Raw genomic sequence first — 130,630 nt, 5'->3', positions numbered from 1 at the left:
CAACAAAGTCATTTGCATGTTGCCTATCTAGGTCAATGAAAGGCTAGGCCGTGCAGCCTGCGTCATACCTCAGTGTCCATAAATCTCCAGAACCAGAGCCTTTTTTTCATGAGCGGATATCTAGAGAGCACATATTTGTTTTCAGGAATCCAAATGGACTAATATCATACAGTGACTGAGTTTAAAGGAGTACAGACACCTAACTTTAGTTGCATGTTTCCTTCTCTATAATTATGCTCTAAATATTAGAATACATGGGTCACCACGGTGCTTTTTTGCCTATGGCCACCAAATAATTAGTAACTAAAAATGTCTTTCTCTCATACTGTTTTGCTTTCATCAATGCAACGATGGCTGTCAGGGCAAAGGTGACTTTAGGTCATATGAGGCATAAAAAAAACTGCAATATTCAATATAAATTGCTGGTTAGTTTGTTATCATTTCGGCTCTTGAAGCGAGCTGGCTAAAGCATTGTAGCGAATTAAAACTTTACAACAGATTGTTGAGTAATCTTTATAAAGTTCACAGGAGCATGGGAGCAGAGAAAAGGGGATCACATTAGGAGGTAAATTCCTGCCTCAAGGCCGTATTGCAGTGATTTTATTGTGTTGGATTGGATTGTAGTGATTGTATTGCAGTTTTTTCATGCGTCAGGTGACCTAGACCAACCTTTCATGTCACAGCTCTTGCTCAGTTGTTGAAACTGAAACAGCGTCAAGAAGAAATTCAATTATAAATAATTTAGCGGTAACACAGGAATACCAGAGAGTGGTCCCTGCATACTGATGTCTAACGCATCATTTCAAAGAAGGAAACACACAAGCAAAATTTTGGTGTCTACAGGCCTTGTAAGTTAGCTGTATCAATATGTACTCAAGCAGCGTCTTTACTAATTGTGCCAGGAAAAATACAGAAAAAACATTGTTATTATCATGGCCTTCCATCTCTGTAAGAATGCACATTAGAAGGTGTCAATGTTCCTGCAAGTCTGTTAAGCTTCTTCACCAGCACACTGTACAGTCTGCGGCACCCTTTGTGTATAGAGCTGTCAAGCACTGCACACCAATTGCTAAAAACTGAAATTAGACAGTAGCCTTCTAGTTAAGGGATCATTACGACTTGCTTTCTTCGTATATACTGGTTTAGTTCTGTGCAATCATTTCCTCTAGAATCTAGCAGCTGGAGTGAGGGTTCCCTTTGTTTGCAGGGCAATGTGCTGCTTGAATGTTGTACACCAGGGTGAAGCAGATTGTACGTGTTGCTGTCGCTCAGGTGGATAAATTTGATGGTAGCTAGTTTTTGGGGCTGTTTTTCTGTGCTGCTGCTTTACTACAGACATCAGTTAATTCTCTTTGACCCTGTGAGTAAGATGACCTTATAAAACACTTGGCAGTGACCTTCAGGTATGCTGCCACACAAGGGAAATCTGTATGCTCAACGGCCTCAAGACTTTTTTCAACCCAAAAGGTTGCACACCCTGCACCTAGCACTTGGGATTGGCAAAGAAGGTAGACGTGACTTAAAATGTACGCTCTGAAGCAGTGTTCACATGATGATACTGGTCCTTCTGCTGAGTGGCAGCAGGTTATCAGATTTCGAGTTGGACATTAAACACCTACCTTTACGCTACTCTGCCTCTCAATACTGCATCTGTTAAGTTTCCATTGGTAGTGATCCTCACTAGTGTGCTTCATGATTGACAACTTAAATGCACTTCTCTGGGCTGAGAGAGTGATGCCTTCAAGTAAATTTAGTCCACTTTAGTAGCTCCTGTGAGGCAAAACTTTGTTAGAGGAGCTTTAGCCTTGTCATATTTTACCATGGCTATCCTGACTGCTTAGTCTTAGTCTGCTCAACAAGCTAGTGTTTGACACAATATTCATACTATTTGCAGATATATATAAGCGATCTTAGTAGTTATTCGATTAAGCTAAGATAATAATTTTCTCATTAGGCCATGTTCATAGAAGAAAGTAACATTATTTTGTATTTTGGCTGGCTTTAGTTGTGATATTTTGATTTGGGCAATCTTTCGATGATACTTAAAGCTGCGATTTGGGCAAGTTCGTAATGATTCATTGTTGAAGAATGTGGAAAGATAGAACACATGAAAGAAAGACACGTAACACAGGCGCTGCCGCGCCACTGATTTTTGTTTGGAGCAACTGTCCTTATAAAGTTTCCTTTCCAGAAAAAGCGCAGCAAACATCAAATGTAAAAAGAAAAAAAAAGCAAGGAAAAGTGATACTACTCATCATACACAATGGTCAAAAACACACTACATTGCCGTGGTGCAACTGCATGTGAAATTTAACTTTCATCTAACTTTCAAACAATCATCTTTCTTTCTAACTACCGTCATCTAACATTCTCACTAACTTCATGTGTGGCTGCACCACAGGGATGTGTTTTTTCCCTGGCTTGTATGATGAGTAGTAGTGTTTTTTTTTTGCTTTTACGTTTGTTTGTTTTTGTTTGTTTTTTCAGAAAAGGGAAAGTTATAAGGACAGTTTCTCTGAATAAAAATCAGCTGCGAGTCAGTGCCTGTGTTGTGCGTCTTTCTTTCGCATGTCACGTCCTCCTGCGCTGTTTAACAATTAATCTTCCTGTGTTGCGGGAGCATCCTCTCTGCATGATATTTCCCCCCCTGAAGGTCTTCTTCTAAATGTATCATTTTTTCTCAAGAATACATTTTTTAATATGTGTACTGCTACGATTGCTGTTTTTGCCAGACAATAAGTCACCTGAGCATAATTTCTACAAGCCTATTTATTTAATTAATGTTAAGTAAATATCTTTGGTAGACAGGCTACTTGGGTATTCAGAAAAGTTGGGGGGAGGGGGGGGGAGTTATATTATGACAGAGTTATGCTAAGTGTGATTAGAAATTTCTTTTGTTTCTAACAGAAAAAGGAACATTTCTTGGGAATAACCTGCATTGTATGTGTAGAGTTTCAGAATTACTTGAAAATATGAGAATTGATATCTTCTTTGTACTATTATCCTTTTTTGGTTTATGGTTTATAGGGGTTTAACGTCCCAAAGCGACTCAGGCTGTGAGGGACGCCGTAGTGAAGGGCTCCGGAAATTTAGACCACCTGAGGTTCTTTAACATGCACTGACATCGCACAGTACTCAGCCGTCTAGAATTTCGCCTCCATCGAAATTCGACCGCTGCCGCGGCCGGGACAGAACCCGCTTCTTTCAGGATAGCAGCCGAGCGCCATAACCACTATTTCGCTGTGACAATGAGCATTTTGAGCATGAAATGGCTGTTTATTTTTTGTCAGTGCAGTGTTTTATTGGTGCGCTTGATATTTCAGCACAATCATCACTAGGGCCAAAATAAAGTGAAAGAGCAGACAGCCTTTCTGGTGCACTGTTAACTCAATGTTCATCTTTTTCCTGCAAGGAATAGGTGATTGCTAACCAAGTATGCAGAAAGAAAGCCACTGCTATCATGAAAAGCGAAATGATCTTGTACGTTCACATATTTAATATTGTTTTGACTAGGTGCGACAATTCCTTTGTAGCATAAGCAAAGTTTGTTCTAATGCCCTAACTTCGTAGGCTGCAAATTATGCCAGACTGAGTGGGCATAGAGGTACCATTAGTTCACTGTACATGGCAAAAAGCTTAAAAAAAAATAAATTTTAAGCATGTTATCGAAGACATCTGTCAGTACCTTTGTCAAGATGGGCCATCACCATGTAATTGGCCCCACTTGATTGGCTGCTGCCTTTAAATATAGCACATGTCGCAAAAGTTCCTCAGCAAGTGTGGCCATCAGAGTGTGTCTCAAGTGAAACAACTGTGTCAATTTTTCATACCAGCTTGAAAGTGAAAGTGGAATACTCCTTGCCATCTTTAAGCTAAAACTGGCAAGTGTCAGCCGCCACATCACCACATAGCTCTGCACCCACTATAGCCATGGGTACAGTGGCATCAGGAGCGTTCGGTTTAATCGTAGAACAGGCGACCCCTTTTCCAAGAAACAAACAATATGCGAAATGCACAGCGCCATAGATCTTCGCGCTCCGAGAACTAGGCCCACCATGTTGGTTCGGTAGAGAAAACAAAACTGCTGCCTAGCGTTGGGTTAAAACGGCTGCGCTTCATTTGAAATGTGAAATGCCGATGGACTGTTGCGCTACGTTGTACGCTCTGCAAGGACAGTACGATACACGCGAGAACCAGGTAGGTTTCAGCACCTCGCTTTTTAATTTTTTTTTAACTCTGTGCCAACGTTTTAATAACACCAAATATCATGCGAGGCATCGTGTAAGCACGCTGACCAGTGCACACCTTTCGCTTTCTGCGCCGATTTTTCACAAAGCTTTACAGGTGATTTGCGTCCAAACTAAGTTACGGATCAGAGTTTTTGTTCTCTCTGATCAAAATTAGAAGTCGATTTTGTGCATTTACTAACTCTCTGATAGCGCACAGTTGGTCGGACGTGAACATATTGACGCATACTTCAACAACGTTATAAAAAAGGCAATGTTTTTTAAATCATGAAGTCCAGTCGCGAAGAAGCGCGTTCATTAATTTTCCGACAAATAGTGGCCATAAGCACTAAGCGCACTCCATCTACGAACCTCGACCGCTTGTGCCGTGGCGAACTAAGTGCACTCAAAGAACCATACGCTGATTACTGTTTAGTTTTATAAGTGTTCACTTGAGTTTTCTCGACTACAACTGCTTTTAGAAGGGCTAGAAAGCTCTCTCAGCCGTGGAGCTGTTGCAAGGTCCGAAGTGCTGTTTTCCTTTAATGTCGCGCGATCAATCACGCATGTTATGTGTGTTAATACGTCTGTGATGTGATACACACTATGTATAAAAACTGAAATGCGAATTTGTTATTTTTTCAGGATATCCACTTGTTAATATGGACTGCTAACAGCGCAATATTCACTCCATGACGCAGTTTCAATGATGTGTACACCTGGTTGAATCAACGCTAGCAATGGCTTTGAAACGGTGACGTTGAAAATCTTAGATATGCATTACACATTGCAGTTAAGGGAATGGCAGTGCGCAGCTGGCCGAGGGTCTTGTGTGATTGTATCACAGTGCACGCAGCTGCTAGCGTCAGTGCGCACGATAGTTCGCAGTGCCACAGAAGTTGGTCAATGCACTTGCGTACTCAGCGCAAAACAACTGCTCGCTACTCCACCGGATGAATTTGCCTCCACTTGAAAATAAAATAGCGATGTGCGACACTTGAACGGGTACTTAAATGCACATATTAAAACGACAACGGCGCAGAGTTCGAGTTTCCAACCGACTTTCCTATGCTGATTCTTGCCATCATCAGTGCCAAATTTCAAGCGAAGCTGAGGACGTGCTAGGAGCATGCTGGCGCTCTGTAAAAGGACCTACATTTGTTAAAAGGTGAGCAGAGCAAGCAGCACAGCAACTGAGGCATTGGCTTTTGAAATTCCACTCATGAGATTCATGATAGCTATATTGGTATCAGAAAGTACGCATAGTAAACGACACAATAGCTCGACGAGCTCGACCGAACCAAGATGGAAACCGGAAGCTGTGGGCGCTGTGTTGCCAGACCACCAAGCAGTTTCGCATATCGTCTATTCCCCCCGGGTAACCAAAGCAACCCTAGAAGAGGACACCTGTACCGAGTGGGGAAACCAGCAGACTCCTGTGCAAAGATTGTCTCAATATTTTAAAAAAACAATGGTTAATAAATAAAAAATGGCTGAAAAAATTTTCAATTTATGGCTACACAGTCTTTTAAAAAGTAGAGTTATCACTACAGTCAACAACCGATTTTTCGGACTCTCAAGGGACTGTGAAAATGTCTGAAAAATCAGGCAGACCAAAATAACAAATGTGCCCCCCAAAAAAACAATTGCAGTCAAATGAGAGCCTAAGGCCGTAAAAATTGATCTATACTCTTCTGCACCATGCTTCGCTTTTGAGCTAACAGGTCTGCTAGAATTTCGGTGAAAGTCATTGTGTCACCATAGGCCGATCAAAGAGTCGCAACTGTCTGCGTCGGCTACACTGCTACAGGCGAGGCGTCATCATCACTCTTGGTGTTGTCAGATTTGGCAAGCACTTGGCGAATGATATCTTAGTCTTCTCTACTTCCTATTCATGTCCTTAAACCGCTAAAACGAGACGGCAGAAGGAATTTCGATTCCTGCAGTGCACAGGTTTTCAATGAGGTGCTTGTTGCCCGACAGCTGATCGGTCATGCTATCCTCATGCACGGTGGCAGACTCATCACTCAGCACAAGTCCTGCGTGGTGGAAGCTGTTGTGAAGTGTTGCGGGTGTCACTGACTTCCTAACATTGGCAAGCATGAGCGAAGACTTTTCCACTGTCTAGGCACACCAACACAGGCGAAAGCAACCGCGACCTATAATTAGCCTTGAGGACACGGATCACGACTTAGTCTACATCTGTAGGACACGTGTTGGTGGCAAGTGGCAAGACTTCAGGTTGTTAATGCTCTCATGAGCAGCGTAGTTATCAACGATCAGAAAAACCTCGTGGCCTTGTAGATTGAATTTGCGATCTAGCTTTCGCACACAGCTTTCAAAAAGTTGCTGCGCCATCCATGTCTTCTTGTTAGCCTCATACAAGACACGCAGGGACTTGGCACCTTTGAAGCACCTCGGGGCTTTCGACTTTCCTATAATGAGCACCGGCAATTTTTTAGTCCCCGACATACTGCTGCTGACCAAAACAGTCACTCATTCCTTGCTGCTTTCTGCTATAGCAAAGATCACCAGCAAAAGCAAGCGGCTTCTCTGTCATGAGCTTGAAAAAAAGTCACATTTCGTCACAGTTGAGCAAGTCATCCGGCAAGCACTCCTGCAAGAGCAACTGCAGCCTCCCGTTGCTGTAGTCTGCATTGATGCCGAGGTCAATAGCTGCGCTTTTGCCACATATTCTTTGGAAACTGAGACCGAAACATTTCTTTAAATTCCGAAGCTAGCTGAAGCTGACCTTCGATGCCCATTGATTCCGCCTTTTGTTTGAGGAGGTCACTAAAGACCAGAACCTCACGAGGAAGGCCTCCTTGAGCTTTGGGCAGCTGCCTTGGCTTGCATTCTTCTGCCAAGTCCCTGTAGACTGTTACCACCTCGAAAATCTTTTGGTTGTTAATTACATACTTCGAAAGCATGTTTTCAAATCTGTAATTCTTTCGCGACGTCTGCCTGCGATCGACCACTTAAGGTCGATGAAGTGGCACGCAAATCCGGCGCAGTGGTCGAGACTACGAGAGGGAAAAGTAAACAAACAAGATGGCAGCAACACAGCTTGAAATATATCGCAGTTTGCCCTGCTGACGCTTGAAAAGTCCGAAAAATCGAACACCCCATAGAGAGCCCGAAATTTTGAGCCGCACAATACATTGGCTGTGTAAGGTATGCCGTGGTGCCGTAGAAAAGTCAGAATAATCAAGGGTAAAAAAAACTTAGGTGCCCGAAAAATCGATCGTCAACTGTACAAGTAAAGAAAATGCAGTGATGAGGGAAAAAAACAGGCCAAGTGAGGGCCACCTTTCGCTGATGAATGTGGGTCACGAGCGCAGCCAAACCAAACCATTACTGCAGCCAGTCAAGCATGAAATCGCATCATTATAAGTACATGTCTTCACCTTAATTCTGGTTCAAAATAACTTGGGGTGATTTAACGTCTGCGAATAAATGCACTCTACCAGCCTGCTCTATCTCAATGCCTACAACCCACACTGTAAAAAAGCCTGCTACACTACACCTCGGCAGCTCAGCCCCTTGACACAAAATTTGGACAACCCCTGGTCAAATGCCACTTCTCAAAATTAATCTCTACATAAATATACAGCAGAAGAATCAAACACTGGCAGCAAATGCATATTTGTTGGAGTCAGTACATAAAGATGAGACACGAAAAGAAAACCTGTATTCAGTGAAAGTTCATTAATTTGAACCTCATGAATTCAATTTTTTGGATAATTCGAACTGTAAGACTTGGTCCGTCCATGCTCCATAGGAGTCTATGTAAAACATGCCTCGGTAATTCGAACCTGAATGGGTTGTGCCACCGACAATTTGAACTACGTGCCGACGCGCCTGAGCAACCTGCACACCCGACAAACCAAGCCACGCTCCCGCGAGGCTGCGCCGCCTCTTTGGAGAAGATGTGGAGGGGGCAGAAATTGCTTGTGAGGTTATTGGCGATGTACGATACCAGGTAGATGGGAGAGGGCAGGAATGAGACGTGTCGCGTCTCCAGCACTATGAATCCGAAACCATGCGGCCACCGTGTGGGAAACTGCGACTTGCACGAAACAAACGAATTAAAGTTCTCGTTAATGTTTACTGTGCATCTCTGTCTCGGTTTACCAGTGCCCTTTGCATCACGTTCCGTGCGATTGGCTGCAGCCATAGCGGCCAACTTACGCGGTGTGCCATGGTGTAGCGATTTTAGACATGTCATCCATTTGCCGTAATTACCATGTCAAAACGCTTCAAGAGAAGAATGAAATCATGAATGAAGTCGACACCAGCGCGTTACTGAAACAAGATATCGCCTAAAAAGCATGCTCATTGGTTTTGCAGTTTGTGACCCTGGGTCAGAAGGCTGGAAAATCGGCAACATATGTGCAGCTGTCATATCGACTTTCATTTTTAAACCTAAACGGTTGCGCAACTTCCGTGACTTTCAAGTGTTAATTTTTGAGTCTTGGAGGTTGAAAAAAAGCGGCAGCCACAGACGATTGCATGCCACTCGCTCTTCCAGCCTTCCGACCTCATGCCCACAAGCGGTTGCGCATCCTTTGTGAGTTCGGCGCGGCCCTCAGTTATGCAAGTTCAGACGCGCTGAATGCTGCCCGCTTTTTCAGTTTTAATGCGAAGTACAGGCCTTCCGATACGTTTGGGCTTTAGAAAAGTAGGTGTTGGCCGCTGTCTTCTGGGAAAGAAAGCAGGTGATGATGGAATATCTCGAAACAATTAAATACGGTAATTTCACTACCTGACTGCTTCCCAATCAGTGTCCTGCATATTCTGTCAACTTTCGTCTGTTCGAACTTCGGTTAATTCGAACTGTGTCGGCATCCTCGTGGAGTTCTAATTAACAAGCTTTTACTGTATAGTGGGCACCGACCCTGTGTTTCTCAATGTCTCATCCTTTCGTGCAGACTGCAGTAAATATTAATTCCAAAGTCCAGGAACACTGAATACACCAGTTTTGTACTGCATAGGAAGCTCACCTGAATGGCGCCATTAATGTCATTGTTGGCTTGCTGCAGGGCACGGCATGCGTTGCTCGGCGGGAAGCTCATTGCCTTTAATGCGTCATAATTCTCTAAGCTGACCCACTCCCCATTGCAGGTCTTGCCCAGACTGCGTTTTCGGAGCTTTTGCTTTCTCTCCTCGAGTTCTTTCTCATGCAGAGCTTTCTTTTCATCTTGTTGCGCAATGATGTGCTGTACAGCCAAGTCAACGTCTCCTCCCGTAGTGCCAAGCGTGCGGAAGATGCAGAGAAGCCCAACGACATCACCTGCAATCAATGTTTTCACAACAGATACACTAACAACAAACAAGCACAGCACCAGGCTCCGCTTTAACTGCCTCCTCAAGAAAAAAAATCATGGTGCATGCCACTTTTTTTCACTAAACACTATGATGTACCAATTTAAATATCCATCGAAAAATATACTAACAAAGACAAAAGTAACTTGAGGCTTTTAACTCGGCAATGAGTAGACAAATATCTTGTGCTATGGTGTTCCTTGGCCAAGCTACCTTTGCGTCATTAAAATTAATCATTTTCATCATCATCATACCACAGCATGACTGCCAAGTTAGTCACAATTCCACAGAACAACAGGAGAATTAGCGTCTGTTATCTGAAGCTAGCAGTTAGCTCGGCATAGACAACTGGCAGTTCATGGCCAATTCATTCACAGCCCCAGGTTTTCAGATGGCATAAGTCATTTTCAAAATACGACATACCTGTGCCAATTTTGCATCGTCTAGCTTGAGCTGGGAAATCAGAGCAGCCGCTTTCTGCAGGTACTGCCTTGCCTCGACATAATGCTCCTGGTGAAAGGCTACAATGCCTTGCAAGAGATGTAGACGGCTGAAGAGGCCTGCTTCCTTGTTTGTGTTTCCCTAAAAACATATTAAACAGTCACTTCAAATAATGGCAAACAGTAGTGGGCAAGAACACATTTGGCTACAGTACTTTCATAGAGATAATGCTGTTTACATTTAGGCTTATCAGCTGACACATCAGTGGGGACTCTGCCAAACACTTGGAAATTGCTACGTGCAGTCAGGGTATTGACTTTACATTTTAAGCAGCGTGCGTCTTGACTTCCAGCTGTATTCCAACAAATCGGTGACGTGCTGCATACCATATACATTTGAACTTCTCCAAGTCCCCCCTGTCATCCATCATGCCTCTCTTTCTTCTCTCTCCACCTTCCCCACTGCAGAGCAGTCGGCTGGGGTATCATCAGTCGGGCCGACCTCTCTGCATTTCTTTGTAAATAAACCTTTCTCTCTATCTTCAAATTAGGCTCCGTAATTGCAGGCTTTATTTTGAAGCAAAATCACAGGGTGTTTTCAGGAATTATTGTGTACAAGAAACTCGAACTTCAGATTCCATAACCTATGTGCGCAAGATGGGAGCTTTTGGGTCTTAAGATGCAAAGGCTCTTCTGCTTTCAGACCAATCTTGTCACAACACATGAATAAGGAGATGATGAGGCTGTCAAAACGTTTTATAGTCAATGTTTCTAATGGTGGCAGAGTCACCACTTTTTATAGCTTAGTGCCATATCATTATGACTAATACCCCTGTTAGACAGGCAAGTTCAGTGACACTTTTTTTAGTGAGTGCATGTAACCATTCGATGCACACTGCTACAAGGTGAAATAAAGTGTCAATAGGAAGTGATGGCGGTGATGATGGCTTTTCGAGTAAGGCACATAAAATATTAGTTTTTGAGCGTCAACGCTTTATTATAAAGTTTTCTGGGATTTTAAATTATGCAACCCTTTTCAATGAATATCAAAGAGCTTGGTGCAGTTTTGGCAATTAGAAAAAGGCATTGCAAGACCAGTCAAGCCAGGAGCAAATCCAGACAGTGATAGCTGAAACTTCATGGCAACATGTCTACAATGTTTCTGCGCAACTTAGGGAATCAGAATGGAAAAATACGGTGACCACATTTAGATGTATTTGAGCATAGCATCATTCTCAAGACAAGGAGCTGCAGTTTGCCACCGGCGAGCAGGCAAACACAGAAAGGGACCTCGAGCAATAACTGGAGATGAATGCCTCCTGCATCGCCTCTGTCACCACTGGCAGTTCATCCACGACACAGATAGAGCGGACGACCTTCAAAAGAAATTAAAGGTTGTTTGAAGATACATTGCCTAGATACACTGCCTGGGCTGGACACACTACCAAAACTACTGCTACCCTAACTCTACTGTTGCCATATCGCTGCCTTGACAAACATTGCAGAAGAGAGCAAGTTTATTTATTCTAATTTTTGCAATATATACATCATGGCTGGCATAAAATAAGTTTAGATGTGACAAGGGGGTAAAACAATTACTGCATGTTACAACATGCTGTTTTTTTCTATAACGCTGTGTTCTATTTTTGAAATGTGGGAAAGTATAGAGAGTCTGCCAAACTAACTTCACACCGAGTGTTTTCTGCAGTGAATGTCACTAAAGTTTACCTTGTGGCACAAAATGATATTAAAGGTGAGGCACTCACTGAAAATGATAATAAACTTGCCCGTGTGACATGGGTATAGCTCGGTTAAGATGCATTCTCAAGTAAAATGAACAATATGAGACAATTTATTCGGTTTCCTACAGAACTCAATGTAAAAAAAAAATCTGTTTTGTGTATTCTTCAGTTAACTCCTTTCTTACTGCGCCCATTGTGCATTGTTCGCCCGCTAACGATGACCTCACACACCGATTCTGTGTCGCTTACGTGCACACTAATGGGTATGGCTTGTAGTCAAAGAACCGAAGTTTCGCTTCCCCTGTAGTGTTCTTTTTTCCTGCGAGGCAGCACTTTTTAACATTCTGTGAAGACGCGAAGACTTGTTACTGCGCTCGTTGTCCGCTAATGACGACTTTGCCGCTCGACTTCAGAGCCTTCAGCATGTCAAACCCGGATATATGGAATTCTAAGGGGATCGGAAAAAAATTTGATATAGCGAAAATTCGATATACAGATAGAGGATTAAACCGCACTCGAGATCATGAAAAATTGTGGCTTACCGATCACAAGAGTCATGAACCGCAAAGTCCGGGCACGCAACGTGAAAGCACTTTATTTCACGGAAAAAAAATTACAATTTTCGACTGCTTTTTGCTGTGAGTGATGAAACTGAAAACGCCAGTCTTGATCTTTTCGAGACTGTCCAGGTGCGACAGCCTGGTACCTTCCATTTCACCGCAACAAGGCCGAATGAGGTTGAACGCTGATGCCAGTTCAGCGGCTGTGTGCGGGCACATCTTCTGGAACACAGTTCTCCTCGTCGTCGTTGGAGTCTCCTTCTTGGGTGCCAGCTATTCTGGCCACAACGTCCTCATCAGCGAGGTCAGCTACAGCCTGAACGTCGCTGTCAGCGTTGATGAAGTTCTCAACGGTAAGTTCCGAAGAGACGATTCCGGGAAAATGGGACAAGTTGCGAAATGCGTCCTACAAGCATTTATCGTCATCATCCAAAGCTTCAGGACATTCATCTCCAACCATTCATCATCCAAAGCTTCAGGACATTCACCTCCAGCCATTTCAAGGCCTGCCTTGCAGAAACAGTTGGCTACTGTGGCCTGTTTTACGTCGCTCCAAGCGCCGGTAATCATCTGAATGGCACCGAGCAGGTCAATCTTGGGATCAGTTCCCATGCGGAGGTTTATGACGAGCCGCTGAAAAAGTCACCTTCTGTAGCCTACCTTGAAAGCCTTTGATACCCTGGTCCATGGGATGCAGTCTCGCTGTGGTGTTCGGCGGGAGAAACTTCAATTCAATGTTCTGCAGCTTGCAAGTCGTTTGATGGGCCAAGCAGTTGTCTAACAGAAGGCATGCTCGGTGGCCCGACCTGCCCAACTCAACTCCCAAGCCTGCAGCCATTCAACAAAAAGTTGGCGTATCATCCAGGCCTTTCTATTACAGCCGTGGTAGACAGTAAGCTGCTTGCAATTCTTGAAGCAGCGCGGTGACATACTCTTTCCGATAACAAACGGATGCAGCTTGCACGAGCCATCCATGTTTGCTGCAAGCAGAACCGTCACACGCACTTTGCTCAGTTTCCCACCGTGACATGAGCTCCCACGGAGGTCGAGCGTCATATTCGGCAGCCTTTGCCAAAAGAGACCAGTCTCGTCTGCACTGAAGACTTCAGCAGGCAGCGAACTTTGCAGCGACCTACGCCCACTCCTCTGAAAGCCACTGCTGCATCTCCTGACTGCTGACAGCTCCATTTTCAAGTGAAATGGCTTTTCCCACAATGCCACGGCGGTTTTTAAACCGTTGCAGCCACCCAGTACCACCACAAAAGTTCTCTTCACCAAGAACCGTGGCAAACCATTTGGCTTCCTCCCTCCATTAACATGGGGCCATCCATAGGGAAGTTTTTCGCTCGGACTTCAAAAAACCACATATACAGTGCCTTCTCAACTTTGTCAAAAGCAGCAGGGCGCCTATGACATGCTCCCAAGCGACTTTGCTCGTCTGCTTTGAGCGTGATGTCCTGCTTGTTTTTTAACAGCGTACTTGGAGTGCTTCGCGGAATGCCGAATGCATGTGCCACGGAGGACTTCTTTTCGCCATTCACGACGTGCCGGATCACCTGAAGCTTTGTTGCGAAGGCCAGATTCTTTCTCTATCTTACGTCCATAAGTGCCATAGCTCATAAGATGACAGCAGTCACGCACGCTGCAGTCCGCACGTTGAAACAGACACGCACAGAAAAAACGTGACAACCCTGCACTGGCCGATGGAGTCGACTAGCGTAAGTTGAGTCGAGGAGTCAGCAGAGTCAGTTAAGGAATGACAAAGGCACAAGGGGAAATGAAGGAGAATGAGAGAGAAAACTCAGCGGAAATGCGCCGTTGATGTTAGTTGTGCCAGTCTGACTCTTTCCAGTTCTCTCGTCTCCCTCACCAGTGAGGAGGTGCTGCCCTCACTAGCACAACAGCGCTTATGGTATAAATGGCGCGGCGTTTGAAAATGATAGCGCTATGTTTGGGCCAGTGCAGACGACAGGTGCCGTTTGAAAAAGTGCTGACGCAGATGATTCGTGTCGCAGTGGTTTTGATAAGCTAGCGTGGCAAGCGAAACGCGCAGAGTTTGATACGGCAACGGTGCAGGTGAGACGCCATGTTTCGAAGCTTCTCTTTTTCCCTTGCTCGCAAAATGCGCCCTTCCAAATTATTCAAAAGGAAGTGCTCTGAGGCTAAATGGCGGTGTTGAGAGAGCGAAAAATGCTCGACAATACCATGTATACATTACCAAAGATCGGCCTAAGGTGCGCAGTCATCAAAGCAGTACAGACACATTCGGCTGTACGTTCTGTGTAAGCACAAGACATAGGTGAATATAAACTGCCATGTAGAATATGAATACGTCTAGTAAATAATTCCAATGAATTTCTTCTTATTTTGGTTTCGCTGTCTAGCATCCGAATAGCAAAGCGGACTAGTGCAATTACGTACACGTTACGTGGGCTTACAAAACCAATTAGAGTTACAAAATATTTAGTCGGCATGGACGAAAGTGGTCATCCATATCTACTTGTGCGCTAAGCACTGTTACAACTAAGAAAGCACGCAACTGATGGTTTAATGTCCGTGCGTCTTCAGAACTTTGTTTTCGTAGTGAAGGTGCGAATATAGTCCGACGTAACGCAAGCGCGCGCGCGCTGCTTTGGTGAAAAGGCTCCGTCTATAGTTCGACGCACTGCCGCGGCCAGCGTAACCGGCGGCTGCCAGCGTGCCCCGACGGGCCCGGCGCAGCTTTGGCTCCTGCTCCAATTGCGCGCCGGCGCCGCCGACCGCGTCGACACACAATGCATCGCGCGGAGAAAAATGGCGGATGCCGGCGTGAGTGGCGCGAGCTGCCCAAATATTGAAATTGTGCCGGACATCGTTGTGGAACGGTTTATCGAAGCCATAAAACAGCACCCTTGTGTATACGACACCAAAAGGCTGGATTTCAGAGACCACCAGGGCAAAGAGAACACTTGGCAACAGAAGGCGAATCACCGTCTCTCCACGGGTGGGTTGTTCCCGTGGAGAGAGCGATCTTTCGCACATGCATCGAGCGCCTGCGCTTTCGCCGCAAGCGGTGCACTAGCAACACGAGAGCAAGTTTCTGTCGCGCGGATAACACCCTAGCCATGTTTCATTAGTAGCCGCAATGCCGTGGATGGAACGAAACGGATGAGGCGACGCAGAAAAAGGCGCGAACGGAATTCAAACTGCCGGCGTGTCGACGGTCGGCGCGCGAGGCGGCGGTCGTTCTGCGCATGCTCGGCGCGCGGCGTCTGGTCGCATAGGGGGTGGCGCTTCGGCCAGCGCAGCGAAACCGGCGTAGCGAGACTGAACACGTCGGACTATAAATGCGCCTTAAATGGTTCATTGCTTGTTGCCACATCGCCAAGCGTAGTCCTTCGAGGCGGTGTAATATGAGCTGAACGAAATCTAGGTCCGTAGTTTGAAACCTGGGCAACGAATGTAACGCTTAAAATTGCTCCAGCCATACGCGCGGCATACCTGTGTCGTGCCTACACTTTTATGCAAATGGACAGTTTACTTCACTTTGCATGAGTGATATGTGTGCATAAAAACAAATCAGGGGCCTTCATTATACTCTGTGATGCCGTCATCAATATTGGCAGCTTCTCGGCACTACAACTATGTTACGCAGTGAAGGGATTTCATTGTATTGTGCAGGCACTGATTTAAGCATGCAGTACTGATTGCCCTCCTTCTAAATAACTGGTTTTGATCTCCTCAGGCGTTTAATAGTGCATAGCACCTTGCCTTGAAATTCTTCCCCCTTCTCATTACCTTTTCATATTCCTGCTTTCTCTTCCTTCCCACATGGCCGTGGAAGATGCATGTATACCTGCAAGGCCATCCCCACTTCAACCTTTCCCTTCACCAGTTGTGTTTGAAAACACCTACATTCCCATTCCTGTATATTAACCTGACATTCACTGCCACATTTCACGACGCGCAATAAATGAGTGTAAGTGCGCATTTACACAACTTTTAGTAGGCCGTTTCATTTTCCTGCAACTAACGCCACACTGCACTAAAATGAAACCACTGGTGCAGTGAACAGCAGGCACTTCAAAACCTTTAGCCTGATAAATCGAGGCGCCTTTCCTTATGAGGAAAATTTAAATTATGGTAATGGTGCTCAGCGGGAAAAAAGAGGCACCTCATGAATGCCTAGACAGAGCCACCCTGGGAAGTGGTGAGTGAAAAAAGTAGTCCTGAAGACATTACACGGCTCAGCACATTAAAAATTGTTTATGGAACTACTATTTTCATTTGCGCCATTTTTGTGTTGCGCACCATTATATTTCATTTATTGCACCTGGCAGGTGCTGCGAGACGAATTGTTCGAATGGAATTCAATGTAGCAGGAATGAATAAAACATATGGTTCTGAATTAAAAATTTATAACTTTTAGAAAGGCACACATACAACCTAGAACTGGGGGCACAGCTATACACTCCCAACATGTGCCAGTGCAGACAAAATATAAATAAACACATCACCACACAAATCAATGTATGCTGTCAACCGGTCACAAACAGTTTCGCCCAACATGGAGAAGTGTGAAAGCCTTTACAATGAAAGTTGCAAGCTATTGCATAAAAAAATAATTTGAAATTCGTTCAGTGCGTTAAGCTGCACTGAACCTAATTTTAAGTAAGACTTGTGTAAGGGTGCTTCCAGTGGTAGTAGTGGTGGGCTTGAAGAGTTGCACGAAACATGGAGTCCTTCTTCCATGGCACGAAAGCAGCCGATTCCACGCTGTTTTGTTTTTGTCGTGTCGTCTGAAATCAAGCTACAGTGCGGTTGACCTAATTAGTGCGCAGAAAAAATTAAACGAAGGCAATTAAGGCTACGTGCCTGCCGAGCAAACTAGCAGGGAGCGCTTGGTAAGAAATCGACGAAGACAACTTATTCTTCTGTCTTGTTCGGCGCTCACGATCGATGACAAAACGCCAAAGGGCGAAGTGTTGCTGTATGTGATGTGTGGTTGTCTGTTTCTTTTCCCTTGGGAAATAGAAGACGACCACGAAGTGTGATTTTCTAGGAAAAATAAAGTGCTTTACCAGCATAAGCGTGTTTTGTTTATATGTAGCTGTTGCACAGACGTGACCGCGGGGAACCACCCTTTATGCGCGCTAAGTTAGCAGATTGCCTCTAGCACCTTCCGCACGCATTTGCTTACCATCAGTTTTGTGATGCTGACGTGCGCCTCGTTATCAACGGCATCCTGAAAGCCGCCCATGGCAAATAACCGCAGTGCCCATAGCACCTGCCGCCGCACCGACAGCACGCTCGCATGCACACCTCCCAGTCCATCGGCGACTTCGTCGCATAGCCACTCCACAGTCTGCTTCTCCAGTCAAAAAAAGGCGCCGAAACAGCTCGTCCGGCGAATCAAACGCGCCTTCGTGCGCCCTCCTTCGCCGCTGCTCGCGCCGGCGGAGCCGCCTCAGTCATATCGCCGCGTACACCGCCGCTATTTTCTGTCACAAACGCAACAGTAAAATCGACTGCCTCGAGGTGATCACAAAAAAATGTCAATTTGTGCCTGCATAATTAGGTGTGCAACGCCATCACTTCTACCACATCCGTGACGTAATCTGAAGCCACCCATGACGCAAAAAAGTAATATGGCCGCCGGCCACGACCGACCAATAGGAGGGAGGCTAACCATCCATTTTTCGCAAGTTTTTGAAAACTTTGATATTTGACAGTTCAGTAATACGGCCCCAGGAGTCTTGCAAACAGCATCAGCAGTAAGCATGGGCAGCGCCCAGGACCGTTCTGCGCTCGCATCGACAGGCACCATGTGATTTGGAAATGACTACATTGAGAACATGTCACAATGTGGGCAGGGGAAGACAAGCACAGTCATTGCCATAGCATCATTACAACGATAATTGGAGCATGACTGCAATGGCACTGGAAACGTCAGGCACTTAAAAGGGAATTCATCTCTGAGCTGAAATGAGCCTCTACTAATATGCAAATATATTAAATTATGAGAATGACAAGGAGACTACGCCATGCTCTCATCGGTTGTGCTTCATGCTAACTAGTCACATTTCTCACAAGTTAGCTTAAAAAAGGATAAAAGGGAGCACAACAAAAGTCAACAGCAAAAAACCTTACTGGACTGTTTGAATTGCTAATGGTTCTGAAATCCACAGATGTAAGGGTGTGTCATGAGCGAAAGAAAAGAGGGATGAGTAAAAAACTGGACCTAAGGACAGGCACGTTAATTGGCACATGGCACCTGAAAGAAAGATAAGAGGGAAGAAAAGAGAGTGCAGTGGTATTTTTGCAAGAAATGGAGAAGACTACGACAGCACTGAAAACAAGGCGGAAGTAGAAGAAAATGAAGTGGGCGTATAAAAGGAGGTATAAAATGCTGTCTGTTATTTAACTGTCAATATTGTTCTCTTGTTTTTATTCATTGATTTTTCAAAATTCACGATTGGTGCTACATTTTTGTCATCATCTTCCACGTAAACTTTGTTTATTCAACTACACCTTGGCCAATCCCCCCGCGTGGGTATGTGCCATATACCTGGGGTAAAGAAGAAGAAGAAGAAGAAGGTATTGCGACGTTACTTGAGGAGAAGAAGAAGAAGAAGAAGACGTGGTCAGGAGGAGGAATATTCTAGGTGCGGACGTTGGTGCACGGCCGTCAGCTGCTGCAGGAGCTGTTTAATCGCGAGGCCTACTGACCAGGCGTGGTCCCCACCGGTTGATACCCCGGTCCTGTGGATCATGACGCTGACCCTGTCTTTGGAACGTGGGCCCTGTGTCAACGCCTCCGGATCGACGACTCTGCCAGCGGTAGTTGCTAGCTCCCAGACCTCGTCACCAGTACGAGGATGCCCCAACACCGACATCCAGCTAAGGCGACGTGGCAGTACCGTCTCTTTTCACCTGATCCTCCTCAACACTCCTCTCGTGGGAGAGCGGCGTCTCTTGAAACAAGGTACCGCCTGGGTTTTTGTCCCTACTCCGCGTCCGAGATAGCGCACGAGTCACCCGCCTTTGGTAGCAAGACTATAAGTGCGACTTTGTGGTTTACGTGTGAGGACCAATAGTGTGATAGGACTGCGGTGTTTTCTGTAGCCTTATATTGGTGTATGTGTAGTGCGCTGTTTTGTTTGTTGTTCAGTCATGTGTAAAGTGCGTCTTGAGTTTTCCTCTTCGAAGCCTTCTCTCTGCTTTATAGGCTTGCACACATACAGAGCGCTTACCATTCCACACCATAAGTACACTTTTGTGTGACAGGGTGCAAGGCTTTTAGGAACACCTCTTTGAGCTACGTGGTCAGTGTAAACTCTAATGAACAGCAAATGGCTAGATAACACTCCAATGCAGATTGCACTCAAAAACGCATGAGAAGAACCAGTGGGAATTTTGCAGGGCTGACCAATAGATAAAGTATGGTTGAATGTGAGAAAATCCTTCGTCTGCACAAATTTGCGATACCACTCTCCAAGAAGCCAGAGAAGCGCAGAAACTGTGCTGGCAGAAACACACTCAACATGTAAACACTTCGTTTGGTTTGGTTTATAGGGGTTTAACGTCCCAAAGCAACTCAGGCTATGAGAAACGCCGTAGTGAAGGGTTCCGGAAATTTCGACCACCTGGGGTTCTTTAACGTGCACTGACATCGCACAGTACACGGGCCTCTAGAATTTCGCCTCCATCGAAATTCGACCGCCGCGGCCGGGATCGAACCCGCGTCTTTCGGGCCGGCAGCCGAGTGCCATAACCACTCAGCCACCGCGGCGGCTGTTGTAAACACTTAGTGTCATATTTCTCGATGAACAGACATTGCCACGTACACAGAACAGGTAGGACCGTTCTACCAATGCTACCCATGTTGACATTCCATAAGCATTACTTGTACCCTGCTATTTAAACGTTCTACCTCGGCACCACAAAAAAGACATGAGAGGAGGAACTGGGTCAAGAAATGTGCAGAGCTAAAATTTTTGTATAAAAGTTAACACCTGCACACCACTGCACTTGTGCTTTTTAAACAGTTTCTACAGTTGCAATACACACACAACAGTTGGAAACGTGCAGTCATTCACTAAGTTCACTCAGTACACATCACATCGCAACATGTTACAATGATTGAAGTGACCCCTCCTTCCCTTTCTGAAAAACAGAAGTGCAATACCAGCCTCCTTCTCTACCCAGGCAGTGACATGCAAGGCACCACAGCGGAATGGAAACGGGGACAATGCTTGTGAACTTGATTAATTTTAACCTTGAGAAATTCTTGTATGCTGGGCTCACCAAATGAAAGGTGGTGCTGGTTTTGCAGACATAGATTCCTATAAATCTCAAGACAACCGGGGTACCAAGATAAGAATAGACATGTTCTTGGAGGCAGGTCCAGTACTGAGTGTTCTGTAGCTTGAAACGTTGAAAGAGAAAATTGCACAACACAGCTGCAAGCCCTGAAGATCTTCTGAAAGGCTGCTATGCAGTGCCGGGAGCCAAAGAGGAAGTGGTGCTGTTGCACCTGACTGGCAGAGGCATTGATGCTTTTTCATTAGGCATCTAGATACTAGGCAACACTCTCCATGGCACTTCATTCAAACAGTGTCAATGACAGGCCTGGATGAAAGACGTTAAACCCCATAAACCAACCAAACCACTTGAGCTCCGCCTTAACGGTGTGACGCGATAGCGATAGTGGGTTGATGCCCATCCCAACACAAAACCTCCTCAAAATCTCCCAGAAATATCCCATGAGGACATTTGGAATCTCCCCAGGAGGTGCTCATTTTTCCCGAAGACATCCAAAAAACGTCCCCACAACTAGCCGTGTCCAAAGAGTTGTGCGTCCCGGGGACAGCCCCAAAAGGTTAATGCTCGCTATCTCCGTGCTGGCTCAATAAAACTATTTATTCTTTTGCATGCAGACTTCAGACATCCAAGCGCACATATGTACCAAATTTCAGGCACATGCTTACGTTACAGGTGGTGTAATACATCTGTCCCCTCGCGTGAATGCTTGCTGGCTAGGCCATTCAGACTTACTTGTTTCCATGAAATGTGCTTTAACAAGGTAAAAATTTGGGCTGGTTGGTGCATGATCTTGTGACGGGAGCAGCGCAGCACGAGACAAAGAGAGAGGCGGGACACGACGCTGAATAACAACCAGATTTTTAATGCACGTTCGTCGAATATATACATCTCGCTTGTATAAGAAGGAAAAAAAGAAGCATGAAAAACGCATAAGATGTACACGTGGTGAAATATTAAGGCATCGCAGCTGAGCGCCGTCATCGATGGCATCTCCAAGTACAAAAACTCTATACTTGACACCAAATAACACGCTGGTGACAGAGAGGAGCTAGTGAAATCTACAGCGCAGGTCGGGTACGAAGCCATCGTTGCCTACGACCGGGAAATTTTGGTACTCGTGGTGCACAGACCACCACCGTTATGGTAAAGGTGACCGCCTCATACCCCTCCTGATTCTTCACTGTGCTGTCACTCATGTTTTGCATCTTACGACGGACCCTTTTCTAAGGCCCCGTATGTGTTTGCGACGCCTGGCTATCGTCGAGGGCTGTGCCGGTGTCTTTCGTCTCACGAAAACCCTTGGTCTTGACGCGCGTGATTCACTTGCAACACCTTCCAGCTGTGTCATCGAAGGCGCACACGAACTCACGGACCAGCTTCAACACCTGCTTAGCAATATTGTCCGAGTCATCTGCCTCACGGTGCAGCCTACTGATGATAAATATTCAGGGCTTGAGCCATATGGCCAGCGCGATGTTGAAAGACACGCGAAAGAACTGCCGCTGCCCAAGGCTGCTACTCGACTCTTTCGTGCTACCTTCCGACTCTGCTGCCAACACAACCGCTGCGCTCTTGCCACCTGGCCTCCGTGGTGCTATAGAATACAAGGAAGAACTTGTGCACCACCCAGAGAAGACGCGCCACGGCGGTGGTTCTGTTCTGGACGTGTTCGATTCTGACCTGCTCTGCTCTGCTGGGAACGATCAGCTAAGTTTCGGGTGGCTTCTCGTTTTGTGCGCTTTAAGCACGTGGTAAGGCGGTAAGCCCGGGCAATGTCTACCCAGTCTCCCGGCCAGGGGAGCTCCCCCTGGTCGGCTTCTCTATCCCCTGATCTCCTGCCTTTGGAAGCTTTTTTTGCGCAGCTGCGTCGGCAGTATCCCTGTTGCGCTGGTGCCTCAGGATGGCGGTGCAATCAAGATGACCAACCCTGCAGCTGTTCGGGCTGCTGTCCGGTCAGCCACTTCTCATTATGAGTCAATCTCAGAGGTGCGCCAGTTTGGACGCGGCGGGATTCTGTGTAGATCGCAAGACCTCGGCTATGGACTCTTCCCTGTCTCCAGCAGAGACCTCTGAGCTTCTGTCTGTTGCAGGTGTTGTTGCTGTGCACCGCTGTAGCCGGGATGTAAACAACATGCGGGTGCCTACCGAATCTGTGATTGCCACCTTTGTCGGAACTTTCTGCCCCTCTGAAATCAAGGCATGGCCTCTAATTTTTCGGGTAGACCCTTTGTCATCTAGGCCTCTGCAGTGCAACAACTGCTGGCGCTATGGCCATAGCGCCGGTGGTTGAAAATCCAACTTGCGGTGTTGCAACTGTGGGGATGGTTATGCAACGAGCACCTGCACTGAGCAGGACGAGAAGTGTTGCCTTTGCGGTGGGGCCCACTCGGCAAACTACTCAAATTGTCCCTCCCGAGCGCAGGAAATCCAAATTATAGAGATAATTGACAGAAAACGGTGTTCGCGCCGTGACCCTATTACACAGTTGAAAGAACGTGCCCACGGTTATGCAGGTGTGACCGCTCGTCAAGGAGCCATGTTAGACTCGACGCTGTCCCAGGCAATTGCGGCTGCTGTGGAGGCTTCCATGTCTAAAGTGGTAGAAAGGATTGTCGCAAGTGTATCGGAGTGCTTTACAAACGTTCTAGCGACTCAGCTTACACATGCCGTGCAGGCCGGTTTGCCCCCTCTCTCTACAGCAATTCCCTCTACAATTACCCGGTCTACAATTCCTGAAGCACCTCAGCCCCATGAACGTACTACAGCCCCTTCCGCGGCACTTACCTCGGGTACTTCGAGTGATGATGGCATCATCTATGATTCCGAGATGATGGAGCCTGATTGGCGGGTTCTCAAGCGCAGCGGGTCCCCCATATCTCATTCGTCGTCTCCACGTGCCCAGCCCAAACCAAAGAAGCAACAGCTCGACACCAAGCCCAAGGATACCATTTTGGGACAGGCAGTTGCTGCTGCTAGGCTTTCGCAACCATAGCGTCGTTGCGAGTTCTAGAGTAGAACTGTCGCTCTATTTCAGATTCCACAGATTTACTCTGCATTTCTACCCAGCTTAATCCGGATGTCATAATTTTGCAAGGAACCTGGCTTTCAACCGACAACCATTTTCATTTTAAAAATTACCGTTCATTTCGCATAGATCGCCGGTCAAGAGGAGCTGGTTTACTAACTTAAGTCTCTTCAAAATTTTGCCACAGGGCTAAGGTATCTTTTCAACAAATGTCTCCTGACTGTGAGATTTTGGCACTAGACTTGGTACTTCCTGGGTGCTCTCCGTTTTCCATAGCAAATTGTTATTTCCCCAATGGAGTCCAGGATGTTAGACCTCTGGATTTTTTACTCGTAAACTGTAAAAACCCAGTTCTCGTGGCTGGGGACTTCAATTCTCACCATGTGTCTTGGGGTTTCAGGACTAATTCATGCGGCAAGCGCCTTTGGGACTGGGTTTCTGATCACAACCTGATGTGCTTAAATTCAAGATTGGCCACTTATCTTCGCGCACGGACTCAATTCGTTTTAGATCTCACGTTCACTAGTCCTGGATTTGGTGTGACGGATTGGTCGACTGTTGATTGCGGCACCTCAAGTGATCATATACCTATTCATTTTGATATCGTATGTCGTGTAACTCCTGCGTCTTCTAAGTTGCGGCCACATATAAATAATGACAGATTTCGGACGGCGTTGCGCTCTGCCCTTGCGTCAGTGTCTAGCATCGCCGAGGCCCACCAGTCAACAAGCATATGTCTGGCTATAGAAGATTGCCGTAAAAAGACGGAGTTTGTGGTGCGGCCAACAAAAGGGAATTCTTCTAACTGGTGGAATGCGGACTGTACAAGAGATTACAGGCGGAGGAAGGCAGCATGGAAAAGTTTCTTCATAACCAATGCCCAAATAACTAGTGATTATAAATTTTTTGCAGCCACCTTTAAACGCACAGTTTCTCGTGCGAAGGAAAAATATGACTCAGAACATTTCGATTATCTTTCGAAGTCAGGCAACCGACGTGCACTATTCGGCTTTCTACGGTCTAGAAAACTGCTCACGTCCTCTAGTTATTTACAGTCGTTAGTTATGTCACCTAAAGAAGCTATCCAGGCGGTTGAATTAATTTCCACGGGCCTGCAAACGCGGCTTTCGTCTCTACTGCCTTTGCGACCAATATTGTTTGCGTCAGTGGTGCCAAATAATAATGCCTCACAAGTTAATCTATCGCCGCTTTCCCAAGTTGTGCAGAGATTACTAGCGGCTGCTCCTGGCCCTGATGGTGTCACTACAAAGATGCTCAAGATTCTAAGATGAGTCCCCTGACTCCTTATTGCACCTCATAAACTACTCTATCAAACACGCTTGGATGCCTCCTGAGTGGAAGCTGGCCAAGGTGATCCCTTTACATAAAAATCAGGGGGGAGGCTATGAATTGGATAATATTAGGCCAATTTCTTTAACAGAAAACGTGGCAAAATTAATAGAAAGGGTGTTACTAATTGGGGTGTCTGCCTTCGTGGACAGCAAAAATGTACTCAGCCCGTGTCAACTCGGATTCCGGCCACGGTGTTCGATATGGAATGCACATGCTGATCTTGAGAGCAGAATGCTCCTTGCTCGTCGTCAACGCCAGGTCACGGCTTTGGTTGCGTTAGACGTCGCCAAAGCTTACGACAGTGTAGAACACTCCATCCTAATGCATAGGCTACAGTCTCTCCAGTTTCCAGATTATATAGTTGCTCGGATATCTGCATTTCTTTATAATAGGGAATTCTTTTGCGTCCATAATGGTGTCCATCCAGAGAGGTAGAAACAAACGAGAGGTGTACCGCAAGGAGCTGTTCTTTCTCCTGTGCTCTTTAATATTCTGTTGAGCTCAATTCCTCTCCATCAACATGTACGCACTTACTTCTATGCGGACGGCATTGCGTTTTTTGCGGCTGCGCCGGATATACATTCCCTGCATGGTCTGTTGCAGTCATATCTGAGTACACTTGAGCGCTGGCTGAGCAGCTGACACCTGAATTTTAATGCTAGCAAGTGTGCCATCCTTGTTTTCCCTCTACAGAATCCTGTAGTGGTCTCTCTCACTTGCCACTTACAACCAATACTGCAGGTTCAATCCCTAAAATACCTAAGGGTCATTTATGACGAGAAACTCACCGGGCGACCCAACATTGACCATGTCGCGGTGAAGGGGCCTCGGGCCGTGGGCATGTTGCGTAGATTGTGTAGTCACCGGTACGGCATGCGAAGAGATGCGCTATTAAAGATCTACAAAATGTATGTCAATCTTGGATTTTAGATCTGTGTTGTTTTCAGGCTCGGCTACATACAACTTCGTCCTCTCGTCCTTTTGGAGAGGGAAGCACTTAGGATGTGCCTCGGCCTCCCAAAATTTGTGGCTACCAATGTGCTGTACCTTGAAGCCCGCATTCCCTCTCTCTTATCTCGACTTCAATTTTTAACTCTGCAGACTTAACTAAGAATCCACGAATCTCATTTCCACCGTTCACAAAGCATTTTATGTTGCCAGCCGACCTCCTTTTTTAGTATCCTCTGGTCTCGTTTTCATACCCCACAGGTAGTGTTTGTGCAAAGATCACTTGAGCCTTTAGATGTGATGATTTATGACATCGTTCCTGCGCTATACAGAGTGCCCGCTGTCCACATTGTTTTCGACGATATTTACCCCCAAAATGCAAAACTTTTGCCACCCTGTATTCCAAATGGTCTACTGAACGATCATCTAAGGACCCTACCTACAAAAATTGCAATAGCAACCGACGCAGTGCAATGAAAAGGCAAGTGTGGGAATATTCTGTTCGCATTTAGACTGGTCTTTTTCACGGCGGCTTCCAGATTTCAACCTTATTTTTCAAGCAGAGTTTCTGGCAGTAGTACTTGCTCTACGCAAGCTAGACCCCTCTGTTACCGCAGTGGCAGTAATTACCGATTCTTTATCTCTGTGTTCGTCCTTCGCAGCGCATGTTGACGGTTCCATTTTCAACACATTCTTGTCCCTGCTTCCTCCGCATTTGAGTCTTGTTCATTTAGTATGGGTTCCCGGTCACAGCAGTATGACAGTTCATGAGATCGCTGATACTCTCGCGAAGGCTTCCCTAAGCGGCCCCGTGTTGCCTATCATCCCGGCCACAGCCTTTATGACAGCATCTAGGTTTCGGCGACGTGCGTTTTTAAGCACGCAAGACACAAAACTTATAACATCGGCGGATTATCAGCACCTCAGATATTCTTGGAACAGGCAAGTTTGTCGATCTCGGCAGCTTGAAGTATCTCTGACAGGCTGCGGTGCCGTATACCTCCTCTAAATTTCTATTTGCACAGGTTGGGTTTGGCGCTCTCTCCACTTTGTGCATTTTGCCATGAGCTTGAATCCATTGAGCATTTTTTGCTCTATTGTCGCCGATACACCTGATTGAGAAGAAGGTTGCCGGAGGAGCCCTTGCGGCCCCTTGGTCTTAGTTTAAGCAGCCCGCTCTTGCTATCATTTGGCGCCACCTTATTTGGGTTCATCCACAGATCTGTTTGTACCGCTGTTATAAATTTCCTGCTAGAATCTTACCGACTGCCATGCTAAGGGTTACAAAATTTTCTTTCCTCTCAATTAGTAAATTTTGACTCAATAACTCTATCCAGTCCCTGTCTTTATTATTATTATTATTATTAATATTATTAATATTATTATTATTATTATAATTATTATTATTATTATTATTATTATTACTAATTTTGAAATCAAAACTTTAATCCCTTTTCTGTTCATGAGGAAGAATCCTCCAGTGTTGCTTTCCAGCGTGCTTTTCATTTTAATTACCTGAATACACGTGAATAGTCACCCGATTCTTGGCCGATCCCCCAGTGTGGTTATGTGCCATCCTCTGATAGGCTAACAACAACAAGAACAACAAGAAGACGCGCGCCACGGTCGCCTTCATTCATGGCCAGCGGGACGTTGGAGGCATGGCGCAACGGCTGCATCATGACGTTGAGTTGCAGCCGGTGCCCCGTCTTCCTCGCAGAGACTAGCCAACGCAGAGTGACGGGAAGACGAACGTGAGGAGTGGCCGCATGTTGTGTTATTTTCGAAAAACATTGTAGTCTTATGTCATATCCTTGCCTCCGCTCACCCTCACCAATGAACTTGGACTTTGTCATCGGCACGCTCACCCTCACCAATGAACTTGGACTTTGTCATCGGCAAACTAATACTACGTTCTTTTTTCGTTCATTGATCATATGTTCCCCTTCTATAGCCAGAGTTCTTTTTCAAATATGTGCTTGAAATTTTAGGGCCAGGGTATACGTCCTGGCCTTCTAACTTTTTTTTTGCTTTTTGCTCCGCTCAGTTTATTTCTGCCGATAAGTATTGACAACATCTGCTCCGACAGTGAGCAGCAGAGTGCACCGCCTAATAAATCATTGTGGAGTAGCTATGGAACGGTATTTACTCGCTTCCGAGCGCTGTCTGACGATAGAAATCTCGCGTGATGTAAAGTGATGCGATCACGTCCAGAAAAGCCTCGCAGATCATTTGAAAATCTGCGAAAGTTAGCCTCCCTCAACATGAACACCTCCTTTACCATGGCGGCGCGGCTTGTCCCAAGCAAGGGCAGAAGTTGGGTGCAGGGCTGGAGACAAACAGAAAGACTTATGCCGTGCACGCACCTGGCGAGCAGCAGCTTGACACAGTTGCTCTTCCCCCCGTCGCGAGTGCAACACGCGGCAGGTGGGTTGCACCTGCCAAGCAGTGACTCGCCAAAAGAGCGCATAACCCCTTTACTGCGAATACAGCACACTGCAGAAGTGTGCACGAGAGACCCGCAGAAATATTTTGTGACCAGAAGTTGCTAGAGCTGCACCTAATTTCTGTCCTAAAAAAAGAGGCCGGGTTGCCATGTTGAAGGGGTTCTCGCTGTGCAGGGAAACTGACATCCAGAGTTTTGCAAAGGGTCCATTATTGACACGTGGATTGGAATCGGAGGTGCAGATTCGCAAATGTCGTTGACGTGTTCTCTTTGATGTGTTTTATCGGCCCGTGAGGACTTCTAGCGACAGGCACTTATCCAAAAGCTTGGAAAATTAGAAATCGCATAGCACTTTTTTAACACCTGGCCTGTGCATTGAATTTAGGCGCGAAAGTACAGATGCCTAATAAATTTAGAAATGTCCGCGCAAAGGCAAGCTTTGAATAATTCTACTTGATCTTCATTCAGCCCCACCAGGTGACATCAACGGATGTTCATTTGCGAAACAATGTTGCGTGAATATCTGAGCTGTTCCTTTCAACTTTCAAAGAATTCTATAACAGGTGCATAAAGCGTGTTTTTCTTGGTGTGCAGACATCTAAGAGTGCTGCGGCTATACGTCACCTCTTCCGGTGTCGAGGGACAATATATATATATATATATATATATATATATATATATATATATATATATATATATATATATATATATATATATATATATATATATATATATATATATATATTTTTTTTTTTTTCTCGTGTTTCAAACCCGTGAATTTTACTTTGCATTGTATACGCGTGACAAGATCATTTAACTGTTACATACCCTTTTTTGTTTTGTTATTGTTCTCTTTTGTCAATTTATTCTTTCTCTTTTGACCTTGATTTTGCTCCCCCCTTATGTAATGCCTTCGGGTCTTTAAGGGAAAAAATAAATCAATGGAAATGAAACATTTCCATCCACAGAATGCGGCAATGGTGCTTAAATCATTTTTGAAATCTGCGGTTATTAACAACTCGCAACTTATACTAGCTGAAACACTCTTCATATCGAGTATACAAGCAGGAGCATGTAGGTTTAGGGCAGGTGATTGTATGGCTGTAACATGTTTATGCTGTGTAGTAGTGCGGTCTCCAAGTGCCTGTTACTTGCTGCTTTCGCAATGCTGGCAGAGGGTATTTGCTGTAAACTTTGGCGATCCCGGTTATAAAATGTTATTCAAAGCTTAAAAACGCATCATGGAGAGCGTGAATTATGTTTCAGCGAGATCAGGAATATGACGGACGGCATATATTATGAATTTTTACCAAAATAAATAATTTTATAGCATTCCGGTAACGTTTCAGCACCAACCTGTAGGCTGCAATCATTCAAGGTCAGTGAGTTAAGGTACTGGATAGACATTAAATTTTCGTTCGCAAGAACGAATGAGCTCAGTTGAGTCTAATTGCCACTCTGCATTTTGTTTCAGTTTTAACGCGGTGGCCAATTTGCTATCGTAAGTCAATAGAAAAATTCAAAACCTAGTCAATTTATTATCAAAGGGTTCTAATGAGAAAATGAATTAAGCGTCAACTTAAACTCAAAATATTTTTGCAAGGGCTGTCGCCGATGAAGCAAGGATGCGCCTCAGCAATAGTGCACGTTAAAGCACTCAGTTGGGCGACTTCTTTCTCAATTCAAGTGGCTTTCTCAATTCATTATTACAAGCGTAATAGTAGATACAGACAGAAAACGACAATAATAGCCACTGTCCTGACGTTCTGCCTCCTGAACGCGCCTACCATTTCGCTGCTACTCATTGATTTAGAATGCTGCAGTGAAGTAAAATATATAGATCCCATATATTCTAGGTAGCTTACTTTGCCGCTGCCGAAGTGTGGACATTGGAAAAGAAGGTTGTCGCGTAAGCGCTTGCGACAGAAGCCTGCTGTTCGTATTTGCTTGCTTCTGTTGAAGCAAAGCACTGCCCCTGATTGCACACAATGAATGTTTTAACTGTTTCTCTGCTGTATTCGCATCATAATAATTTTTAGGCACTGTTTTCATAAACAGCGCTTGTAAACGGCCGTATAAAACGTCTTCTGGACAAAACTGTGTCAAGCGCAGAGTTCCACATTGCAAAGAGTCAAATACAAAGTTTACATGCTCATATTGACTATATTATTTGCATATATTTCAATACATCGTTGTGTAGAGCTTCTGTAACATGTAAACCATACCATATAACATCTTGGATAGCGCTACTGTTTGTGCAGATAACCAAATCTCGTCCCTTTCTCGGTTTTCGTATAGGTGGATCTGGCTCATTTGGAAAAAAAAAAATCTTCATATGCTTTTGCACATTGAGTCTTGCAATGAAGAAATTTGCCTGCAACACTCAAAAATGCGGACAACTGGCTTTCGTTTGCAGCAGCAAGAACACCGCTACCTTTTCTCCCTCTATACATAAGCACAGTTTATTCACAAGTGCGTGATCACGTGATGTGCTCTTGACAACAGGACGAGGTTACGCACGCGGTGCTGGCAAGGGTCAGCAAGGGTTTATTTCTTACTCAAGAAGTCGCTGGCAGCTATAGCGTCAGGTCTGCTTCATCGCATTTAACTGCGTGGAAGTCAATACGATGGTTGAAACCAGAGCAGGCGCGTACTTTATTACGGCTGATTGGTTTTTACATGCCAAGACAACACTCTTGGTCACCGGTATAATTTCGTCCCCTTAAATTTCTCTAAAGGGTCATTCCACGTCAGACGCGCCAGAGTTCGTGCTCTACCCTCACCGATTTCTTCCAGAAAATTTATGGCTCTTTATTGCACTGTCGAAAGTGAATATTTTTGCGGAAAAAAATTTCGGTCACGTGACAGCCCTTTGAATTTTCCGGATAAAGGCAAAACTAGGTAACATTAAAAAATTAACAAAATAGTTATTTTTCTTTCACAGCTCAAAATTTTCCCGAACGATGTATAAACATTGTACCTCAGTATCAGCTAGCAATAAACTGCCAGAAGAAAATTTTTAAGTACGTTTTGTTCATTATTTTAGCACAAAAATTACATTTTTAGATTTTTTTTTCAAAAAGTAGCCGACATTTGTGCGCAACATAAACCGCTTCTTCGGCTGTAAGGTTGATGCAATATTCTTTTATAATGTTCCAACTCGAATAGACCAAAAGAAATTTCAGAAAAAATTCTGAATTTGCAACAAAGCGCGTTTTGCCGCATACTCAGCCCGAAAATCTATGCTGAGGTGCCACTGAGGTGGCGCTGAGGTGCCACTGAGGCGAAACGAGGCGCAAATTGCACCTAATTTCACAGTAATATCATTTCAGTTTCGATCAGCGATTGTTATTGCGGTGGTCCTTGTTTTAGGCAGGAAAAAAAATTGATTTGAACGCCACCTCACTGCACAATACGGCAATGGCACTGCTCGAAATCCTAATCTGCCGCGCACTCACGGTGTGCCGTGTCGTCGTTCGGGCGTTCCTGTTCCCACGCTCTGATCGCAGCAGGCACCGGCGCTCCTCACGTGCTGTTTACACGAGCAGTGGTATGCGCGCCTGGCATCAAGTGACTCGGCATCTGGCGCAGCGCGTCTGGCCTCCGCTCCGCTCGGCTTTCGCTCGCTCTCTTCCTCCTCGATCGTCCGGAGCCGACATATTTCGTCGGGCTCCCATAATGCAACAGCAGTTGTTCGCCTATAGCAGAGCAGACGCAGTCCAGCTCTTATCCCAAATTTAAATAAGGCAGTTTGCTGCTGAGGCATGTTGTACTATAGCTAAGTTGCAACTAATAAACCTTCCTCAATGCCACTAGTTCGGTCGTAGTGAAGTAATAAAGTCGCCCCAGCAAATATGAAGAATATCATGCGCCGAACAAGCGGTCGTTGGATGATCGTCCGGAAATTTATTGCGAGTCTTTCATTTCATGAAATAATAAATTTAAAGCCCACTTTTTGAAACAACATAGGAGTCGACAGCTAAAGATGTGCACGAAAGTAGCGAAACGGCCGGTTAATGCTGACACTCTCAAATCACACGGACCAATCTTCTTCGATGGTCAAAGTACGCAGCGTATGACAGCCACATTGCTGTCATTATCAGAGGGCCGCTTCAGGGGCACAACTCGCGCTTGGCCCGCGCAGTTTTGGCTCCAATACGCTTACTCCTCTTTACTGCGCCATGTTTACTCAGTTGATGCGATAAACCGACGCGCCGTGAGTCACGCCTGATTTTTATTTTTTTTCCGCTGGCCCGCACGTTTGATTGCCGAAACAGAACCCGCGAACTTTTCCTCTCTGTTCAGCAATTGCTGCGTGCACTTGCCATGGGATGTGGCGCCCAGAAAAGTAAACTTCTAGCCGTAAGTTACAGAGGCAGAAAGACGCAACCAGGTTTGTTATATAAACGCGCAAACACGCCACCTCTATATCCAAAGTGGCGGAGCTACCACTACTTCTGGGAGCAGCCTATAGGTAGAATCTTGCTTGTTTTCAAACGTCACAACCTCGCGCTTTTTTGTTAATGTTGGCGACCTCCTGTGAGCCAGTCCTCCGTTACTCGCGACGACGGTGCAAAACGACTCAACAGAGATGAAGACGAAATCGCCGCCTGGCACGTAAAAACGGCAGGCGTGATTGCGGAGCCATGGACTTGGACGCGCACTTTGGAAGAAATTTAAAATAATTAACATCGTCATTGGAGACTTGTACAATGGGTGAATGACAAAACTAGAAGCGTATTTTATTTTTATTTTTTGCCTCTAGCACTTCTGGTAAGCAAGACGTACTGAGCTACTGCCATGCGGCTTGCGCAGAAAATAAGGCAGAGACATTCCCATTGTCGCATAAGTTTTAACTGCTAAAACTTCCTCTGCTTCGCGTTTTTTCGTGCTCATAAATTTCAATGACATCGTGATACTTTAGATATGAATACATATTTTTAATCACGTCTACTGTGGAAAGCGAGAACAATATGATCGCCTTCCCCGCGCACTATTTATCTCGGAACAACCACGCCTTGCGCTCTCTATTTGTTCATAAGCAGTGGATTCAAGGCACGTAATTGATAAGGTCACTCTGGTACAATCTTTTCGTACGACTATATTAGGTTCTTACCATCCACCCGTCCGAGTGCATGCTTCCAGTCACAGCGAATGCATGAGCCAATAACGAAATACAAAAAGAATTACAAAAAGAATCAATATATCATCCCCTTTCTCTCTACGGAAATAACAAATCCTCATACACGCACGCCGCAATAAGGCCTTCCATTACACGGACATTCATGCATAAAACACCTCGCGCTTCCCTTGGTTGCGTGCGCGCAGCGATGGCTGTTTACAAACAGCGCCTCGTATTTACATAGGTCCACGCAAGTCGTCTTTAGAAATAGTAGCTGACGACAACTGCTCTGTCGTATGGTGCTGTAAGCGCTCCACTGCACATTGTGCAAACTTCCTGTCCCCATACTCTCTGCATTGCTGACAAGCAGTGACATCATGCGGACATCCACGTATAGCAGGGCTCCTAAGATATATTTTTGCAGCAATACCCTGACAACAACGTACCAGTGTACCGGCGAACCACTCACGCAACGGAGGAAACAGCCTATTCGCCGCCGCAGCGAAGGAGAAATTGAAGTTGGCTTGCGTCAATAGAATGCCAGCTCCTGAACACAAAAAGACCACTCTTACTGAAAACAAAGCTCTCGTAAGGTAGGAAAGGGCAAGAACTAACATACAGCTATCGCCGTATCGCCTCCACAGGCCAATCTCGCAAGCACAAGGTACAAACGCGATGGCAAAATAGCCGAAACACAGCACGGATCTCTGAGGCTGACAAACGTGCATGAAGGTTACACGTTTGGATACTGAAGTATACAGGGTGTCTAGGCCAACTTTAGCCAAGAGTTAAAAAAGAAGATATTTTAGGTCAGGGAAACCACTTACATACACCTACCAACCGGCTTGCGCATCATAGGAAATTTTTTTGTATTGCAATTAATTAATTAGCAATTAAGATCATTTTTCTAAATGCGCAAATATTGACTTTAGACGGCAGATGTGAATAGCAAAGTTAGCACCGTCAGAAAACCCCCATTCCATTTATTTGCGATAACGAAAGCCTCACGTGTACCTTTTTTCTGAGCTCAAAAGAAAGCCCGCGAAATACCCAAAAATCACGTGACAAGCGCATCCGAGCGCCACGATTGTGGTGCTCTCAATCCTGGCTTGAGTGAATGAAATCAGCTGCTGGCATGACGCGACGACACCATTGCTCCGGCAGACCGATATGTCGACGGTGGTTGCACCGTCACGACCCCATTGCTCCGGCAGGCCGATATGTCGACGGTGGTTGCACCGTCACGACCCCATTGCTCCGGCAGGCCGATATGTCGACGGTGGTTGCACCGTCGACATATCGGCCTGCCGGAGCAATGGGGTCGTAAAAGGCGGTAAAAAGTCAACCTGAATGTTGAAGCCAAAGAAAACCTATACTTGGCGGCACAACAGGTGCAATAAAATTGCGACCCATTAATGTTTTTTTTTTTGTGGTTAAAATAAAAATGGACTTGTACCTTCGATTCTGGTACTAGTATTGTAAAAGGCATTGGTTAAAATCTGGGAAAATTTTTATTTGCTTACGCCTAATAGTTCCTGAGAAAAAAAGTACACGAACTTCCAGAAATGCTATTTTGAGAAAAATGCGGATGAAGCACATCTGAAAACTCGCACCTTTCCGTTCGACACGATCACGAAAAAAGATCCAAAAGCATTTCCGAAGTCGCAAATAGCCAAGTGTAATATATTTGCTGAACGCTAATAACGTGCTCCGTTAGAAGGCCGCCAAACCTAAAAATTGCAAAGAAAGTGAAGTGAGAAAAATGCGAATAAAACCTCTAAAAACTTCCACCTTTCCGCTAGACGTGACCACAAAAAGGATTTAAAAAGCATCTCTGAAATCGAGAACACACAAGTGTAATATATTTTATGAAAGCTAATTAAATGCTCTATCATCAGGGTGCAAAATCTAAGAGTTGATAATATTTTGAAAAAACAGTCTCTTCCCAACTCAAGCAGTGGAAAAAAAAATTGAAATCGTAAGTACCTAGCAGACGATTTTTCCATAATTCTTTGCATTGTCTTCGGAAACGCATTTCACCCGTACCGACATTGAACTCGAATCTTCACATGCACAGTAAGGAACGAACTTTTTTTCTGGAGCACAAAACAGCCGGCCTGTGCCTCTTAGGAACTGACGAGTGTGTCATGTGGCGTAGTGGCAATATGGGACAATTGCTGGTGGCATTGAACTTCAAATATTCGTTTCTCGCCTAAAACAAAAACAACAAACACTTCGGTAAATAACGCTGAGCGAAATTACGATAACATCAGCTATCAAAGGGACCACAGTCTGTATTTTTACCTGGACCACTCAGTGTGGAATTTAAGGTGAAAACGCGACAAATCGCATCATTTGCAACTTCCAATTTTTTTTCGTGAGATTTATTCTGTTCTATTCGAGTACAAACATTTTAACAGAGTAATGCATGTTTATGTCCAAGAAATCTGATAAAGCGGTTTATATTGTTCATGAATGTCGCCTACGTTCTTGAGGAAAAAAAATGATAAAAATGATGCTTTTGGGGCTATATTAATGAACTGAAAACACATCAAGGTTTTCTGCTGGCTGTTTATTGCTGACTGATACTAAAGTACAATGCTTCTGCATTGTTCGCGAAAACTTGAACCGCAAAAGAAAAATTTCTTGTACATTTTTTAATGAGTTCTAGTCTTGCATTCGTCTGGAAAGTTCAAAGGGCTGCCGCATGACAGGAAAAATTTCCGCAAAACTATAGAGGGAAATTACTTTCGACAGAGCGATAAAAAGCCGTAAATTTTCTGGAATAAATCGGGAGATAGTTTGGCGTGGAATGACCCTAAAGTGCACAGAAATATTAGCACATGAACGTTTTCGCGTTTCGCTTCCCTCAAAATTCGTTCGCGGTGCACGGCCGCGATCAAAACCCGCCACCTGCTATTTTCGTACCATCTCCGCTGAATGAACGGTTCGGGTATAAAAGCATGTCGCCTTCGGGTATAAAAGCATGACCCCCGAATGGGCAGGAATGACACCTTGCCCCGTCTTCAAAAGAAAACTAAAAAACGGATATCTGCCGCCTTCGTAACAACGAAAGCTTCCGTCTGCGGTGTTCGGCGTATCGCGCCGCGCGCGCGCTGCCGCACCCCACACGCATAGGTCATCTGATCGCGTGCGTGCCACGTGCTCTGTGTCGCAGAGCAAGTGACATACGCCGCCGTGTTGGCAATGCGCGCTTCGAATCACCGGTTTCGGTTTTACGCGTCGGGAGGCCAAAAATTCCTTGCGCCGCAGCGGCTTATGGCTATTACTAACAGCAAGCTCCAAAATTCTGATTAACAGCAGGACGCCTAATATTTAAGATGTTAGCCACCACATTTTGCAACTTAACATGCCCCAACTGTTTTCTGATGTCATCCGTCGGACATACTATGGCGAAGAAAGCGTCCATTTAGTAAACAAGCAATTTTTTGTATATTACCAAACTAAAATAAAAATACCCAGTTAAAATATAAAATAAAATAAATAATTGAAATAAATTAAAAACAAACGAAATATAAAAATTAAAATAAATTAATGAAAATACCCAGTTTTCCGATGCCGCTCGGACACACCTGCGGAAACGTTTCGACGTATTGCCACTTCAAGCGTGAAATCTGCTCTCGGCACTGAACACTCCGGTTGTGTTGAATGCTATACATTTAGTATAACACGCTGACATCAGAAAACGCACTTTACCAAAGCAAGGTACCGCACGTATATGCCGCGTCACGCTGGAATATTGTAAACGGTCTTTTGGCAATACAACGCCGCAGATGCTTGTGCACAGTAAGTGCAGCCTGTTTATACCGAACAACCTAAACCTGCAGCGACACGAGGCTGAAGGAAGAACACTTGTGCTGCGCCAATGGTCCGCGGTACTGTACCACCACCTTAACAATCGCTAATCCCTACCTTTACCACAGCGTACGTTTTGAAAAAAAAAAAACAACCTTTGGAATCACTGGAGTCCCTGGAAATAGAGCGGGGAGCGGCGTTACAGCGCGATGGGGCATCGAAGAGAATCGAGCGAAAACGACACGCACAGCGCGTGAGTCGATGCGAGTCGACCTTCAAGAAACTGCGCAGAAACCACGAAAGGAAATGTGAAAGAACTAGGTCGTGAATCAAGAAAGTCTACTGAAGAATTTCAGTGAACAAGGAAAAAAAAAACGGCATGCCATGTCCAAAATCTCTTACAGTCAGTGTGTGGTCAACAAAGAGTGCGAAGGAGAAAAGAATAGGAATAGCAAATGAAGGGGGATAGGTAGCAGGCAGCGAGGTCTCACTAAAGAGCGAGGTGCCGTGGCAGGGTTGCTCGCGTGCACGAGTCCTCCGCTCTATTGAATAAGTAATTCCAAAACTAATGGACTCGCGTGTAGGCAGGCGGCAGCAGCCCAGTACTGGAGGACAAAGCTCTCACATGCCCAGCTCCCTGAACGATCCAAGAAATTATACCGATCGTCCTGCTGAATTGATCGCCCGAAATTCGGCAGTCGATACAACGCGTGTGCGCAGTTTTCAATAATGGATTTTATTTTTCTTGAGCTCTGTAATTTTTCTGAATGCCTGCGCTTATGCAGCGTAAACTCGTAATCAAATTATGGACTGCAACCTCAGCAGGTGGCCTGTAATCCAACTCCCTGCACAACCATAACCAAGCTCCCACACCATCCATTCGGCAAATAAGTCAGTTTTATGCACGGAACCTAGTTAGTTAGGTAACGTAAACTACAGGATAAAAATAAATAAAGCCAGCACACACTAAGGAAATACAGCTGGGATAATACAGCGGGCAGAGATCTAAAGCAAGCAGAAGCATTTTTTCATTTCACACCAACTTATTAGTAAGGATTATTTTTCAAACCACTGGAGAAATGTGCAAACTGCTGATTAGTAAGTTGCAGGCCAGTACAAGACACTGCAAAATAGTGCCGCGTACTCTATATTTCTACAAATACAGGATTATTCCGGATCTATTTTGTTTTTGAAGGAAATGCGTGAAACCCCAAAATGAAAGAAAGGTGTGGGAGCCCCGCAGTAGCCAGTGTGGCTGGGCAAACTTAAGCGCGCCATGTCGGCAGCCACCAGGGCAGTGCTGCCAGTTGCACAGCCCACACATTGGGCACTTCGACCAGAGCGCAAAGAACATTTCCTTGCAAATGCCACAACATACCTGGTTTCTTTTGGCGCTCGACATTAGGCAGAGTTGAAAAATGCTGCTGTTAGCCCCCAACAACCCCCAAAAATACTGCTTGTGTTTAATTTCCACAATCTGTAGATTTTTTCTTTTAACCCTTGGCAGCCTCCAATTCATGGGACACTTTGTATATGCTATTGGAAATGAAGGAAACTAATTATTTTGACCAATAACTCTTACAAAGTGCAGACATTTTGTTTACCCTTAAGGTAAAACAAAGATCAGTTTAACATAAAAGTGTCCAACTGAAAAATGAGTTGGTGCTTTAGAACCGTGAAGGGTAGCATGACAAAACAAGGACTGTGGGGTGGAATTGTGAACGCTTACTTAGTGGTAGTGCTGGTGTGAATCCCATCTTTATTCTACTGTGCTACCCTTTTTCACTGACCCAGAAGAATCTATAACGGGGCTAATCACCGAATACAATTTACCAACACCACTATTCCTCACCTTGAAGCAGCATTCAGCCTAATGCAGCCAGTCGATTATCTTTAGTGTGGCGACACAGCACATGCTTAGAGGTGCATGAAACCTGAAACTATACAAGTCTCACAATAAACGCACATTCTGTGTGATGGCATGGCTTAGTGCACCATTCACAGCACGACTAAATATAACTAAACATGCAAAAGTGTACAATGGCCTGACACAAGTAAATTTTTTCAGTGTTGACAGCTTATTCTAGAAACAAAAAAGAAAAATCCCAGGATGAATGGCCAGGGAAGCTCTCAACGTAGGGTCAGCTTTATGGCACATGTGGTCAGAGAAAATGACGTGTAAAATAAGAGAACAGTGCCTAATGATAAGCTTCCAGACCTGTATGACTTATCAAGTGCACTGAACTGAAATTCAATTCTGAGAACATGTGTGGCTTTTTGCAAGTGTGTTACCAGACAAAAAGCACAAAAAGGTATCCCCCAATCTGCACCAGTCCTGAAAATAAAATGCCTTAAAACCACTACACATTTTGCAATGCAAATATGGCGTATATGCATGTGATAACTGAATACTGCAGAGCCACTGTGGCATGCAGCAAGTAGTACTCAGTGCCCACCATGCTAGATACAGAGACAATGGAATGCACAAAATTAGGAAGTGTCCTGTAATGAACAGAACACCAACTTTATTCTGCAGCTGTCAAAGGCACACCTCTGGACGGATGATGCCAGAATGGCAACCAGGTAACAGGTCTATAAAAATCTCAGTTGTAAAGATGCCAGATACAGAAGCACACACAAACTAACAAATGGAAATTCAAGCACAGGTGTAAAAGAAAATGGCTGTATAGTGCCATGAAAACATGATGCCAGTCTGTTTCATCTGTAATGCAACAGTGTCTTCGAACAGTGTGAGATCTGTTTCTAATGCAATGGCTCCAAATTGAGGTCCAAGACACACAAGTGTTGCTTCCATATTTCTAAATGACAAAAATTACACAGGCCATTGAAAAGTGCACTACTCTTGGGAACAGGTTTCACCACTTAGTAAAAAGGCAGAAATACAGCTTTGTAACCAGAAGCAAAATCTCACTACGATCACACTATGATCAAAAATGCACACAATTCGCGCATCACAGCACGCAGTCTTCATTAGTATAGACAGTTTAAGCTTGGAAGTTCGCTTTTAAAACAGTTATCATTGTGTGTAGCTGTGCACACTTCCACAGCAGACCGGGATTTAGGCTCAGGTTGAATGAAAAGCAATAAATGATTCACAATAGCCATACTGGATATCAAACAGTCATTTGGCTATTTTTCTTTGCCCCCTATTCACAGAAAAAAAAAATGGCTGTGAAGCTCCTCAAATTTAACACAGACAGCCAGCATTAAGAGCCACAGCACTAAGAGCTAAAGGGGACAAAACTGTGTGCTGCAACCATTAAGGGAAGTGTGAATGCTATTTATCATCCGAGGCATCAAAAAATCCCGACTTCCCACCCACCCCACCCCATCTGTTCATAACTGGCACTTAAATTTAAATCATGCAGTGTAGCTACACCTGCACTTTTACAGTGCATACCTCAAAATATGTCAGCGTACAATAATGTCATAAGAGCAAAAATAACTTGCATTGCAATGTTCCCTTCAGTAGTGTTGCCTAAAATTGGAAGTTTTTTGGTTGAACAAATCCGGCAGCACAATATTTATTCAACACATTACCAATTATTACTGAATCCAATTTTTGAACAGATGTGAACCTTTCATATGCAGAGCATGTCGCCTGACATGAACAGCAACCGTTTCCAATCCACTACAAAGTAAAAACATGTAAAGACTATTAGTATGACAAACTTGCAAGCCTAAACACTAAATAAGCATCACATTGATTATATATTTTTCCCTCAATGCTAATGACAGAAATGAAAGCACACATTTCCTACTGCATGGAAAAGCACGTTTCCTTCTTGAAATGAAAGCACCTTGAAGATCGTGGTGAAATTCCTAAGAGCTGTGCACTGCCTGTAATCACAATTTACATCAAAATTCTGCATGGCACACAATTGGTAGCAGTTGATGATGCAAAATGCACTATGCTATTACAAGAAAAGTAAAGTCAAACATATCTGTGATGTCATGAAGTACAAAGTACAAATTACACAAATGAGCAACATTTCCTAAAGCAAGGCAGATGCTTCTGGTTTTATAAACTTGACTGTTCAAGGCTGCATATAAATCAGCAGTATATGAATATCCAAAATATGTGTCAAAATTCACAGACCTCTGCATAAAGTAAACTTATTACTCATAAAAATATGAATATGCCAAAGCATATCACTCTTGGTTATTACTAGCACCTCTATCATGAATCATTTGAATACCTGAGCACTTGTCAAATGACACAAAAGTGTTGCTGTTGCACATGTTATCACTACAGAGTTAAAATGCATTTATCTATGAATATAAAAATAGACTGACAGTTGCATGTCACCAAAACCTGGAATGTATTTGATCTTTGCTCACAGGCAACATCCCATGCAAAATTCTGCAAGGTACCTCTCGTAAAACCACACAAGTACAGATTATAATTAAGCGAGACCTCCCAATCACGTTCATTGTCTCATCTGAATCATTCTTGCCAGAAAAGCAAAACCACTCACATTGTTAAGACAAGCCAAACCACAGGTACTCCATGATATTAAGCATATAATCTTTCTACCAATTTCTCCTCTGTAACATAATCCTGCGCCAAAGCCACGCATTTCACTCAGCCGAGCTTTAACTCACTGCTCAAAGTTGCACAGAAAGGACTTCTTAGCTCAGCAGCACACCATTCATACAAGCGACCGAGCAAACCCAATTCATTATTCGTGCATTCATATATAAAGCAAGCATGTACATTATTTACCCACATGCTTAAAAGCATCATTTCACTTCTGCAAATGAAGCTTGAGTCAACAAGTAACATAAGCTAGCTACAGGTTCAACTGTTTCCCAAAACCATCACATCTGCTGTCTTAAGGTACGAACACATTGGCAGAAAAACGTGCGGCAAGCCGCTGGCGGCACAGGTGGCGAGGAGTGCGCAGGAAAGCGCGGCCGCACAAAGCTCCTTTCTTGCCAGACCGGTCGAGGTCCCTGCTAGTGGAGGAACACGCGTGGCTTCGCTGTAGCCTGTGGAAGGCAACTTTGCTAGGAGCTAAGAGGTGGCGGCACTGACGCTCCCCACGTGACTAATTCGGGCGTTCATCATTGGTCTCCCCGGTCTGTGGCACGCGGCAAGCCGCCGAAAATGGCTCCTCGACCTATCCTTTGCGCGGCAGATCAATCCGCTGCCGCGGCAGGTTTCGCGGAAAGCGGCTTGCCGCCACTGGCGTGCCGCCCACGTTTTGCCGCCAGTGTGTCTGTACCGTTAAACCTGTGTCTGCAGCATAATGTTACCAGAAGAATATGCAGGTCAAGCCTCTGGGCTATAGTACAATACTACTGCAAATGATCTCCCCAATTTCATTTTTCTGTCAAATGTACTCTAGTGGACTTGTGGCACTGAAACATATACATCATAAGAGTAACTCACCAAAATTTGATCTAATGCGACAAGAGCCTTCTTGTCTCTTCACAAAAGGTGCGTGGTGATATGTGTGTGTGCGTGTGTGCATGCGTGTGCGAGGTTTTTTGAGGCTACCATTATTTAATGAACCTTATACTGCAAATTTTTTTCTTGTCCTAATTTTTTGATTTCCCACCAAGTTTGGTAGCCATGTGACATTTCATTCTGGCACAAATTGATTTTAAAGTTTGCATTTCCGTGGCCTCAGTTCAGACGATTTCTATGAGCAACACTGAATTTTCAACGTCACAAACATGTGCCACATGTCAATACCCGCTCCCTGCTTCACTAACAAAGTTTTGCAAAGCTCATATTAGGTCGTCTCAGGCATTTTATGAAAGGATTCAAAGTCACCAGCCACTATTTCAGCCATACAACAGGCGTACAAGTGTTTTTCTAGTAATGTTTATGGCATCATCACTGCTTCACACGGAGCATCATCCCTGGCCATGGATTGAGTTTGGGTTTCAATTTGTCATTTTAGCTGTTTTAAAACTGTTCCACTTCATGTTTTTAAACATGGTTTGTTGTGACGGAGAGAGGGGACCTTAAGGAATGTGATGCGCCTACCAACTCAAGACGTTCAAGAAACGTTTTGAGTTGCCCTTTAAAATCCATCCATATTTACGTAAATTAGACCATACAAGTTGTACAGCACTGCACTGGGCCTGCCTCAGTCAAAAATCCATACCTTATGCACTGGCTTCAGTAATTGTGGCCTCAGCATCAGTGAAAAGACAATTACTGTGACATGTGTGCCATGACAAAGGCATGCATATTCCAAACTTGTTGCTTCACATCAAATCTAGTTGAGTTACTCTTATAATCTTCGCTCGTTATCACCACAAGTCCTATATCTTGCATAAAAATGAAGGATAATATCAGGTCATTTATTACCTCTTCTAACAAAGTCCCAAATATTTTAACAAATAACACGCCATTTGAACAGTCATTAGTAAGCACTAATGATGTTCGCAGATTTAAAACCATTGCTTATTTTAACAACAGAGCAAGAAGAGCACAGGCAAAGAAATCAGATGTGCTTTCACTAGCAAACACAACATAGACAATGGTTCAACGCGCTGTATCTAGGTCATCTCACTGGGACATTATACAGATAAAAGTGCAACAGTCAAACATCATCGTGCTCTGCATGGAACCGGATGCAACTGATATGATGTACTATGAGTGATATGTATGTTTATGTATTGCAGGTGGCATCACCGGTTATACACAGTGGCAAGAAACCTGTGTTCACTCCACACATAACACAAGTCTACCAACTACCCTTCATGTGAGGAGTGCACACATCTGTGTGTAATCAAAAGGCAAAATCAACAAACAGCTTCAAAATGGAATGCACAACACACGAAACAGCATCTGATGTAAAACAATGCTGCTCAGACAGCTATCTTTGAGATTCTTCATTTGGCCAACAAAAGGTCATCAACTTAAATGCCTGAATGCAGTACTTAAAACCTCCTTTCATACTTGTCACAGCCAGTACAGCCTTTCAAAGGCAAGATATCAAGTAAGAGGACGGAATTAGAATGGCTATGGAAGGCACTCTTTGGGTGCCAACACAAGTAGCATGAAAAAAAAAAGGAGGAAAAAAAAAGGGGGGGGGGGGCGTAGTTGCAAAATGAGACTCATTCATATTGAGTTATGGCATCTGCAAAGTACACAACCACAACTAAGCAGTAAAAGCAACACACAATCTCAATTTTTTTTCTGAACACAAACTGCAGGAAAATTGCAGTATTTAAGCATGTACCTGATTAGGATCAGCCTGTTATCTAAAAGAATGTTCTCAAAACCTACTACTTCCAGACCTTGTCTTTGCTTTTGACAAAATTTGTTGGCACAGGCCAACTAAAAGACACCCTTGGCTTCAGCCATAATGTTTTCAGAGGGCATCGCTTGCCAGCACGCTCGCAAAAAATACTTCAGTATACCCATGAAATGGGCACCCACTGAGGTTCTGTTGATAGTGAATCAATCACATCCTTGAGCTGTTCAAAGGTCTTTTCAAAGTTGTTGTTTACAAGGATTGTGTCGAAATAGCGTTCATAAGCTCTCTGAAGCTGGGCACTTTCCTCAATGGTCCTCTTGAGATCTTCATCCTGTACAAAAAGGCAGGCTTAACTCTGGCTACAATGGTATTCATGGCTTATAATCGCAGCTCAGTGATTATCATGCCCTCTGGTAATAGCAGCTACTATTAAAGACGCACATGTGACTGCAAAAATTTAGAAAACTATTCTTTTTTACACTTTGCAGTGACATTAAAAGCAGTCTTTATTAAACAGCAACGTTAAACTAAACGACAAGGATTGTAATCAATTCTTAGCCTGGCAACTTGGAGTATTATTAAGTTATTTAAATTCATAATAAAATAATTTGTCACCTGCAGTCAATGCTCACAGATCAACATCTCCCAATTCTCCCTCTCCCTAATAAGTCAATTGTAACAAGAACGCTCTTTCAAGAATTCTCAAGGATTTTTCATGTTCTGGTTCAATAGCTTCGGCTATAAGGAAGCAAATGTCTCCACAGTGAACTAATTTCGGCAGACAAATGTTTTTAAGCATTACAACGTGCACAAAAGTCCAGCCACACGAATGGTATGGCTCCACAAAAGTTAAGAAATACAACACAAGAATCAGACCAAATAACTGCACTGTCAGCTACACTGCAATACATGAATGACGTTATAAATAAAAGGAAATTTTTCCAACATAAAGCACCCACTAGGATATCTACGCATGTCTACAGCTATGATACATACTCGGCCCTTTTGCTGTCGAGAATAAAAATGCATGCATCAAAACATAAGAATGAAAACAGAAATAATTGCAATAAAAAAACTGAAACTACTACTACTTTCTACACTACAGTGAATACATACTTTTCCCTTTCTCTGCAAATAGAAAAAATTGTAACATGCAACCATAAACAGTCAACTTTCAAAACAAAAAGCAGAAGGCATAAAAAAAATATAAACAGAACTTGCACAGAAAAAGAGCTTGCTAATTCAGTAAGATTAATTTTATTGCACTTCAAAGTACCAGCAAAAGCTTCTTTTTATAGGCTCAAATACACACTTTTTGCACTGAATCAGATCGCAAATTCTCTGAATCAGATCCCACAACTTGGCTGTATTCAACTTAGCTGGACACAACCTGGCTGGAGTGCACTAGAAGCTGCAGGACATACGCGATCCTTTAAATTATCAGTGGGACCAAAGGCAAACAAAACTTGTTTTCGAGATAACGGTATGGTGACCAAAAAAACACACATCTCTGCGTAGCACCGCTGCATTTAATCTGTAAACCTTGCACACTACGTGAAGAGGCATAATAACCATATTGCTCGCTATGAGAAAAATTCTTGATTTCTTCTCTTCTGCAATATACACAACCATGACAGGGAAGCACTACTTGAAGCCCCAAAAAATTTCCTCTGCTTAGTACTGTGAAATAAGCACATCATAATCTATAAGCTGCAAGCAGAATATACTCGAAAGATTAATAGAGTAATAGCAGCACTATGGTCAAGTGCTATGCTTGAAATTATAAACTCAAATGACCTTCCTACAGACTATCCAAAGCAATTACAATCAGCGATGCACAATTTCAGGGCACTGAATTAGCTATAGCGTAACAGCCATGAAAACTTCATAAACCTGACCAGCGATCATAGTGACTGGGCTTGAGCAGGCATTTAGTAAAAAGCCTGAATTTGAGCCCAACAGTACCGTATTAACTTGCATAATTTGCGCCCGCAAGCATTTTGCACGCCCTAATTTATTGCCTGGATTTATAAAAAAAAAAATGGTAGGGTTTTAACGCAGTTAAAGCCGAGTAGGACATGCGAAAGCACTTGAGACAACACCGCCTCAAAGGCAACCACATGCAAGGTCTTATCGTCAGCCATTATTGGCAGCCGCGCGTGGGGAGGGGGTGATGGTTCCATGCGTTGACAGTGCAGCTGCGCAAGCAAGACCTCCACCACTGGTGCTCCGTCAAAGGTTGATGCTTCACACACATCTCGGGTTTTTCAGCTTTGCTAGTGAAGTAGCGCTTTCGCGCTAAAACTTTTACCCGCACATTTTACGCTCCCCATGTTTTCCGCTGTGACAGACCCCCAGCATGCACGAGATGACGCAGGTGCGCACAAGGCAGGCTTGGGAAGAATGGTGTGGCCGCTTTGCCATGTGCAGCTGCGAAAGGTGCAAGTGGCGAGGGGACAAACTGCACACCGTTTACCCGGCTCGGCAACGCTGGCGGTCACTTTCCCGGATGAACAGGTGCGCATGCGCCAGAATCCGAAACTACCAAACCGGGCTGCATGAGAGGGCGCTGTTTTATCGCCTGTTATCTCCACTTGCCTTTGACTGCTGGCTTTGATAGTATTGTTGTGAATTTATTGCACTGAGCTGCACACGCACTGTCATGCCATCCCGCAGGGAACTACATAAGGTAGGTGGAGCAGGAGCAGCCCTGTGTCTTATATTTGGATTCAACTTTTTTTTTGGCCAGTGAGGGGGGAGTTATAGTGTCGACGTATAGGCGGCAAAATAGAGTATATATTGTGTGCTATGACCTTTCTAGTTTTTTAGGACGTGTTCACAAAATTTTTGCATAATGTGCACACTCCCTGTTTGAAGCCTTATTCAAAGACAAAAAAAAAAGTGCACAAATTATGCAAGTAAATACGGTAGTTCTCTTATGCATAGACATCAGGGCCACCAAACTGCTCCCACAGGCAGCTGCTGAATCAATTTGAATGAAATACGGCGCATTGAATGAGAAAGACTACTTGTAATATCTATTTCAGTACCTAGCCACTAACGGAAGCATAATTTCAATCTAAGCCTAAATTTTTACTAATACGTTGCCAAAGGTTACAAAACTTGAAGAAAACTTTAAAATTTCACATTTACGGCTCTATAGCTTTGCAACTTAAAAACAGACCTCACAATGCTGTAAACTACACCTGTTAGAGCACATAAGCATAATCAAAACTGGCATGTTAAAATTTATTCTATGCTGTGCAGTCACCTATAAAAAATAATTCTCAAACATGGAGGACAGAAAGAACTCAGGAGAGGTGGTTATGCCTAAGTTTTTGAAGCCGCACGTGAAGGCTCCCTCCTGCTCTGCCCCCCCCCCCCTTCTTGGCTGCCATCTCAGCGTGCTCGCGCATGCACAGCAGACAATGCAGCTGGGCCCAATGTTACTACTGCTGTGCCGATGGCCAATGACTCCCAGTAGTCCTTGTGAAAGTGCATGACTTCCAGCACACCTTTTGACATGCGGCTCAGGTAGTGTGGGCCTCTCTTGAGGTTTTCTTCCTCCATGTTTGCAAATAACACCCAACGTCGTAGTTTACCACAATGTAATTGAAGCCGCCAATCTCGTTTCCTCTAAACATTCTAACAGGTGCAATTTACAGCAATGTGACATGTTTTTTTTTTCATTACAAGATCACAGACTAGGCCAAAAAAACATATTTTTGAAAATTTCAATTCAGTGCATTTTTGGCAATTTTTAGAAACATGAGAACTTAGAAAATCCCACTTCAAATAATTTGATTCTAATCTCTTCTTTCAGCATAAAACCAATTATGTACAAATAGCGCAGCGACTTTCTGATGTGAGCATTTCTACGTTCTCCATGCACCTGAATATGAAAACTAAAGTTGAGCCTGAGCTAAAGCTCCTTTCTGAGCAAAACAGCTACAGATGGAAAGTTGTGTAAGCTCCGTTACTCTTATATTGGTAGGACAACCAAATTTCCCAACATTACAGACAGTACAAAATATGTAGCAAATGGCATTTTCAAAAGATTGTATGTAGCATGTTAACTTCTGAGGAAGGCACAAGAAAGACATGACAGAACTGCTCATAATATTTAGTCTCACCTGAGCATTGAATAATTACAAAGGTGGTGGTGAAACACCTTTATTGCCAATGCCCCTAGTCCGGGGTTAGTTACTACAGTGAGTTTGGTCAGTACTGTGAAGTCCAAATGAATCTGACTATACCGCATAGAAAAGAACACCTTTGATTACCCGGAATAGAAGGAATCTGACACAATAGAAGCCACAGAGCTGTTAACTAGTTCTCTATGAGCATTAAATGCCAGGTGTTTCAGCAAAGCCCACCAGTGATTTTTATTAACTGGCTTCTTGCATTATAAAGATAGCATTTGAAGCATACGAGTATTAGTTGTGGCAGATGTCAGGAAACAGGGTAATCATGTCAACTAGTAAGCTGAATAAAAAATTCACATGATTAATTTTTTAACTATTACGCTTGGCACATGGTTGTAATTAGAGATCTGTAGGTGGCTATTAGTAATGGCTATATCAGTTTTTACAATATAAAAATACGATTACACCCGGCACTCTTCCGCAATGAATTTTGTCTTACAGCCTGCGATTCAGCAGCGGTATGGCTGTGGAGTGCACACAGGGATCTCAAGCAGTACACGTCATTCGGTGAAGCATGTGTTACATGACCTTTTATGTACTGCCCTGGCTGGTGCTCTCGAGCGGTGGCCATGGCAGGACAGCGAAAGTCCCATGACACGCATGCCACTGATGAAGTAATACTGACATCTGAGCTAGTTGGTACAGCATCTTGGAAAAAACAGCGCAAAAAGACGATGGACATAGAAAGAACAGACACCAAAAGAGCTGATTCGCAACTGATCTTGCTTTGGAAGACCCATTTCAGACATGAAATTCTTTGGCTGTTGTGGATTACGTTAGACACCAGAACCATGGTGCAATCTGTGCGTTCAGTATAGATGTCAAGGACCTTTTCTAGTCGCCTCCAGCAAGATACTGTGTTGAAATGTTAGTGACTGCATCACAAATAACGATGAAGAACGGTAATGTTAATGCCTGTGATATTTCAGTTGCTTCTTTTTTAGAGTTGTTAACTTTTTATCTCATTTCTACCTTTGTTGAATTGGACGGCTGTCTGTTTCTTAAAAAAACTGGCGTATGCATTTGTTCAAAAGTAGCTCCGATACTTAGCGATAATTTCCTTTCTAGGGTTGATAAGTCCATTGCTTAGACTTGAGCAGCCTTTCAAAAAAGATTTTCAGGTACGTTGAAGACTATCTGGCATTCGTAGACAGACCTAATTTTATCAAGCACGTTGTGGATGTAGTCAAAATATTTAAAGAAAGTGGATTTGGACGTGCGTTCACCTTCGACAGGCCCACTGATGACCATTTGCTATTCCTAGACATTAAACTCCGTTTTCAGCAGGATCATGTGTGCTGGAAGTATTCCCCAAGGTCAGTGAAGCTGCTTTTAAATTTTCAGTCAGGAAATTATAAAATTGTGAAATGTGGCACTGCTGCGGCTTGCCTGGGATCATCTTTGCACAAGTCAGGTACTAACTCAATGAATGACAATTTCTGTGAACAAGTTGGCAGATTAAGGCTGGCTGGGTTTCCTGAGGATGTCTTGTCCCTCGCCTCAATAAGGTGCTTATGAAAGTTAAAGATACCAAGAGGTTATCACCCACGGTTGCTGAAGTGGGAAAGAAAAAGAAAAAAGTAACGGTTCTTCCATGTGTTTAACATTTCACTCAAATAAAAAATTGACGGTAATAAGTACAGTATCATTGTGCTATTTTTGGCCCCCAAAAAACGTGGCAGAATCTGCGCTATGGTCGGAGCACACTATGGTAGTGAAGGGCATGGCAGGGCTAGGGGATGTGCAGTAAACCTTGTAAACCAGCACGCCACTTGTAAAAAAGCGGTGGTCTATAAAATTCCGCTCTCCTGTGGTAGTACGTACATTGGACAAATTGGCCGCTGCTTAAATGTATGACTGCAGGAGCATAACCTATCTCTGAAGAAACTGCCTTCTTCAAAGTAGTGAAGCATTGTAGTGAATGTCGTGGGTGTGAGCCTTTTTTTTTACCAAACCACAATTTTTTTTCGGCATCATGACAGACATGACAGAACTGCTCATAATATTTAGTATCACCTGAGCATTGAATAATTACAAAGGTGGTGGTGAAACACCTTTATTGCCAATGCCACACATGCACACATGTGTTAGTGACCCATCAGTTGTCCTGCATGAAATGGAGTTGTACCGTACTTACTCGCATAATTTGCACACCCCCAACTTATTACCCGGATTTTTGAAGAAAAAAAAAACAAATGCTTTTACCCATAAATTTTCACTCCCTGCTACGCAAGCACACCAGCAGGCTTGGGAACATAGGTGCGGCTGCGTCACACGCGCAGTTGCGAAAAGCGAGTGCGTGGTGTCAAAAACAGTCGGTAATCTGTTTGTAAATTGCTTCCAGTAAGAAAAAGTAAACTGTGCACCGTTTACCTGGCTCGTTCACACCAGTGGTCAATTTCCTGTACGATAGGCTGCGAGTGTAAACTTCTGGTAACCTATGAAGCGTGAGTTGCATCATAATCCATACCTACCAAACCATTGGCTATTCTGTTTACCACTACTCAGCTGGGCCGCATATGAGGGCGCCGTTTTATCGCCTTTTGTCTCCATTTGCCTCGGACTGCTGACTTTGCAATTGTATCGTTCCGGGTTTCTTGCTTTGAGCTGCACACGTGCCGTCATGCCATCCTGCAAGGAACTACATAACGTGGAACGGGCCGAGCGCGGGGGGTTATGCGTCGAGTTATGTTTGGAGTCAACTAACTTTTTTTTGACCAGCGTGGGGCACGAGTTGCAGAGTCGACTTAAACGTGGCAGTATGCCATAAAAATTCTGCGTTATAACCTTTTTAAAGTTTTTAGGACGTGTTCGCGAAATCTCCGCATAATTTGCACACCCCCATTTTGAAGCCTTAATTCTAGGAAAACAGAGTACGCAGATTATGCAAGTAAATATGGTATCTAAATGCACCTCATCCATATCTTCTCTTTTGTTGTTCTGTGAGTATACAATCAGTTCAGAGTCAGCGCTTGTGGTGTCTGCTCTTTCTACGTCCATTGTCTTTCCGCGTTGTTTTTTCCACGATGTCACTGATGATATGTACTGGTAGGCCTCCCTGTGTACGCTCCACAGCCGTGCTGCTTTTGAATCACATTTTTTAAATTCTAAAAACTGATATGACCATTACTACGGCCAACTACAAATCTCTCATTGCAACCAGGTGCCTAAGTGTAATACATAGTTAAAAATTTATCTATTAGAATTTAGTTAGCCAGCTTACAATTCACATGATTGACCAGCCCCCTTGACATCTGCCACCACTGGTATTACTATGATGCAAAAGCTGTCTTTCAGACTATTTTAAAAAATTAGTGGCAGGCTTTGCAGAAACACCTGGTATATAAAAATAGATTTGCATTGTGCTCGCCATCACAAACGTCATTGATAAATTGTAGCAAAAACAGTCAAAGCAAGAGCCAATCCCTAATTTTCCATACTGTATTTTGGTTCTATACCCTTCAAAGTTAGCTCTAACTCTGCACTACAACGGCTCTCACAGCCTAACTGTTGCCTCATAACAGCAAACTTCATTGATAACCACAATTCTAAGTGGTATAGCTTATGGCAATGTTGAAGCATAAATCTACTTAGACTAAGAGAAATTATATATATAAAACAGTACATTACCTCCTGAAGAGATGCCAAGCTTTCAAGAGTCCTTGCCCGTCGTGAACCATGTCGACTCATGGCTCTATCAAACTAAATTTATGAAGAAAAAAAAAATAATCCAAGTTTCACTCCAAGCAAAGAGCAGCAATAGTCAAGAGCAAGGAATTAAACTGTGAAGGAGCAAGAAAGATGAAGCATAAAAACTGCCTTACTATATGGTTAAATTTAATCACTCTCGAGCTGCACTGCTTGGTCCCAGCTGACAAATATTAACTACATGACAGTAATTAAATGAGAAGTTGAACCATGGAGAATAAACAACAAGAAAGCTTTTTAGTATTGCAGCAAAGAAAGAAATCATACCAAGGAATAAAGGGCATAAATTAAAAGATAACTAATCCATGGTCTTCTGCATCACTTGGGCCAAACTTTGCTGCTTGCAAAAACAAAAAGGCGTTGGCCCAAGATAACAGCAGCACTGTAGCTTACAGTAAGAGAAATTCATCTAAATGTACACACCCTTTGTGTATATAAGCACATATATTTAACTTTAAACATATATGAACTTGAATGAATTCGTAACAAAACTTGGATTCAGGGCTGCTGGTCTACTTGGGAGTAAATTGCACACACTCTAACACCTACTGGAGAGGTTTGCCTGGCCTGTTAAATGAGCCACATTCAGGGCTGCTGGTGTAGACAAGCAGCCCTGTATGTGGCTCATTTAACAGGCCAGGCAAACCAGCAGCCCTGAATGTGGCTCATATAACAGGACAGGCAAACCTCTCGAGTAGGTGTTAGGGTGTATGCAATTTACTCTTCAGTTTTAAATAGTTTCCCACATTAGCACTATCATTATGCGATACACATCCTACCGTGAGATTGCGGCTGCTTCCATATCCATGATGACACCCATATTCATGCATCTGTCGGAAGTGCTCCAGCTGAGGTGCAGCAATGAAGACCACGTAAGGCATGAACTCTGGTGTGTTCAGGATTTTCAGATACTGCAAGAAGACATTGCCAACTATGAGTTCCTAATGACTCGTGGTGCACCTGAGCTACTTTTTTTTTAAATGACAAAAGATGGGTCATAGCACACATAAGGCGCACTACTAAATGACTAGCACTCTATTCCTGCTGCTGACACTCCTCTCTTAGAGCATGGTTGCAGCATCAACCTTCCCAACATATTCCTGCTGAACAGAAATGCACTTGGCCTACTTGTATGGCAGTTTTTACCAGCTCCTGGGGGGCACACTGCAGCTACTCCTTAGTGTAGTTCATGGACAACCATAAAATGACGTACTTGCACATGTCTGTTGATGGCACCATTTCTTATTTTCTTTATTCATGAAATTTTTATGTCCTGCACTTGCACCCAAATCTAAGAGGAGCACTGTATTTCAGAGTTCCACGCGCACTTATGTACATGCTGGTGGTCTGGTACAGCAGACAGCACAAAATTAGGGAGTAAAAGTTTTTTTTTTTTTTTCAAAAATCCAGATAAAAAGTTGGGGGTGCACAAATTATGCGAGTAAATAGAGTAGTAAGGCAACCCATTCCAAGGTACTGCTGCATTGTTGTTTGCCTTGGTCACTTGTTTCTTTTAGCGTCACAGCATTATCGCGCACCGGCTGAGGTCCTTCTCTGCAATAGTGTATATAACGTACGTAAACCAACTTATGAAAACCACTGCTTATACATTACTGGGATGTCTAGCTCTGCTGCTTTGATAATCACGCTTTAGCACCGTGCCACGCTAATCAGGAATCGTGATGTGCAGCCTCAATGCAACGGGTGCAGGTGTGCACCCAGCATGGCATGAATGGGGAGTAAGAAAAAGAGTTCCGACTTAGATTCACCTTTCCCTGCAGGACAAACCTCAACTTGCTTGATTTTTTTCCTTTGTTGAAAGATCTATCTGTGCCTAATTCACAAAGTACCCATCTTGTGCAGGCATGTGTGGTGTGGCGATGTCAAAAATGATTCTTGAATTCTTGCCACCACCACACATCTCATTCCGAAGCGACCACCAGTTCAAAATTTCCCGACTGATTTGCACAGGACCCAGCTCCTGGACTGATTTGGATTGCAACTATTTCATTCCAAAGCCTAGTTCAGACTGGAGGCACCGCCCCATTCAGTCACCTCTATACCTTCTTTCCAAAAGATCCAATTCGTACAACAATGTACTCGATTTTGTTCATCACGTTGTTCAATGTTTTTCACCTACTAGAGTCGATCCCACTTATAACGAACCCGACAGAAATATGGACTATGTTCATTGTATCCGGCGTTCGCAGTAAGAGGACTCTGCATATTACAGCTAAAGATACTAAGTTCATCAAAAATAGCATTTATTACTTTAAAACTATATCAAGTGCATCTATTTTAAGATAACAGACCCTAACTAGGGCCCTTAGTCTTTGGGTAAAACCCAATTTTACCCAATTCTTTCATCCCGAAATTATTTCTTAAAAATTGGGGTAAACCAAATTTCTCCCCAAAAATGAGCCTTCAAGATGATGTTGGTTTTCCAGTTCACAGAGCTCAAGAGACCGCAATAAAATATGTGGATATCTAGTGTTTACTCCTGAGGAGTGCCTACGGTCAACTAGGGATCTTATAAACTTCTTTTAACGCTCATTTTTATGAGGTGGATGAATTATAGGATAAGTTCCAAAAAGGGCGATTTAGAAGTGAGAGGCCAAAAGCATGGCTGCCGAAAAGGCAACTTATCGGAGTCACTGTATGAAGCTTTACCAAAGATATCGGCACCCTAATCCTTAGACCTTGTGTGTTTAAAATTATCGTTGTGATACTGTTCTCACACTGTACGCATAAAGGCAGACTGGTCTTGCTCAGATGCGGCAGTGCTTCGTAGGATATTGATAACGTACGCAATGAAATATTTGTAATAGATTAAGAAAAAATTTTAATTCGTGATCAATTTTTTAGTGGAACCTGTGAATTCCTTATTTATGAAATAATAAGCAAAATATAGGGCATTTTATGCCCAGCAGAAAAACAAACCGTTGTATTAAACTTTCCTACGATGGAAAAAAGACGCCAAAAACCCCGAACTACGAAAATTTTTCCTGAATAACCCGATTTTCCCCAATATTTGAGCTCGAAAAATATTGCCTGATGTTTACCCCCCAAATTACGCAAAAAATAAAACCTGAAAACCAAAGGCCTTAGGTACAACTGATCATGGCTGAAGTGTGCTAGGCAGCTGGTTGCAGGTCGACCACCTTTATCAGATTTCTAGCGGTAGGAGAGTGCTCTCATACTTTGTGCACAAGGGCTTCCTCATAGTATGGCTCTGCAATGTCGTTCAAGTGAACGTTGTCATCGAAGGCAACATCCAACCAGCTTTGCATCAATGACGCATTGCCACAAGTCTACGTGCATCTGATCAAAAGAGTTTTCTACAGTGTCAGCTATCGTTTCTGGACCCTTGCACCTGCAAAAGTAGAACACAGAGCACATGCCTACAGAATCAGCTGCACTGTCTGTTGTCTGGCACTGTGTGCATGTAGTAGCAGAACAAAAGGTGGAGCTGACTTGGCAGGCAATGCATACCACTTCACCAGCATGGCCAGCAAGGCATTAAAATTTCTCAGATCACTGCAGTTAGCTGATCCACGACAATGCACAGTAGCTTCAGTTTTGACACTGCCACCGTCTTGCACCCATCACCCTTTTGCTTCCACTTAAGATGTTTTGCCCCGTTGGCGCACGTGCAGGCAATGATCGACCTGTGCATGAGTTTCAATGCTGCCTCTTCAGTCATTTTTTTTTTTGCCTTTTTTGGATCGACATGTTCTTTTTGTAGCGTGTCATGGGAGCTTAGAGGTGCACTCCGGTGTTCCCCACTCGCTGGAAGAGCCAGTTTTTCAACTTCGGGGCAAGTTTATGGTGTCTCCTCGTTTGCTGTAGCTCAGTGGTGTCACCAGAGTTGTTCGTTGTATCTGAGACGAATTGCCATAGCCCTAATGCATATTTTGACGGTAGCACTGCACTCCTTCGTAATAAGCAAGCGTTCGTTATATCTGTGGATGCTATTATAAGTGGGCTTGACTGTACAGTAAAAGCTCGTTAATTCAAATTCCACGGGGCCGCCAGGCCAGTTCGATCTAACCAAAATTCGAACTAATGAAAGTGAGCAAAAATGGACGTGTTTGATGCCCGGAGGGCACGAAAAACATTTATTTAGCAAAAGAATCTGTTATCATCTTCTGCTTCTTCTCTCTGAGGGCTACCGTAGTCACTCGGTCTTCTAGCACGCGAATGCGACGCAGGGAGTCCCCTTTAAATGTTACTGTTCTGTCGGGCTGGAGCTTATAAAACAAAGCCGTCTCATCAGCATTGAATATATCTTGTGCCGAGTAGCTTTCTAAGTACTGCTGCAGAGCACCGCTTCGCCACGTGGCACAAGTTTCTGCGTTCACTTCTTTGGCTTCTCCGGACAACACCCGGAAGACAAGATTATGTCTGTCTCGAAAGCGGTGAAACCATCCTTCGGAGGCGACAAAATCTTCCACATTCATGCGCAGGGCGAAATCGACCGCCTTCGCCATGATAACTGAGCCGCTCAGTGGAATGTCTGCGCTTCTCATTTCCTTCACCCACGTGATCACAGCGGTCTCAATTTCCGGATACTTGGCTAATCGGAGCCTTTTTCTGTTGCTGGCGAAATCTTCGGCTTCGTAGGCATCCTCGATGGCCTTCCTATTTCGGACGTAGGTCGACAACGAGCTTGGTGGAATCCCGTGCTTCTTCGCGATTTCCACTTTGCTGGCCTTCCGTTCGTCCACCTCACGTAAAATTGCCACTTTCTCCTTCACCGTCTTGGCGCAGTATTTCCCACGCGAACACATCTCGCGGACACAAGCTCACAGCAAGCGGCGTGCAAAACGAGGGCTAAAACACTAAAACGTCGTTCCTTGAAGCAGTCGCGGCAGGAAAGACTGGTTAGTACTTGTTCTAGCACCCTAGCGGCGCCCCGATGGTTGTGCCATCTATCGTTCTGCCGTGAAAGCTTCCAACGATGGTTTTCAACAGCGGCGCTTGGCGGCGCGCAGTTCGAATTATGGGTGGCAGCATCAATTTTTGAGTGAATTAACGAGCTGTTACGCGCATAGACTTCTATGCACTGCGGACCGGACCACGATGACTATTTCGAATTATCCAAAATTTCGAATTGAGTTGTGAATTAACGAGCTTTCACTGTATTCTGTTCATGTGTACCTTCACGCGATCTGTGGAAATGCTCGCCAGCATTTGCATCCACAATGCACTCCACAATACGCAGTGAAGTGCTAAACGCATTGATTTAGTTAATGTCGCTACACAAGTATAGGCTGCTGTATACACATGAAGGCCCTGACAAATGAGGGGCCATAGTGAGCAATCAATTCAAAAGGTAAAATCACTGTAGTGCACATACCACAGTTTCATTAAATGCACTTCAAAGCCATTGTTGCTAGCTATGTGCAAGTGTGATACAAGGTAAGTGGCCAATATTCAATTTCTGCAAATTACAAGAGCATCATGAGCCCATCTGGAATGAATATAGTGGCCTCAGCAATAGCAAAACATCTTCGTCTATCAGAAGGTGCCACCAGAAGTCTCACAGTAATCTTTACATACTGCAGAGAACAAAGAAAGCATTAAAACATCTGCAAAGCAGGTCGAAGAAATACAAGCCATATATTTGAACTAAAGGTACTTTCCACATGCCCCTTCCTTGGATACCTGTAAGCTGCGGGCTAAAAAATTGTTCTAATGCTTCATGAATAGCCAGATTACTTCAGCTTAGTCATAATCGGCACATTATGCTCCAATTCAGAAGGTAGTCCAGCAAAAGTGTCAAAGGCCTTGGAGACATAGAAACTATGTATGACAGCACAACAGTAAATACAACCTTAAGTTACTCTCAAGTGCAGCATAAGGGGCATACCTGGGGGCTGCAGTCCACCACGCACATCTTTCCGGAGCGGATGACTGCGCGCAGGGTGTCCAGTTTGGTGCCATACAGATGACCACTATGCTCACCCCACTCAAGGTACTTGTTGTCAGCTATGTCTGCCTCCATTACCTCACGTGACACAAAGTAGTACACTTTGCCATCCGTTTCTGTCTCCCGGATTGGGCGAGATGTATCTGCATCGCCACATAATAAAACAGTTTTGTTAAAACCTGGTAAAAAAAGTCAAACTGCCATGAAAGTGAGTGGGTAGCCAAGTTTACATAGAGTACCTTGTATGTGAAACATAAAAATCATGTATCATCACAATCACACTCGATACTGAATTATACTTGACAGTGGAGGGTAGTTAACATTAGCACAACCATTTCAGACACTGCTAGTGACCATGTAAAAAACAAAAATGCTTAATAAAAGCTCTTAACAAAATTACTAGCTATTGTTACTACTGTTTCACTTCAAAACTGAATTGAACATGTTTCTCATGGCCATAAAGAGCCTTAAAAACTGCCTGCTGTTATGAAGATAGACATATAATGTGTGTAGATACCTTCGTTACTTCTTTTTAATTTAGGTCAAAATTTTGGTTTGGCTAGTTGGTTCATTGAATTGAACATGTTTCTCATGGCCATAAAGAGCCTTAAAAACTGCCTGCTGTTATGAAGATAGACATATAATGTGTGTAGATACCTTCGTTACTTCTTTTTAATTTAGGTCAAAATTTTGGTTTGGCTAGTTGGTTCATTGCATCCTATCTTATGTGTGCCTTCTCATATCCTTATTTAGTTCTGCTTGCTTCATATGTATCCTTGTAATTTATTCAGCTAGTCGATAGTTCCACATACCAACCCATCAGAGGCATTACGTGGAATAACAATTCTTTTTACCCTTAGACTCTTGCTCCCCCTCCCAATTTAAAATGAGCTAAACAAGCTCCTTTCATTTTATTTAAATAAAGACACAATGATTTAATACAACACACTGTAACATAACAACAACAACTTACTGAAAAATAATGCTATTGCCCGTGTAAGGGTGGTATATTTCCTATGAACACAAGCCTGAATGCATTACAACTACTTGATGAAAGACACATTCTAGCCACAGCTTCTACAGCCTGTTAAAGGGACACTGAGGAGAACTCTATCATTTTTTTTTTGTTAGCAAAATCTGATACTTCGGCATTTCATGGCTTTGTTGCCGCTTGTCGGGCGCGAAAGATGCATTTATTTCAAAGAAATTTGGATTCGAAGTTGAGAAAGTTTTTCCCGCCGCTCTGATTCAAACTCGAGAACTCTTATGAGGACACGGAGAACTCTTATGACGTCACAGAACGGAGTGACGTGATACGTGACGTAAACGCAGACTCCGTGATTTCTGACAGCTAGCGGTGCGGTGCGCAACCTTCCTTTGCCAGCCTCAGAGATTGGTGGTTTCCATGAAGTACGGAAAATTCCTCCAAGGTGGCGCCTCTTGTCCTAGGAAGTCATCACGCTTGTACTTGCGAGATTGGCCTGTGGCGGCGACACCTGTATTTTGGTTCTTGCTATTTTCTACATTACAAGAGCTTTGTTTTCAGTAAGAGTGGCGTTTTTGTGATCAGGAGCTGCTATTCTATCGATACAAGCCAACTTCAATTTCTCCTCGGTGTCCCTTTAAGCTCCTTTACAGCTGCATACTGTACACACAAAAAAAAAAGTTCATGCAGTTTCACATACAACATTCTGCCAGGCACTAGTGGAACATGGATAACATGCAGCCTTCTTACCTGTAAAAATCTTTGAATCCATTTGTTTCAAAATCTCCAACCGCAGAACATAAAAGTGGCTGTACTCGTAAACAAATTGTAAATTACAAACTGTGGGGTTTAACATCCCGAAGTGACACATGGGCTGTGAGGGACACTGTAGTGGAGCACTCTTGATTAATTTAGACCACTTAGGGTTCTTTCTTTAAAGGGACACTGAGTAGATGAGTAGAAATAGAAGTCAGCCAGTACTGATGCATTATCAAATGCAAGTCAAAGAGATCACTCTTCCAGAAAACAAATATTTTATAAATTAGAAAAGTCCAAGAAACGAAATAGAGGTGTCACCACCCCTGGCTTCTTTCCCAGGCAAACAGCCTTTTTTTCCCCAAATTCCAGACGCTATACTCCATCTCACAAGCCGTTTGCAGCACCGTGAAGGCTGCGGTGATCTGAGTCAATCAGAACAGCGTGTGCTGCAAAACGTGTTCCTCCGTGCCCCTAACCCCGCAACTGGTGGCTCCATCTCTAGGAAGGAAAGAGCACCAGAGCACCGACACAGCGGATGCCACGTTCACGAATGATGGCAGACCACTTCGCAGCAGGCCTCCGCAATGCTGTGTTCGTGTGGACTTTCTCTGCTAATTTATGCAGGGAATGAAATACTTGCTGCACTTTCAAAACACCATTCTGAACTGTCTTTTCAATTACTGAAATAACTGTTTGAGAAATAGTCCCAACACTACTCAAATATCCGAGGAACTATTTGTTGTCTTCCTTGGCCCTGACTGGATGAGAGCGCTCTACCTTTCACAGTGATGCAAACAGCTTGTGAGATGAGGTATAGGCTACTCTATCGTGTAATTCAATATAGTGATCAGGGAGTCCTTTTCCGTGTAGGGCGTCATGAGTTTAAATTGAGTGGCGGGAATATTTTCAATCTAAATTTCTCAGTAATAAATTCACCTTTATAGCCAGAAATAGCCACAGAAAAGAATTTCACTGAAAACAAAATTTTGATGCAGCTGTCCTCAAGTGTTCCTGTGCCCTGACATAGCAGAGCATAGCAGAGCACATAAACAGAAAGCAACTTACGAGGAAGTGGTGTCCCAAAGCGTGCTGGATCGTAGCTAATAAGCTTGTTCTTCAGCGAACGTCTGCCAACACCCCGCGCTCCAACGAGAACTACTGTCTTCCGCTCAAAAGGCGGCATCCGGGCAACCTCTTCATACAACAGCAGCTCAGCTTTTTCAAACTCTAAATGGGCAAAAGAGCAGAAAGAAATAAACACAAGGACACCACACAAGAGTTAGAGACTATAGCTGTAGTTAGAAGTAGAAATCAATATCTTAAGTGTGAACTAAGTCATTTTTTACATATTCCTCTAATACCTGTGAGACTTGAGACTTCGAAGACAGCCTAATGCCATGATGCAACATGTCATTGCAGCAAACACAGCACCTTGTAAAGGTGAAGTGGTACGTTAAGAAGCATTGACAAGTTGTAATTGAAGGGATGCTGTCTGCAGTGTAGTATGCTGTGCACAATACTGACGACACAGCATTGTAAACCCAGAAATATGTAGATCTGCTGGCAGCTTGCATTAATTGAAACTCGCTGCAGCCAGTGAATTTTGTTCACCAGAATTTGAATTACCCAAAGGATCATGCAAAAGGGGTCTAATACTTGCCACACAAATAGGTCCCACATGCAGTACATTTCAGCCCTCTCACAATTGCTCTCAGGAGTTAAAAATCAGTATCCCTGGTGATTTCATCCCAACACGCACCATATTTTTCAGAGTGATGAAAGTAGGAACCTGATATGGTATTGATGTCTTTTAAAAGTCTCGGAAGCTAGCAAGCACATGTCCTACAATTGCTATGCAAGCTGACTGTGCAAAGATGATGCCAGCAAAAGATGCAATACAAGTCATATCACAGGAAAATTTTTCACCAGTTCGCAAAATGTGGCTCTCATCTTGCAGAGGGTCAGCCAGGAAGGTATAGTCACGAAATATTACAACTAGTGACGTGCCCCCAAAGCAGTGGATAGCAACACTCAGAACTGCAGTTACGAACATGCCGATAACAAAAGTGCCAGGTGTGTCAGCAAAGCACAGTGCCGTGCCGTCCACACACTGATTTTCGCCGCTCTGGTGATGTCATTGTGCTGATCTTTTTTACTCGCGACTGTACGTTAAGGTCGAATTATTAGCATTCAGCGCCACTAAAGATGACAAAAATATGCACACTTCGCAAAGTTTTACTGCAGCTACTCATGCCATCCCATGTTTCATGAAGCTGAGATTCTTACACAATCACCAAAACCAATGCGCGCAATTGATCCTTGAGGCTTACCCCACAGCCAAAGAACAGAAAGCAATGTTCAGTCAGAATTTGGTGGTGGCTGGCAGATGAAAAAAATAATAGATTATTTAGCACGGTTGGGCCAAATGCAAATTAGGTGCACTAGCGCTTGGTTTTCACTTCAGTGTCAGTTTTGGTTCGAGGCATGGTTTTCAACGTCAAGCAGGCTTCAGACAAAGATTTGGCGAAATCAGTGAGTGGCTAAAAAATTATGGGGCCGCTTAATGCACCTAAAGAGGGCAATGCGATAGCAGTGTGTTCTGGATCCATTGGGCACGGATGGAAGTTGATGAAGAAGATGACATCCAAAGCATGGCGTGAGAGACTAGCAGTTTAAACGTGCGGGATGTTCAGCTGCGGCTATGGCGTAGTGCTCTAATGCAGTGGCCAGAGTTGCTGATCTGTTTGCATTGCTGCAGATTCGAAAGCCACTCGTGGCCATAAACTGTTTTATTTTAGTTCATTTTATTTCAGGTCAAGAAGGTTTCAAACAAAGATCAGCGAAATCGGTGAGTGCTTAGTACTTAGTGCTTGCGCACTAAAAGTACCTTGCCTACACCACCATCAACGTTGTTGACCTTCATGCCTTGTACGCTGCTGGAACTTTGCTTTCTTCCAGTCTGCACATGTTCTAACATGCTTTCGCTTTCCACCCCTGCCCCTTGTGAATATATAGAGGGTGATATTTTGAAAAATTGATTTCTGAGGAAAGGAAAATGGCGTAGCAATTGTCTCACATCTCTGTGGACACCTGAACCGCTCTGTAAGGGAAGGAAGGAAGGTGGGAGTGAAAGAAGGAAAAGAGAAAGAAGTGCTGTAGTGGAGGGCTCCCGAATAATTTCGACCACCTGGAGATCTTTAAACATCGCACAGCACACAGGTGCCTTTTGCGTTTCTTCGCCTCCATCAAAACACAGCCACTGCAGCTGGGTTCAACCACGGGTACTCTGGCTCACTGATTTCTTTTAACATTTGCAGATTTTTATTTTTAAGACTGTGTGAGATACGTCAGTGCTGTTTGTGCAAGTGGATTGTACAGCAAGGAGGACATTATACCGGGTGTCCCAGCTAACTTCAGCCAAGGGTTAAAAAATAAATTAATAGAGCCAGGCGAGCGAAACCAGTTGCATATTGGCAACAGTCATCTTGCGCACCACAGGCAAATTTTCCCACAATTAATTAATAGTTTAACTAAGTTTAATTATCTAATTTAAAAATATTGACTTTAGATATTGAACTGCATTTGAAGAGTTGTAGAGCACGTTCAGAAACCCTCATTCCATCACTTACGATAAGGAAACCCCCACACGCATGTCTTTTTTTCCCAGCTCCAAAGAAAGCCCACGAAATACAAAAATAAACCACATCACTAACGCATTCGTGCGTTCACGATCATGCTGCTCTCAAGTGTGGTTTGAGCAAACGAAATCACCTGCAACTCTGACCCGGCGGCCCCTCAGCAGCGACAGGCCGATATGTTCGCGGTGGTTTCTCGTCTGCGTTAGCCAGTTGGCACACATGACGGTGCGAGTTGCCGCCGCTAACATATCGGCCTGCCGCTGCTGCAGGGCCGCCGAGTCAAACCTGCACGTGATTTCAATTGCTCAAATCACGCTTGAGAGCAGCACGATCATGGCGTGCGAATGTGTTAGTCACGTGGTTTATTTTTGTATTTCGCAGGCTTTCTTTGGAGCTGGGAAAAAAAAGACACCATTGAGGGTTTTCTTAGCGTAAATGATAAAATGAGGGTTTCTGAATGCGCTCTACAACTCTTCAAATGCAATTTGTTGTCTAAAGTCAATATTTCTTAAATTAAATAATTAAACCAACTATTAATTATAAGCAAAACAAAAATTGCCTGTGGTGCTCAAGATGGATGTCACCAATATGCAGATGGTCTCACTCGCCTGTCTCTAATAAATTATTTCTTAACCCTTGACTCAAGTTAGCTGGGACACCTGGTATACTTGATATAGATCAATAATTAGATGACTAATTAACTATAATTAGTTGTTTTTATTTGATTTCAGGAGGCAAGGTTATACTACAAAGCTGGAGACCACCAGCATCTAAGGTGAGTCTTGTTTTTAAATTTTCTTAATTGGCAATGTGGTTCGAAATGTCGAATGTCAAAAATATGCACATGCAATATCGTTGAGTTGTCCTTCCATCAATGCATGTTTACTTCGATCGCATTTGATGCGTTTGTGTATTTGATACTGTAGAAGTTAACTTGATTTCAGCGACGATACCACACGAAGTGACGCCATTTTGTAACTATGCAATTTGGGAAAGCCAACTCAACAAGCTTTCAAATGTGTATTTTTGATGTTCAAGTTTCGGACCACACTGCCGATTAAGAAAATTTGAAAACAGGGCTCACCTCTGATGTTGACAGCCTTCAATTTCGCAATATAACCTTGCCCCTGATTATAAAAAATAAAAGTTTATTAACTAATTTTAGTAAATTAGTCTTGTAATTATCAATCCACATCAGGTACATAATGTTCACCTAGTTGTACAATTTGCCTGCATAGACTGCACTGACATATCTCTTACAGTTTTAATTTAAAATAAAAATCTGTAAATGGTAAATGACCCTTCAGTTGATAATCAATACAACTCGTGTTCTCATTTTTCAAATATAACACATTTTCCTCTGATTCTGCCATCCTGCACGACTGCTACGTGCTGTGCTTGTATTAGCGAAGCTCTTTTTCAGTACAAATGACATGCTCACTAAAAAAAACTATTTATTTATTTATACAGGTTCCTACAGAGCCCTCCTGGGCATTAGTGTAGAGGAAATGCATGAAACGAGTACAGACATTCCGTGAGCCTTCAAAACAACCAACAACGCCAGGACATCACAACTGCACCTTAATTTTTTCTGCAACTTGGTGCGAAGAGAGTAGCAGATAGAGAAAAGAGAGAGCACTTGGTTTACCCCACATGTGCACACTGTGCATAAACCTAAATCAGCCGCTTTTATACAGACCCCACGTGGTGGCTCAGTAGTTAGGGCGCTCAGCTGCTGATCCAGAGTATCCAGGGTTGGAACTAGACCACAGATTTCGATGGAGGCGAACTGATCAAAATTATTCTGGAGCCCTCCACTACGGCACATTATTCTGGTGCCCTCCACTACAGCACCTCTTTCTTCCTTTCTTTTCTCAGTCCCTCCTTTATCTCTTCCCTTATGGGGCCCATTCAGGTGCCCTCCAATGTGATGTGTGAGACAGATACTGCGCCATTTCCTTTCCCCAAGAAACCAATATTTAACTTTCAATTTTCAATTTTTTTATGCAGAAAACTAACCTCAATATGACAATATACATAAGGTGAGAATTTTTTTTCTGTTTGCTTTGGCCACGACTGTTTCTTCCCTTGCTATGCAAAGCAGTTCTGCACCAACAGCCATGGAGGAAAACAAAAAAATCAATGGCAGATATGTTTCACTGTCTATGCATTTACGATCACAGGTAAAAGTCAGAACAAGGAAGCGGCTGACAACTGCTGCATGGTCAGGCAAGTAAATACTTTACATACACATACAGGCACATACAGGCATATTCTAGATGCATGCTTTCTGAGCTTGTTGGGATGCTTAGAAACTACTCAGTGGGGTCAGTAATGAGCTTCTCCGAGTCGACGATGACAGCGAATTCTGACTGAACCCATAACTCACAGTTTCTTGGCTTAAGAGTGAGCATAGTCAGACAACAGCGCAGTGAATGAGATATGTTAGCATTGCTTGCAGGTGGAAATGGCAGATGGTAATAGTCAAGCTACAATGAGTGTACCACCAGACAACAGCTATGTGTTCACAGGCACTTGCAAGTGCTCCAGAAATTCACAGTGCATTCTTGTTGCGCAGTATCTCAAAGCATATATATATATGAGCAATAGGAATGTGGCACTTTCACTATAATGGTTCCAGCACATCAGCCAGCTGAGCCGACTGTTATGATGAGTACGTGAGTAAACAATACTGACAAAACTAGAAAATCTGATCGTTATAACCGATTATCATTATATTTGTACCGGCAAAAAAAAAAGCAAAAAGAACACACCCAAATTATTCTCCCATGCATTTATACACATAGGGCCATTTACATCCTGTAAGCCAAAAGGTGTTGCTTTCAACCACAAAAAAAATACCTGCATTGCCAAAAAACAAAAATCTTGACTCTAAATCGCCATTTTGGTGGCCTTTTCGAGGGGCGGTGTGACTGAATCATATTAAGGTTCCGCTGTGCACATCTAACTCAACTCTCGTGCCTGTGAGTATAAATTAAAAACAAACACAAGCAGAAATGCAAACATACCTGCTGATGCCTTGCTCTCATACATTGTTTTTCTCTTCTTTTTAGTAATCTTTGTACCACACATTTCTGGAAAGAGATGGATACAGATAATATTATGTCAAGCACACATTTACTACCTGGCTACAGAAACTATTTTTGCATTAGAACAACGATAAAATTAAGCAAGCTTTACTTCACAGACTACTACTGGTCACACAACTAACATGTTATAAACCAACACTTCTGTAGGAAATGGCCCAAAATATGTTGCACTATCACATAGAGACAAGAAATAAGCTTAAATAATACTGCAAGTCTACTGGTGACATGAGTGTGTATAAAATGCACTGAAAACAAAACTAATCAAAGCCTGTGGCAGAGTGCTTTCAAAGACACAGTGTACATTAACAAGAAACCGCAAGGCATACGCTTACAGTATCATGCCCCAAAAGTTTGATTTGTAATGACCAACATCAAAATTGAGCTGTTTGCTGCACAAAACTCATACATTTTTAGTTTTTCACTGCTTTGATGTTCATAACATTTGTACACTGTAAAAATAAAAAAAATGACAAAAATATCTGCAGCAGCTCCTTAGGATGTTCCAAATTTCATATTTAGATCGCCAAGGAGCAGCACCTCCTTTTCCTCATATCCCACACAAACATCATACACAGCAAGCCAACACACTGAAACCAAAGTAAATAATGCAAACATTTATTAGTGGTACGATGCACTAGAATTCTATAATTTCAATATTAACAGCTGTAAGTATATGATGAGAATGTACTCCACCAGAAATTATCTACCAGAATAAGTTCTGTCTACAGGAAATTAGCAATTTCATGCTGCAATGAAAGTAGGAAACTTGCAAAAGAAAAGCATAACTAGGAGCAAGGAAAGTTAACTGCAACCTATTTCATACAACATTCATGTTTTTACAAATGGTATAACTCGTCACTGTCAAAATATTCCCTGCAAATGTATCTTGAATTTATTAGTATCTTTTTTAACTTTTTATGTTTACTACATTTTTCTACCTCATCCCCGCACAAGTCACAAGTGAGAACAAAAAAGCAAAAATACAAAACAAATATTATAAAACTGCCCAAAACCTCACCAATGATATATGCAGATGCCGACACAAGTATTGTTCATTGCATAAATGGACGGGCCCTCAGTACCACACATAAACACTGCTGTTTAAATTCAGTACAAACATCATATGGCATTTGGTACCCCCCCCCCCCCCCTCCCCAAAAAAAAAAAAACTTTTGTTCTTTAACTCTCACTATAGAGTCTGTCCAAATTTTCTCAACGTTTTCCATAGCAACCATAAAGTTGCTAGTGCTCAAGTATGAGCACCCCTTCCACAATGGCATTTAGGACAATGAATCACAAACCACTGCGATGAAACAGCGGTCACTGAGAGCAGCAGCTCAAGCAACAACATGAATCAATCTAAAGAGGAATGGCGTCAATGACTGCTCATGCTGCAAGCACATGTTTTTAACTACATAATACTGCAATGCCGAGTTTTGGTTTGGTTTATGGGGATTTAACGTCCCAAAGCGACTCAGGCTATGAGGGACGCGCAATGCCGAGTTTTGCCTCTGACTAAAGCACTGCCCATGTTATAGCGATTAAATTTAACATTTCAAAACATCCTTCAAATCTGTGCATACATCCCCATTGAATTTACAACCTTCAGGTGCTTAGATTGTAGTGAACAAAACATTTGTACCACAAATAAACTGTGCAATGCAGTATCCTTAGCTTTCCAAAACAATAAAATACTACAAAGTTTCGCCATGTATTGCTTCAAGCACATTTAGACAAATATTTTCATTTCACCATTTGTTTGCGATGCTTGACCCAGCAGAAAGGTAAATGCAAACATAAAATGATACAAAAACCAAACCAATGTGGCCACAGTTGAGGCAAGTTTAACACTGCACACTCCTTTTATAAAGAAAAAGCGTGAAACAAACTTTGCCATCAGGCTTGCTCAGAGCACCTGTCAGCCAAGCTCGAACTAGTTGTAAGGTGGTCTGCACATTTGAGATCCAATAGCTGTCAACCAGAAACGGCAGAGCTCCAAACCACTGAAGTGCAGTGGTGACACACCATTGTAAAACACTGGCAGCTGGCTGAAACCTAGCAATGAAGCTTTCATTGTCATGCAGCTTTAGCTACACAACAATAATGAATTCCCCTCTAGTTTCGGGAACTTGAGTGTTAATTCTACACCTATTTAAAATCACAAAAATCCTTACATTACAGGAGGAAAACTGGGAAACTTTGCAGCTATGCAAAACACACTAGTACCGGCCTATAATGGTTAAAGCCTGCTCATGTCAAAATAAAATACTGCATGACAACAGTATGCAGTCCAGCAAAATGAATTTAAATCTAAATGCAAAATCTTGACTGCGAACAGGCTCGTGCGAGCAACAAGTTGACAATACTACTTAAAACAGGTACTATGCACACGTGAAATTAAAATGCAAAAATACTTTCATTGCAGTCCTCAACACCTGTGACATATCTGTCTCATGAAAAGCAGCAATTAATGCATACTTGTCTTTGTTGCATAGTCATACTCTGGCCGCACAAAAGCTCGTCTTCGTTCCTCAAGTTCCTGAGATGGGATAAGGCCTGCCGGACCTGAAGCAGATACTCTTCTTGCCTGTGTAAGCAAAGAATGACACATGAAAACCTTCAGGCTTTGTAATCAAACAAATATATTAAAATTAGTCACAATAAAAACAACTACAAAAATAATGAAAATACAATTCAAATCTAAGCCAACAAGCTGATAGCATAATTGTTTTAACAGAGATACTTTAATAAAGTAGTAGATTCAACCTGATGACACTTATCAATTCAAATGCAATTAAGATCCGCTTAAACTGGCACCACGAAACCTTATGCCAGTCTGCCTGATCTTTGACATGTGCACTTTGTTTATTAAGACTTTAGAGCCCAGCTAATGAACTGATTCATGATGCACTGCAGAGACAAAAAAAAAAAGTGAAAGCTTAGCCTCAGTAGTTCAGACATGTCACCTATTCTAGAGTCATTGTGGCCAAAAAAAAACTGTTGTGCACATATGAGTTGTGAGTGTTGTGAATAAACCAAAATGCTCACTTCAGCACGTTCCCTATAAAGCACTCACTTCTGTAGTGCTGCTGCTTTTCTGAAATATTATGTGGAATTTTAGCAAACAACAACAATCTAGCAAGAATCAAAGAAACTGCAGGTTTAAATGAGCTCGTACGTATCACCACCTGACGCCTGACATCTGACGAGACATGCATCACTGGCATGCTGGTGTCTAGCAGAGTCGTCGCATTGTGAAGCATAAATGCTCAAAAAACTCCAGAGGCAATCAAAGCAGCAGCAGTTTCAGCACTCTTGTGGGCAGATTACAGCTCTGCGTGTATAGCAAAGGGTAAAAAAACTGTTTGCCAGGAAGCAGCCTTTTTTATTTTGCCCGATTCATCATTGATTACGCAATAAAAAAAAAGGAAGATTAAACCAAGCAAAAAAATTGATTGCTGGCTCACTTGTGACCAGTAGATGTGCTGAAAGAGAGGTGCATGAATACTTCAGACTATAATTTTGTACCTACCTGCCACCAGTTTGGATCCTCCTGATTGAGCACTTGCAGGATGTCACCCTGCTTGAATGGCAACCCAATTTCTTTACATGGTAGAAGGGTATCTTTAGATGGCTCATATGTGTACAGTGCTTTCACAAAACACTGCAAAATAAAGTACCATTCAAGCACACACACAAAAAAAAGCCTCACATTTGTAATATGTCAGTTGATGTCACAGACACATACCTGAAATGTTGGCAGGTTGTCGTGATATGAGGGGAGGATTTTGAATGCAACACTGCCTTGGGCCTTTTTCAGTTGCAGCTGCAGCTGCTCAGGCGTGTGAACTGGCACTCCATTGACCTCCAAGATTGTATCACCAACATGTAACAACCCTGAAATATAAGCAAGGTGTCCACAATACTAAGTTGCATTCCCTTTAACACAACAAAATGTGAATGTTCTGAAAGTTCCTTTTAAAAGTAACCATGAGGAAACACAAACTGAATGTTCTAAATGAAATAACTAGTGCAGACATGCCTTCCTCTGTTGAACATTCAGTGTATGTCATGACATGAGGTTTATACTTAGCATGCCTTTACCACACTTTACAGTTAAGCATGCTTTGACCTTCACACCTCAACCTATATTGAAATTGAAAACAGAAAATGCAGTGACGGCAAACTTTTTTGGTAAGCTTGTTCATCTCTTTCCTCACAGCAGGGTTCAGATGTCCAGTAAGACATGAGACCATTCCTATACCTTTCCTTTCCTCAAAAACCAATTTATTTATTATTTCAACATAAGTTACCGCTTGAAAAAAAAAAAGTCACACAAGAACTTAAAAAGGCAAAATACATTATCATGAATACCACTAAAAGGCATAAAACACATATCCAAATCAGAAAAGTAGCTATGATATTACTTTAGTTCTTTAGGGACTAACAGACAGCAAATACTACCATTCTGGTATTCATTATTGTTCCACAAAAGGAAAAGATTAGAGCTAGTAACAAGTAGAAAAGAATCCTCAAATCACATGAAACCATATTGCACAAGGAAGGTTGGGAAGTCTGATACTGCCATAAGCATCACAATCAGTCAGTCGAGAAATCTACTTCAAATCCTAGCATCTAGTGAAAAAGAAAGCTTGCACTCAAACTCACCTTGCCTATCAATGATTCCACCAGCAAGGATGCGAGCTATCATCAAATTGTCATCCTCAACTCGTACCGTTATCCCCTGAAAACATTAAGCAAAAGCACCTTTATACCACATGTATGCAGAATAAGAAAAGCAGCAAGCTGGAAATGAAACAGCCACTCACCAAGGGTTCATCATCATTCTTTCTGATTCCCACCATCCTGATAGTGTCATTCAGGGTCTCAGGTGCCATTGCTGGTGCCTCCTTCTCAAGTGCTAGTGGTTTAGCAGGTTCATAGCTCTTTGTAGCTACAGCATCATGGGCGTTGAGCAAGGCCTACCATGAACAAAAGGAGAACCATCAAAAACAAAATACAAGAACTCACTGCAGTCTAACTCCAAATGCTCATTTGGTAGTAATTTTTATCCCTCTAGCTTTCACTGTTTTTCTTGGTGCATATATTAAGAATGGTAAATTTATAAGCAAGGTAAAGTGTTTTACAATTTTGATCTCAATAAACCTTGAAGACACATATGACACGATTTTCCAGTAGCTTTTTTTACAAATTCTACGGCTAATGCAACTCTTATTGCAGAGAATTGTCAACACTCTGTTATTTAAAAGATGTGAAACAAAAGAAACCTTGCAGGTAGATTTATTATGTGAACCTATAAGCAAAGGTAAAAACCCCCTTCTCTGCTTTGAACAAAATTTTATCCCTGAAGTGACAAATCTGTTATATTAATTACATCTCTTTCACTTAGGGCATTACTGAAGGACAAAAATGAGTAATAAACAAAGAACGTCAACAGATAACACCAACTGGGTCACTACTGAAGTTTGAAGCTGAGGAGGCAATACATTTTTATCACTCATGGGCATACTCAAAAAACAATGCCAAACACCCCAAGATGCACCCGAAGTGACCGTCTAATGAATTAAAATTCATAATAAATACAAGGGTGCCCAACCAACAGGTTATAACTATTCATGGTGATACAGCAGATTCAATTATAGCCCCTAGCAATAACTGAATATACCAAACATTTTTCATATTGGACAGACAAGTAAGAGCCCCAAATTAGTTCCTGTGCACTCCAAAGGTAACAAAGTGCAGTTTATCAAATATGAAGGGCTAAGCAGTCATGGAGACTGCATTGTTCCAATATTCTCTAAGGTTCTCCATTTTTCAAATAAAAAAAAGCAAATATAAAAAATTTCCGCAAGGAAGACTTCTCACACATATTCAGCATCGCTGCAAAAGTGGCAGAGCTCACACTCAAAAGCAGGCACAACACTACATGTAGCATACAAGCGTGGAAGAAATGGCGGAACTTTCGCAAGTTTTTCCCCAACACTGGCCTCATTTAGAACACTGCGCTCGGCCACATTACTGGTGGCTCACGTTTCTGGTTAAGCTTGCGGGTGCAGGTGAAAAGCCTATTGACTGCCGTTGTAGTCTGTGACTTTGTGCCAGCACCAGCCTTTAAAGCCAGTTTTACACTTAATTTTTATAGAAGAAAAAAAAAACAAGACCCTTTCAAAAATCTTTTTAAGCTTCATTAGAAAACCTGCTTATCAAAAGAAACAAAGATTCACTTCTTGCTTACCTTGGCCATGAACAACTGCCATGAATCAATTCAGTTGGTCTATTTACACTATTGCAACAAAAGTTAAAAAACGCCCATGTGCAGTTTCACCACAGCTATCCACAGGCAATGCCAGGCCACAGAGGACAACACCAACCTCAAACACACAGCCCACTAGGCTTGACAAAAGAGTGTGAAACTAGACCAGGGGTAAGACATGCAATATATATTTTTCACTGTTGTCAATAAGGCCAGACACTAAAGAATAATTTCAAGAAAGAGCCATACTGAGAAGTGAGGACCACTAAGAATGTTGGCGAGCTCTTGGGCGTCACGACCACTGACTCTACGGCAAGCCTGGCAGACATCCCGCAAAAGTTCTACATTGTTTGTGGAGACAGGCTTGAAAGTGATAGTTTTCTCTTCAAGATGATCTTGGACCTGGTAGACAAAGAAAGAAAATTTAACTGAATTTATCAACTTTACATGTATTTCACAGCAACAGAACTGACCAACTTTTTTACGGCTCATAATGGATGTCACCGTAACACCTAATAACCAAATATTGATGCTAAAGATCAAAACGATGCCAAGTAATTGTGCTTTGTTTTTGTACCGTGATACACCAGGAACTTCTTCATGTAAGGTTACAGCTGGAACTTTCATTTTAAATAACACGCTGGGGTTACCTCCTCAACTCATTTTGGCTAACCACTCACCTGAATACCATTAGCACTTCAAATGCTATACATATCCTCAGTCAGCATACAAGGTATCACATTGATCAGTGCACATTTTGTTGACATCGACCTCCTCCATAAACTTTTTAATATTAAAAGTCGACCAGTTCTCATTACACTGAAAAACTATGCAAAAATAAATATACCATGGTACTGGCTCTTACGCCAAACTGCGAATACCAGTACGCCAATGTGTTTCTGACATTTCTAGACCTTTTCCGAATCAGAAACTCTTAACAGTGCCTCAGAAATTACATTGATGCTATTTCTGAGGCACTGGCCCCACTCTAAAATTAATTTTCTCATGACTACTGTCTGGTGAAAGACTCTCCATATCTATGAATGTAACATCATGTAAATGATTTCAACAAGTAACTTCAACCTCATCTCAAACACAGAAGGCAACATATCAGCAAAAGGGTAAAAAATAGCAGAAAAGAAAATGAATGCAAAATATTTTTCTACCTGCTGTTCACTGATGTCTTATTCTTCTGCACAACTCCAGAACAGTAACACATGATTAGCACAGCACTACATAAAAAAATACTCAAGTGCGCAATATAAAGTCTTCACAGCATAAAATGAAAGAAAAAAGCAAGAGGAACACACACGTCTTTTGCCTTCATACTTTTGTGCTGCAAACACTTGATATTATGGATCTTAAAAAACTGGTCCAAGCAACTTTCCTGCTTGAGTACAATGATGACAGCACGTTGAGCTAGCAAGCACAGGATGAAAACAATGTAATTTGTGCCTCATCAAAAACCTTATTACAATGCTGAAATGCATTCAGAATGCCTCCATTCTATGCAACTAACTGGACTTAGCAAAGATCAGTAAAAATAAATGAATTAGCACAATGTACCTAAATTGCTCACTAATAACAACCACAGCAATGATGTAGACAATATGACCATGATAATAAATGCCATGCCAATTACACTCTTTTAGCTTTCTGACAGAGAGAGGGCAGTGACTCCAATGCCTTGTACAACATGCATAGATGCCCAGCTGCAAGGGACGTTGCTATTAACATGCAAAATGCCAGCCTATGAAGTTGCAGAACGTAGCTTTTTTCAACTTCCTCGAATTTCGCTGATCACTACTCCAAGTTAAACAAAAACTCGAAAGTAGTAATAAAATGTTGAATGCCCTTATGATGATAAACGACAAGATGTGACAAAAATTTATGAAAGTGCCATACCTGCACTAAGCAGCTCATGACAGGCGATTCCTGAGACCTTTGAGAAAAATGAGGTCAGTGTCCCGAACACCCACACGTCCATTGAGGTCCTCGATGTTTTCCCTGACATGCTGAAAGGCAGCTGAAGAATAAAGTAAAAAAGACTGAATGACTGCTTTAGCAACTCGAGAACAGGAAAATTTGTTAAGTTTTCAGCAGTGGTTACAAATGGTTACCAAGGCAATTATCACAAAACTATGTGATAATTATAGCAAAAGACAGATTTTACACCAAAAATGAAGAAGATATGAAGCTTAGATCATTTCTTTTTCATTTGTGGTTGTCATCCTAAATTTTTCTTAATTCATTGAATGCTTAAGTCGCATACATTTTAAATAATGGAAGCGCCATAGATTGCCTTTAATGTATCTAGCTGCCATAATGTGCACTACATTCACATGCCATATGCACTTTTGCACCTGACCACCACCACATAACAGATTGCTATATTCATAAAATGAATATATATCCAGCCTAGGATTGGATTGCAAAACATTTATTTCGTCAGAAGGCAAAATGCAGATGATCCGATTTAACCAGATTAGAATAAATGACATGTTCAAACAGTTTACACGGGACACTCGTTAATGATATGGGTCTGTAATTAAGAGCACAATGAGCATCACCAGACTTGAATATTGGTACCACCTTACAGTCCCCGGGTAGCTTTCCTGAATTCAAAGATTGCGAAAACAGTGCACACAAGTAAATGGAAGAATAAACACTTGTATTCTTTAAAAATTTAGAATTTATGTCGTCGATTCTCGAAGACGAAGAAATTTTGAGATTATTAATTAGACTTTCTATACCAAGACTGTCAAACACAATCGGGTCCATTAATGGATTCTGCACAGGCTGAAAAGAGGGCAGAGAAACAGATGATTGCTGTAAAAAAGTATTTGAGAAGGCGTCGTTTAGCACTTGAGGGCATTCTGATGAAGGAATGGCTGTGCCGCTTCTATCGTTCAGAGCTATTGCTTTATGCTTGGGACCAGAAATGATGTTCCAAAATTTTTTGGCATTATCAATCAACAAAAATGGAAGCGTACTCTGGAAGAAAGCCTGCTTGGCGCTTCTTAAGGATTTTCGATACTCAGATGTTATGGCACGATACACATCCCAGTGATCAGGGCAACCGGTGGTTTTCGCTCTACGATAAACTCGTTTTTTTTACTTAAAAGGCGTTTTAGTGCGGCAGTGAACCACGGGGAACGTTGCTTGCCTGATATGACGCGTAAACGTCTGTGTTTTTGGACGAGAAAATGAACTTTTTCTTTAAAAAGGCGCCAGTTCATTTCCACAGTACGGTTATAAAAGTTTGGCATGCACTCTCCTAAGAAGATTTCGAGTTCAGCGTTAATCGACGGAAAATTTGCCATTGAATAAACTCTGATATATTTGGGATTCGGTCGCACACGTGTGCTAGTATCTTTAAGGTCAAACTGGATGAAGGAGTGGTCACTGAGGCCTGGTAGAAATGCCAATGAATGAACTAGCTCACGAAGCGTAGTTAGAACAAGATCAAGAATGTTAGCGCTAGTAGTGGTGATACGGGTTGGCTGGGTAATGAGCTGAGAAAAATTGAAGTCAGTGCACAGATTTATGAAGCCAATCGAGTCAGGTGACGAATCCAGAGTGGAAGGGAACATGCCAGACCAAATTATTTTTGGCATGTTGAAATCGCCAAGTAAAAAGATTGGCGAAGAAGGAAACCTAACTAAAATGCGATTGAGCACATCATAAAGTTCACTACAGAAAGACGATGGAGCATTTGGAGGGCGATAGCATGCACAGAAGATTACGTCTCGATGATTAATGCGTATAGAGGCGCATACAATTTCTAGTGAAGAAACAAGTGACACGTGTGAAGAATGCAGATGATCAGTGACCGCTATCAGAACACCGCCTCCTATTCTGTCTCCACGGTCACATCGATAAGTAATGAAATCCTTATCGCAGTTTAGTATTTCATTACAAATCTTTGAATTCAGCCAGGTTTCGGTGAGGACCAGAATGTCTGCATCGCACGTGTCGATCATCACGCTTGTTAACAACACTACGAATATTAGAGAACAAAACACATATGTCATTTGGAAGCTCATGACCACGAGCAGGTAGCTACGCGGTAGAAAGATCGGCAGGCAAGGCACTACTATCAGGGCTGCGTGGGGATGCTTGGTTATTGATATGATATTCACAGATGCTATCTGATGCCGAAATGTAGATGTAACACTTATTCTTTATGAACAATTTGTTCTGACGAATAGCGCACTTCTCTCCACTTGCTTGTCTAAAGTCAAAAAGTTTACGTGCGTTGCGAGTTGATAAGCAGAAATCTTCCGTAACCTTTTTCAGTACAAATGACATGCTCACTAAAAAAAACTATTTATTTATTTATACAGGTTCCTACAGAGCCCTCCTGGGCATTAGTGTAGAGGAAATGCATGAAACGAGTACAGACATTCCGTGAGCCTTCAAAACAACTAACAACGCCAGGACATCACAACTGCACCTTAATTTTTTCTGCAACTTGGTGTGAAGAGAGTAGCAGATAGAGAAAAGGGAGACCACTTGGTTTACCCCACATGTGCACACTGTGCATAAACCTAAATCAGCCGCTTTTATACAGACCCCACGTGGTGGCTCAGTAGTTAGAGCGCTCAGCTGCTGATCCAGAGTATCCAGGGTTCGAACTCGACCTCTGTGCAAAGATCCCCAGGTGGTCGAAATAATTCTGGAGCCCTCCACTACGGCACATTATTCTGGAGCCCTCCACTACAGCACCTCTTTCTTCCTTTCTTTTCACAGTCCCTCCTTTATCTCTTCCCTTATGGGGCCTATTCAGGTGTCCTCCGATGTGATGTGTCAGACAGATACTGCGTCATTTCCTTTCCCCAAGAAACCAACTTTTAACTTTCAATTTTCAATTTTTTTATGCAGAAAACTAACCTCAATATGACAATATACATAAGGTGAGAATTTTTTTTCTGTTTGCTTTGGCCACGACTGTTTTTTCCCTTACTATGCAAAGCAGTTCTGCACCAACAGCCATGGAGGAAAACAAAAAAAATCAATGCCAGATATGTTTCAATGTCTATGCATTTACGATCACAGGTAAAAGTCAGGACAAGGAAGCGGCTGACAACTGCTGCATGGTCAGGCAAGCAAATACTTTACATACACATACAGGCACATACAGGCATATTCTAGATGCATGCTTTCTGAGCTTGTTGGGATGCTTAGAAACTACTCAGTGGGGTCAGTAATGAGCTTCTCCGAGTCGACGATGACAGCGAATTCTGACTGAACTCATAACTCAGTTTCTTGGCTTAAGAGTGAGCATAGTCAGACAACAGCGCAGTGAATGAGATATGTTAGCATTGCTTGCAGATGGAAATGGCAGATGGTAATAGTCAGGCTACAATGAGTGTACCACCAGACAACAGCTATGTGTTCACAGGCACTTGCAAGTGCTCCAGAAATTCACAGTGCATTCTTGTTGCGCAGTATCTCAAAGCATATATATATGAGCAATAGGAATGTGGCACTTTCACTATAATGGTTCCAGCACATCAGCCAGCTGAGCCGACTGTTATGATGAGTACGTGAGTAAACAATACTGACAAAACTAGAAAATCTGATCGTTATAACCGATTATCGTTATATTTGTACCGGCAAAAAAAAAGCAAAAAGAACACACCCACATATTCTCCCATGCATTTATACACATAGGGCCATTTACATCCTGTAAGCGAAAAGGTGTTGCTTTCAACCACAAAAAAATACCTGCATTGCCAAAAAACAAAAATCTTGACTCTAAATCGCCATTTTGGTGGCCTTTTCGAGGGGCGGTGTGACTGAATCATATTAAGGTTCTGCTGTGCACATCTAACTCAACTCTCGTGCCTGTGAGTATAAATTAAAAACAAACACAAGCAGAAATGCAAACATACCTGCTGATGCCTTGCTCTCATACATTGTTTTTCTCTTCTTTTTAGTAATCTTTGTACCACACATTTCTGGAAAGAGATGGATACAGATAATATTATGTCAAGCACACATTTACTACCTGGCTACAGAAACTATTTTTGCATTAGAACAATGATAAAATTAAGCAAGCTTTACTTCACAGACTACTGGTCACACAACTAACATGTTATAAACCAACACTTCTGTAGGAAATGGCCCAAAATATGTTGCACTATCACATAGAGACAAGAAATAAGCTTAAATAATACTGCAAGTCTACTGGTGACATGAGTGTGTATAAAATGCACTGAAAACAAAACTAATCAAAGCCTGTGGTAGAGTGCTTTCAAAGACACAGTGTACATTAACAAGAAACCGCAAGGCATACGCTTACAGTATCATGCCCCAAAAGTTTGATTTGTAATGACCAACATCAAAATTGAGCTGTTTGCTGCATAAAACTCATACATTTTTAGTTTTTCACTGCTTTGATGTTCATAACATTTGTACACTGTAAAAATAAAAAAAATGACAAAAAATATCTGCAGGAGCTCCTTAGGATGTTCCAAATTTCATATTTAGATCGCCAAGGAGCAGCACCTCCTTTTCCTCATATCCCACACAAACCTCATACACAGCAAGCCAACACACTGAAACCAAAGTAAATAATGCAAACATTTAATAGCGGTACGATGCACTAGAATTCTATAATTTCAATATTAACAGCTGTAAGTATATGATGAGAATGTACTCCACCAGAAATTATCTACCAGAATAAGTTCTGTCTACAGGAAATTAGCAATTTCATGCTGAAATAAAAGTAGGAAACTTGCAAAAGAAAAGCATAACTAGGAGCAAGGAAAGTTAACTGCAACCTATTTCATACAACATTCATGTTTTTACAAATGGTATAACTCATCACTGTCAAAATATTTCCTGCAAATGTATCTTGAATTTATTAGTATCTTTTTTAACTTTTTATGTTTACTACATTTTTCTATCTCATCCCCGCAGAAGTCACAAGTGAGAACAAAAAGGCAAAAATACAAAACAAATATTATAAAACTGCCCAAAACCTCACCAATGATATATGCAGATGCCGACACAAGTCTTGTTCATTGCATAAATGGACGGGCCCTCAGTACCACACATAAACACTGCTGTTTAAATTCAGTACAAGCATCATATGGCATCTGGTACCCCCCCCCCCCCCCCCAAGAAAAAACTTTTGTTCTCTAACTCTCACTATAGAGTCTGTCCAAATTTTCTCAACGTTTTCCATAGCAACCATAAAGTTGCTTGTGCTCAAGTATGATCACCCCTTCCACGATGGCATTTAGGACAATGAATCACAAACCACTGTGATGAAACAGCGGTCACTGAGAGCAGCAGCTCAAGCAACAACATGAATCAATCTAAAGGGGAATGGCGTCAATGACTGCTCATGCTGCAGGCACATGTTTTTAACTACATAATACTGCAATGCCGAGTTTTGGTTTGGTTTATGGGGATTTAACGTCCCAAAGCGACTCAGGTTATGAGGGACGCGCAATGCCGAGTTTTGCCTCTGACTAAAGCGCTGCCCATGTTATAGCAATTAAATTTAACATTTCAAAACATCCTTCAAATCTGTGCATACATCCCCATTGAATTTACAACCTTCAGGTGCTTAGATTGTAGTGAACAAAACATTTGTACCACAAATAAACTGTGCAACGCAGTATCCTTAGCTTTCCAAAACAATAAAATACTACAAAGTTTCGCCATGTATTGCTTCAAGCACATTTAGACAAATATTTTCATTTCACCATTTGTTTGCGATGCTTGACCCAACAGAAAGGTAAATGCAAACATAAAATGATATAAAAACCAAACCAATGTGGCCACAGTTGAGGCAAGTTTAACACTGCACACTCCTTTTATAAAGAAAAAGCGTGAAACAAACTTTGCCATCATGCTTGCTCAGAGCACCTGTCAGCCAAGCTCGAACAAGTTGTAAGGTGGTCTGCACATTTGAGATCCAATAGCTGTCAACCAGAAACGGCAGAGCTCCAAACCACTGAGGTGCAGTGGTGACACACCATTGTAAAACACTGGCAGCTGGCTGAAACCTAGCAATGAAGCTTTCATTGTCATGCAGCTTTAGCTACACAACAATAATGGATTCCCCTCTAGTTTGGGGAACTTGAGTGTTAATTCTACACCTATTTAAAATCACAAAAATCCTTACATTACAGGAGGAAAACTGGGAAACATTGCAGTTATGCAAAACACACTAGTACCTGCCTATAATGGTTAAAGCCTGCTCATGTCAAAATAAAGTACTGCATGACAACAGTATGCAGTCCAGCAAAATGAATTTAAATCTAAATGCAAAATCTTGAAAGCGAACAGGCTCGTGCGAGCAACAAGTTGACAATACTACTCAAAACAGGTACTATGCACATGTGAAATTAAAATGCAAAAATACTTTCATTGCACTCCTCAACACCTGTGACATATCTGTCTCATGAAAAGCAGCAATTAATGCATACTTGTCTTTGTTGCATAGTCATACTCTGGCCGCACAAAAGCTCGTCTTCGTTCCTCAAGTTCCTGAGATGGGATAAGGCCTGCCGGACCTGAAGCAGATACTCTTCTTGCCTGTGTAAGCAAAGAATGACACATGAAAACGTTCAGGCTTTGTAATCAAACAAATATATTAAAATTAGTCACAATAAAAACAACTACAAAAATAATGAAAATACAATTCAAATCTAAGCCAACAAGCTGATAGCATATTTGTTTTAACAGAGATACTTTAATAAAGTAGTAGATTCAACCTGATGACACTTATCAATTCAAATGCAATTAAGTTCCGCTTAATCTGGCACCACGAAACCTCATGCCAGTCTGCCTGATCTTTGACATGTGCACTTTGTTTATTAAGACTTTAGAGCCCAGCTAATGAACTGATTCATGATGCACTGAAGAGACAAAAAAAAAGTGAAAGCTTAGCCTCAGTAGTTCAGACATGTCACCTATTCTAGAGTCATTGTGGCCAAAAAAAAACTGTTGTGTACATATGCGTTGAGTGTTGTGAGCCCGCCCCATGCTCTATTTATTTATTACAATACCTTCAGGGCCCCAGTTGGGCGTTACAGAAGGAAGTGGATAAAAAAGTAAAAACAATGCAGCAAAATGAAAACAAAAAGTAAATGGAAAATGTAATGTAATACAGCAAGGAATGAAAAAACGTAAGCTTGAACAAAATACAAATCAGATTACGTAAGAAAACAGCCTAGTCAAACACATAGTTTTCCGCGGCATTTTTGAATAAACAGGTGTCAGAAATGTCGGCAAGCAAGGTGGGCAAGTGGTTCCAATCGCTCGCCGTCTTGGGTATAAACGAGTTAAAATATGCATTGCTTCGGCAGTATGGAATGCGTACCTTGTGGCGATGATCCGTGCGAGGTGATATGAACGATGGTTCAAATAGAAGATCCCGTTTTAGCTGATGATTGTGGTAGTTAATCTTGTGAAAAGTTAGTATTCGCGCGAGTTTTCTACGAAGGGAAAGGCTAGGAAGGTTCAAAGAATTTTTCATTGTAGTTACACTAGCAGTGCGGGAAAAATTAGAGAAAATAAATCGGGCGCTACGATTCTGTACTGACTCTAACTGATTAGTAAGAGTTTCAAGTCCCGGGTCCCACACAGAGCACGCATATTCTAATTTCGATCTAACTAAGGTTTTACAGAGTAGCAGTTTTAAAGAAGATGGAGCCATGGAAAAATTACGACGCAAGTAGCCAAGCATGCGGTTAGCATTGTTAACAATATAATCAACATGTGCCTGCCATGAAAGGTTAGCACTTATATGAACCCCTAAATATTTATATGTGGTAACTTGCTCAAGGAGAGAACCTGAAATACTGTAGGGAATAAGATTTTCGTTAGCAGACCGGTGTGAAATATGCATGACCTTACACTTGTTAGTATTCAGTCTCATGAGCCAAATATTACACCAACTAGATACCTTATTTAGGTCACTTTGAAGTAAGGATGAGTCTGAAGCGGATTTGATTACTCGATAAATAACGCAATCATCTGCGAAAAGCCTAATTGTGGAGTTAATAGAAATTGGTAGATCGTTATGTATATTAGAAACAATAGCGGCCCGAGCACGGAACCTTGAGGCATGCCGGAGGTAACAGAGCATGGTGAGGAATCAGCGTTATTTGCAGTGACGAATTGAGTTCTGTTACGGAAAAAACTCTCGATCCATGAAAGAATGTTTGGGTCGATGTTTAGTTTGCCGAGCTTAAAACAAAGTAGTTGGTGATTAACAAGATCGAATGCTTTCTGAAAATCTAAAAATACACAGTCAATGAAAAATCCCTTGTCTAATGCATCAAATAAATCATGGGTGAAGGAAATGAGTTGCGTTTCACAAGAAAATGATTGACGAAAGCCATGCTGACGAGGAAAAAAACACGAATGATTTTCTAGAAATTTAAGCAGATTAGAATAAATGACATGTTCAAACAGTTTACACGGGACACTCGTTAATGATATGGGTCTGTAATTAAGAGCACAATGAGCATCACCAGACTTGAATATTGGTACCACCTTACAGTCCCCGGGTAGCTTTCCTGAATTCAAAGATTGCGAAAACAGTGCACACAAGTAAATGGAAGAATAAACACTTGTATTCTTTAAAAATTTAGAATTTATGTCGTCGATTCCCGAAGACGAAGAAATTTTGAGATTATTAATTAGACTTTCTATACCAAGACTGTCAAACACAATCGGGTCCATTAATGGATTCTGCACAGGCTGAAAAGAGGGCAGAGAAACAGATGATTGCTGTAAAAAAGTATTTGAGAAGGCGTCGTTTAGCACTTGAGGGCATTCTGATGAAGGAAGGCTGCGCCGCTTCTATCGTTCAGAGCTATTGCTTTATGCTTGGGACCAGAAATGATGTTCCAAAATTTTTTGGCATTATCAATCAACAAAAACGGAAGCGTACTCTGGAAGAAAGCCTGCTTGGCGCTTCTTAAGGCTTTTCGATACTCAGATGTTATGGCACGATACACATCCCAGTGATCAGGGCAACCGGTGGTTTTCGCTCTACGATAAACTCGTTTTTTTTACTTAAAAGGCGTTTTAATGCGGCAGTGAACCACGGGGAACGTTGCTTGCCTGATATGACGCGTAAAGGTATGTGTTTTTGGACAAGAAAATGAACTTTTTCTTTAAAAAGGCGCCAGTTCATTTCCACAGTACGGTTATAAAAGTTTGGCATGCACTCTCCTAAGAAGATTTCGAGTTCAGCGTTAATCGACGGAAAATTTGCCATTGTATAAACTCTGATATATTTGGGATTCGGTCGCACACGTGTGCTAGTATCTTTAAGGTCAAACTGGATGAAGGAGTGGTCACTGAGGCCTGGTAGAAATGCCAATGAATGAACTAGCTCAGGAAGCGTAGTTAGAACAAGATCAAGAATGTTAGCGCTAGTAGTGGTGATACGGGTTGGCTGGGTAATGAGCTGAGAAAAATTGAAGTCAGTGCACAGATTTATGAAGCCAATCGAGTCAGGTTACGAATCCAGAGTGGAAGGGAACGCGCCAGACCAAATTATTTTTGGCATGTTGAAATCGCCAAGTAAAAAGATTGGCGAAGAAGGAAACCTAACTAAAATGCGATTGAGCACATCATGAAGTTCACTACAGAAAGACGATGGAGCATTTGGAGGGCGATAGCATGCGCAGAAGATTACGTCTCGATGATTAATGCGTATAGAGGCGCATACAATTTCTAGTGAAGAAACAAGTGACACGTGTGAAGAATGCAGATGATCAGCGACCGCTATCAGAACACCGCCTCCTATTCTGTCTCCACGGTCACATCGATAAGTAATGAAATCCTTTTCGCAGTTTAGTATTTCATTAGAAATCTTTGAATTCAGCCAGGTTTCGGTGAGGACCAGAATGTCTGCATCGCACGTGTCGATGATAGTACACAGATCATCACGCTTGTTAACAACACTACGAATATTAGAGAACAAAACACATATGTCATTTGGAAGCTCATGACCACGAGCAGGTAGCTACGCGGTAGAAAGATCGGCAGGCAAGGCACTACTATCAGGGCTGCGTGGGGATGCTTGGTTATTGATATGATATTCACAGATGCTATCTGATGCCGAAATGTAGATGTAACACTTATTCTTTATGAACAATTTGTTCTGACGAATAGCGCACTTCTCTCCACTTGCTTGTCCAAAGTCAAAAAGTTTTTTACGTGCGTTGCGAGTTGATAAGCAGAAATCTTCCGTAACCTTTATCCCAGCATTTTTCATTTTGCTTCGGTCAGTAAACACGGCTTCTCGGATCTTAAAATTCGTAAATTTGACTATGACAGGACGGCATTTGTCATTCGAAAATTTACCCAGCCGATGCGCGCGTGCTATGGCCTCGCTGGGTAGCTCAAGGTCCATTTCAGAAAGAAGCTTTTCACGCACGAGCTTTTCAGATTCATCCCATGTTTCGTTTTGCGTGTCAGGGAGGCCGTGAAAAAATAGATTATGGCGTCGTGACCTGCCTTCGAGCTCGTCGAGTCGTTTATGAAACGCCTCTGCTTCATTCTGTACAGCCTCAGACACTTCCTGGGTAATGTCAAAGGCGCTGGAGGCTTGCGAGGCAGCTACTTTTTCTTCGACGGCAACAAGCCTATCGTTCATTCTGGTTATCTGACGCTCAAGCTTTGTTTGTATTTGCCGAACTTCATTGAGCTGGGAGAGTATTTCGCTATGGTTCTTGTCAATTTTTTTCGTTTAAAGATTTTAACAGAGTGACTGCGTCATCATTGGACTGGCTAGAATCTTTTTTAGGGGGCCCTGGGTTCTGTTCAATGTCGCCACCTAGGAGCAATAATTTCAGCACATATACACATTCGCAGACAATGCACATGAATACGCTTGGGCATGGCACAAGCAGCAGGTTGACATTACTTGTGCGTTTACAGTGCAAAGAAGGACATGAACTAACCTGCACCAAGAAACAGAAGAACATTGGTCGTTGCTGCATTGCTGCTGCTGTTCCATGCCCACTGAAGGCGCTCGGTGATTGCCAGTGCTTAAATGGGCGCGATACACTTGATGACTGTGACGATGGGGCTTGCGCGGCCAAAGGTGCAGACCACTTGAAGGCGATGGCTTCTTCCGGTGGCGTCGGGCAACATTCGCTCATTCGTAGCGAGTCGGGCTTGAACTGTACAGACCATCGTTTATAGATCCTTTTTTAGACCATCGTTTATAGAAGCTTTATAAACGGTGGTACAGACAGCCGAAAAGGCGATACGGGGCGCACAGTCGATGTCAGGTAGGGAACGTGCTGCCGGTCGCTCGAGTCATGACTAAGTCCGCTCCAAGATAGCATCTGCACCAAGAAACAGAAGAACATTGGTCGTTGCTGCATTGCTGCTGCTGTTCCATTGCTCCCAGCTCGACGACGGAGCTTTTGCCGAGCGGCGCACACAAAGTTGCAGTGCACGACCGGTAGAGGGCGCACATCCAGGCGCCGGTTTTCGGCGGAGGATGTAAGAAAAGTTTTCTCTTTGAATTCGACGATGGCCACGCGTGCACTGCCGGAAGCCTGGGGAGAGTCGACGTCGTTATTGTCGCGAAAGCGGCCGAGGTACCCAGCACAGTATATACTGTCCCCTTCCGATCGCCGCCTCCACCGCGGAAGTGTCGCGCAGCAGCATTGCACCCGTGATTCATTAGTGAACGACACGGGGCTGATAAAACGCGTAACGCCTCGCCAAGCCCTGCCCACATCGACGCACTCAACAGCGGAGCGAATATTTTCGCCGGCAACTTTTTCCTTACGATAGCCAAGCAGCCGGCGTCCATTTACTCTCCGGCTCGCTTCCTACTGCTCTGCGGAGAACGGGGCTTCAGCCTGAATCTTACCAACTTTTTTGCGCCACCACTCATAGAGCAGAATGCCCGCAACTGATAACAGAGTCAGGCGCTTGATCGAAATACGTGAAAACGTAAATAAAACGGGAACTGGGCTATACCATAGAGTGGACAACAAAGTGTCCACAATAATAATAATAATTGTTTTTTGAGGAAAGGAAATGGCGCAGTATCTGTCTCATATACCTTTGCACACCTGAACCGCGCCGTAAGGGAAGGGATAAAGGAGGGATTGAAAGAAGAAAGGAAGAATAGGTGCCGTAAATCAGTAAACGCTTTCAGTGCAAACAAATGCGGCCGGCCATTAGCTTCCATCGGGATATGCAATGAGCGGCGGTCCTCGCCATCTCATCCAAAGCATTTCGCGCGGCTGTCCGCAGCCTGAGAGTGTGCTAGACGGTTCTTTTTTTATTCCTTCATTATTGGAGTTACGTCACATTGCCACCAAATTCAGAAACGGGTTATGTTCTACGATAGCATCAGCAGAATGTTATAAGAAATTCAGTTGTATCACTGGCAGTTACACTAACATGCTATGGCCCGCGACGTGCATCGATGCACCAGGTATGGTAAAGGCTAGTTCGTACTGTTCGCTATATCTTCCCAATAATTTTGCTAGTTACGCATAGTGTAACGGCAATCCATCTGGGAGCACGGGATTTTAAAACTAGCTTTTAGGAGATCTGCATACAACGTTGGAAAATGCGTGCGCTGTCCGCACCGAAGCACAGCCAAAGCTGCGAGGCGAGGGCGTAGAGCGCTGAGGAACGCGTGCCACGCGCTAGGCTGCAGCTACTGAAATAATAATTGGTTTTTTGGGGGAAAGGAAATGGCGCAGTATCTGTCTCATATATCGTTGGACACCTGAACCGCGCAGTAAGGAAAAGGGTAAAGGAGGGAGTGAAAGAAGAAAGGAAGAGAGAGGTGCCGTAGTGGAGGGCTCCGGAATAATTTCGACCACCTGGGGATCTTTAACGTGCACTGACATCGCACAGCACACGGGCGCCTTAGCGTTTTTCCTCCATAAAAACGCAGCCGCCGCGGTCGGGTTCGAACCCGGGAACTCCGGATCAGTAGTCGAGCGCCCTAACCACTGAGCCACCGCGGCGGGGCACACACACCGTTCCGTTCCTGAAAAAATTATCTGGATTAGCTCAGCTAATCCAGGATATACAAAGCGAAAAATGTTGGCGTTCACTGTGTTCATTGGCGTTGGCATTGACAATGCTCTAGACGGCGGTGGCCTTGAGCAAAGGGAGGGCGCATAACTGGCTTCCTGGACAACCGGACGCCTCATTCGTGCTTTGATACATGTGGCGGTGGTTAGAGATAGAGAGAGATGTGGCCTGAATGCATTAGCGCTGACAGCGGAGTGGCTGAGATGCGGCTCTGAAGCAATAGCTAGGCCGCCGTGTTCATTTGGTGATCAATCTCTCGCGATCAACCATTAACTGCATGCTACCTCCCAGGGTTGAAGGGAGGGCACGCTGCCTATTCAGTGTGCGGAACGCAATCAAAGGAGGCTTTTGCAGTTTGACACCAACGCCATGTACATGAAAGCGAGATTGAGGTCTCCACTGACTCACGGAGCCGGTTGTGCACCTTTCCTTTCGTGAAAATGAACGTCCTTTGCAAAGTTGTCAACCCCAATGAACTCTGTGAACGCCGTCGGCTCATTTGTTTTGTTTGGTTTTTGAGGAAAGGAAATGGCAGAGTAACCGTCTCAGATATCTCGGTGGACACCCGAACCGCGCCGTAAAGGAAGGGATAAAGGAGGGAGGGAAAGAAGAAAGAGAACTGAAAATATTAAGGCAGCCCAAAAAGAGGGAGAGAAAGAGAGCTGGCCTTCGCAAGGAACGTTCGCCGGTCACGGACTGTGGCAAGTGGTCCAAGGCAGCAGCGCGCGGCCCAGCGTACGGCGCTTGTTGCCTGTATGATGGACGAGCGGAATTTTTGCGAACGGTCCGGGTGCCCAACAAGCAACGATTTACTGCGTCGTCGCCGGGCTCCTACGGCATACAGGCTCCCTTGTGCTGTTGTCGATATGGCTGCGAACGAGACCGCTGGTAGTGATCTGCACGACATGCCAATCTCCATTCAGTCTATCTATCCGCTTCGTGTACTCAAACCGGCGCGTAACGATGCCTATCTTTTGACACAGCGCTGCCTGTTATAGATAGGTTCGCCCGAATTCACATCGAACGCTGAACGCGTCGTCACCTTCACGTGTCCTCGTGCACCGGACGGAGGAACAGGTGTTGGTGGAAGAGCAACAACATGAAACGTATTTCAGTCGAGGCAGCATGGGCTCGACCTAAAGTAAAAAAAAATGGCTGGCGGTCACGGAGGAAGACTATATAGGAGTGGAAACTCCGCTGTCTGCGGCGACCAGAAAAAGTCACAAGCCCGCGGCGCCACTAACATGTTGGCGGCCTGGTAAGAAACTACTGAAATACAACGTCACGGAGTGCCCGCTGAAGCAAACACCCGTGTCGTCTGCTTTTCGTCTGCTTTGATCGCGCGCCGCCGGAGCCGCCTGCCCGGGCGCTGCATTTTTTTTTCGCCGCGGCTTCTGCGAGGCGCCGCATGCCGCCGCCACTGCGTGCGACCCCGTCGGCGCATACAATTGTGACTTTTATCTGGTCGCCTGCGCTCGCTCGCGCTGACGGTAGTTTGACCTCCTATATAGTCTTGCTCCGTGCTGGAGGTTTAGCATTTCTGAGCCCGAAATATTGTGCAAAGCATGGGTTTTTGCAGGTGGACACCACCGCCACGTACACCTCAAAGCGAGGGGTCCACTGACCCAGGGAGCCAGTTATGGGCCTTTTCTTTCCTCAAAATCTACTGAGTCTACAAAGATTTCAACGCCAAAGCTAATGAACCCAATGAACGCCGGCGGCCTATTTGCTCTAGTGCCGCTTTTCTGCCACAACGTTGTTAACGCCGGCGCATGCAGCGCACATTTCTCTGTCACCACCACCACTTTTTTTTTCTTTACTGCCGGCTTGGCAAAAAACAAGATTACTCTAGGTGAAAAATGAAAATGCGTCCTCCCCCATTGGGTAGAGCGTTCATTAAATATGTTTCAAGTTTGCAAGTTCATCCATTATACCAATCCATTTTGGGGCTGTCACCCCCGCCATGTAGCTCAAAGCGCGAATGAGGTGCCCACTAACCCGGGGGGGGGGGCAGTTATGTGCTTTTCGTTTCCATTCGTGACTTTCTCAGAGGCTTCACGCAAACAGACCGATTTGGCCGGGTAGGAGGCTAAAAATGTTTTCGTACTAAAAGAAAGAAAATCACGAGAGGAGGTAAAGGAGGGGAAGGGGGAAAGGAATACTTATGCTACAGGGTAGGCGCCGGAGCGTCGAGCGACGCATGCGCAGTAGCTCAAATATAGAGCACCGCCACACGCACAGGGCGCCGTTAAACAGAAAAAAATACCTGCGTGCTGGCGTAGCAGACAGTCCCGGCTGTCGACGTCATAGGTGCGTCGCGCTAACACCAATGCTATGGAGAGCAAGCTGCCGGTCTAGTTGGTGATGCATGTTGTGAAGAAGGAAGCGCAAAAAAAAACGGACGAGGGCCGGAGCAGGGGACACAAAAAACACGTTCACGAGCGCTCATGAACGTGTTTTTGTGTCCCCTACTCCGTACCTCGTCCGTTTTTTTTTTTGCGCTTCCTTCTTCACAACAGTGCTAAGGATGAAGCGCCACAACGGCGTGTGGAAGCTAATCCTTCTGGCGCGGCGCGTAAGCGAGAGACAAGGGCGATGGAACGGCAGCGAGCCGAGGGTGGTTGCAGAACCGCCTTAGTAGCACATTACGCGTTCACAAAACAAGCTACAGCGCAACGCAAAAGCAAATGCAAAACCACCGAACGCTAACAGCCAGCGCTGATCATTGATGTTACCACGAGAGCAGTCACCCCCCTTTTTTATTTCCTTTTTTAATCGCTCGGATTCATCGCGAACCATAACAAAACAAAGAAACGCGAAACCCGGCTTCTGTTTTTATGCTTATGGATGCAGGCGAAAATGCCAGAAAACTTAATAAAATCTAAGCTCGATGTTATGCAGGAGGCGGTGGTGTTAATTTACGAGTGGGATTAGCCTTACAGTGGCCTGTCAGCAGTTGCTCCGTCTGAATCACAGATTTGAATGATTGTGTCTCTATCACTTTTCCATAAGGCCAGTGTCCTCTAAAAACTTCCAAGAATTCTTTCGACCGCCGCTTAGTTCGGGAGCCCTCAAGGTACACGATGCGAGAGGCGTCGTCAAACGGAACGTCCATTTTCCTCTCGTTGGCCAAGAGTTTCTCACTCTCGTCAGAAAAACATGGCCACGCAAGAAGAAAAAGTTCACATAAGAAAAAGTTCACAATAAGAGGGCACAACCAATTTTAATGGCCGCCATCTTGGATTAGAGAAACCGAAACAAGTAGAGTTTCTTACTATTAACTAGAGGGAAAGCTGGCGCCCCGCCTATGCGAGTTTGCAAGGAGCTTCCTCGATACCACCTGTACCACCAGGGGCGCTCTAAGCATCATAAGGCGGAGAGCTACCGACTGCAGAACTACAACTTTTGGCCAAAAATAATGAAAAAACACACATTATTCGATAATCAAGATTGTCCTATCATTCAATATCCTGTCTATAAATCGCAACAAACGAGCAGAAAAGCATGTAAATGAAAATTTTGCTCAAAATAAGCGATGGCTTGCTCTCCTATTGGCCAAGCATTGCAGACCACAAAAGCCAATATTTCGTGCTTAACAGGCGCACTTTTAAAAATAGATATATTTTTGAAAAAAAAATGTCGCGTCAACATTTCAAAAGGTTTTTCCACAGCATTTCGGAAAAGAAAAACCTTTTATTGGCATCGTGTGCTGTTGCGTTTTCGCTACTATGGCTTTCGCGCACTACTTTTACGCCGAAGTCTGCGCGCGGAGTGCGCTGTGGATACGGAATGGGACATCTCCGTAACGCCCCTCCGTGTTCCTGGAAAAAAAAACTACGGTCCCCAACCAAGTACCTCATCGCCCCATGATGCTTTGCGCGCCCATGGAGGTTCAGGTGCAGTGCCGCCAGCTTTCCCTGTAGTTAATAGTAAGAAACTATATGCCGAAACTATGCCGCCATTTCGGCCCCTGACGTAATACTCCCATAGTTCGACCTCTATCCACCATATTGGACCGTGAAGTCATATTGGCACGCGGCAGGTGGTTGTTTCTACAATGTTGTAGATGTCGCTACAAGTCTCAATGCGATGTGCGCTGTTTTCTAGTTGCAGCCAAAGATGGCGCTTTGATCTCAGGGTGGTAGGAGACCTCACGAAATCTCGAAACGCGATGAGTAGTTGCTGCCACAGATGGCGCTGTGATCAAGGGTTGTAGCAGACCCTACGAAATCTCGAAACGTGAAGAGTAAGAGCTCACGCTCTTAAAAATAACAATGTTGCGCAGCCTCGCGATCCAGCTGCCTGGTAATGTAGCGAACTGACGGAGCAAGCTCGTTCCCGCACACCTGCAGACATTTGGGCGATTGGCGCGCGTAGCTGCTTGGATTTTTTTTTCTCGCACACCCACATCCCGGTAAACTTTTGTGGCCGACAGTGCTTTCATATTGTCACGTAGTGGTGACGGCAGTCGAAGGAGCGATGAAGACGAACAGAAGCTCTTCTAACAGAAAACTGTTTATCGGGCTGACTTGCGCCCACAATGGTCTGAATCACTCGGCTGCGGCGAAGCGACAAGCGTGCTCGGCGGTCGTCGAACAAAATGCCCGCCGCTGTCGGCCGTGCTCAATTTAAAGCTGATAGCGAACTTTCGAGATAAAGAGTGAAAAGTTACTAGAACAATCTGGAACAACGTAGAATCAGCTCTGCCCGGCTGCGATCAATCGAGATAAATCTAGTCGCGTCTTGCGTCGCAAACAAAGCGATAAAGTGGTGTGGCGGCAGTTTTGAAGAACGAACAAAAACTGCAAATATTCGTAGCATTACTCCCCTCTCAAAGAAGCAACGACCCGATGCATTAAAACAAATAATGCGACTAGCAAGAGATAAAGCGGATCTTGCGAAAATAGAGTACTATGGACATGCAGCGTCCTTTAGCGCGCATAATACGGCTTCAGACAGACGACATGGACAACTTCTGGTCTTACGCGGCGTCGCTGAGATGCAGTCATTGCGTCAGGGATACTTCATAATCCAGTTCACCTAGCCGACGAACAACCTTATACGGGCCGAAATAGCGGCGGAAAAGCTTTCACTGAATCCACGGCGGCGAATGGGCGTCCAAGCCCAGACTTGGTCTCCTGGCTTGTATTCCGCGTTGCGTCTTCGTAGGTTGTAGCGTCTGGTGTCGGACCGCTGCTGATCTTTGATCCGTAATCGGGCAAGCCTTCGTGCTTCTTCGGCGCGTTGAAGGTAGGCGGCCACGTCGACGTTCTCTTCTGTAACGGGGCAGCATGGCGTCTAGCGTGGTCGTGGCCTCCCTGCCATGGACGAGCCTAGAAGTTGTCATCTGGGTGGTCTCCTGCACTGAGGTGTTGTAGGCGAAGACGACGTAAGGCAGAATGATATCCCAAGTTTTGTGTTCGGCATCGACATATATGGCGAGCATATCGGCGATGGTTTTGTTCAGGCGCTCGGTCAGTCCGTTGGTCTGCGGATGGTATGCAGTTGTCCTCCGGTGGCTGGCTTGGCTGTAACGCAGGATGGCTTGCGTTAGCTCCGCCGTGAATGCTGTTCCTCTGTCCGTGATGAGCACATCGGGGGCGCCGTGTCGAAGAAGAATGCACTCCACGAAAAATTTGGCGACTTCTGCTGCTGTTCCGTTCGGTAGGACTTTCGCCTCAGCGTAGCGGGTCAGGTAGTCGGTCGCTATAATGATCCACTTATTTCCAGACGTTGACGTTGAAAAGGGCCAAGCAAGTCCATGCCGATCTGCTGAAAGGGCCCTGAGGGAGATTCAATGGGGTTCAGAAATCCTGCTGGTCGTGCGGGAGGGGTCTTTCGTCGCTGACAATCTCGGCAGGTTTTCACATAATGTGCGACACCGGGAGACAGTCGGGGCCAGTAATACTTGTCTTGAATGCGGCGGAGGGTGCGAGGAAACCCGATATGTCCACCTGTCGGCTCGTCGTGTGAAGTGTGTAGAACTTCTTCGCGGAGACAAGCAGGTACAACAAGGAGGTAGGCTGTTTTGCTCGCTGCAAAGTCCTTCTTCACAAGGACCCCATTCTGCACACAGAAGGAAGACAGTCCTCGCTTGAATGAAGCGGGGTGGGCGGGGGGGATGAAGAAACTTTGCCTTCCAGGTACTCGATGAGGCGTCTTAGGTCGGGGTCCGAGCGTTGCTGCTGAGCAAAAGAGCTGGGGCTGATGGGTCCCAGGAAGGCGTCCTCATCGTCGTCCAGCGGCGGTGTATCTACAGGGGCTCGTGAGAGGCAATCGGCGTCAGAGTGCTTGCGTCCGGACTTGTAAACGACGGCGACGTCAAACTCCTGGAGACGCATACTCCATCGAGCGAGTCGGCCCGAGGGGTCCTTCAAATTGGCAAGCCAGCACAGCGCGTGGTGATCGCTGACCACCTTGAACGGTCGTCCGTACAGGTAGGGGCGGAATTTCGACGTAGCCCAGATGATGGCAAGGCACTCCTCAGTTGTCGAATAGTTAGCCTCGGTCTTGGAAAGGGAACGGCTAGCGTATGCGATGACTTTCTCCAGCCCGTCGCTTTTTTGAACGAGGACGGCGCATAGGCCCACGCTGTTTCCGTCGGTATGAACTTCAGTATCGGCGTTTTCATCAAAATGCGCGAGGATCGGTGGGGACTGTAAACGAGGCTGAAGTTTCTTGAAGGCTTCTGCTTGCGGCACTTCCCATTTAAACGGCACGTCTGCCTTCGTCAGTTGGGTTAGGGGCTCGGCGATGCGCGAAAAGTTTTTCACAAATCGTCGATAATGTGCGCACAGTCCGAGAAATCTGCGCACTGCTTTCTTATCAGCCGGCGATGGAAACTGTTCAATAGCAGTTGTTTTCTGCGGGTCTGGGCGTACTCCCTCCTTGCTAACGATGTGGCCTAGAACGATGTGGCCTACTGCTCCACCGCCTCCGTGCCCGTGGCACTCCCTCAAGAAAATGTGCCCGTCGCGCCAGTTCAGTATTCCCACCAAGGGCCGTCATCAGTGTCTGAGCCTCCTCCACAGATGCCCCCCGTGAGTCAGGGCTCTCTTCCGCCTGCTGCGAACTCTTTCCGCGTTACCATCATGCCTACATTGCGCTTTGATATGACTGCCATCCCTGCCCGGAATGTTCAAGTCACAATTGACCACGCTCTTGGCTCTTCGAACTACTGCGGGTTTGTCGTCCCATCGCCCATCGAACACCATCACGGTAAACTTGTCATCCTTGATGGACGCCCAGAAACTTTGCGCAGTTACGCGGATCCCCCTGGATGACAGCAAGCATGTCCCGGTGCAAATATATTTTGAATCTGGTCCTGACACACTCCACTGCATGGTTTATCATATCGACAGCAGGAGCCCTCCCGAGGAGGTGCGCGAAAATATTCGCTGCTCAACTCACGTTGTACTGCAAACACGGCCTATGGGTCGCCGGGGCTCATATCTGCTCATCCTGCAAGGCCCGTTGACTCTCCCGAAGTACCTTACCTACTACGGTGCGATCATCAAACCACAGCCCTTCCGACCTCGTCGTATTTTTTTGTTATCACTGCCACAAAGAAGGACATATGCAAAATACCCTAATACCCCCATATGCCCTAATCCAGCAGCTGTGGCCGACATGAATGAACCAACAGTTCCTTGTGCCCTGTGCATATCGCCGGACCATGACATTCGCTCCTCCGCTTGTCCAAAGAAGAAGCAAGCGAAGAAGTTCCACAAGTCGCCTGCAAAAATGTATGTTCCTACAAGTAATCGCTTTGCAGCCCTCGCATGTGACGACAACGACTTCCCTGAACTTCCTTTATCTGAGCCCGCTGCTCACTATACGTCTTCTCACCAGCGTACATATGCACAAGCGGCTCACCTTCTCGGATCAAATGGTACGCCAAAACGTCCAGTGCATCCAACACATGTGGATACCACAGATGAAGACACAGCTTTAGACAATGCAATCGCGGAGGCTCGCCGCCGACTAGACGAACTCACCCAGCGCCGGGAACAGCGTCGTTCTCAATCCTCTCGAAGAATTCTAATAACTCGGGAGCAATCATCAGAGGAATCAAATAGGGTAAGCACTGGGCTACAATCAGGTGCCGACCACCTGTTAGCCGTGACTACCCCGACAGTGGATAAGATATTAGCGCGGATGAAGCAGGTGACATCCCTCATCGTGGAAGCTCTTCAGCCTCGTCGTGTATAGCGCATCATCATCGGTGGTGGTGCAGTGGAACTGTCGAGGATTCGCTAATAAGGCCTCTGAAGTGAACATCCGCCTTCGCGACGGAAAGCTGAGGGCATGGGCGTTCCTACTGCAAGAGCATAATGCCCTCCCACGCGTTTCAGGTTTCTGCGCATACCATTCACCCTCTATCCCTGATCGCCGTTGCACCGCCTCCTCCCTCAGCTCAGGTAAATCTGCAATTTATATTCACAGTTCAGTTCCGCACACACCGCTCGACCTTTCACGGTGGTGCAACACACGTCAAGAGGTTGTCGCCCTTCTGGTAAAACTTGCACGCACACCCCTTGTCCTAGTTTCATTTTATAGTCGTCCTGGCCCCGCATCTCCCAATCTGGGATGGGTTCGTTTTCTACGTTCTACCTATTCGGGTATCCCTGTTCTAGTTGGTGGTGACTTCAACAGCGCACACACTTTGTGGGGTTACCCATCGGATTCCTCAAGGGGTGCACACATCCAAGGGAGCTTTTCGGATCATTCATTTAAACTTTTAAACCACCCGAATACTTCTACCCGCCCACGAGGTGGCCCGTATTCACCTGATTTACTTGGTGGTTGGGCCCCAGTAACCCTCGTTGGGCTGTTGATTCTGATACTTGGGGTAGCGATCACAGCCCTATTTTTATCTCCCTCACGCCTACTCGTATACAGAAAATACGCCGCACTGTACGAACAACGTCATGGGACTCTGTACGCGCCGACAATCATTTATCTACATTCAACCCCTCTTCAGCACTGTCTACTCTCTCCGCTGTTCTCGCCACTCACACTATTACCACTACTGTAAATGAAGACGACCCAAACCCGGACATACATCTCTTGAATCTGTGGGCTCATCGTCGCCAGGCGGATCTTTACGCTACTCGTCACCCCGATGACCCATCGGCTCTTCCTACTCTTCACCGCGCTACCGCACGGGCGCGGCGCTATGCAAAGCGGCTAGGCAGGCAACGCTGGGCTGCATGGTGTGCCCGCCTGTCCTCTACGCAGGGCAATCGACATCTTTGGAGAGTGTTTCACGCCATGGAGCGCCCTTCTCAGGTTGCAGATTACACAGAGAGCATTCGCCTTGCGCTAAATGTGGATGAGGACACATTTGCACAACAAGCGGCCCGTCAATTTTTTCCAAACCATGACTGCACCGCTACGTCTCCACCTGACTTATCGGTTATAGAGCCCTCCGATGGGATTATTTCTGATCTCACCATGGCAGAGCTGCTGGCCTCCATTGAACGTTTAAAAACTACTACCACTCCCGAGCACGACGGCATACCTAACTCCTTATTCCGTAACTTGGAAGGGAGGGCTTTGCAAACCCTACTTGATACTTTTAACGAAGTGTGGCTTTCTGGCATCATGCCGGGAGACTGGAAGCATTCTATTGTGGTTCCAATACCAAAGTCAGGTCAGCCTCCACTATCTCTCTCGGCCCTTCGTCCAATTTCCCTTACGCCTACCATCTGCGAGCTTTACGAAACCATTCTAGTCGCACGCTTGTCGTGGTGGCTGGAATCCCATGATTGTTGCCCAGATTCCCAAATTGGTTTCCGCCCACAAATTGGAACGGAGGACGGCCTTGCTACTTTGGCTGCTGACGTGCTTGACCACTCTCCGCAGAGTCACCTTGTACGAACCGTAATCGCTACAGACATAACAAAGGCATATGATAACATCCTTCACTCTGTCATTCTTTCCTCCCTTCAAACTCTTGGTCTCCCTCACCGGTTCCTCCTCTCTATTCACGCCTTCTTAGCAAATCGAACCTTCAGCGTGCGTGTCCACGGAAAGCCCTTTGGTAACTTCACTTCCAATAGAGGAGTGCCTCAGGGCTCCGTTCTCGCGCCCACATTATTTAATGTGGCTTTAATTCCTGTTGTTCGAGCCCTAGAGACCATCCCTTCTATCCGCGTGCTTGCGTATGCCGATGATATAACCTTGTGGTGCTGTCATCCAGATGCGTCTATTCATCAGTCGGTCCTTCAACACGCGCTGGATGTATTAACATCTCGCCTCCCACCTCTGGGTCTAACACTCTCTCCTACTAAATCATGTTTCATTCGAATTGGAAATAAAGCCGGCTTACGGAAAGCTCCCCCTTTAAACTTTAGGGTACATAATTCTCTGATTCCTCAGGTAGAAACGGTTCGTATTCTTGGTCTTCTCCTCCATACATCTGGGACTGGCACCCCGTGGCTGAGAGCCACCCGTAAATTGGCTCACGCTACTCTAGGTCTGATTCGTCGTATAGCTACGCGCTCTGGTGGCGCACGTGCTCATACGGCCTGCCAGCTTGTGCGCTCTATATCCTTCAGCCACGGATAGTATATCAGGCACAACTTCAACGTCTCACCCGCAGACAGTGGGACTCCCTTGAAGCTATCAATCGTGAGGCTATGCGCGTCATAACATATCTGCCTCGTTTAACACCCATACCTGTGCTACAGGAGTTCGCCCAACTTAATACACTCAGTGAAATCATAGACCAACGGGTGGCAAATAGAGCTCGAAAACAGTCTCTCAAACTTCATCGTTTAAAGACACTTCCACCGTGGTCCTATTGCCAGCTCACTGACAATCGCCCCACTGTTTCCCCGTCGGTATCAGCAGCGTATCCACCTGAAGGGTGCATATTATACACGGATGCATCACATCCTGCAGAGAGGGGAGTTACTGCTGTGTATAGTCCATCTCATCCGCATCTCAACTCTCGCGCGACGTATACTGCGGATACGTGCACTCCCCTGGCATTGGAACTTCAAGCAATTTATAATGCCATTGCTTCCCTTCCGCTCGTTCCAACATTGAATACAGTTCATATTTACACCGACTCCCGCGCCGCCCTTAAACAGCTTAAGTCTGTTCGACGAACGTTCCAGATTTCACAATCAATTCATGTGCTCTGCGCAAAGTATCCATGTCCTGTGCGCATACACTGGATTCGCGGCCATGCCCAGGATCCACATAACATTCAAGCGGATGCTATGACTCATCTTCATACATTAGACGATCCGCCACCTTCGCCTCTTCCCCCAGATCCGTTCCTGTCCCATGTTTCCGATTCCGAAGTTCTGCACCAGCGAACACGCGCTCTAATTCCTCCGTGTTCGCACCCTCTCCCCCGTAGTTTTACTCGGCAGGAGGAGGTATCCGTGCGCCGGATTCGGGCAAGGGTGGCTCTGACACTATCTGTCCGTCATCGGTGGCGTGCCAAAGATCTGCCAGCACCTGACAGGTGCCCTCACTGTAGCGCTGCACCGGACATTTGTGATGTGCGGCACTTGTGGACGTGCCCAGCGACGGCTGCTATCAGAAAACGGCTCCTCAGGGAGGTGGGCCTGCGGTGGAACCGTGAAAGTGACTACGTGAAGTGGACTATGGACAACCGTTTCATTGGCAACCTGTGCGACTACCTCAGCGCAACGGTTCTTCACTCCTTCTTTTAACTTTCAATCCCGTGCATTCCCCCCCCCCCTTCCTTTTTCAACTTATGCCTCATGGCACACTTCTCGAATAAAAAAAATGTGGCCTAGAAACAGCAGCTCTTCGTAGGCAAAGTGGCACTTCTCTGCTTTCAAGGTTAGGCCAGACGACTTGATGGCGTCTAGTACTGTTCGAAGCCTTTTGAGGTGTCCTTCAAAGTTCGAGGCGAGGACAACGACGTCATCTAAATATACCAGACAAATTTTCCACTTCAGGCCTGCCAGCACTGTATCCATTACTCGCTGAAACGTCGCTGGTGCGGAACAGAGACCAAATGAACTCAAACAGCCCATCCGGAGTGATGAATGCTGTCTTCTCGCGATCTCTTTCGTCGACCTCAATTTGCCAGTGGCCGCTCCTGAGGTCCATCGATGAGAAATATTTAGCGTTGCAGAGGCGGTCCAGTATGTCGTCGATGCGTGGGAGGGGATAGACGTACTTCTTATGTTGTTCAAGCGGCGGTAATCCACGCAGAATCAAAGTGCGCCGTCTTTCTTTCTCACTAGAACAACCGGTGCCGCCCATGGGCTGTTTGAAGGCTGGATGACGTCGTCGCGAAGCATTTATTCGACTTGGTCGCGGTGACACACGGTAGGGGCTTTGACGGAGAGGTCGGACGTGTTGGTCCGTTATAATGCGATGCTCGGCAATTGGCGTTTGTCGGACCTTCGGCGATGTCGAAAAACACTCACTCTAGCTTCGAAGCAGATTGCGGATCTGGTCTTCTCTGTTCCGGGGCAGGGCTGGGTTGATGTCAAAAGTGGGCGAGTTCTCTTGGTCAGGCGAATCTTCTGCGGAGGGGGTCAGAGAGGGCGAAGGAGCCTCGTACGTCGGATATTTCGTCTAAGAAAGCAATCGTCGTTCCTCATTTAATGTGCCGGTATTCTTCGCGGAAGTTAGTCAGCAGTACTTCGGCCTGGTCATTGCGGAAATGTGCGATGCCTCTTGCGATGCTGATTCCTCGATCTAGAAGCACCTGCATGTTCCCCTCGATGATGGCTTCAGCGTTAATGGCTTTCGTGGCGCCTACAGTCCCGATAACGCTTGAACGGGGTGGGACGCTCACTTCTTCCTCCAGGACACTCAGTGCAACGTGATTTTCCCGAGTTTTCATCGAAGCGATGGCTTCGTCCGTCGAAAGCGTGATCAGCTTGGATATCAGGTCGATGATCGCCTGATGCTCATTAAGGAAATCCATACCCAAGATCACTTCGCGGGAGCATTGCGGTAGCACAACAGAGGTCGCAGGATAGGTATGTCCTTTGAGTCACTCGCGCTGTGCATCGTCTTGATGACGTAATGAGGTGGCCCCCTGCGGTGCGAATTTGTGGGCCGTCTCAAGCCGTTGTGACTTTTCTCAGCTGCGCAGCGAATGTTCCATTCATCACCGAGTAATCGGCTCCTGTGTCGACTAGAGCGGTAACTTTCCGGCCGTCGATAGTCACTTCTAAGACGGAGGTCCTAGCTCTTGCATTGCATGTCGCTCTCGGCGTCGGGTCACGGCTTCGTCGCGTATGCGAGTCGCGGGTGGGGCGTGTGGTCGAAGCTCTTCTGGGTGGCGGCGTCGTTTTCAAGGCAGCCTGCGTCGTAGTCGGCGTTCTCATTGTGTGCGGCGTCGATGCAGCGAGTGTCGGTTCTTCATGCGGCGTCGCGGGTGCAGCGTCTTCATAGGGCGTGGTCGGTGTAGCCGATGTAATCAGCCCAGTTTTAGAGCACATTTTGAATTGCTGCCTCGAACATGCGGTGTTTCCCCAACGATTGCAGATTGCCAAAGTAACCGTTGTTCATAAGGGTGGTGACAAAAATGACCTATCCAATTATCGCCCAGTTCCTATCCTCCCCATTTTCTCGATGTGTTTTGAAAAAATATTATACAAGCGAATGTCCAGTTTCTGCGAGAAATGTAACATATTAACGCCTAGTCAGCATGGCTTCAGGAAAAACTTTTTTACAGAAATTGCGCTTCCAACCCAAAAACAACTAATTCTAGAGTCCTTTGAACAAAAACTTTTCACTCTCCGCATTTTTATTGACTTTTCGAAAGCTTTCGATCATATCAACCACAACACAATGTTGGCGAAGCTCGAACACTATGGTTATCGCGGAAAATTTCATCAAATTATTACGTCATACTTTGGTTGTCATGTCTAACAAGTAGCAGTAGACAACGAGACTTAAAATTTTATACATCTGTCTTCTGGGGTGCCGCAAGGCAGTATATTGGGACCGCTGCTTTTCTTTCTTTATGTAAACGACATAGTCTGTATAAGTAATCCTCCAACTTTTGTCATTATGCAGACGACACCACTCCATTTTTCCGAGCAGCACATGTGCGAGATCTTGAAGAGCAAGCTGCAGATTGTTTGCAGAAACTTCACGAATGTTCTGAGTCCAATTCACTGATCATAAACACCGGAAAAAGCAAAGATGTACTTTTTAGGCCTCGTTATAAGGATCCTGCTGTCTCAAAAATTCATCTAAAAATGGGTTCCTCATGCATTCAAATAGTTCCTACGGTCAAAAGCCTAGGAGTGCTTTTTAATGAAAATCTATCATGGGATGAACGCGTTGAAAAAATTAGAGACAAGCAGTCCAAGGTTGCTGGTATTGAGTCCCGACTGCGGTACCTCTTTCCAAAGCATATTAAGCTGATTCTGTACAACGCACCATTTTCCTCTGTTGCTAACTATTGTATTTTGGTCTGGGGAACAACATCATTTATGAATATCAAACGGTTGCATTTATTTCAAAAGAAAATTGTCCGAAATATTGTTAATGCTTCACGTTTTGAACATACGGAACCGATTTTTGCATCACTTCGCATCACCCCCTTCCCCAAATCTTTGAATCTATACTACTGAGGCGGTATAAAACAAGTATTAGAAAAAATAATATATTTGTGGTGCACCTGTCGAGCTTAAAATGTAACGAACTGAAGTATGCCCCTCGTACTGGTTTTACATGGTTCGTGCCGAAAACTTGAACGAATTATAGTCGTCATATGCTTTCATACACTCTTCCGTGCTCATTAAATAAGGCATCTAAATTAATGTACACTTAGGTACCCGTCAGCGCTTCGTGCAAGTGTGATTTGTACTTATTATTTTGTATTTTCTTTCCGGCGTGCTTACTTGCCGTTTTATTTTATTTTATTTCCATATTCACGTAGTGATCCTGTTATTAATGTATTCTGATGCTGCTGTCAAGTCATTGTAGGCTGCGTCGACCCCTGTCAAGCCTTCTCTCTGGCTTTTTGTCGACGCACCCAAAATCCTCAAGATGTTGAATAAATTGATATTGAATTGAATTGTATATGCTCCCGCAGGGAGCAGAGTTGCGTGTCTGTTTTCCCTCGCCGCTCCGAACGCCATTCGCCAAGAGGCGGTCACATGATTTTCGTGACGTCAGGTGTTGAACTTTCAGCGGGGAAGCTGACTTCACAGGCGCAGTGCCGAGCGACCCCTCGTCAGCTCGACGCCATTTCCAGTGCTCACCTGTGGCGTCAGGTTTGGGGGCCGTCGTCAGCTATGACTGCGTGCAGTGCGACAAACTGTCACAAACGCACTGGAAACGGCAAAGCGTTTTACGAACTGACATTTGGAAGTTCGGCGGCTGAAGTGCGTCGGCGATTAATGTAGCTTTTGAGAATGGGCCGCGTTAAGCGCGACGAAATATAACTTAATAACACAGGTGAAAAGATAATGCTTAATAAAATTAAGTAAGCTAATAATATCAACGAGAGAGAGCACTTTCAATGGTTTTTAAAGATTCGTCATTTCACTGCATTTAGCAACGTGGTACATTGTGTAAAATGTTTTAGGCAAGCAATTGAGTTTTAATTTTTTTCGTTAGGTCAGACTCACCTGTTCAACGCATTGGTGTTGCTTTAGTCTACTTGCCTGTAACAAGCTGCAGAATCATTTTATAGTTCTAGGGAGATGCGTTTTCATATTTTCCGTGCATAACTCGCACAGAACACGCGGCGGTGCTAGTTGTGAAGCGCACAGAGGAAGACACGACGGGACAGACGCTGTACCATCCGGAACAGAACTGCCTGTGCATCTGAAATTATTTTTTCAAGAAGAAAAAAAACTCGCTGGCCTTTTCTATTATTTTTCGTCAATTTGTCATGACTACAATTTGCTGTTAGTCTTTGGCGATTGTTTTTTAATGCTGTATGCACACCCTCGGCAAATCACAGATTAGTTTTTGGCGTTAAGTTTAAAAAATTGCGATCGAGTGCAATTTGTACGCAAATAAAAAAACAAGCCCAAGGGCTCTACACAGCGAGCCTATATAGCAGACCCTGTACGCAGTAGCGTGGGCTTTCCCGCAGATATTGGAACATGATGGCGGATCTTCGCGTTCCTCTGCTCCCTGCGGGAGCATATACAGGAACACTAGGATACGCCACTAGTGGATATCCACTAGTGGATACGCCACATTTCGTGCCAGCATCGAAATGTGGGTGCAAAATCAAACTGACGTCGAGCTGGGTTCTTTCGTTTGCAGTTAAAAAGGAACTACGCTGAGACGCAACTACGTAGCGCTGTTCTGTTCTGCGTGCCCTGCCGATTTCTTCTTTCCTGCTTTGTTGTTAACGGCAGATACAAATACGAACCCTGTGACTCTAGATCCCATCGCAGCCGTGGCCTCCTGGTAGAGCCCCCCCCCCCTCGGCCTCGGGAGGTGGTGGGCTCGACTCCCACTGCCGCCGGTTACCCAGAGGCCATGCTTTAATTGGTACAAGGCATTCCCCGGCCTGGTGATCGGCTTACTAGGGTGCATGGCCTGGGAAAGGAGCCCGCGCCTTAAATCCCGACACTGTGTGAGCCTTGCATGGGCACACTCAATGCGCGTCCGCTGTTCTTGAGAAAGGATCCCCCGCCTTCAAATCCCGAGTGAGCCTTGCATGGGCATACTAAATCCCCGTCCGCTGTTCTTCTGTCGTGGAGCTCGAGGATTAGTGTTCGCTCACAACCAATCCCACCCCATCGCGTGCTTGGCTGATGTGTTTTTTGGGTGGCACATCAAGGGGCTCCTTTTTTTGCTTTTCTTGTCAAACGTTTATGGCGGTTTAACGTCCGAAAGCGACTCAGGCTATGAGGGACGCCGTAGTGAACCTTGAGGGGACGCTGGGGGGCTCGCGATCCCTCAAGCAGTCGCGCGCTCGCATTTCAATAACCATGGAAATTGGCTGCCATTTTTTTAGTATCGCCTTTACCTCAATGCAGTCGCCGCTGCCGGAATTTCACACCGCATCCTTCGGTTCAGGCCTCGAACGTGAGAGCCATGTGGTGGAGTAGACGGAAGCGCTAACGGTGCGCTCAACGCCACCGGTCGCGTCGGCGTAAAAATAACACTGCTTTATTCCTTTCCCCGTAACGACCCGCCCTAGCTCCTGACACTTGATCTGAGCTCAATAACGTTTTTCTGTGCAATGCTATTATTTTAGCTCGACAGCGTTAAGGAGCTCGTTTCGCAGAAAAGCCGGTGTTGTCGGCGTCTTTGGCCGTGAGCGCAAAATGGCGCATCTCGCTGGACACCTGAACCGCACCGTAAGGGAAGGGATTTTCCTTCTCTAACGGCGCGGTACGGGAATTATAATAATAATTCGTTCTTAGGGAAAGGAAATGGCGCAGTATCTGTCTCATATATCGTTGGACACCTGAACTGCGCCGTAAGGGAAGGGACAAGGGAGGGAGTGAAAGAAGAAGGGAAGATGGAGGTGCCGTAGTGGAGGGCTCCGGAATAATTTCGACCACCTGGGGATCTTTAACGTGCACTGACATCGCACAGCACACGGGCGCCTTAGCGTTTTACCTCCATGAAAACGCAGCTGCCGCGGTCGGGTGGTACGGGAGTCCAGCGAGAATTCTGAGACAGGCATCATTTCCTTTGCTTAAAAGCAAATTTTCGTCATTTCCTTTCCCCCCAAAAACAATCATTATTATTCATTTCAATCTCCCTCCCTTACGGCCCGGTTCAGGTGTCCACCGAGATATGTGAGAGAGGCGTCTTTTCCTTTCCTTAAAAAAATGTTTTCATTTTCCTTGCCTTACAGTGCGGTTCGGGTGTCCACCAAGATGTTTCCTTAAATTGACCGGGCAAGGGCTCGCACTGAAGAACGATGGCGTTCCGTGAATTCCTTGTCAATGCTGCTACACGCAGTCGCGTCCTGTTCTTAAAGGCAAAGCTTAAAGCCCGTTTCACATGCAAGCGAACCGCTCGCGAAGCGGCGGAGGAAGCCCCAGTGTCTGGAGCGGCGAGGTTCGGGCAAGTTGGAAATTTTCGCGGCGGCGACGCGGCAGCACCGCATCTCAACTAATGACGGCCCGGCGTTGCCACGCGAGTTTGTAAGCCGCACGTACAAACTTATTTAGGAAAGAAATTGTATAAAGTGCTGTTTAAGGCTTAAAACGCAATAATTATATTTATTTAAATAAACTGTGAAAAGAAATGACAAAATAACGCTTTTATATTACGCTTTTTTTGTGTTTGCAGGCCAGCAAAACCGGTCGCAGGCGCATGTCTTTTGCCAGCAACATTGGTTTTCGCAGCAGTGGGAAACGCGGAGCGGCGATGCATGTGAAACGAAAGCTCGCGAACCGCTTCGCAGCGCCGCGCCGCTGTTTGCTCTGTTCGCCAATTCGCTTGCATGTGAACCGCCCTTAAGCGTCCTCAAAATTTTAAAGCGAAAGCTTTACTGGCCGCGAACTTGCGATTTCGCCGTGGCGGTGCTCCGAGGAGGCACATGAAGTCACAACGCGCACCTCGCCAAGGATATTTCTCGCTCTCTCTCACTCCCTAATCACTAGCCACTCCCTAGCCCTTAGAAGCACTGAGCCACAGGTGTTCCGCCACTGCGCAGCGCCGCGCCTTTCCTCAAAATCCAACTTTCAATTTTCAGTTCTCTCTTCTTTACCTCCCTCCTTTATTTTTTTCCTTTATGGCGCGGTTCGGGTGTCCACCGAGGTATGTGAGATGGTTACTGTGCCATTTCCTTTCCTCAAAAACCAAAAAAGTGCAAACACGCACAAGCGCACAAAAAACACAAACACACGAAGAAAGAGACTGATACCACGAGCGCTTACCAGACACCAAAGCGCTCGTGGTTTCTGTTTCTTTCTTCGTGCGTTTTTTTTTTTTGTGCGCTTGTACGTGTTTGCAATGCACCAACTCGCCCAACAGTCCGTGCTCCAAAACAAGTGAGCCGACGGCATTCACAGAGCTCATTGGCGTTGACAACTTTGCAAAGGCCTTTCCTTGAAAAGCGCACAACCGGCTGCAGTTAATCCCACCTGCAACCATGCAGTTAATGGTTGATCGCGAGAGATTGATCACGAAATGAACGCTGCGGCCTAGCTATTGCTGCAGTACTGCATGTCAGCCACAACGCTGTCAGCGCTAATGCATTCAGGCCACATCTCTCTCTCATCACCACCACATGTATCAATGCACGAATGAGGCGTCCGCATATCCAGGGAGCCAGTTATGCGCCCTTCCTTTCCCCAAAGCCATCTCAAGTTCATGAACACAGGGAACGCCAACATCTTTCGCTTTGTATATTCTGGATTTGCTCAGCCTCGATGCCCGAGCCGCGCACATCAAGGCACCCTATAGGATGGATGGATGGATGGATATGGCTGAACCCCTTAAATCGGGCGGTGGCTCAAGCCACCTAGCCATGACTTATGAAATTTTACTCTTCTCTTGATTTTATCCGCCAATCAGATAACTTTTGCTTGGTTATTTCTACCCGCTTAAAATATATTTTCCCTTCACTGTCCTTAAACCCCAATGCCTTGGATAAATCAGCCCCGCTGCTTTCCACTGTAGGGTGAAGCCCTTTATCCACATTATTTTGCCACTAGTTGTCCACATTATATGCACCACTAGTGAGCGCCATCTGTCGTGACAGCATCAAAATGTGCGTGTAAAATGAAAATGAAGTAGACCTGGTGTTTGTTTGCAGTTGAAAAGGAACTACGCTAAGACGCAACTAAATATTGCTGTTCTGTTCTCTGTGTCCCTGTCGATTTCTTCTCTCTTTTTTTTAATAGTAGATACAAAGCACAAATTCTGTGGATTTGTGGTGGATACGTCAATTGTGGCTTTGTGGTAGAGCACTCGCCTGTGCTTCGTGAGGTGGTGGGTTCGACTCCCACTGCCGCCGGGTACCCACCGGTTATTCTTTAATGGGTACAAGCCATCCCCGGCCTGGTGCTCGGCCCTCTAGGGTGTGCATGGCTTGGGAAAGGAGCTAGCGCCATCAAATCCAGTTGCAGAAGCGCCGGTACACTGTCGTACCACTCACGAGCACGTGTGCTTGGCTGATACAGTGTTTGTGGCACATCAAAGGGCTCCTTTTTTTTCGCTTCTTATTAAGAATTAAGCCCATTTATGGTCTATGGCGGTTTAACGTCCCAAAGCTACTCACCGTAGTAAAGGTTGACGGGACGCTACAGGGGGTGGGGGGGGCTGTGAGGACTTTTTCATTCCTGTGTGCACGTTGAGCCCTTCGGACACCGTTTCAGTTACCATGCCCAATTTTATTTTTCCCAGTGGCTTTTCCTACTAAATTAAAAATTTCGCCGAATGGGCCCTGTTCATTTTTTCTTTAATTGGTTTAAGCCTGGTGGTGCTATGCAGGTACAGGCCGTTTCTCATTCCACTTTATTTTTGTCATTGCTTTTCTGCTTTTAACCGGGAATGAGCCATCGAAATTCGACCGCCGCGGCCAGGATCGAACCCGTGTCTTTAGGGCCAGCAGCTGAGCGCCGTAACCACTCAGCCACCGCGGCGGCCGGTTGCAGTATGCGTAGTAGGGAAGCCACACAAGTTGAAATAACGCGTCTCGGAAACTTGCTGTGCATTTGAATGTTTTGTGATGATATGCGGTAGTTTATAACATCAGTCATCAAATGTGAAGAAAAGTGTGTATTCTCGTTTCTGGTAGCAGCTTCAATACCCTATAACTGAAGTTCTATAATATTCAGAATGATTATTTTACCCTTATTGCATTCCTTAGTATCAAGACGACCCAAAGGCATACATTTCAGCGATTCTCCTACAGCAAATTTTCTTCCAAGCTCTTCGCAGAATAATTGCATAAGAATTATATAAGTGCCCAAGAAATTGTTTTACATGAAATTAAATTACATATTTACAATCAGTGCACAAAAATTCATGTTCCCTGAAGATTTCATAATTATTACTACATTAATAAAATTTTGTTTTCAAGACCAGGCTCCCCCCTTAAACATATACAACAGAACAGCGAAATAGCAAATGCACTGAAAACTAGGTGATATGCTGCACAGCGTCAGCGACGGCTGCAGCACTTCACTGTTAGTGAGGTTACTCCAATCGGAAATAGTTCGTGGAAGGAATGAGTATTTAAAGCAGTTATTTCGAACCCGAAAAGGAGTTAAAGTTAGCTGGTGTCATTGTCGCGTCGCATATACGGACGAAAAAACAAGCAAATCGGTAAGCTCCGTTCTGTAGTGTCTCCTGATTAATTGATACATAAATTTAAGTCGTGCGCAACGATTTCGCTCAGTTATTGTTGGGAGGCCAGCTTGGATTAGAAGATGTGTTACTGATGTACGTTGGTAATTGTTATGTATGTATTGTGCCGCGCTCTCTTGAACCTTCTCTAATTTATTTGTTAGTTTGCGTGAACGAGTCCCAAATGATAGCAGCATAATCTAAGGTAGGCAGAACAATACATTTATAAGCAAGTAGGCGTAGTAATTTAATCAAGCAGTTTAACGTCGTGAATTGACACTTCGGCTGCAAGGGACGCCGTATTGGAGGGCTCCGGATTAGTTTAGACCGCCAGGGGGTTTTGTAGCATGTGCCAACATCGCGCACCACACTGCCGCCTTTTGTGGAGGCGTAACTCGGGCTCCTCTTGTTGCCTTACCACAAAAATGGTCTGCTCATATGTTTCAGCACCTTTGTTGCTTTTCTGGTGCTCTGCACTTGTGCACTGCACAGAAGCCACCGCAGTGGGTGACTGCTGCTGCATCCTAGTTTTCCCATGTTGCGTCCCGCTATGTTTGGCCCGTTTAAATGTTTGCACACCTCAGTTAGTCATTAAACATATTATACGACCAGAATTCGTCACAACTGTAAATTTAGAAGCTGGGAAAATGTGTCACAAGGTGTTGTTTGTAATTCTAGGAGGTGAGATTTCTGCTGTTCGTGATTTTGAGCGTATGAACTGGCAACATATCAACAAGGTCTGAATGTATTCATAGTCTAGGCAAGTGGCACAAACTGGCCCAGGTGAAATGTGAGTGAGCGATGCCCCCACTGCTGTGCCACTTCCATGGTCGTAGTCTGCAGCCCAGTTCCACAAACTGGCCAGGTTGTCATGCGAGCAAGAGGTGCTGCTAGTACTGTTGCCACTTGCATGGTGTGAACGTGTGTAATGCTATATGCTGGTCAAATGTTTAGGAGAATCCCTCAAGGTGGAGTAGATTTGTAAGAGAGTAAATACTCCCTTATTACAATGCTGTATGCTGTAAAGCGCAGACATTTCTCATGTCTGGGGCAGTTGAAGGGACCGTCACACCTAATACTAAAACTGGGCTTTCCTAAATCTGCTTGCCCCAGTGGAAGTCAAGTAGATGGAATTTCTCACTACTTTTGCCAATGCCCTAAATATCTATGCTCCGGTCCTTTGGCTTCATCTAAGTACAGAACAGTTTTGGATAATTCTGTAGCTTGCGGTAACTGCTTGATAACCAGATGTGGAATGCCTGGTAGCACTTTTTTTCTTCATCTCCAAGTTTTTTTCTCAGATTTGGTCCTTTTTTTAAGCACATTTTTCTTCCAGTTGCATATTCAAGGCTACCTTGCAGGCGGGTGAGGTACGGCTCTAGCACGAACCAATGCCTCAGTCAAACCAGTTCGTGACTTTTAATTATCTTGGTACCGATTAAAACTTTTACAGCCTTGTTTTTCCTTTGCATGACGGTTTCCTTCCTGTTTCAGAGGATTCCAAAATTTCTTCCGGCTGTTTTATCGTATTTTAAATTTCTATTCTTTCCTCCTTTTGGATATGGTAATTTTGTTGGTTTTTTGTATACTTCTTGCGTGGTGTTTTGTAGCCGCTATATGATATTACTGCTTTATGTTTTTTCCCTTTCTGTGTATATATTATACATTTCTGCTTATACTGTTTCATTTTAACCCAATTGTGATGTTATTGTGCACAGTTATTTGTGCTGATTACATTATAGTCTTGTTTTTCATTGCAGAGTGCTTGAACATGACTGCCTTGCCAGGACCTCCCTGTCAGGGACCTGTTTTGGCAGTATCAAATAAAGGAGGGCATGATCACATATTTTTGTTGTATTATTTATTTGTACAGATCCGGGCTTGGATGTCCACAATAGGACGGAGAAGATAGCAGCATAATTCATGTAGACAGCAAACATGTCGTCCCGCAGGACCAACAGCATCAAGTTTTCTGTTCTTGCCTGTTTTCATAAAGTTGCTCCCGTTACCACTGGGTGGGACATCGTGCCTCACAACCACATGATCACTTCAAAAAAATGCTTCTGCACACTGCAAGTCTGCTTTACAGGTGTGAAAAGAGCACATATGCCCAGGTGTTTTTATTGCAGTCATACTATTATGCTGTCATTCTGCTGACCAGCAAGCAGTTCTGCAGTTATTCTTTGACCTTTATTTGCACTCTCTTTTTGTACACAGAAGAGAAACTCTGCCATGTTGTCGCAGTGAGCTAGCAGCCACCTTATTTTGATTTTGAGGTCTAAATGGTGACAGAAGAAGCAGGAGGACCTCATCATGCAAAAGGATGAAATGACTGCACCAGGCATTTTTGTAGAATCTTTCTACACACATGCGCTTATATATGCATACACACAAACTTGTTGTTTCAAATTATTCAATACAGATTTTTATTTGAAAAGCAGCGAAAGGTACGTCTATGCAGGTTGATTATACAGCAAGGCAGACATCATGTACATAACAGAACACAACGAAATAATGAGTAATTAACCAATATAAATGGAACCTCTAAATTTTTTTTTGTTCAGGACACAAGATTATACTGACAAATTGAAGGCCTTCAACATAAGAGGTAAACCCAGTTTAAAAAACTTCTGAAACAGAATCGTAATTCGAGATATGGACCACAGAAAATATGCATTTGGCAGCTCGTAAAAATTGCCTTTCCCACATTACATGTTCATAAAAGGGCGTTGCTTACATCACCTATGTTCTAAAACCGCCCATTTTCGATATGCAACATGAGAAAACCCAACTTGAGTTCTCTGAAGCTATTTTCATGTTCGATATCTCGAGGCTTCATACAGGTTCTGAAAAGCTATGCTTGCCTCCGATTTTGACACCCTTCAATTTCACAATATAGCATCGTACCATGCCATTACACTCTGAACAATGTTGCCATAGAATCAGTACCCACCATCAAGTATTTCGGGGTTCACATAACATCCGACCTTTCTTGGAACAATCACATAGACGCGATTATTAAAGGGGACATGGCATGTTCTCCCCACAAATCATGATTTTATGTTACTGCCACTGGCCACGGCATTATTAACTATACATAAAAAAGGCGTACGGCCCTATGTGCACATTTCAGCTGGAAAGCTAGAAATTGCAATTAGAAGTTATCGGTTCTAATCCCCTCCCGATGGCAGTGACGGCCATATAGATGCAGCCTGAGTGACGTCATAAATCGTTAGCACTGTCATCATCTCCAAAACTGCCGCGCACAGTCAGTGTCGAGCACAACATGCACCTATTCAAGTCCCGCCGTGGCACACTGCGGTGAAGTCTCCAAGATCAGACATGAAACAGGACACAGGCCTTTGTTGCCTTTGTCTTTTGTCCCTCTATTGTGGGGTGTGGGCTCCTCATTCTCTTGCCAACACCCCTTCTTCACCCCTAGCATGAACAATAAACAACCCACTGCCCTATCCTCACTATGCGCAGTTCAGTTCCAGGCAAGCACGTGACCATTGGTTTATGGCGTCACAGATCGAGGGTGCACCAGTGTTGCCTGACTTTCACACGGTTCAGGATAACTTAAATACAAATTACTTGTCGCACCAAATCAGCCTATATCTCGCCTACTTGTTCAGATATACTTAACAAACTACATGCAATAAACAATTTGAGTCTGAAGAATGGTACCATGACCTCTTCAACAAGGCATCGAAAGCATCTGAATTCCTTCAATGCAACCTTGGTTTATGAAACCCAGACACAATGCTTTTAGCATAGAATTAGTGTGCTCGAAATGGAATATACCTCCTTGATTTCTAACAGATGCACATATACTAACAAAATCGGAGTTTGGAGAATGAGCCTGCCCAATTTATATCTAAGAATTACTGAGTATCAAAGAAATGAAACAAATATCTGAACTTACCTCTGCTCAAAGGACAGCAAATATTTTCCATTCCCTCCTTTTTCACAAATAATACCATAGTCACTCTTACTTCGCTTTGTGCCATATCACACCAACCTGTCGTGTTTTTACCTGCATTGATCACCAACTGAAAGATGCACATACCTTTCCTCAATTTGCTTTTTTCATTCACCTTTTTTCCACCCCATTCGTTAATGGAATCAACTGCCTGGTACCATTGCATGTGCCATTGATCATGATAAATTTGAAGCCAGTCTGAAATGTTACCTCCAGCTATAGTCGTGACCCTTCCATTTTTCTGTGCCTTTTGTGCAAACAATGCACTCAAATGAACATGACTGTCTACTGCTATCTGTCTTTATATTAACGTGATAGTGTTAATGACCCCGTTATCCAGAACATCTGGTGTCAGCGTTGTGAGCAAAAAAAAAAAACACTGGCATGGCTCTGGCAGGCGGTCCGCACAGAGCAACCTAGGAGGCAGATGGGCCACTTAGGTCATGTAACCTTGCACCGTCCTCACAGCCTGCCCACTGGAAAAGAGCCAAGTGCCTACCATGGCATGGGCCAGTTAAATGAATGATTGGTCGCTCGGGAAGAGCAACCGGGGCCGCAGAAGGCCCACTGCTGGGAGCACCTGCCATCACAGGGCAGTGGCGCATCGCTTAACCGCTGCACCACCGCGCCAGAAAGGGTACGAGGACTCCCGGCGATCTATGACTGTAAATTAGAGAATCACCTGTATATATGACAATTAACTCATTATGCTATTTGAGGCTAAAGGTGAACATAAAATCTTATATTCTTATATTTGCGGTATTCAGTGTGTTCCAGTTTATACCAGCAAGGTTCAGGTCACCAGCCATGATAATTTTACTTCGAGACATGTGCTTGAGCCTATAATACAGAGCCAAGATAGGTTCCTCCAAAATTCTAAAGTGTGTAGATGGTATCCACATGTAAGAGACATTCTTGCAGATGCAGCTTGCACCGCACAGCTTCAACACCAGGGACATCTGCCATTACAGAGGAAGATACGCTTTGTTACAAAAATGCAACACCCCCTTCACTTGATCCTACTTCCCTGCACAAAATCACATACCCGAGTGGTACAACTACAGTCTGGCTTGCATGGCAAAACGAGTTTGAGACTCTTGGTCAGACCAAAATGTGGGCTGCAGTTTGCCTGAAGAAACAGATGCGTGTTCAGGAAAGGTTCGTCTTTGTAAGACCAGAATATAGTCGGCAGTTCCAAACCTGGCCAACGTGGCAAGCAAAAAAAAATTAAATTTTAACCCTTGTGCATACGTGCCTCCATATAAATACCTTCAAGCCTGGCATAATTAAAATCGCCGTACTCTCAGCTATCTAAAACGTAATCTTTGAGATGCCCTGTTAACCACTTGAAAACTTGCATATCAGACTTGTTCTTGCCCAACTTGAATTCACGTTCCCCATGTGGTCACCACACCAAGCCTATTTAATACAATTATTCAAGTGAATTCACACCTGCACAGCACATTTTCTAACCATAAAATATGACCAGTAATCAAGCGTTACTAATGTTAAGTTACCGCTATCACTCACTAAAGTTAATTACAAACACTAGAGTTACGTACAAAGATTGCTTTGCTTTGTCCAAATCAGGCATCCTACTAACCTTCCCCTAGCTGAACCACATTGTGCATCCCGTTGTCTTTATAAAGACAGCAGCTTTAGGCACTTATTCGGTCGCACCACTGCTGCTAATTTGACAGCCCTCCTGCAAACCATAAGCTGCTGGAATGATATTTCTGATCACATCGCTTCCATTAATGACCCTGCAGTCTTAAATCACCAAGAGCTGTTATGCTTTTCCTGGTTTATTTTGTGCTGTCTTGTACTTTGTTAGTCATGTTTTAAATGTTCATTTAAACAGCAGAAATATAATGTGTTGTGTACTATTCTCCAAAGCCTTATATTGTATTACATATGATTTTCTGCACCACGTGCAGTTCTGTAACTTCTTTCCTACATGCTTGCCTTTTGTGTAACCCATTTATGGTGAAGCTTCAGAAGTTTGAAATATGACAGTGGGTAATGTGAAATTTGAGTGCAGCTCTTCAAATGCCACTTGCCACCACTGGCAGGTGACGTGTTACACTGCTAGCTACCTTCCAGTTGCCCATTCCTCCACTCTCTCCCTGGCAGGTGGCGTTTCACTCTGCTACCACCTGCCACGCCAAGAGTGGAGGAATGAGCAATCAGTTAAGACGTTGAATGCAGGAACATGCGCTCGAGAGCTTCTCTGTAAAAAAGTGATGTCCTACATGTATGCGGCTTTTTTCTCTCCTTCGCTTTCTGTATACGCCCTCCGCACATAATACTCCTATTAGAAGCGTGTGAGTGTTTTGACTAAATGAATCTCCTGTTGAGAATTCGCGACGGAAGGGCAATGATTGCTTTGGCTAGGTGCACAGCAATTTATAGCACAGCTGCAGCGTAAAACTTAAATGCATGAGGAATTAAATGATGAGGCGGTATAAGCAGCATCAGCCCCAATTCCTTTGCAGTCTAACTAACAAAACAGTCCCAGATTAAGCGTTAGAAGGTGGCGGAAACACCCATGGTCGTATTAGCACACACGTAATTGCTGTGCATTTTTCAAATGACAAAACATGTGATCCCCACGTATAGCCATGCATAGCAATGCCTGAAAGAGTGAAAACTTCATTGTGCAGTCGATATGACAGTAGAAGTTCTTGGCACACTTAAATATTGGCACCTCACAAACAGTAGCACAAAACAGCCCATTATTGCCTTTGCAAAACCATGTTAACTGAGCCCATGATGCCAGAGGAATGTCTGCAACAGAAAGGTGCTGTGGTAAGTGGACACAGACATCATAGGCACAAGGTAATATCTAGCTATGTACTTTGGTTCGTAGCGCTTTTCTCTTTTATTTTCTGCCGAGAATTACATCGGTAGTGGGGCCTTGTTAGGCTCAGGCCAGCTGCCTTTGACTTGGCCGTCGAAGACCATGCTCTGTGCAATATTGAAAATAAATAAAACAAAAAAATGCCTTCGTTTGAAAGCGAAAAACTAGCAGGTCTACCAATATTCCGAACTTTCCGAGATATCCTGGCGTGATCGTTCACGTTGCGTACTGGTGAACGATCCTACATTTTCGCTGTGGCACTATTATAGATTGAAGCTCAACTAAGCGCCAGGAATTCACACCCACACAACTTCCACAGCAAAGTAACCGGGACGCGTGACAGGCAAGGCGAAAGACTCGCTGCACAGTTCTTTAACTGACACAACTTTCAGTGCAAAGTAGCATGCAGACGCGAGAGGCAAGACGAAAGGCTCACTGCAGTTTAATTCACACAGAAATAAAACATACAATGCTCGGTGCAACTCACCGGACCTGACGTTAAAAATTAATGAGCATCAGTGCCGTCAAAGGTTTGTATTTCGTGTAGAGCTCATCCTCCACCATTCAAAAAAACAGCCTGCTGGTACTTAATGTTCAAGTAAAAGCAAAGCTTTACTCCACTCTAGCACTCATTGCTCACGCACTTGCCTGCCATGTAAGGCCAGCTACGAAACTTCTGCGCCATATTTCCAACAATCATACGCACTGAATCACTTGATATACCTGAAACGTTCACCTACCCTTCGTAAGCTTACGTCTTGGGAACTATTCGCGATGTTTTGAAATGTAACACAAGCAGCATGGAGGCGGCCATCTTGTCTAACGCTTTATGGTCCCCTAGCGGTCAACGCCAGTACTGCCATAGCATGCATATTTGAAAGCAAAACAAAAAAAAAACATGTCGAAATGCATGCCAGCACTTTTAAATGCTCGCATTTTAGCTTTGCTAACACTGAATAACATACACACCCCAAGTTGTCAAGTTTTCACAATGGTTTTTACGTTTGTAAGTTTGCAACACAGTGGTTTTCAAGCAAATTTGGCTGCTGATGATGACACTAGCACAACAGCGCTAATGGTATAAATGGCGCGGCGTTTGAAAACGATAGCGCTATGTTCGGGCCAGTGCAGACGACGGGTGCCGTTTGAAAAAGTGCTGACGCAGATGATTCGTGTCGCAGTGGTTTTGATAAGCTAGCGTGGCAAGCGAAACGCGCAGAGTTTGATACGGCAACGGTGCAGGTGAGACGCCAGGTTTCGAAGCTTCTCTTTTTCCCTTGCTCGCAAAATGCGCCCTTCCAAATTATTCAAAAGGAAGTGCTCTGAGGCTAAATGGCGGTGTTGAGAGAGCGAAAAATGCTCGACAATACCATGTATACATTACCAAAGATCGGCCTAAGGTGCGCAATCATCAAAGCAGTACAGACACATTCGGCTGTACGTTCTGTGTAAGCACAAGACATAGGTGAATATAAACTGCCATGTAGAATATGAATACGTCTAGTAAATAATTCCAATGAATTTCTTCTTATTTTGGTTTCGCTGTCTACCATCCGAAAAGCAAAGCGGACTAGTGCAATTACGTACACGTTACGTGGGCTTACAAAACCAATTAGAATTACAAAATATTTAGTCGGCATGGACGAAAGTGGTCATCCATATCTACTTGTGCGCTAAGCACTGTTACAACTAAGAAAGCACGCAACTGATGGTTTAATGTCCGTGCGTCTTCAGAACTTTGTTTTCTTAGTGAAGGCGCGAATATAGTCCGACGTAACGCAAGCGCGCGCGCGCTGCTTTGGTGAAAAGGCTCCGTCTACAGTTCGACGCACTGCTGCGGCCAGCGTAACCGGCGGCTGCCAGCGTGCCCCGACGGGCCCGGCGCAGCTTTGGCTCCTGCTCCAATTGCGCGCCGGCGCCGCCGACCGCGTCGACACACAATGCATCGCGCGGAGAAAAATGGCGGATGCCGGCGTGAGTGGCGCGAGCTGCCCAAATATTGAAATTGTGCCGGACATCGTTGTGGAACGGTTTATCGAAGCCATAAAACAGCACCCTTGTGTATACGACACCAAAAGGCTGGATTTCAGAGACCACCAGGGCAATGAGAACGCTTGGCAACAGAAGGCGAAGCACCGGTCTCTCCACGGGTAAGTTGTTCCCGTGGAGAGAGCGATCTTTCGCACATACATCGAGCGCCTGCGCTTTCGCCGCAAGCGGTGCACTAGCAACACGAGAGCAAGTTTCTGTCGCGCGGATAACACTCTAGCCATGTTTCATTAGTAGCCGCAATGCCGTGGATGGAACGAAACGGATGAGGCGACGCAGAAAAAGGCGCGAACGGAATTCAAACTGCCGGCGTGTCGACGGTCGGCGCGCGAGGCGGCGGTCGTTCTGCGCATGCTCGGCGCGCGGCGTCTGGTCGCATAGGGGGTGGCGCTTCGGCCAGCGCAGCGAAACCGGCGTAGCGAGACTGAACACGTCGGACTATAAATGCGCCTTAAATGGTTCATTGCTTGTTGCCACATCGCCAAGCGTAGTCCTTCGAGGCGGTGTAATATGAGCTGAACGAAATCTAGGTCCGTAGTTTGAAACCTGGGCAACGAATGTAACGCTTAAAATTGCTCCAGCCGTACGCGCGGCATACCTGTGTCGTGCTTACACTTTTATGCAAATGGACAGTTTACTTCACTTTGCATGAGTGATATGTGTGCATAAAAACAAATCAAGGGCCTTCATTATACTCTGTGATGCCGTCATCAATATTGGCAGCTTCTCGGCACTACAGCTATGTTACGCAGTGAAGGGATTTCATTGTATTGTGCAGGCACTGATTTAAGCATGCAGTACTGATTGCCCTCCTTCTAAATAACTGGTTTTGATTTCCTCAGGCGTTTAATAGTGCATAGCACCTTGCCTTGAAATTCTTCCCCCTTCTCATTACCTTTTCCTATTCCTGCTTTCTCTTCCTTCCCACCTGGCCGTGGAAGATGCATGTATACCTGCAAGGCCATCCCCACTTCAACCTTTCCCTTCACCAGTTGTGTTTGAAAACACCTACATTCCCATTCCTGTATATTAACCTGACATTCACTGCCACATTTCACGACGCGCAATAAATGAGTGTAAGTGCGCATTTACACAACATTTAGTAGGCCGTTTCATTTTCCTGCAACTAACGCCACACTGCACTAAAATGAAACCACTGGTGCAGTGAACAGCAGGCACTTCAAAACCTTTAGCCTGATAAATCGAGGCGCCTTTCCTTATGAGGAAAATTCAAATTATGGTAATGGTGCTCAGCGGGAAAAAAGAGGCACCTCATGAATGCCTAGACAGAGCCACCCTGGGAAGTGGTGAGTGAAAAAAGTAGTCCTGGAGACATTACACGGCTCAGCACATTAAATGTTGATTATGGAACTACTATTTTCATTTGCGCCATTTTTGTGTTGCGCACCATTATATTTCATTTATTGCACCTGGCAGGTGCTGCGTGACGAATTGTACGAATGGAATTCAATGTAGCAGGAATGAATAAAACATATGGTTCTGAATTAAAAAATTTATAACTTTTACAAAGGCACACATACAACCTAGAACTGGGGGCACAGCTATACACTCCCAACATGTGCCAGTACAGACAAAATATAAATAAACACATCACCACACAAATCAATGTATGCTGTCAAACGGTCACAAACAGTTTCGCCCAACATGGAGGAGTGTGAAAGCCTTTACAATGAAAGTTGCAAGCTATTGCATAAAAAAATAATTTGAAATTCGTTCAGTGCGTTAAGCTGCACTGAACCTAATTTTAAGTAAGACTTGTGCAAGGGTGCTTCCAGTGGTAGTAGTGGTGGGCTTGAAGAGTTGCACGAAACATGGAGTCCTTCTTCCATGGCACGAAAGCAGCCGATTCCACGCTGTTTTGTTTTTTTACGTGTCGTCTGAAATCAAGCTACAGTGCGGTTGACCTAATTAGTGCGCAGAAAAAATTAAACGAAGGCAATTACGGCTATGTGCCTGCCGAGCAAACTAGCAGGGAGCGCTTGGTAAGAAATCGACGAAGACAACTTATTCTTCTGTCTTGTTCGGCACTCACGATCGATGACAAAACACCAAAGGGCGAAGTGTTGCTGTATGTGATGTGTGCTTGTCTGTTTCTTTTCCCTTGGGAAATAGAAGACGACCACGAAGTGTGATTTTCTAGGAAAAATAAAGTGCTTTACCAGCATAAGCGTGTTTTGTTTATATGTAGCTGTTGCACAGACGTGACCGCGGGGAACCATCCTTTATGCGCGCTAAGTTAGCAGATTGCCTCTAGCACCTTCCGCACGCATTTGCTTACCATCAGTTTTGTGATGCTGACGTGCGCCTCGTTATCAACGGCAGCCTGAAAGCCGCCCATGGCAAATAACCGCAGTGCCCATAGCACCTTCCGCCGCACCGACAGCTCGCTCGCATGCGCACCTCCCAGTCCATTGGCGACTTCGTCGCATAGCCACTCCACAGTCTGCTTCTCCAGTCAAAAAAAGGCGCCGAAACAGCTCGTCCGGCGAATCAAACGCGCCTTCGTGCGCCCTCCTTCGCCGCTGCTCGCGTCGGCGGAGCCGCCTCAGTCATATCGCCGCGTACACCGCCGCTATTTTCTATCACAAACGCAACAGTAAAATCGACTGCCTCGAGGTGATCACAAAAAAATGTCAATTTGCGCCTGCATAATTAGGTGTGCAACGCCATCACTTCTACCACATCCGTGACGTAATCTGAAGCCACCCATGACGCAAAAAAGTAATATGGCCGTCGACCACGACCGACCAATAGGAGGGAGGCTAACCATCCATTTTTCGCAAGTTTTTGAAAACTTTGATATTTGACAGTTCAGTAATACGGCCCCAGGAGTCTTGCAAACAGCATCAGCAGTAAGCATGGGCAGCGCCCAGGACCGTTCTGCGCTCGCATCGACAGGCACCATGTGATTTGGAAATGACTACATTGAGAACATGTCACAATGTGGGCAGGGGAAGACAAGCACAGTCATTGCCATAGCATCATTACAACGATAATTGGAGCATGACTGCAAGGGCACTGGAAACGTCAGGCACTTAAAAGGGAATTCATCTCTAAGCTGAAATGAGCCTCTACTAATATGCAAATATATTAAATTATGAGAATGACAAGGAGACTACGCCATGCTCTCATCGGTTGTGCTTCATGCTAACTAGTCACATTTCTCACAAGTTAGCTTAAAAAAGGATAAAAGTGAGCACAACAAAAATCAACAGCAAAAAACCTTACTGGACTGTTTGAATTGCTAATGGTTTTGAAATCCACAGATGTAAGGGTGTGTCATGAGCGAAAGAAAAGAGGGATGAGTAAAAAACTGGACCTAAGGACAGGCACGGTAATTGGCACATGGCACCTGAAAGAAATATAACAGGGAAGAAAAGAGAGTGCAGTGGTATTTTTGCAAGAAATGGAGAAGACTACGAAAACTGAAAACAAGGCGGAAGTAGAAGAAAATGAAGTGGACGTATAAAAGGAGGTATAAAATGCTGTCTGTTATTTAACTGTCAATATTGTTCTCTTGTTTTTATTCATTGATTTTTCAAAATTCACGATTGGTGCTACATTTTTGTCATCATCTTCCACGTAAACTTTGTTTATTCAACTACACCTTGGCCAATCCCCCCGCGTGGGTATGTGCCATATACCTGGGGTGAAGAAGAAGAAGAAGGTATGGCGACGTGGACAGGAGGAGGAATATTCTAGGTGCGGACGTTGGTGCACGGCCGTCAGCTGCTGCAGGAGGTGTTTAATCGCGAGGCCTACTGACCAGGCGTGGTCCCCACCGGTTGATACCCCGGTCCTGTGGATCATGACGCTGACCCTGTCTTTGGAACGTGGGCCCTGTGTCAACGCCTCCGGATCGACGACTCTGCCAGCGGTAGTTGCTAGCTCCCAGACCTCGTCACCAGTACGAGGATGCCCCAACACCGACATCCAGCTAAGGCGACGTGGCAGTACCGTCTCTTTTCACCTAATCCTCCTCAACACTCCTCTCGTGGAAGAGCGGCGTCTCTTGAAACAAGGTACCGCCTGGGTTTTTGTCCCTACTCCGCGTCCGAGATAGCGCACGAGTCACCCGCCTTTGGTAGCAAGACTATAAGTGCGACTTTGTGGTTTACGTGTGAGGACCAATAGTGTGATAGGACTGCGGTGTTTTCTGTAGCCTTATATTGGTGTATGTGTAGTGCGCTGTTTTGTTTGTTGTTCAGTCATGTGTAAAGTGCGTCTTGAGTTTCCTCTTCGAAGCCTTCTCTCTGCTTTATAGGCTTGCACACATACAGAGCGCTTACCATTCCACACCATAAGTACACTTTTGTGCGACAGGGTGCAAGGCTTTTAGGAACACCTCTTTGAGCTACGTGGTCAGTGTAAACTCTAATGAACAGTAAATGGCTACATAACACTCCAATGCAGATTGCACTCAAAAACGCATGAGAAGAACCAGTGGGAATTTTGCAGGGCTGACCAATAGATAAAGTATGGTTGAATGTGAGAAAATCCTTCGTCTGCACAAATTTGCGATACCACTCTCCAAGAAGCCATTGAAGCTCAGAAACTGTGCTGGCAGAAACACACTCAACATGTAAACACTTAGCTTGGTTTGGTTTATAGGGGTTTAACGTCCCAAAGCAACTCAGGCTATGAGAAACGCCGTAGTGAAGGGTTCCGGAAATTTCGACCACCTGGGGTTCTTTAACGTGCACTGACATCGCACAGTACACGGGCCTCTAGAATTTCGCCTCCATCGAAATTCGACCGCCGCGGCCGGGATCGAACCCGCGTCTTTCGGGCCGGCAGCCGAGTGCCATAACCACTCAGCCACCGCGGCGGCTGTTGTAAGCACTTAGTGCCATATTTCTCGATGAACAGACATTGCCACGTACACAGAACAGGTAGGACCGTTCAACCAATGCTACCCATGTTGACATTCCATAAGCATTACTTGTACCCTGCTATTTAAACGTTCTACCTCGGCACCACAAAAAAGACATGAGAGGAGGAACTGGGTAAAGAAATGTGCAGAGCTAAAATTTTTGTATAAAAGTTAACACCTGCACACCACTGCACTTGTGCTTTTTAAACAGTTTCTACAGTTGCAATACACACACAACAGTTGGAAACGTGCAGTCATTCACTAAGTTCACTCAGTACACATCACATCGCAACATGTTACAATGATTGAAGTGACCCCTCCTTCCCTTTCTGAAAAACAGAAGTGCAATACCAGCCTCCTTCTCTACCCAGGCAGTGACATGCAAGGCACCACAGCGGAATGGAAACGGGGACAATGCTTGTGAACTTGATTAATTTTAACCTTGAGAAATTCTTGTATGCTGGGCTCACCAAATGAAAGGTGGTGCTGGTTTTGCAGACATAGATTCCTATAAATCTCAAGACAACCGGGGTACCAAGATAAGAATAGACATGTTCTTGGAGGCAGGTCCAGTACTGAGTGTTCTGTAGCTTGAAACGTTGAAAGAGAAAATTGCACAACACAGCTGCAAGCCCTGAAGATCTTCTGAAAGGCTGCTATGCAGTGCCGGGAGCCAAAGAGGAAGTGGTGCTGTTGCACCTGACTGGCAGAGGCACTGATGCTTTTTCATTAGGCATCTAGATACTAGGCAACACTCTCCATGGCACTTCATTCAAACAGTGTCAATGACAGGCCTGGATGAAAGACGTGTGCACCACAGCATTGCAAAAGGGCGCAGTACCAGGCTTATTTTGTAGCAGGAGGCAGACCCCATTTGCAATAATGATGTGGCGGGCTAGAGAGCTGCAGCAGAGGCAGCAGTTTGTTATTTCGCTCAGTTGAACAAACAGCTTCACGCTTTATCAGCCTGAACAAGGGAGCTGGAAAGGGCACTCGCAAGGCTGTAACTGCAACGGTTCACTCGAGCACAAGGCCTGGGTTGGCCGAGTCTGTACATAATGTGGAGCCAGGTCACAGTCTGTGCAGACTGCAAGAAAGGTGAAGACATGATCACCACTGTGTGGCTATGCTCGTAGTGTCCAACAGGTTTGTTGGACATCTGTCAGTAATTTGCAGCTTGGTGTAAGCCTAATTGTAGACCAGCAGACAATTGGGTTGTACCTTGTAATAAGCTGGTATTGCCATTGTGTTGGTCGTTGATGAATGCATTCATGATTGCACAGCTCCATGGGTCCCAAGCCAGCTGCCTGCTACCTCGTCTGATACTGGTTGTTGGCTGTTCTTCGAAGTTTACTGTCGGCAATGCGAACCGCAAACTGCAGCATTCATTAAATGTCTTCGATTCAGAGCTGAACAGTTTGCTTGTGACAGTTTGTGAACAGTGGCAAGCTGTATGATACATGGTCGCTTGTATTTGTGGAAAATATGGAACCAGGTACCGCAGGTGACGACATTGGTGAAGGGGCACTGCAAAGTTCTGCAAGTGCTTTGGCTCCATGAAAAGTATTCGACTAGTGGCAACATGCAGCACTACATGGTTGTGAGGTGCCGTTATTCCGAAGCAGTGAAGACGTAGCTGCACCACAAGAATATAAAACAGCTTGCCATTCGCAAGGACATAGCTTGCTGGGAAGTAGAATTCCACACTTTCCCGATTGTTTTCCCATCCAAGATTTCCAGCTTGCCAATACAGGCCGTCAAGCAAGCCAGCACAACGTTAGTGGACTTGAAATCCTTGTCATGCGGGGTTGAATGTCGGAAATCTTCATACGGACTATAAGCGACACAACAGTGGAGAGCTCCAGATTAATTTCAACCGCAGCGGTGGCAAGTTCTGCGAAGATTAAATGCAAAAACGCCAGCATGCTCTGTGTTGTCAATGCATGTAAAAAAATCCCAGATGATGTCAACAGATTCCAAGGAGCAGATGTAGCTCAGAAGCATAGCAGAAACAGGTCTCACTGTCACTACAGTACCCACTGATACGAGCACTGCAGGTAGTAGTGCAGGTCCTACGGCCTGCGGTACTCGTAGCAGTCCCCATTCACATGGCCCTTTGTACCGCAGTGATGGCATGCGTAAATGATGTGCCTGGTTGGCACCCTTGAGAAAGAGCAAGGATACCTGGTCCATACAACTTTTCCAGGCTCCTGACAAGGATCTCGGCCGGCTCCTCCACTCCTTCACCAGCCGACAGATGGTATCCATCACCAGCAAAAAGGTGCTTCTTTGGTGCTTTAGCTACATCCCGGAAGCGATGCTGAAAATAAAATAGTATTTGTTCAGAAATAGGGCAAATTAAGGCAAAACGTGAAACATGGTATGATATCTAGGGTTAATGTCCCAAACTGACTTCAGCTATGAGGGCTGCTGCAGTGGAGGGTTCCGAATTAACCTAGACCATTTGCAATATCACAGAGCAGCACATGGGTGCCATTTTGTCACCGGGGTCGGTGAGCGCCCTTGGCACTGAGCAACCAGCGCGGGGAAACATTTAAAGCATCACAGCAGTATAGAGCTGCAGTAAAATTTTACCTTTCTGGTACATTTTCGAAGTAAACAACACATGAATAGGCAGAAACAAAGCAGACCACACAAACACAGCACTTGCTTAAAACACAATTAATTCGAACACGTGAAACTTCTGGCATATAAAACACGCATCAGATCAAAACCTGAGTACGCCAGTCCCATCTCGAACCCACCTCAGTTACACCTAACAAATGCGCTCGAATCAATTCAAAGCCATGCCGTCAATGTCATGCATCATGCATACTCTTATTCCATCAGCGTTTCATCTCTGAAGGACAGCCTTGAAAGCCTCTTACTTTGACGCTGCACTGCCAGCCTTTGTTTACATTGTGCATCGCCCCCACGTATCTCACCACGCTGTGCATCCGTTTCAGACAACTTGCCCAGTTGCTCGCACAACAACGTTTTCAGGATCTTTTCCCCCCGAGCTATTGAGGACTGCAATGCCCTTCCCCATGAAGTCGCCGCCACCACATGGCCATTTTCACTTCTCGAAGCCTTTACAATGCATTTTCAAAGGCAATGCTTGTACTTCTATTTTTTTCCTCAAATATCTCTAACCCCACCCTTCATGTAATACCTCCAGAGGTGGTCTTTGAGGAAAACAAAGTGAAGTGAAGATAAAATGTCCGAATATATATATATATATATATATATATATATATATATATATATATATATATATATATATATATATATATATATATATATATATATATATATATATATATATATATATATATATATATATATATATATATATATATATATTCATGGCAGGTCACCAAGCAGACATGCTAGGATAAATATTTTAATGACTGCATGTACCCATTAGCTACGCGAGCTCTGCGTCATGATAGCGAGCATATACTGATACAGTCACCACCTCCTGCTGCAATCTTCTGATTTTCTTTAGTTTTCTGCTCCTATTTACCTTCATGTTTTTGAGAATGAATCTGCGAACCGACATATGCACCCACTGATACTGCAATGCGCAGCCATGCATCCTTCATGGCCCGTTTTAACCTTGCTGGCAGGCCTACTGAGAGTTTTATGACACCAGCCACTGTATCGAACGTACTACTTGCCGTGAGTGAGAGACAAGACCCTGCACTCCTCTGAACACTCACTGAGTTAACAGATATCATGATTTTACGTATGTTACCCAGCATTTTAGGTGCTGAAAAACCAACCTTAACATTGGCCAACCTTTGGAGATTGTGTGGCAGAGTGTGAAGGAAAAGAATGACAGCAACAATGTGCTCTGCCTTTTTTTTTAAGCTGTGAGTAAACTGCATTCACAAAACGTGATGGCTGCAGCAATTTTTCTTCAATGCAAATGTGAATATAAGTTGGGCAACTGGCACATATCAACCGCATACATAGTTGCTGAAAAATTTCGTCCACTTCGTCAGGGCAAGACTTCTTCAGAGAAATCTAAACAAAACATAATCAATGTTCTTTTCATGGCTTTGCAATGTGCGCAACTGGATAGTGAAAGTAGTCAGTCGTGTCGCCATGCATTATCATAAGTTGTTACTAAGAGTTCGTGAAGTGAGCACACAACGTGTGGTATACTGCATGCAATCATTTCTCATGCAGCAAGCAGTTAGTATGCTTGCAAGTAGTTGAGAGAGTACGCCAACAAGGTGGACACTGACTATGATGAAGGATGACTGCTTTGTAGTACCTGTGGGTGCATGCCTCACTTCGCAACTGTTTTGCTCTAAAAAATATGAAGTGCAACTGATACAGTAACATATGGAAGCTGAGATGACAGCAGCAGCGGGCGAAGACTATGTCAGTGCATATGCTCAGTTTCTCTTTTACCAGAAGAGGACGGAAGTTACGGCCACATGCGTTAAACAACTTTTCCTAGACTGTTTGTTTTTGTTTCGCCACGAACAAACAGAGATTTCCTGTACGCCGAATAAATGTTGTTGCAAGCCAGCGCCATGTTCATCTGGTCTTCTACTTGCCTTTTTGTGCTCTGTTCACTCCAAAGGCGTACAACAAGACAAGACGAGATCCTGTCATCATGAGGTTCAAGGCAGTTTTGACACCCAGAACCGTCGGCTGAAAGCAGCAGGTTGCCCGACGAGACTGCTATCCAGTGTCACAGAAGGGATTCTGCAAGCACCTAGAGGCAGAAAATATGTCACAACCACATCAGAATAAAGGAAGCCGTACGCGGTCATTCCTTGCATTAATGGCATTTCCCACAGTCTCAAAAGGGTAAGAGCAAGAGCTGGTGTAAAAGTGCTCAAGTCAGCACCCAACAAGTTAAGAAGCCTGTGCGCCAAAGTCAACAGCGAGCAAAGAAAAAAATCAATGCAAGAAAAAACACCTGAAAAACATGTCAAATGTGTGAAAAGCGGAGTTTATGAAATACCTCTGTCATGAGGACGCACATACATTGGTCAAACAGGGCGCTGTTTGAATAAACGGCTTCGAGAGCACAAAACATCCCTAAAGGGCGCCATCAGCAGTGAATTAGCAAAACATTGCAGAGAGCATGAATGCACTCCGCAGCTTATCAACACAATGGTCATCCCGTCATATTTTGATCAACGGACCAGGGAGATTGAAGAAGCCTTCAAAATCCGACCAAAGAGCGACATATGCGTCTGCATACCTTCAATAGCGCTTCGTGACAGAGAAATTGATTATCTGCGTGCGATGCCTTAATATTTCACCACGTGTACATCTTATGCGTTTTTCATGCTTCTTTTTTTCCTTCTTATACGAGCGAGATGTATATATTCGACGAACGTGCATTAAAAATCTGGTTGTTATTCAGCGTCGTGTCCCGCCTCTCTTTTGTCTCGTGCTGCGCTGCTCCCGTCACAAGATCATGCACCAACCAGCCCAAATTTTCACCTTGTTAAAGCACATTTCATGTAAACAGGTTTCATGTTTGTTGGGGAACGTATGGTACAATATAGTTCAAAAAATTAAGCAGAAAAATGTCTTCCATTTAAGGGGCGCCTCCTAAATCGTGAAAATAAGAGGCGCAGCCCTAAGTCGTGTGTATGCAGGGGCAAATTTAAAGAGGGGCTGTTATTCCACCCCTCCCCGCCACTAAATCGAGAAATTTTTGCTTAGGAAAACCATGCTGTACCAATTGTTTCGACCAAAAGAAGTCCAAGAAGTACATGGCGCTCACATGGGACCTCCCCCCCCCCCTTCCCCCATTCCCTCCAAGAGTTACCCATGAATCCGCCTCTAATTTGTGTGTGTTGTCTGTGTATTCTTCCAAATATGTAGCGCTGTTCACATTCGTGAAAAAATTGGCGGTGGTTTAGCTTTGGTTAAACCTGGAGTGACGCGATAGCTACAGCTGGCCGAGTGGAATATGCTCACGTGATCAGCCACGGCGCCGCGCTGCCGGCAGCTTCTCCGCACCATGTGACCAAGCAGGTGACAGCGTGGCGGCGCAGCCACAGGGTGGCGGCGCCGTGGCACGCTCAAGGCTCGAAATGCTGCGTAATGTAGCTATCGTTACAAAAGAAAAATAAACACGCACCACTGGGAGGCAAAACAAGAAACACAAAACACTCTGCGCCTGCCTTCACTTTCAGATGGCATGGTTTCATTCTGCAGACGCTGACCCTCGCCGAATACGGCGTTCCTTTATGGCGCCCTTGAGTGTGAGTGATCCCGTACTTTTTGTCGGCGGGAAATGACAACTGCACGCCTACCCTGGTTCCCGGAAATACGGCAGGGAGGGAAATCAGATTTGCACCTCCATTTGTAACATACCCAACAATTCTGGAAAAGCATTCTTAAATACGAAGGGTCAATGACCGCAGGTTTTATTCATTTCTTTTAAGATTTCACAATGACAGTCAACATATCCGCAGATCTCCCGTGGACAGGCTTGCATTTTTTTGCTGATAACGTTTTTGCTATCATGAAAAGTGTTCCCAATTGGTTTTCTATGGCAATCTTAACTGCTTGATGCGAGCGATGATAAACTTCGAAACAAAGACTTTGCTACAAATCAGAAGAATGACCCATTACCTTCAATATTTCAGTAACAGCTAGTTCCTTACATTTTTCCAATATTCACAATTTTTCTGCCCAAAACGTCGGGTACGAGTATATCACATTTTATGCCAAAAGGCACGCAGATGTGATTGAAAGCAAAAAGGTTGTCGCACGAACGAAGCAGAAGCGCCACACTTGCAGGGCATCTGGCGCGTCAGTGCCGCGAGGTCTGAGCGCTTAGTTAAGGTTGTAGGAACGATGCGATTTGTAAAATCTTCAACGCGCTGAGAAAGGTGCAAATATTTTGTGGTCAGAGAAGTGTGCGAGGCAGAGTGGCAGAAGCACGCTACAAAAACAATAAGCGGAGAAAACGCAAACACCGAAGACCCTACTGCAGAGTGCAGCCATATCTCTCCACGTCGATTCCCTTGGCTACTGTGTGGCAGGACTACAGGAAGAAGCCATAGCTGGATGCCGTATTTCGAGGCAGGGCCAAAATTTTCTGGTCCCACACAAGCAGAGTGGTGCACCGGTTTTTCTACACCATTTTGAAAAATTCTGACGCAGGCAAAGATGAAGGCAGCTCATTCCACTTTCGCGCACCTCGCGGAACACGTGCCCTCAATCGCTTTCGGCGCAGGCAGCCCAGAGAACGTGCCGGGCCCACTGATCATCTTTCGAGTCCTAAGCCTTGCTGCCCCACCGGGAGACATCAAACGATGTCCTCTCTCACCGTATAGCTCAACACGACGACGTTGCAGCACCCTGTAGGATACCGAAACCGGAGCAGTACGTGAGCGCGATTTG

General features: G+C 44.5%; 1 long non-coding RNA gene and 1 pseudogene across 4 annotated transcripts; both read right to left on the bottom strand.

Moving 5' to 3' along the window:
• Positions 1 to 39,794: 39,794 nt before the first annotated feature.
• On the bottom strand, positions 39,795 to 86,437 carry LOC144115787 (protein PALS2-like; annotated as a pseudogene). The gene is made up of 16 exons (XR_013311549.1): positions 86,104 to 86,437; positions 81,607 to 81,715; positions 79,057 to 79,122; positions 75,065 to 75,185; positions 73,409 to 73,561; positions 71,715 to 71,867; positions 71,554 to 71,629; positions 70,634 to 70,782; positions 70,418 to 70,549; positions 69,364 to 69,472; positions 66,805 to 66,870; positions 61,203 to 61,364; positions 58,334 to 58,536; positions 53,241 to 53,372; positions 52,384 to 52,455; positions 39,795 to 44,879 (listed from the first exon to the last, which is right to left on the bottom strand). The product of XR_013311549.1 is annotated as a protein PALS2-like (transcript).
• Positions 86,438 to 111,300: 24,863 nt separating this feature from the next.
• Positions 111,301 to 117,989, bottom strand: LOC144115786 (uncharacterized). 3 transcript variants are annotated; one of them, XR_013311546.1, is made up of 3 exons: positions 117,039 to 117,989; positions 114,484 to 116,405; positions 111,301 to 114,397 (listed from the first exon to the last, which is right to left on the bottom strand). It is a non-coding gene; the product is annotated as an uncharacterized LOC144115786 (long non-coding RNA). The 3 variants fall into 3 exon arrangements; XR_013311548.1 differs by having other exon boundaries at positions 111,303 to 114,397; positions 114,484 to 114,638; positions 117,039 to 117,988; XR_013311547.1 differs by having other exon boundaries at positions 111,303 to 114,397; positions 114,484 to 114,567; positions 117,039 to 117,974.
• Between the last annotated feature and the right edge of the window lie 12,641 nt (positions 117,990 to 130,630).

This window comes from Amblyomma americanum, chromosome 1 (genome assembly GCF_052857255.1).
Source record: "Amblyomma americanum isolate KBUSLIRL-KWMA chromosome 1, ASM5285725v1, whole genome shotgun sequence".
Lineage (NCBI taxonomy): Eukaryota > Metazoa > Arthropoda > Arachnida > Ixodida > Ixodidae > Amblyomma > Amblyomma americanum.
The sequence above is the reverse complement of the archived record's forward strand: the minus strand, read 5'-3'. Positions and strand labels throughout refer to the sequence as shown.